Genomic DNA, 144,179 nt, shown 5'->3' with positions numbered 1-144,179 from the left:
TATTTCCTTGGACGTCCCCATCACAGCATATATTAGTGGTGGCACCACACTCGTATCTGACAACGATTGGACATGACACAAGTTAAACGATTGAAAAGTTACTCTTTTTTAGATCATCTTTTTCTTGGAGAGATGCTTGAGAAAGGGTTCATTGTCGTTTGAGCGATTACAGAGTCCGTATTCGGGATCGAGCTTGGCCAACGTTGCGTATCCGATACTCTGTGACACATGGAAGAAATTAACATGCCAAATTAGATGGAACTGCAGTCGGCTGTACATCAAGGATGGCTACGTGGTATGCTTGATTTAATGAGCTCAGAAAGACCATCACTGTGATGGAATTAGAACATGCAATGAGTACAGAAATGGATCATTCGGTGATTTACTTGTCAAGACCTATTTAATCACTAGCCAGGCTCGTGTTGCCAGTACCAGATAATAGCTTACCTGCGGGATGCATAAGCTGGCAAGAGTCAGACCGGCCATGAGGTCATTCTTGAATTGAGCTGCCTTGTACTCCTGGCACCACTTGAGAACTGGGAACGCCCCCTTGAGGACCGATCCCACACGTCCCAGGCTGTGCGTGTTCTTCACAGACTGAGACCGCTTTCCATGAGGCAGGGCAATGTCACGGAGGGAGTCCGCTATCTCACGCCACAGTCCTGGTGGCTCCGGGGCATCTAGCACCCACTGGGATGTCCCAGTTGCAGGGACTTGCCGCTCGAGGTCGGGAGGCCCAGTCCCGTCCGCTGAAGCGGCCATGGCAGTGTTTGTTTGAAGTGTTTGGGAGAACTTTGGAGGCTGAGCTGACTCACCCTCCGTGCAAGTTCCCATCAGTGTCGGGGCCAGAGAGTTTTGGTCACTCATTGCCATAAAAATGAATGGACATGGACAGATGTTCTAAAGCATTCAGTACACAACCCAAAAAAGGGACAAAGAAAATAAAAGAAAAGGATCGAAAATCGAAAAAAGAGAAGGCAGCTACATCTTCAATGGAAGGAAATTCCAAGTAAACAGAAGCATCAAAAGCTGGAAGAGCCCGAGCCATCCATAAGTTAATTATATTGAAAGGGAACAGAGGAAGACACAGAGAGATTCGGTAATGGATGGCTCTGTTTCCAGTACTCCATGAGCGAACATCCAACCTATATATATATATAAGGGAGAGAATGTGTTGGGAGTCTATTGATTATGTCCTTTGACGATATTCTCATGAAGCCTGTTGCTAATATTCCTATTTGGCTACTAATGATCAGGTCTAACTAGGGAAGGACCTCATTGGATACAAATGGATGCTCAGTCGATTCTGGACACTTTAAAATTTTATAGACCATTTCTCTCTCGGTATCGAATATCTTCTCGGTGGTGGGTAGTAACAGTGCCAGAAGGCCCAATGGGGAAAGGACGCCACTCGTAAAGTTGATCGATTCCTCTCAATCGGAAAGTAGAGGAGTACCGTTAATGGTGGAGAATTTGAGCTCCTAGTTTGCAGGTAAGGACCACTTCCCTTGCCACCATCTTGGTCACAATAGGTCTAGGGATATTGGGACTGTACAGTAACAGATATTCCAAAATTAAGGTGGATCACATGAAATGTCACTTCAAGTTCACTCGAAAGTCACTAAAAGCACCCTTAATGAAATGCCCATATAGGGCCGGGCCGAGCGATGGCGTCTGTATGGCCATCACCTCGCTCCTTGATGTATTGAGTAATGAGAATTTGATTTAAGTATGACGGTGTGATTGAGATACTCCATTGGGATTGGCCTGAGGGTCGCACGATGAAGAAATCTTGAGAGGCATATATAATCGAATCTCTATATATATTGTTATACTTATGTAAAAGAATTCTCATTATTGGATCACTTCCATGAGCTACTTATTGAGTGTTCAGGTGGGTCCAAAAAATTAATGGACTGAAAAAGACAGAAAAAGATATTTCCTGTTGAGAGGAAACATTTGGGCCTAGAGACAGCACTATAATTCGGGTTTGTTTGATTTGTGGATGTAATTTTAAAATTATAATTATAATTTAATTCTATTCACAACAAAACAAAATAACTCATACAAAGTCAAAGAGTGAGTCCCATTTATACCACTTTTTTCCACAACAAAACAAAATAATTCATACAAAGTCAAACAGTGGGCCCTATTTATATCACTCTTTTTCAAAATCAAAATTTAATTTTAAAATTCTATTATGAAATCAAACTCAGCAGAAAATTTGGAGTACAAGCCACAAGATAACTAGGTACATATTCTCGCCTGAATTTAAGAGGTTCAAATTTCATTAAATTTTGGGTAAATTACAAAAAAAAACTCAAATTTTGTAAAATGTCTCAATTTTGTCCTAAATTTTGTTTTGTAACAAAAAAAACCATAAGTTTTCTAAAATGTCTCAAAAATGACCTCCGTTATAACTTCCGTCAATTTTTGTTGCTGATGGTGGGTCCCTTTAACAGTCCACGTAGGTCACACGTAGGCTAGTGGGTCCCTTTAACAGTCCACGTAGGTCACACGTAGGCAAAAATTGACGGAAGTTATAACGGAGGTCATTTTTGAGACATTTTAGAAAATTTATGGTTTTTTTTGTTACAAAATAAAATTTAGGACAAAACTGAGACATTTTACAAAATTTGGGTTTTTTTTTGTAATTTACCCTTAAATTTTTCGTGTTCTTTTTTTTTTCTCTCTCTTTTTCTTCTCCTTAATCATGCCTCTGAACCTCCTTAATGTTGAATACTAGTAAAACTCCCGCACTTAAGGAAGATAATTTTTTTTACTATATAGAATATCAATCTCCTCAATAATGATGAAAAAAATTAGCCCATAAAACATATATATTTTTTTGTGAATCATAATGCATAACTCTGAATTAATATGTTACTAAACGACTAAGTCTAAAATAATAGTTAAAAAGTTTACAAAGAAAATTCATATTCATAATATCACATTATATTTCTGGGTGATAATATCACATTATTTTGAAAATGTTATTTGAGTTACTGTTTCAGATTTCCTAATTTAAATACATTTATTTGTAGTTACAGAAGAAATGATTGTTAAAGTAATTTTTTTAAGTGTTTTTGTTGACGTGGTTGGATCTCTCATAAATTACATAAATAAATTTATTGTAGAATGTGAAATTCTCCTGATTAACATTTAAAAGAGGACCATGCATTGATGCAAAAAGTAACTTATTTGAAAAGTTTGTAACAGAACTGATATAATAAATTTAAAGAAATAGATCTTGAATTAGAAACCTATACCCATACTATATTATAAATTATAAAATGTCATCATTTGTAATAAAAAAAATACCATAATCTAATTCCCGTTTTTAATATGTATAGAAATTTATTTTCTTTTCAAATGAATTAAAATAAATATATTACTTTAATTATATCTGATGCCATGTGGGTGGCTAGGAGAGTTCCATAAAGCTTTCATATTTAGCTTGAGTACTAGATACTAGATACTAGATAGAAAGAAGTATGCTCGTTGCTACAGTGAATTTCATTAAAGAATTAATATCAATTCACCTTTAAATTATATTAATTAAAAACTGCTCTATCTCTTTTTTTTTTTTTTGGTATCTTATCATTTGTAACACTATATATACTCGTTGATATTTCCCTCTAGTTCCGCTCATCAAATATGTGAAAAAATTACGTTATATGAGAATAAAATTATTTTATCAATCAACTATAACATTTTTAAAATATTGGACAGAAATTGGAATATAAAAAATAAAAAAGTGATGTCAACAAAACTTTAAAGAAATAGTACAACCATAGAGCATTTATATTAGCATGGATAATTCTTAGATAAAGCTAACTTGCATTGACATGGTATCATTTTTCATTTTCAAAAGCTATTTTCATCTTTTCTAATTCAGCAAAATTTTATAATCTTATATTTCGATTTTCTCTTTAATGGGTAATATATATATATATATATGAAAATAAGAGAATATTATTAATATGATTTTATTATGCACAATTTTGCCCCTAATATTTGATTTGGAAGAATAACCACCAAAATATATTTAGAAGTCAATATTAGGGGTTATGAGATAATATCAAAATTTTGGTATTCAAAATCTTGAGAAAGAAGAGATTGTAAAACAGAATCAAAATTTTGGAAGTAAGTTGCACAAGAACTTCGGAAAGATCAAAAGAATAAAGAATAGAAAAATGAAAGATTCCATCAGGCCCTTTGTGTAAGAACCGGGATTTTTCAAACATGCATATCTATATATATATATATATATATACATATATCTTACACATATATGTGGCTGGAGAATTTAAAAGAAAAAAAAAAGAGGAGGATGTGTAACTTGTTTACGGTGGACTTGCCCACACCCAATGACCTTTCCCATCCTCTGTCCACCGCCATTCAAAATTTTTTTTTCTTCGTTGTCCTGCTCTTGGCTGGAGAAGTCGATAAAGAAAATAGAGAAAACAGAGAGAGAGAACGAATTTTTTTTTTAATTTTTAAAATTCAAAAATGATTTTGAGTTATTCTAATTTTTTAAAAATTAACATATTGAAATTTCATTATTTTTGCTAATATTAATAATTAGACGGAATCTTCTCAATTTTTTGCATTTTTCTAGTTTTTATAATAAAGTTAGTACAAAAACAATTTTTTTAATCTTTAAAATGTATTTTTTGATAAGATTTAAATGAAACAAAATATTTTTCTTATTTATGTCAGTCAAATAATCCAATATAATATATTTTTATTAATTATAAATTAAGATTTATAATAGTTTAAAAATGCATATTATATATTACGAAAAAGAAGGAAAAATATATTTTGTTCAACGTACAGACTTTAGGACTAGGTAATAAAATGAAGCAGTGTTACCGGATCTGATCGCTCAGAATGCTCGAATTGCTAAATAAAATTTTCTCGTTTTTTAAGTTTTTCTATTTTTATAATAATTTGGAATAAAAAATTATTAATATATTTTAAAAGATATTTTTCTATCCGAATAAAAAATTATTTTTCTAATTTTCTAATAAAATACTTTTATGTACATAATTTTTATTAAATTTTTGAATTGTAAAATTGAATGAATACTTTTTAAAAGATTTGGATAATGTTTTTTTATAATGTTATAAATCACCTTTTACTCTGTACACTGCACGCGTTCCACGACTAGTTAATAATAACATGGCATTGTATCACACTCGGACAAAGATTAGTGATGCCCCGAGACAATTAATATACAAATAACAGCGTTAGAAGAACGTGGTGATGCACTATTTCAATTTTCAAGTGCTCAGAAGAATTAACTTTTAATCCGAACATTATAATACTAATCGGATTATTGTAATTGTTTGGCTGATATATCTTTTTGGAGGGCTAATCAAAATGATGCATCAATCAGAGTGCTTAAATAGAGCCACTAGACCAAGTAATGACCTATTGACATGAAATAATGGGCTTCGAAGAAACATCGTGATCCTATATGGTATTAGGCTGGCACCGAACGTGGCCCTCCTGCCCATAATTGTTTTGTTAATAATTATGGAGAGGGACGAACTGGTACCTTCTTACCATAGAAATTCCGGAAAATATTGGATCCTATTAGAAGACGTTCAAAATCGGGTCCTCCAGGACTTGTTTCCTGAGCCCATAACTGAATTCCTACAGCAAGGAAGTTCACATTGACTTGGAGGAATATAAGATTTTCGCCATAAGCTCTTTCGAGCTCAATCGACCTATCTATACATCGAATTGGTCGAGCAACTTTGAAAATCTTCTGGGATTATGTTGTCCTCAATGTCTTGTCAATATGCAAGGACCATGAATGTACTGTTACAACTGTTGTTGTCGGCCTGGGCCATGAGTTGCTTAGGGCTGGCCCAACTAATTGGAGTTTGTTGGCAAATCATCAACACATTTCGTGCACCCGAATTCTTTAGTGGATATATAAGTATATCGAGTGTTTGAGATGGACGTCCCAACGAGATTCCGGAGTATACATTACTTAATCATTCTACGAAACTTAACACGTTCCACTAATCGGCAGTGGTTGTTGCTCTTAATTTAGGTATAACTTATACATGACAGTAAGCGAGTGCGCATGCAGCGGTCTAAATCCCATGCTCACCTCCTAGTGCTATGGACCATAAGACAAATCTCTCGGCCACTAGCTACATCTATATGATATCTTAAAGGCCGGTCCCATCATCAACGTGCGTATACTCGAATCAAGATTTCGTGGTTTTAATATGACGAGAAAAATGTGCTGATGAGACCTCAACTTTACCAACACAATATGAATGAAGGAGGGAATAGGAAAATAAAAGTCGTCCTCAGAAAAGTGTAACAATGGAGAAATACAAAGCCTAACCATTCCTCTTAATTAACCCTCTAATATCTTCAAATCCACAATCAACAAGAAGAAACTGAGATCATTGGGAAAACACAATGACATGAAAATACGGGGAAATTAATTAAATTAGCTCACGAAGTGGTTTTCAAATATACTTTGGACTGTCGTATGAATTTCCGGTGGGAGTCAGCCGATGGCGTGCTCCTTCACGATCACGATGGTGGTCCGATGATAGACTATGTTGCTGTTGTTGTACTTGTTGTTGCTGTTGGTTCTTCCACTTCTCGATCTCCTTCAGCAGCAAACCTTTACTCTCTTCATCTCCTCCCTCTCCTCCATTGAAGCACCCCGATCTCTTGCTAAGATTAATCTTGCCAAATCCCAATTTCGCCTTGTGTCCAAGGTTGAAGCACATGGTGAGAAATCTCAGGATGGATGAAATAGCTAGATGAGATAGGGTTTTAATTTGTGTACATTGAGAAAAGATCAGAGGGAAGAGAGGGCAGAGATTAGGGAGGGGAGAGTGCTTTATTGGTAGGTTACTTTCCTTAAGGGTGTGTACCAAATCTTTGGCGGGGTCTCAATGTCATTGGGATGTGACGGTGGATCCAAGGAATGTTAATTGATCTTTTATCGATCAATCCATTTCACTAGCTTTCAAATCTTAATTAAGATTTTTTTTCCATTTATTCTTTCTCAATTTATAATTAGGAATGTGATCTTGATCCATTCGACTTATGGCAAATGGACGATCCCCTAGAACACGGCTTACTGACCCAAGATGTGTTTCTTACCGACGGGTCAATTAGGATATAATACTTTACGTGTGGTACTTCTTACTCTTAATGGGTATAAATCATTTGTTTTTCTTCTGGTTTCTTTCTCATTGTTCCTACCTATAGGTTGTAAATGCACTTCCAAAGGTCCAATCAAAATAGTTGGGGAAGTAGAAGATTGTTCAGAAGATATTTCAGTGTTTCTTTTAACTTCATTTGTAAAAATTTGCAAACGAAAAGTTTGCTTTCCTCATCCTCCCATTAAGGAAACGGTCGTTGTCTCTGTCTCTTTCTTTTTACCACCTATCCCCAAGATTATTGGCTAAGAGTTGAGAAATAAATGTGAAATTCTGCAGCTTAAAAAATCAAAAACATTTTAGGTTCAATTCTTATTAGTTAGTTCCCCATGACCCGGATCTTAATTCTATATCCTCTGCCGAGTGTATGAAATCTCTCTTCAATCCTAAAAGAAGAGGGTGGATCGAAATATTTTCGTGTGCCAATATGGGGCACTAGAAAATTTGCCCATGGATATATTATACTAGTGATGACCCCGAGGAATAATTACATGGGCCAATCTATAAACAATAGCTGAGGCCAATATCACACGCAGACGCACACAAACAGATCCAAGTAATTAAGTTTTCTAAGCAACTGATGTGGAAGGCTCTTTTCGGCCCTAACTCATGGGTCTCTTATTGGAAGTCCAAAGGCTATCAAACCCAACAAAAGTATTACATTATGCCTAAAAAAGGAAAAAGAAAAACTATAGGGTTCTAATCAAATTGTTTTGGGCACATTCATCATCTTGTTGATGGCCCATTTTTCGACAAAGGAAATTGCTGGCCCATTTTTTCTTCGAATAACAGAGAAAGGCAACCATTCTGTGAAAATTGGTTTCTTTTCACTTGATCAAGTACCAAGCAATCGCATGAATCTTTTGGCAAAAGGGGCAACAGTCACGGGATCGTCCAATCAATGATAGATGTTACCGGACACATATTTTAGTTGAACATGTGTTTCCTGCATCTGTCCAAAAATAATAATAATTAAACATGTGTTTTCTGAATTAGTTCATGTTAAACAATATGTTGTAATCTATATCACTAGATCGATGGAGGGGCTTGTCGAGACTCAAGTGAAAAGCTGAAGCACCTCAAGACCATCAGTTACACTTAGATCAATTGTGAATGTTTGCTACAGTGGAATTGGAATCGCTGTACAATATGTGACTGTTTTTATATATTGTCATTCCATTCCATTCCCTTTCCATTTTTTCGTACCAAAAAAAGCTACTATGCTTGGTATAGTTGCTCCTTCAGCTTCTCGAGCGCGAGAGGAAATCTAACCACATACAAAGTTTACACTTAATTGTTAAGGGAAAATAGAAATGAGTGGAAACTGCCAGACCATCATTTTGGATTGTTTCTTGAAAATGTATATATAAAGAACAACATGTGATTTCTTATCACGCCCTGGAATTATCTCGATTATAACTGTACCTATGATTTAGACATGAACTATTAAAATAGATAGCGAAGCAAAAGATTAATGTTGGAGATGAGCACTAAAAAGAGAAATATATGAAAAAGAAGCCAACATTTCCAATCAATCAACTAATAATAGTTAATTAATAATAGTTAAGCTTGCATTTGGTTTTCGAGTTGGATCACAATCCAATATAATTTCATTTTGTGTAATGATTACAAATGTTGACAAATATATGGATCGGTGAGAATATACACATATATGTACGTATATATAGATGTGAAAATATATGAAGAATTTATTATTAAAAAATTAATTATAAAAATAATTAGAAAAAATATATATGTGAAAAATTATTATTAAATGGAGAAAAAAGATAAAATAATAATAATTACAGTGTTGAATTTAAGGAATAATAAATTTGAGTTGTATAAAGTAAATTTTTTTTATTTAAAAACCAAACAAAACCTATTAATCCCACTTGGTGCACACATCTCGCCTTCACGAGAAGAGTCCTCTCGAGTTAAAGGGACCACAAGGAAGGGACAACGTAAGGAGGGAGAGGGATGCAAGCACCCACTCAGTTTCCAATTATTGGAGGAGAGGAAGAAGAAGAAAAGGGGCATTGGCATTTCCTTGATTGAAAAAGAGATTAGGAAGGCCGAAGCAAGTGGCAACATTCGATTAATCGAGTCTACCTGCATAGATGGATCACCCGTTCGAATCGATTGATCAATCATGATAATAAAGATCGAGTTCGTTGAATTCGAAATTCATGTTCTTCGTGCTTTTCACGTAGTCACCGAGTGATGATTAAGATGCTATATACATTCGCGCAGTGTAAATCCTCATGTCGCCGAGTTCGTGCCCCGATAGTGGGGCCTGAGTTGCTGAGTTCTCATCCGGGGAGGATGGCCACTCAAGAGGGAGTTTTGTGTCACCACGGATCCACTAATCAAATTCGTGGTCACTGCTGCTTCCATTGATTGGTCCCGCTTGTCCTTTGGATAAAAGAAATTATTAACGATAATTATACAAACCGTGATCCTGACATTTTCTTTTTCCTTTTTTTCGCTATCCCATCACCACACCATGCCGTTCTGTCTTTATGTGAACGTTTCCAGTCGATCATTTTGACGATGGCGAGGGCAAGCTTGGGAGGCTCCAACTTAATCAGAACTCCGGTCACAATTTGGCCGGAAACCCGTGATAATCGCGTTCAATCCATATCCTTTAGAAGATAAAGTTATTGATTCATTTTCAGTTAGATAACGAGACGTTCTCAACTTTCTCGCATGGGTATCACCGTGTTGATAGTGAATATCACTATACTGAATCCCTTCTCGTGTACCTTTTTATCAACCGGTAATATTTCCTGTGAACGAATAAAAAGTGAAGAATAAGAGGGAAGGAAGGCCAAAATATTTTTCTTGGGTACTCTTCCCTATCGATCGAGAACTTGGAAAGGAGCGTGAGAGAGAGAGAGGCATGGGAAATTACATTGGTAAAAAGGTTCATTGGTGCTCTCTATATATATATATATGTTCGTGTTAATCACCTTTTTTTTTGGGAGTATGTAGTAATTACTTCAGTTTGACCGAATTAAATTCTGCAGTCAAACTTTAACAATTAATAACTCTGGGAACCATTGAGTAAAAGCAGCCATTGCCCTCATTTACTCAAGCTGCCAAATATATATATATATATATATATATATATTACCATACTGCACAAATTCAAATGAATTCTAACTAATTTGTGTTCGAGCCGAATGGATCCATTAATAGGTGATTTGCTTGAAGCAATACAGTGGGAGATTTGATTAAACCAAAGAATCAGAAAATACTTCTACCTTTTCACAGAATAAATATAATTTTGGCTTATACAAAGAAAGGAAAAAACAAATGAAGAAAACGTATGTGCAAGAAAGGGCATAGAGAAGTTCCTTATTCCGAGACATCCTCGATTAGATTGTAACTTCGTAAAGTAGGAAAATTTGTTCTTTTGAGATTCGGTATCAACATCTATAATACTTCAAAAACATTAACGATGCGTTTAATTTGAGAGTTAAAGTAATTTTAATTTTGATTTTGATTTTGATCGTGGAAAATGACAAGTGAGATGTGATTATAAATTTGACATGGGAAACGTATGTTTTTATTGTGTAGTGTGTTGAGTTAAAGTTAAAGTTACTTGAAAAATATATATTTTTATTGTGTAGTATGTTAAGTTAAAGTTAAAGTTGTTGACTGAATCTTAGAACTGAAAGGTACCGTGAATCGATGTTCAACCACATGTTTCCACGGGAAATAACAGAAAATTATACACGAAATGAGCTTTCGTTGCTCAAAAGAGACTCCGGCATTTCATACACATGATAATTATTTGTTATTTGCTTATCCAGAATTACTTAAGCAATTGGAAGCATCAGGGTACTACATCAAACAGTCTAATCATAATGGATTTATTAAATCTAATATCTCTTGATTCCTATTCGATTACGAGCTTCTACGAAAATGTCTTTCTCGGAATTATGTGAAATTAGATTATGTCGTCAGAATGACATAGGAAAAACGAGCCAACAAGAGTTAGTTTAAGTGAAACAACATTCTATGTTTAAGTCTTGTGAAAAGGAAAAAGTTCTATAACGAGAGATTTATGTTGTGTTTGGTTTCATAGTAAAATTTTAAAATCAGATTTTAATTTTGAAAAAAAAGTGGTATAAATGAAGTTCACCCTTTGACTTTGTATGAATTATGTTATTTTGTTGTGAAAAAAAGTGATATAAATGGGGCCCACTCTTTGATTTTGTATGAATTATTTTGTTTTATAATGGGTAGAGTAAAGTTAGAATTGTGATTCTAAAATAACACTATGAAACCAAATAAGACTTTATTCTTAATGAACTGATTCGATTTGAATTGGTGTAATTGAGATATTTTGAATTTCTAAAAAGCAAAATATACAAAAGTTCAAATAAAAGAAAAGCCGAAAAAAGGCTCCAATCTCTCCAATCGAAATTGCCACTTGGGGGGCCTACCAAGCGAAATTCGAGAGACATTTCCTTCCTTCTTGACGCACCCCAGCGACTTCATATGGATCGACGGCGAGATATTCGTCGTGTAACACACACTCCAAAAGAGCGCGTGGAGAGATCATCAATACCAGAATGGCCCAAAGTGACGCAGTCGAATCCCCTCCTCAAAATACGCGAAGTCGCGCTCAGTCTACTGTCTACACAAACACAAATTGTGTCTTTCCAGTAGCTTCCCCACTGCGGGCCCCACCCCGTTCACCTTGAAGATCCCGCCACGTGTAAAGAGCAGCCACGCGTCACCATCCCCTGTCCCCCCACTCTCATGTGGACCTGAGACTGCCTGGCCCCACGGAGGGACCATAAAGTCCCAATCGAAGGACCATTGCTTGCCAAGACAAGAGCTCGGAAGTCGGACGAACCTTTGCCATTTTCGCTTTATTTACTTAAATTAAGGTTCAGCTCATGTTCCCGGAAAACGTTTGCATGTGCCGTACTAAATATAAACTCATGAGGCGGATGGAATTGGGGAATTTCCCGTTCAAGGAATTCAATAGAAAACGTTTGTGCATACCTCGCCTCTATCTATAGTACTTAATTTTTCTTTTAATGCATCAGCGCTAGACCCCATAATTCACCTAGAAATAAATTCAGGAAAAAGTTTCCCGGACTTCTTCTGATACATAAAAAAAAAAAAAACTCCCTCATACCCCTCAGATAACATTATGAGTGTCCCTTATTGGTGGATTGGGGTGATTAAACCTGCTATCAAATACGGAAGGTCCAATCGAACTGTAACCGCATATGAGGGGTATAATAATTGTATCAATTACATGATCTCACGTTGCTCCTTTCTTTTGTTATTGTCACAATAGCATGTGGATTTTTTGAGTTCATTCATTTGTCCTATGTTCCCCCCCCCCCCCCCCCCCCCCCTTTATTTCCGTTATTATGGGTAACATTACAAGATCTATTTTGCAAGATGATTGCGAGAAAGAAACATGTATATATCTTCTTAGTTATACTAGAGGCCAAAGGAAATACTAAAAAATAAAAAAACATTAATGAGAGTGCGACTCAGTGTCCTCATGTTTTTCGAGTCGAGGGATAGTATGATTTCATTTTACTCGTTTCACCTAAATAACAGTGTTTTAAGTAAATGATCCCTCTGTGCGATTTATCTCACTAAAATTATTAACTGTATTCGATTCTGTCGATCGCACCGGCAGGGTCCTAATAATCACGGAGCCGGTTAACTGTTTCTGGTTAAACTGAACCAGAGTTTGTCGTTTGACTGGCGCTTACTGCCAGGCTGATGGAGGATGCCATTGCTTTGCATGGCCATGGTTCGCTCCAAGGGCTGCAGAGGTCACGCACCACTCACCTCCTGCCACGTGTCCTCAGCACGCGCATCTCCCGCTCTATATAAACGATGCATGGGAGTCCAGTGAAGCCCCCGCACATACCGAGAGAGGGACAGAGAGAAGAGAAGAGAACGAGTTTTTTTTTTTTCTCTCTTCCAATCAAATCTTTTTTGGGCTAATTGTACAAAATTTTTGCTCATTTCATTAGCAATCAATCTCTCAGTCTCTCTAGCGTGTTTGAAAATGTTCATCGAGAGCTTCAAGGTCGAGAGCCCGAACGTTAAGTACACGGATGGCGAGATCCACTCCGTGTACAATTACGAGACCACTGAGGTCGCCCACGAGAACAAGAGTGGCACCTACCAGTGGGTCGTCAAGCCCAAGACCGTCAAGTACGAGTTCAAGACCGACACCCGCGTCCCCAAGCTCGGGTTCGTATCCGCAATTAATTCTTCTCGCGAAACCGACTGAATAATCCAATGGATTCGATTCTTTTAAGCTAATAGTTATAACTATGTGGGTGTTGATTGATTGATTGTGATGTAGGGTTATGCTTGTGGGATGGGGAGGCAACAATGGTTCCACCCTCACTGGTGGTGTTATTGCCAACCGAGAGTGGGTTTCTGATCTCTTTCTTTTCTTAATTAATAATTAATTATTCCACTGTGGGGTATATCAATAATTAAACTAATTTGATCAGTCTTAGGGTTTGGGATTGTTATGATTTTGTTGTCAGATATTCCTCATCAGTTTGTTTGTCTTATGTCATTGGGTTGTGTTCTATTGTCTTTCATGCAACCTGATGATGTACGAAATCACTTCCCAAGGCATTTTAATTCAATGGATACATTGTTACATGTACTAAGTTAGCCTGTCAGATGCCGATACACTCCTCAATATCATCGGATGTCGATTGGATTGTGTTATGTGATGGACTTTATGCTGAAGTATTTCCTGTTCATTCTTAATCTTCCATTATTACCTATCTTTCAGAAGGATAATTATTCCAACGGATACTAAAGTTTGTCGATCTCAAGCTATAATAGTTGTTTTTGTTCCCATTTTGCTCTTTTTTTTTTTTGGCCAAACTCCCCTTTTGCTCTTTTAATAGTCTGGTGTTGAAAATGATGTTTTTGTGAAAAATTGTCAGAGGAATCTCGTGGGCAACAAAAGACAAAGTCCAGCAAGCCAACTACTTTGGGTCACTTACCCAAGCTTCAAGCATCAGGGTTGGGTCCTACAATGGAGAGGAGATCCATGCTCCTTTCAAGAGCCTCCTCCCTATGGTATCAATTCAATCCCCTCATTCACTCTCTTACGTACGAAGCTCTTCAATAGCTCGATTTCTCGGTTCTTTTTCGAGCATGGCGACAATGGACGTGGATTTTTTAATGGCTGGACTATTGGTCCATTTGTATGAAATGCTTGCTTGGATGGCTGTGAATTGTCCAGACTCAGTTTGGACATCGTGAGACTAGATATGTTTGAATACAGCATCTAAATTGTACGACTCGCACCTGCATAGGCAGGACCCATCTTGGAATCTGCCATATAATTTAATAGAAGTGAACGACAAGTTAAATAATTCGTGCCCGGAACAGGATTCTGGGTTATCATATATTCTGTTCATGTTTATTACTTTCGACATTAAACAATCAACTTACTATGAAAGGCATTTAAAGAAACGGTCGATTAATACTAATCGAACACTTAAACTATTTGCTTGTATGATGAAATAGGTGAGCCCAGATGATGTAGTATTTGGGGGATGGGACATAAGTGACATGAACTTGGCGGATGCCATGGCAAGGGCCAAGGTATTTGACATCGATCTTCAGAAGCAGCTGAGGCCCTACATGGAGCACATGGTCCCTCTCCCGGGAATCTATGACCCCGACTTCATTGCTGCCAACCAAGGGTCCCGTGCCAACAACGTCATCAAGGGCACCAAGAAGGAACAAGTCCAGCAGATCATCAAAGATATCAAGTACTGTTCCCCTGCCTAAGTCCTTAATTTATGCATAGCCCTGTTCACAAAAGAGCTGGTAGACAAAGATATGCTCACAAAGACATTATGTGATCTGCTCCGTAACTTTTAGTATTTGTAATCAGTAAATTACCATCGCGCACAGAACTCATGCAACATATGGCAAACTGGGGTAACAGACATGGCCTAACATATTGAAAGAGTATTAGTCTGGAATTGATATAACAGTGATTTTGGACCTCCTTGAACTAGAGGGAAAACATCCTTGTAGTCGTGAATGATATCCCTTAGAGATTTATAGACTGTGAAAGGTGCTTTGATTCATTCCTGTCTCTTAGGATTATAGGGGCTCTGATTTTTGCAATGGAAGGCTTCAATTTTGACGAAATATCTCCATGTGGTGTTTTTATTGTGCAGGGAGTTCAAGGAGGCTAATAAGGTTGACAAGGTGGTGGTACTGTGGACAGCAAACACAGAGAGGTATAGCAATGTGGTGGTCGGCCTTAACGACACAATGGAGAACCTCTTGGCATCTCTCGACAAGAACGAGTTCGAGATCTCTCCGTCCACCTTGTTTGCCATTGCCTGTGTCCTTGAGAACGTACCCTTCATCAATGGAAGCCCTCAGAATACCTTCGTTCCCGGTAAATTACTATTTGTTCTTCGATTGTATATACTGAGGATGCCACCAAGGATTATTGGGAATGTTTTGCTTATGATCTTTTCCTTCCGGGATCGTTGCTGCAGGGCTCATTGACTTGGCTATTCATAGGAATAGCTTGATTGGAGGAGACGACTTCAAGAGTGGTCAAACCAAGATGAAGTCCATCCTTGTCGACTTTCTTGTCGGGGCTGGTATCAAAGTATGTAACGGTTTTGTGTCTAAACTTTGTTCTATTAGCCCCTCGCTTATTTTTTGGTTGTCCATGTTCAATAATGAGACGTGTATTCGTTTCACGGAAAATCAATAGGAAATTTGATGGTTTCTCATCATTGTGATTATAGCCGACGTCGATTGTCAGTTACAACCATCTTGGAAACAATGACGGCATGAACCTTTCAGCCCCACAGACCTTCCGGTCGAAGGAGATCTCCAAGAGCAACGTGGTTGATGATATGGTCTCAAGCAATGGTATTCTGTATGAGCCTGGTGAGCATCCTGACCACGTCGTGGTCATCAAGGTACATTCCTGATCTGCTTAATTAGTCTTTCTAGAACTTTTTTCTGCTACAGACTCATGTACTGTCAACTTGGTTTCTGGAATATGATCATTTTGTTTTCCGGTTGTTGCAGTACGTGCCCTATGTAGGGGACAGCAAGAGGGCTATGGACGAGTACAGTTCAGAGATATTCATGGGAGGGAAGAACACAATTGTGCTTCACAACACTTGCGAGGACTCGCTTCTCGCTGCTCCAATCATCTTGGATTTGGTTCTCTTGGCCGAGCTTAGCACTAGAATTCAACTCAAAGCCGAGGGAGAGGTGAAACATTTTTTCCCCCCTTAGCCATAGGAAGAAATTCCTAATTATATGTCAGTTGATCTCCATTTTAATGCAAATTATGTTGTTATTCTTCAGGGAAAATTCCACTCATTTCACCCGGTCGCTACAATTCTCAGTTACCTAACAAAGGCCCCTCTTGTAAGTAAAAATCCAATAATTATACAAACCAACTCATAGATAGTCAGTCAAAGTGAGAGCCTTTCAGATATAATGGATCATGTCTGTGTACAAGAGGTTAATCTGGATTCGATTGTGTTGCAGGTCCCACCAGGCACACCGGTGGTGAATGCACTCTCCAAGCAGCGTGCAATGCTCGAGAACATAATGAGGGCTTGTGTCGGGCTGGCCCCAGAGAACAACATGATCCTCGAATACAAGTGAGGCACCCCTACTGGAAAACATGTCTGTGTTGTGGATGTTGTTCCAATGGAAAATCTGTTTTTTCTTTTTTATTATATACTATGGCAATTGTACCAGCGCAACCATTGCAGCCAAATGAATCTGCCGGTGGCGGTTATGTACAAGAATTTTCCTCAGTGTATGTTTCACCCAGAATGGTGCTCTATAGGCATTGATAGAGCAGGATCTTTGGAGGGACAGCACCACTTTTGTAATTGAAATAGATTACCTAATAATGAATCTTATTAAAAATTTGGTTGAATTTGAAATTATCCTAGTTTGCAGTAACTTTCTCTTGTAATTTTCTACATCAATCAATAGAATCGAAGTCCGTTCACCTACTTTCATTAGCAGAGGCTGGTCAAGACAGGGTGTTTATTACCTTGCTCTCTAAACTATAATAGCACAAGATTGCTTCTCGATTAAAAATGTATGTCATTCAAGATCAAAAAGAGGTACGTAGATTAGATTGAATCCATACTTCTGCAGGGTGCCACCCTGACCCAGGCTTATGTATTTTTGAAATTATCCTAAAATTAAACTCGATTAAAAATTTATGAGATTTCATTTTATGAAGGTTGTGGGATGGCCCATGGGACATCAAATGCTACTCGAATGTGTGGTGTGCCCTTCATCCTCCTGTTGGGCCAACGTTTTGTGGTGAAAACCAACATCGCCGGAAGTTAATTGGACAGCACTGAACCAGCCCATGCTGGATCAGGTGACGGGAAATTCCCCTAGGCAAAATCTTGTGTCACACATGGCATCTATGTATCTTACTCATTCGGGATCTGATTGAGGATATGTAGGTGCTGGTAGAAAACACAATGTTGAGAACATGGTCTATGAAGTCACAACTTATATGCTACAAATTAAATCCATTAAAGCCAACTTGATAAGTTTGTGTATTCTGTCCCGTATTCCTCCCTAATCATGCAACCATTTCATGTGAACCCATGTCATTTTCACCGAATTCATGTCATTTTTACTGAATTCTTAATAGCGGAATGGTTACTTACCATCTTTATAGGAATGAGTAAGATCTGACAGTGGACTGTGGTTTGGCAACTTTTGGTATAATATCTATCACGCTGCATTAAGCTTTTTACGGGCTGGTTTCTTGAACAGGGAGTCTCTTGATAGCATGTCCTACTTGTGAATATCGTATTAGGAGGATAAGTCTGGAGACCGCATTTCCGTCTCCTGCAACGTGACCACAATAGAGTATATATGGGAAGTAATCCAAATCAAAGCACGAGTTGATTGTCGGTAAGAAAATGTGCTAGACATGATATCTACAAAATTTTGAATTACAACATTGAGTTTGACTTAATTAAATGCATCGACTCAAGTGCAAGTGTTATGTAAGCATGTATTTGCTCATCACTGGTAGTTCGTTATAAGATTGTAAATTCAAATCCTGCTTACAATACGGAGATCTTAGAGAGGGCACTGACATATACTTGTGCGCTTGCCCACGAAGTTACCACGAGTCGTGTGCTTGTCGGGTTATATAGTCATGATTTGGAGAATAAACTTCACGCTAATAACAAAGAGAAAAATACTTAATATGCTTTTTTTCGGTAATTAAAATACTTAATATACTTTTTAGAAAATATGGTTCAAGATTAGTTGCAAAATGAAGAAGTTACCCAGGGTCTGGGGGTGTATATTAGCAATGTCATTAGTCAGGTTTTAGTGATTAATAAATATTTGTAATAATACCAACCTTAAGTGCTAATGTCTTGGGAAATGGTGGAAGAAGCGGGGAAGCCGTAATGAGGAGAGTCGCCAGTAGCAAGAAGAGATGTAATGTAACGTAACAATTGCCGAAGCATGCAGCACAGAACTTTACGTTGAAGAGCCAAAGTGCATGCCGCGGAAGACGAGAAGACGACCCGAGTCCCAGGAAAATGCTCAATTTTCAACATGAAAGACCCCATAATCCATTCTTCTCTGCTAAACTCATCCCTTCCTTTGCTCTGTTTCCCTCTGCTCTGAGTTAATTTGGAGATAGCAAGAGGTTGATGTGTCATCTGATTGGATAATTGAAGAGAACAATGGGGGAATTCGGTGAAGGGTCGAAAGGAAAAAGGGCAGCCGCAGCCATGACGCTGACCGACATAGTCTTCTCTTGGTCCATTGACGACATCTTCAACGACAATCTCTACAAGCACCAGGTTCTCCCGTTGTTTCCTATTACTGCTGCCTTAAGCAGTCCTACCATAAGTTGGTTTTGGAGGGGTATTTTTGTCCTTTAAAAACTTTTTTCCCCCCAAAATATGCTTGGTACGATCGCTTATGGATGTTTTTCTTCTAGATGATACATATGAAGTGAAGAAATGAGTATATTGCTGAGGCAGAAATTTGAAGCTCGTTTGTTTCCATATGATGGAAATTTGATCTTTTCTTTTGCAGGTGGATGAGATCCCTGAGAGGTTCCCTTCAGTCGAGCACTATCTTCGGTCTTTTGTATATCCATTGCTGGAAGAAACTCGAGCAGAGTCATGCTCGAGCATGGAGATGATCCCCATTTTACCTTATGCCGAAGTTACAGAACTTTAGGAGCGCAAGCCCTACGGGAGGAATGCGTATAGAGTCGAGGTCGATTTCTGGTGAAACATATCGAGCAATAGAGGAAAGGAACATTGCAAAATTTCAAATAGAGACCTTTTAATTCTAAGGTCCCATTTGGTATGTAGGAATGAAATGGAATGGAAAGGAATGAATTCTATATAGAGAAATATAATAGTATTGAGTCAAAAAAATGTAATTTTCTTTAATGACCATCACAAAATGAGAAAATATAATTATAATGACTTATTTACCGAGATATCATGTTATATACATTTTTAGATATATAAATTAAAAGAATATATATGATGGTTCGCAATATATAGTATGAAATGAGGGAGTGACCATTCCCTTTCTTAATTGAGAGAATGTTCCTTCCATCAAAATGAAGGAAAAAAGATGATAATGAGGGAATGATATTTTTAACTTATATAAGAGACACTAATAAGAAAATGAGGTTTAATGAAGAAATGAGCATTCCATTCCAATCTATTCCATTCTCGCATATCAAATGGGACCTAACTAAATCGAGACCGGAATCAGTTCCCAACTTACAGAGGATGGGAAGGACATGGACATTTGCATGTGTTACGTAGACCCTTCTATGATGAGACTGAAGGCGATTATACGTCATTGTACTTCAAGTAGTCAAAGGGAGGAAGAAGATGGGCGATATAGACCCGAAACAAGGACGGTTATTTGCAGTCCTTCTGAACTTGACCACAAATGAAAGGATATGAACTGCTTTGCACATAAGTAGTAACTGGAATGTCATTACAGAAGTCTTGTGCACTGATTCTCTGGTAAGAAGCATTTCGTGCGGTATACTCTCTAATTTTCATGTTGTTGTGTATGTGTGTGTGTGTGTGTGTGTATAATTTGTTCTCGGAAGTGTTGGTACAGTAAATATAGAATTTTATTTAAGTTTGAAGGATTCTCCTTATTGCTTTTCTCCATTGGGTTTTTTAACATTAAAAAATTCCTTTTGGTTCGAGATAAAGTTCATAGCCAGACATTGATCATAAATTTATTGATTTGCAGGGTGAGAAGGAATTAATGCAATCTCTGCCTTGAGTAGAATCATAAAAAACTTCGCGATGTGGTTCTCATAGAGAACTTGGTGAACGATTTGAACAAGTCCCAAGCAGATTCTACATTACATGTCTTTGTAGGTTGGACCTGTTGTCAGCATAAGCCTGCGGTGGAACTCATTCGGGGCCCACTGCCCCCACAAATGTTGCAGTCGTGGAAGTTGCCACTCGGTTGCTACACATCATGAAAGGATCAGCGTCCTTAGGAGATGTTCTTCTCTTTGGGAAGAAGCAACGGCTCAAGGTAGAAGACTTGGCTGTTGCAGAGATATTCTTGGATTACCGTGCCAGCCACATTGCAGAATATATGTTGCCCCTTCAACAGGGTGGAAGCATTGCATATCCTCTGCAATAACCTTTCTTAGAGATCCTGTTTCTCAGTGCCGTCTCTCTCCGGAAAGTGTACGTACCCGAAAAGAAAAAAAAAAGAAAAGAAAAGAAAATCATTTCTCAAATTCATGAGGAAGAGATTTACGTCTACTCTGAAGCCCCTAGAGAGATGCCTCTCTACCTTATGCACTGATATATGTACGAGTTATGTTCAAAGTCATACTCCCCGTAATATCACGGAGCTTCTAGGCCAACTCAGATCATTCAGTGCTTTATTATGGGGAAAGAATTCGGGTATGTTGTCTCGACGATTGGAGGAGGTATTTTCACTGCCTATCTAAGGACAATTTTTCACCCCAAGCTCTAACAGGCCACGTGTTAACTTTATACTCTAAGAGATGCGAACGCCTGGTTGCCTTAGAATCAGTTCAACCAGGGAGCAATATGAGAATTCACCACAATTTAATTGTCTTAAACCCTGGCTCGTTATTGATCGTCTTTTTGATTACTCGAAAAATTTAATTCTTATTGAAAAACGAGATAAAACATTAAAAAAAATATTTATTGAAAAGTAAAAAATTTATCAATTCATGAATAAATATTAAATATTTTCTTAAAAAATAAAAAGTTTCTTGATAAATTAAATGATTTATGTAATCTATGTAGCATGTGGGCCTACATCTAATTATACCAATTAATATTAATACAAACATTACAAATAAATATTAAAATTATTCGGCCAAGAAAATGAAAATTATTCCTGAAAAATAAAAAAAATAGAAACCTCTAAATTAACTAATAAATCCTAAATTTTCAAAAACAATAACTTTCACCATTAATTAGATAATTTATTAAAATAATGTCTTTATTATTATATGCCTGCGTAAAGAGCGTGCCTGATATTTAGTTAAATGTACATGTAAATAAGAAGTTATAATTAATATAAACAAAAGCAAATGCGATTTATTTCAAACGTGATTATCTATGAAATCAAGTGATGTGACAATGAAACAAGATATTGATTACTTATTGTGAGAAATTTTTACATGTATTTTTTTCTGTAAAAAAGGAGCCATAATTAAAATTTTACATGTAATTTACTATTACATTAAGACAAATGTCATTTACAATGCAAGGGACCAATTATAGTGACAGTAGAAGTATATAGTTAAACTCAAATATGCTGATATAGATAAATAAATTTATAGAAGATGGTCAACTTTATTTAAAAAAAAGAAAAAAGAAAAATGGAATAGGTAAAAGGGCTAGTTGTAAGGCACTGTTTAATGCAATGGCCAAAAAAAAAACACTATCTATATCTATCTATATATGATTATGTAATTCAAAATCCTTTCATGAGAACCTCCCATTAGATCGATAAGGACATGCCACATTAGTCTTTATAGAGACCCCATATTAATTTTTACATTGATCTTCAGCTCTTAGTGAAAAGTCTCTTCACATTTTCTACATTAAATATATAGATTTTGTATGGATTAAGTCTCCATTCCGCATGCATGCATGCACTGATTCCTATGATGAGTTGGTTAATAATAAATTAGATAGGCATTTTCCTCCTTTGAGAAAAAAGAGTATCCACCTAAAAAAATTGGAGGGAGGGGGGAGTAACGTGAATTTGGTACATGGGGATTTATGTAGATAAAATTGATTTAAATTCCCAGAACTCACATGATTTCCATGTTTAGTTGAAACATGATAATCTAAATTCTCACTCTCACATTTCCACTTGATTGGTAATGTCAATTACCATGAAAGGGGTTGGGAAAGTGAATTCCCGCCTCAGTGGGAATGTACATTACTAGCAATTAAATTATCGGGAATCCACGAAACGCAAGCAATTGATGCTCAACCTTCCCTATCTTGATCTCATATATAAATTTACCAAGCTCTTCATATTGTACATGTCATTAAAGATCATATTTTTTTAGATTTAAATATATTCGTAATTTTTACCAAAAAATTATATTCGTATTTTGAAAAACACTTCACCTCATTTATCAAAGGCGTGAGATATAATTGTACTTCATCTTCTTTTTTCCATTTCCGGTCATTTCTGTCTTCCGTTTTTCTACTTTTTCTTCATAATCAAAGTGCCATTTTTCTATTGGTTAACTAAAAAAAAATCCACTTTTAATTTAAAAGCATTATTATGGTCGATCTCTTCTTGCAACCGTGAAGCTGTTCCTCTCCCAAGTACTATCTTATCAGAACAAATTAAATTAATTCATATGATTTCTTCCCTGGATGGCTTACCTCAACATCGGTCCACAGAGACAGAGAGAGAGAGAGAGAGAGAGAGAGAGCATTTCTTCTCTGAAGGGTTACCTCAATGTCGGTCCTTAGGACCTTAGGGGGGAAATGGAAGAAAAGGATTCATAAAGTATCAATAAATTTTCTGTTTTTTCGTTAAGTATAAAGTATCAATAATTTCTTAATTCTATAATTGAGAATTCAATTTTAAGTCACCCTTTAAAATTTTCCCTTTTTTTTTGGTCGAAAATCCAAATATTGCTCGATTGGTTGTTTTCTTTCGATAATATACCTTGCTGATATATACATTAGTTAAGCAAATTCTCTTAAATGGCATTATATAATTATGGATTTGTAGTACACCACTAGAATTAATTGTTCTCCGAACCATGACAAATTACTTTTTCATCATGCAATTTCAACACTAAAAATGACTTTATTAGTCCTAGATTAATCGTAATGTAACCCTTCAAGGCCTTGAAAGATGTAAGACTCCTCTGAAACTCAAGAACTGTAATTCTGTTGAAAGATAATAATAGGAAAAGGGACCGGTCGGCAAGGAAAATTGGAGAATGGATGGTAAAAAAGGCTCTTCAAGAGGTAAGGGTACTTTTGGAAGTAGGAAAAAGTTACAAGGGTACTTTTGGAAACTAATGTGGAAAAATATCATGAGGAGTTTCACACTTTTAGTTTTATGTATAAATATAGATATAGATAGATAAATCATATTCGACGAACTTCATATTATTTGTATCGATTGATATATAACTATAAGTCTTTTTAAAAAAAATTAAAAATCTTCTCAAATATTTTAAAAAATTTATTGAGATACGAGATACTTTTTTCAAATTTAGTACACTGAAAATTCTATAATTGGTGGACTTGAAAATTCATTATATATAATTTATCCAAAATAAATTCATTATACACATATCTTCCATTTTTTTTAGTTGTTTATACATGTTTCTTCTTCTTCTTTTTTCCAAGTGGATATTTCTTTTATACAACTTTACTCTTACATGATATCTTTAAGGCAAATTTACTATCTGAATATGTTGTATTTTTAAATGATAAGCGAAAGTATTTATTTTATTTATTCGTATTATATGTATTGATAATCTATATTTGTATAAAAGAATTGATAAAATATTACCACGCCCAGCAATATTTTACCAATAATGACGAGAGAATTGGAAGAAAGGAGGCATCAGTGATTGTGTTGACCAAGGTAAGCATGCATGACGATGAATTTTCTCCCCGTATGACCTTCTCCTTCTTATGATGAGACCGAAGGAGATTTCACGTCATTGTACTTTAATGTAGCCACAGGGAAGAAGATGGGCGATATAGACATGAAACATGGACTGCATTGCACATGAGTCGTAGCTGCAATGTCATTACAGAAGTTTTGTGCACTAATCTTGTGGTAAGCATTTCGTAAGGTGTACTATTTAAGTGTCAAGTTATTATATATATATTTATATATTACATGGTATATTTTTCCGGAGGTTTACAAGCTTTTTAGCTTCCCAGTGTTGGTATTCTACTCTCCCAATTGCTTTTCTCCATCGGGGTTGTTATCATAGAAAACTTTTTCGGTTCGAGATAATTTTCCAGTTTCTGGCTTTTCTCTTTATGAAGAAGAAAAAAAGATGAAAGCTGTAAGGAAACACTGGCTGTATTTATTCAGAAAATTTTCCGTAAAAGCACAACCGTCATTAACAGGTAGTGCTCTTTGATTTGGGACGCAGGAAGTGGGGAAAACGAAAAGAAGAGCCATTCATAGCCAGACATATTGACTGGCAATATATCAATTTGCAGGGTGGAATCATGGCATGTCCTCTGCAATAACCTTTCTTAGAGATCCAGTTTCTCAGTACCGTCTTAATTTGTCCGGAAAATGTATCCGAAAAGGAAAAAAAAATATCATTTCTCAAGTTCATGAGGAAGAGATTTACGTCTATTATGAAGCACCTAGAGAGATGCCTCTATACTTTATGCACCGATACAGGGGCAGAGCCAGAATTTTCATCCGGGGGGCAAAAATAGGATTTGACGTAGATATTGCAAAATTATTTCTTCCGGAAGGAGCAAAACCTCGAATGCACATAACTGTTGGGGTAAAATTTAAAAAAAAAATCAAACTTCAGGCCGGCAATGCACTGATATATGTACCGAGTTATGTTCAAAATCATACTGCACGTAATATCATGGGAGCAAATATTCGGTGAGTATTATTTAACAACTTGGCTATGTAAGATTCAATCAGAATGCCTAAAAGTAGAGAATTGGCCTCACAACGAATCCACAAGTTCCCACTGACAAGCATTTTCATTGGTTGTTATTCATCCACAGTAAAAGAGTAATATTTATTAAATATTTAGTCATAGTACAAAGCTTCTTGGCCACTTTAGATCGTTCAGTGCTTTATTATGGAGAAAGAATTCGGATGTGTTATCTCAAAGGTTGGAAGAGATATTTTCATGCCAATCTAAGGACAATATTTTATCCCAAGCTCTAACAAGCCACGTGTTACCTTTATACTCTAAGAGATGCGAATGCCTCATTGCCTTAGAATTAGTTCCTAGATAAATCAAACTAAATGTGGAGAAACCCCGAGTTCCCCACTTTTATATATAGTATGGATATGGATATATCATATTCAACAAACTTCATATTATTTGTATGGATTGATATATAATTATGAGTCTCTTTAAAAAATTAACAATCTCCTCGAATATTTAAAAAACTGATTGCGATACGAGTTACTTTTCCAAATTTAGTGCATTGAAAAATGATGGACTTGAAAATTCATTATATGTAAATTATCTCCAAAAAAATCATTATATACATATATCTTCTATTTGTTTTAGATTTTTATACATCTTCTTTTTCCCGGTTGGTAGTTCTTTTATGCATCTTTACTCTTACATGATATCTTTAAAGCAATTTTACTATGTGTATATATATATATATATATATATATATGTTGTATTTTTATAAGATAAGCGGAAGTATTTATCTAATTTTTTTAATTTATTCGTATTATAGTATTGATTATTTTATTAGTAGATATATTATTAATTATTTATATTTGATTATAAAAAGAACTGATAAAATATTACCGGCCAAGCAATATTTTACCAAATAATGACGAGAGAATTGGAAGATAGGAGGCGTCAGTGATTGTATTGACCAAGGTAAGCGTGCATGAGCATGGAAGTTTCTCCCCCCCTCACCTTCTTATAGAAGGTTTTTTGGCCACTACCTTCATATAGAAGTTATTTGGGACCCAAATGATGGAACAGTGCTTGCGGGGCCACCTGCATCTGATGTGAGAAAATATTAAAAAATAATATAAATTGCACTGGCGGTCTAAAAAATTTTACAAATATTTCAATATGATACAAAATTTTTTTTTGCTACTTGATGGTACAAAATGTTTCACAGTTGTTTCAATATAGTACAAACCGTCATCTCACCATTGATGCTGTCAAGCCGACGCTAATGGTGCAAAATCGATTTTTGTGGGACGTTACATGATGGTACAAAATATTTTGAAGTTGTAACTTAATAGTATAAAATGTTTTACGTAAGTTACATGATAGTGTAAAATTTACAGTCTTGTAAATGATGGCTTGACGACGTTAATGACGACATGACGGTTTGTACTATATTGAAACAACTTTAAAACATTTTATACCATCAAGTAGCAAAAAAAAACTTTTTGTACCATATTAAAACATTTGTAAAAATTTTTGGATCACTAGTGCAATTTATCATAAAAAAATATTTGATGAGACTAACACATACACTGTGATTTGCAAGTTTCTTTTCAGCGTCTATCAAATTATCCCGTGGAGCTCACAACACTTATTGCTTTTACATTTTTCTCGACATTCGATGGAACTAACACATACCACCATAATATTTTCTCATCCTATGCGGGGGGAGCGCGTGTCCGGGTGACATGGAATCTACGTAACGTAACAATTGCCAAAGCAAGCAGAGGAGGAAACTGAACAGACAAAGTAAAAGCAATGAACTTTAATGTGAACAGCCGATCAATGTGCATTGCCGCGGAAGACTGGAAGACGACCTGACGGCTCGTAGGAAAAAGCTCAATTTTCAACTGAAAGACCCCATAATCCATCTCCTCTGCTCCTCTCTTCCTTTGCTCTGTTTCTCTCTGCTCTGAGTTTTGGAGATAGCAAGGGACTGATGTTTGATCTGATCCGATAATTGAAGAGAACAATGGGGGACGTCGGTGAAGGGTCGAAAGGAAGAAGGGCAGCCGCAGACACGACGCTGACCGACATAGTCTTCTCTTGGTCCATTGACGACATCTTCAACGGCAATCTCTACAAGTACCAGGTTCTCCCGTTGTTTCCTATTACTAATCAGTCCTACTATACGCTGGTGTTGGAGGGCTATTTTCGTACTTTCAATTGCACAAAAAACCGTTTTTTCCCGCCCAAAAACATGCTTGATGATCCCTTTATAATTATATGTGGATGTTTTCTCTTCCAGATGATACATATGAAGTGAAGAGATGAGTGTGTGTATATATATATATATATATGTAGATATTGCTGAGGCAGACATTTGAATTTAGTTTGTTTCCACTATAAGGGAAATTTGAACTTTTCTTTTGCAGGTGGGTAAGATCCCTGAAAGATTTCCTTCAGTCAAGCACTATCTCCGGTCTTTTGTGTATCCTCTGCTGGAAGAAACACGAGCAGAGCTATGCTCAAGCATGGAGACAATCTCCACGTTACCTTATGCAGAAGTCAGAGAACTGGCGGAGTGCAAGTCTGACGGAAAGAATTTGTATAAAGTTAAGGTCGATTTCTGGAGAAATCTATCGAGCAATAGAAGAAAGGAACCTTGCATAATTTCAAAAAGAGCCCTTTTACTTCTAACTGAATCAAAACCAGAATCAGTTTCCGACCTGAAGAGGATGGGAAGGACGTATGCATTTGCATATGTTACTAAGACCTCCTATGACAAAAGGGAAGTTGAAGTAGCCACCGGGAAGAATGTGGGAGATATAGATCTGAAACATGGGCGATTATTTGCCATCGGCATTCAGAGCTTGACCACAATTGCAAGGCTATGGACTGCTTTGCACACGAGTGGTAACCTGAATGTCATCAAGGAAGTTTTGTGCACTAATTCTCCGGTAAGCATTTCATATGATATACTCTGAGGTTCAAGTTATTTCGTCCCCCACCCGCCCTCCTCAGTGTAGGTACAGTGCATATAGAATGTTATCTAAGTTTGAAGGATTATTCTATTCTACCTATAGCTTTTCTCCGTCGGGTTTGTTAACATATATATATGGAAAAAAAAATCTTTATGTTTGTGATAATTTTCTAGCTCCTGGTTTTTCTCTTGACAAAGAAGAAAAAAGATGACACCTATACAAGGAAACTATGGCTGTAGAAAATTGTCTGTACAGCACAACCGTAATCCCTAGTTTTCTTTGATTTGAGACAAAGGAAGGTGGTAAAAGGAGAAGGGAAGCTATTCATGGCCAACCAGAAAATCAATGATTTTGATCCTCTATTTATTGATTTGCAGGGTGAGGAGGAATGCAGTGTCTGTTCTGTGCAGAATGACGAATTTCGCGATGCCAATGTCACACGAAATTTAGTGAACGATCTGAACAGGTCCCAAGTGGATGCTATCATTACATGTCTTCGTAGGACTTCTTGTCAGCATAAGCCTGTGGTAAAACTCATTTGGGGACCGCCAGGGACCGGGAAAACGAAAACTGCTGCAATGTTGCTCTTAAACCTCCTAGAAATGAAGTGCAGGACTGTGGTTTGTGCCCCCACAAATGTCGCTGTCATTGAAGTTGCCTCTCGGTTGGTACACCTCATGAAAGGATCAGCTTCCTTGGGAGACGTTCTCCTCTTCGGGAACAACGAACGGCTCAAGGTATGGGACTCGGATGTTAGAGCGATATTCATAGACTATCGAGTTGATGCTATTGCAGAATGCCGTGCTCTGCTATCAGGGTGGAAGCATTACATATCTTCTGCAATAACCTTTTTTGAAGATCCTGTCCCTCAGTACCGCCTCTCTCTGGAAAACGTAACCAGAAAGAAAAAATCATTTCTTCAGTATATGAGGAAGACATTTTCATCTACCATGGAGCCCCTAGAGAGATGCCTCTCCACCTTGTCCACTCATATATGCGCGAATTACGTTCCAAATCATAGTGTCCGAAGTATCACAGAGCTTTTTGGCCACCTCAAATTGTTTCGTGCTGCATTATGGGGAAAGAATTTGAATTTTCTCCCGCAAAGACTGGAGGAGATATTTTCAAGCCAATCTGGGGACAGGTTTTCATCCCAAGCTCTAACATGCCCCATGTTGACTTTATACTCTAAGAGATGCGAATGCCTCGCAGCCTTAAAATCAGTTCGAGATTCTCTTGATGAGCTGAATCTTCCTTATTTTTCAAGTAAACGCATGATAAAGAAATTCTGCTTTCAATCAGCTACATTGATCTTCTGCACTGCCTTTAATACATCTAAGCTGCACGAGCGCAAAGCCAACGTAGAGCCACCAAAGCTGTTGGTGATCGATGAAGCTGCTCAGTTAAAAGAATGCGATTCGGTGATTCCACTGCAACTTCCTGGACTTAAACATGCTATTCTTATTGGAGATGAGCGCCAGTTACCGTCTGTCGTCAATAGTGATGTGCGTAAATGTTTAAATTCCAGTATTTGCAGCATTTTGTTCCTATTGAAAAGTATGTTTAAATTTCAGTTATCTTCGATTTTTTTTTTCTTTTGAAGAGAAACTCAACTGTTCATACTTCCACGCAGAAACACATCTTCATGAGTTCAATCTGACACCTGCTAACTTAAGGAAGAGAGGATTAGTTTTCCACAGTATAATATTTATCATCTGTCTGCTTTGACAGGTTTCAAATGGAGCCCGTTTTGGTCGAAGTTTATTCGAGAGATTGAGTTCTCTTGGAAAATTGAAGCATCCACTCAATGTGCAGTACAGAATGCACCCATCAATAAGTTGCTTTCCAAATCAGACATTTTATAGCAGCCAGATTCACGACGGTCCAAATGTAAATCACGAGAGTTACACAAAGCAGTATCTACCAGGGCAGATGTTTGGTTCATATTCTTTCATAAATGTTTCTGAGGGAAGGGAAGAGTGCGAAAATAATGGAACAAGCCTGAGAAACCTTGTAGAAGCTGCTGTAGCTTTGCAGATTTTGGGCAATCTCTATGAAGGTATTTCGAATTTGAGCGTAGGAAACTTGTGTAGTTAGTCATTTTGAGAGAATTTTCAAACAATTATTTTGGCTAGGTTTGCTAATATATATTCATAATGATTCAATGTTTTATAGTATTTCACATGCTTTCATGTGAAATTAATTATCCTGTCTCCATTCGATTGTGTGCAGCATGGAGCTTGTCATCAAAGCAAAAGCTCAACGTTGGAATAATATCACCATACGCAGGTCAGGTTGGAGAGATTAGTAAAAGGCTTGGAGAAAAATATGAAAACTCCGACGGCTTCACAGTGACGATAAATACAGTGGATGGCTTCCAAGGCAAAGAGAAGGACATCATCATTTTATCCACTGTAAGGTCGAACAGCCGGGGTTCTATCGGATTCTTGGCCAACATAAATCGAACGAATGTAGCTCTCACCCGAGCAAGGTGCTTTCTAGATAGCTCCAGAAAGCTGTTTCCCATTTTGTAGTTTTCCCTTTTCCTTGAAAAACAAAGAAAGATATGAGAAGAGTATATTTTCCTAAACGTTTTCCAGGGAAGATGCCTTGTTTGATGTGACATGAACATGTGTTTTGCTTGATTTTCCTATATCTTTTTATGATTTTTCAGGCATGCCATTTGGATTTTGGGGAACGAGAGAACAATGCGAGCGAGTTCGACAGTGTGGGAAGCTTTGGTTTATGATGCTATGGATCGTGGGCTTTTTTTTGATGCATATGACGACGAAGGTTTAGCAAAGGCGATGTTGGAAGCTGAGAGAGAGTAAGATGATCAATTATAATGTATTAGCATTAGAATTGCCCAAACTGTTTCTTGTCTAAAGGGGAAAGAAAAGATAAGTGCAATGCGGTTATTGAAAAATGGATCCTCCAAGGCTGCATTTGATGCATTTCTTGGGGATTAAATAATTATTTTCATCATTCCTATTGTCCTTTCACAGAGATCTCCAGGTTCCGATTTCTTGGCAGACGCCATTCGAGGTTCCCTTTCGCGGAGATTCTTTGAGTGCAAATAGCAAAGACACTTCCAATTGTGAACTTTACATGCAGCATTCGAAGGTGGAGAAGAGCTTGCTATCAATGAAATTCTGCTCACTGTCCTTACGAACTGAGCAAGACAGCAAAGAAGTGCAGCTTCCATTTGAACTTTCTAAGGAACAGCGCGAGATAATCCAGTTCCCTCTAAGCACCTTCATACAGGGAGGGTCAGGAACTGGGAAGACAACAGTTCTGATAATGAAGTTGCTTCAGAGGGAGCAGCTTCACCGAATGTCTACGAGTGATTACAGGGTCACTAGAAATGTCAATTGTGGGAAAAAGGATTCCAAAGAGATGCTTGAAAAGACGCCCACTCGTGTTTTACGCCAGCTATTTGTTACTGCCAGTTTGAAATTGTGTGTTGCTGTCAGACAACAGCTTTCACAGCTGAAAAGGTCAGTACCAGGATTTCATGGCCACTTTGCTTAGTAGAATAAAGGCAATTAATTTGTTTCCGTTAAGTTTATTATGCATATATATCATAAAAATGTTTGGGTATTTGTACGAGTTGAATCGAACAATGGCTTAAAGGAAGGTGCCTTCTCAGCAACTTGTGTAGTGTCGTCCAATGTTATGTATGGGGTGATTGATCTCTATGGTTCCCGCCAAAGGCCAAATAAGCGTTAAGCTATGTGAGGGTCTTTCAGAGAACATCTTCATGGGAATGATGCAACTCATAGTCACTTTTAATATATATCTGGCAGAGTTCTGTTTTTGGTTTTGGCTGATACAGTTTCTCTGCGAGTTTCTTGAATACAAAGAGTGGAAAGTGTGTGCATTCAGTTCATTCTCTCTATATGTAACCTCAAAGCTTGCTACTTTTGCAGCTTTACCGGCAGAGGAAATTTCCCGGGGGCAAGCTCTTCAATTGATGCCGACTTCAACGACATTCCCAACTCTTTCGTTGGAATTCCTCAGGAGTCATATCCCCTCGTCGTAACGTTTCACAAGTTTATCATGATGCTTGATGGAAGCATTGGTGTCTCATATTTCAAGAGATTCCCTCAGTTGAGAGACATACGCCGGGAGAAATTCGGAGCTGCAAGATCACTTGCTTTACAGGCTTTCATACGAGAGAAAGAGGTCAACTACGAGAAGTTTTGTGAAACTTATTGGCCTCATTTCAATAATAAGCTCACTGGAAAGCTTGATTCTTTGACAGTCTTTACAGAGATAATATATCGCATCAAAGCTGGTCTCCATATTAAAGAGTCTCCGAGTGGCAGGCTCAGTAGGACTGACTACGTCTCACTCTCAAAGGGTCGTGGCTCATATCTGACTCGGGACCAACTACATAAAGTGTATGATGTTTTTCTTGAGTATGAAATGAAGAAGTTAGAGCATGGAGAATTCGACCTCTCAGATGTCGTGAACGATCTTCAGTCTCGCTTCCGATGTGAAAAGATGAAGGGGGATGAGATGGACTTTGTTTATATTGATGAAGTGCAGGATATCACGATGGGGCAGATTGAACTGTTCAAGTACGTTTCTCAAAATGTTGAGGAGGGCTTTGTCTTCTCTGGTGACACTGCCCAGACGATCGGGAGTGGAATTGATTTTAGGTTTGAGGATGTGCGTAGACTGTTCAACAAGGAATTCTTGCAGGAATCTGAAGATGGAGGGAAGGTCTCCAAAATTTTTCAGTTGTCCCAGAACTTCCGGACCCACACCGGCATTCTCAAGCTCGCGCATAGTGTTTTTGACCTTCTATGCCATTTCTTTCCCTTACTTGTTGATGTGCTGAACCCAGAAACGAGTGCCATTCATGGTGAAGCCCCGATTTTCCTCAAGCTAGGGAAGGACCGAAAATCCATACTTTCTGTTTTTGGTAAGAAAGGAAATGCTGCAGGCCTGGGGACAGAGCAGGTCATTCTAGTTCGGGACAATTGTGCTCGAGAGGAAGTTTTCAAATATGTTGGAAAGCAAGCCCCCGTTTTGACTGTAATGGAGTGCAAAGGATTAGAGTTTCAGGTTTGGTTCTTATAGCATTTTAGTAGCAAAATTTTCCATTGCCGATGCACCTTCCTACAAGAACTCCTTCAAAAACCCCGCATGCTCTGGAAAATTTTACATCATTAAACCACAACCTACTAGTTTTCTGCTCTCTCCCGTGTTTCATTACAAAACTGTCTTATCTCTCGAATAGTAAATAATGAATTGACTCTCTGTTCGGTTATTCTTGTAGGATGTGGTGCTCTACAACTTCTTTGGTTCGTCACCGATGAAGAATAAATGGAGGGTCATCTACAACTACATGAAGAACCAGAACTTGTTGGATAATAGCTTTGTTGCTCGCTACCCGCAATTCGACCCAGTAGGACACAACATCTTATTCTCCGAACTGAAGCAACTGTATGTTGCTATCACCCGGACGAGGCAGAGGCTGTGGATCTGTGAGAAATCTGAGGATCTTTTGAAGCCAATGGTTGAGTACTGGAGGAATCTTAACCTCATTAAAGAGAGACAGGAAACTTGGACAGTTAAAATCAATTAAGCGATGGAAGCCGCGAGCAATTCCAAGTAGTGGAAGTAACAGTGCTTGAATGTGCTCTCTACTGATCAAACTCCCCTTCCGTTTTTCAACATTGTTCTCGTGATTATTCAATGGAAACTTGGGACTCAACTTGAGTTCTCTTCTCTTTGTTACGAAAAGAGCAGGCAAGGGCCGGTTTTTGCCCTGAACCAAAATCAAACTTGGGATTCAAGTATTGAATTGTAAAAAGAGAATGTTGCACCAACTTTTGCCATTTCATTCCTTTAGGGATGATTGCCTTTTGTAGTTCCCATCGAGTGGATATTCTTTTTCTTGTCGTTGCTAACCTATTATACGAGGCAAACTACAAAGTGGCGACCATGTGCTTCGAATGAGTGGGGTATACCGACAGGGAGAAATATGCCAAGGTTGCTGATCTCATGGCTTTACAAAAAGAGATGTACCTATACGTCCAGTTCCAAAGATGCCGGCGGCTTTCAAGAGCCGGCAAGCGAGATTGGCGCAGGTCAATGTTGAGTGTACGAATACGCTACAATAGGACAAGTGTTGACAAATTCTCCGTATATAAATCTCCTTCGCTTCAGATGAACTCATTAGTCCTGTGCTGCAATTCTGAGAAGACCAGAAAATTTGATCTCAATTGATGTGATAGAACAACTGTTGACAAATTCTTGATATATGCCATGTCCATTTGGATCGAAAAGTCGATCTTGACTGGACAAATACTCTGGAATAGAACAACAGCTGACAAATTCTTCATCTATGCTATCGTTTCACTTTACATGAACTTATTAGCGGACGGACGGGCCTAAAATTTTAAATAGTGGGGTGGGGCTAATATGGTTAATAACACATTATCCTCATAAGATCTATATATATTCAGCCAAAAGAAAAATATCTATATACATATATACTAGGTTTTTAGGCCCATTATAAACAAAAAAAAAATTATATTAACGACTTGAATTTATGAATATAAAATAAGAAATCAAATTTAATAATTATTATGAATTTAAAATATTCATTAATCTATTTTATGAATAAGTTTATCATATCAATATTTTCAGTGGGTGAGGATAAAGATAAATTTTATAAAAACTAGTTGATGACCCGCACATTATACTGGTGCAATTGCATGATTTTTTTGTCGCAATTAATCTAAATAATTTTACACGTTATGCATAAATAAAATGTAGTTAAAACCGAATGAATATGTTAATAATATCAATAAATTATGAAAAATCATTCACATTGACTAAGCAAAAACTATATCTTTACTTTAACATTAACCGGATGATACTTTTCTAGAAGTGTAATTATCTTGAAATTATTAATTGTGTTTCTTCTCACTAGAGATAAACAAAACAATCACCCTAGGCTCTCGCACACTGCGGGGACCAGGGATCCCCAAGGAAAATGGCCAGGTTATCTATCCCAACATGATCCCTGACTGGCTCTCCTGCACGACTCAAGTGTCCAAGGCGGATTCTTTCTCAAGCATAGCTGGCGACCAAGCACGCAATCCAAGCAGTTCAAGACAGCCAACACCAACCGAAGGACGGAAGAGAAATGTGGTACATCTTATTGAAGGCGTGAATCCGTGTATCCTTTTAGCTTGGGGCAACGTGCTCCCCATGCTTTCTCTTTTCTCTCGGCCCATAAATGACTCTAAATGGGTCATAGCCACCCTACAATCGGCTACCACAAAGCCAAAATCCTAGACACTCCTTTCTGGGAGTCAAGTCATAACACTTTGGAAATGAATAGACTGAGGTCTAACCAAATTTGCACAGAAATCCTCATGCGGGTTACAAACGCAACTGCCCTACGGTACCCTGACGAGAAGGGTCCTAAGCCGACGGGCGCATTGAATAATTGATAGAGTCGCTAGGGCATCCCTGAGGACGTCTTAATATACCCATGCATGGCCGACAAAAGCCCCTGGAGGCCTCGTATTGAGGCCTTCGAAAGCGGGATCCATTCATATTTGTCAAAGTAAAATTCTTCGCGGATCACCCAGGGGACCTAAAACTGAAGCATCGTGCGTCACAATGACGTTATCTTCATAGCATTGATACGCCTATACATCGTTAGTAACTCACTATGACTTGCTAATGATGGCAGGACCACAGATACCAAGCAGCAAGAACTATGGCATACTCTGATTCCCGGTCCCATAGGATACGTAGGCGTTCACTGTCAAAGCTCGAGTTCTTCATCACGAAATGAATCGTGATCTTAAGAGCCAGTTCAACCCACAATATCATCACCCTACGATAGCACTTGGAAGCAACCGGGGCATACTCAACGAGCCATACAATGGGTCATCCTCGCTGCGCGAGAGAGTCTCGCGTCATCCCTAGTGAAGGCCTATCCTAACGCCAGACGAACCAAAATCGTTTCTCTTCCGCGGCTAGCATAAATCCTTATCATCATTACTTTTATGCAGGGCCGAGTCCTGTCTTCACCTTTCTGCAGGGTCGAGTCCCATCCTTACTTTTAAGTAGGGCCGAGTCCCTTCTTTACTTTTCTGCAGGGCCTAGCCCCATTTTTACTCTTATGCAGGGCCGAGTTCCATCTTCATTAGTTTGCAGGGCTGAGTCCCATCTTTACTTTTCTGCAGGGCCGAGTCCCGTCTTTACTTTTATGCAGGGCCGAGTCCCATCTTTAATTTTCTGCAGGGTCGAGTCCTGTCTTTACTTTTATACAGGGCTGAGTCCCATCTTTAATTTTCTGTAGGGCCGAGTCCCATTTTTACTTTTCTGCAAGGCCGAGTCCCGCCTTTACTTTTATACAGGGCCGAGTCCCATCTTTACTTTTCTGCAGGGCCAAGTCCCATCTTCACCTTTCTACAGGGCCGAGTCTCATCTTTACTTTTATGCAAGGCCAAGTCCTTTCTTTACTTTTCTACAAGGCCTAGCCCCATATTTACTTTTCTGCAGGGCCGAGTCCCATCTTCATTATTCTGTAGGGCGGAGTCCCATCTTTACTTTTCTGCAAGGTCGAGTCCTATCTTCATTATTCTGCATGGCCGAGTCCCATCTTTACTTTGCTGCAGGGCCGAGTCCTATCTTTACTTTTACGCAGGGCCAAGTCCCTTCTTCAATATTCTGCAAGGCCGAGTCCTGTCTTTACTTTTATGCAAGGCACTTGCACAATTCTCTCCCATACATCCGAAACAAGAGAACAAGTGGTTACTAGGAGGGAATCAAGACAGTCGTCAGGACCCAATGGGGTGCTTCTTATAGTCTTTGGCTGCATCCTCTATCCGAGCACGCAACCAAAGAGGGGCAAGTTGTCAGCACTCCATTTTGATCCACCATAGTAAAAGGAGGGCAAAATCGTCATTTGTCACTATCGCGGCCAAAAAAATAATTTTCTACATAATATCGATCCCTAAATTTTTCTGAACGCAATGGCGGTCTCGAATCATTTTTTGATATCCAATTGAAAAGACGAGAATTTTAATTTTTACATGCGTCAAATTCAAATTCTTAAATCTGTTTTAAAAAAAAAATTCGCGCTTAGACCAGTCAGATCGACGTCAGACCGATCAAGTCGGCATCAGACCGGTCTAACGCTTGTCAGAATTTCTGACGCGAGTAAGAAATTTCTGACCCTTTCATTTTCGCCCCGTCTTCTTTTCTTCCTCTTCCTCTTCACCCCGCCGTTCTTTCCTTCTCTTCTCTTATCCCCCCTCTTCTTCTCCTCTTCTTTCACTGACATCCCTCTGCCATCTCCGACACACTGTGGTTGCCCACCCACCGCGACCGCCTGCCACCACTGACATGCTCGCCCGACACGCCACCGCTCGCTTCCCGGCACGCTCCCTTGCTACTTTCCAGCTCTCTCCGGCCCGATTTTCGCACAAAACCCCGCGGCTCTCGACTCTCGGGAGGAGCTGAAAATCAACGCTGAATCCCTCTCGCTCGCTCTCGGTTTTTCTCCCCAATGGACTCACGACACTCCCCGAGCAAAAACCCCTCTATTTCCTCTTCTTAATTCCCCCGATTTTCCGGCAATTGAACTCGGAAAATCCCTCACCAGAAAAACTCGAAAATCTCGCCAAAAACCCAAAATTCCCCTTGATCCCGACCGACCCGAGCCTCGTGATGCCCCTCCTGAGTACGGCGTAGCCCAGGCGGTGCTCGCCGCTGTCTCTCGCACCCTCGCCGCGGCGCCTAGAGGCGGGAACCGCTGTCCGCGGCCGTCGGACTCCTCTCCTCCAGCCATCCCTCTCTCACGGGCTCAGCCCGTCTTCTTTTGATTTTCGCAGTCCAGCCCAGTCGATTCTTCCCAGTCTGGTCCAACCGAGACGACCCTGACCCAGTCTAGACGATCGACCCGTTTCGCCTCGCCTCGGATACGGCCCGGAATGCCCGACCTAGTTCGCCCAACTCCCCTTCGCGGCCCAGCTCGCCCGCTGATTTGGCCAAGCCACTGCCCTTCCGCGGCCCAACTGCCTTCCGCGGCCCAGCTCCCTTCCGCGGCCCAGCTCCCTTTCGCGGCCCAACTCCCGCGCATTCAGCCCAGTCCGCCCGCGCCCGGCCCAGCTCGCTGGCCCAGCGCCCGTCCAACCGGTCTGTACTGTGCAGATCGCCTCCAGCCGGTCCGATCGCCCAATTTCCGGTTTAAACCGATACTAGGTATATTATTCTGACTTATTGGCATGCGTAGGGCTCAATTTATGAATAAATTCGATGATTGCGGCGATAATTTTTGATTGTCATGTTAAAAAAAAATTGAAAATTAGGAAATAGGAAAAATGGAACAAAAAAATAAATAAATAATTGTGTTTTAATTAAACCGACGAAAGCACGAATTGGAACATTTTTAATTACTCGACATTAAAATTGGTTGGTTGAAGCGAGAACGAATTCACACGAACCCATCTCATGTTCACTCGGCTTTAAGGGAATTAAATCGATTAAATACATCAAAATTAGTTTAATTAATTATTCGGACTTAAAATTGAAAAAATTAAATTCCGTCGTGACTGATTTTGCTTGTACATGTGCACATGTGAATAATTAGATACGATTTTGATCGAAATCTAGCACGAATCGGCTAATCACGTAAACACGATATTAAAAGACACAACTCTCTGTTCTCGGTTTATTTATTGCAAGTCGAGCCCGGATCCCTAGGATACGATATATAGAGGGTCCAACATCCTCTCTTGTCAATCACGGGGTCCAACGCCCCTACACACCTAGAGCGTACAACCCGAGTGCGAAATCGGGTCTTGTTTCGACTTACTGCTTCGCTCCTAGTAATGTCTATGTGGAAGATGACTCGGATCAAGTAAAGTAAGTCGCGGCCGGACATGACCCGAGAGCTCGACCGATCTTACGGCTATCAAGTGAGTCACGTGACTCTTTCGCCATCCGTTGGCTCGGTTGGACCCGACCCCCAGCTCTCTGAGCCCGCGTTGCTTTAATTTCAATTTCAGTCTTTTCAAACCACACGGTGAGCATGAGTGGAATAATGACCGAATGCGAACCGACCGGGATTCAGTTGTTGTAATTTGTATTTTATTCATTTGAGAGAACAATGTACGGGGTTTATGTTGTACATTTATTTATGTAAGAATCTCGGTCGGAGAGTGGACGGTCGGAGTGTTTTTTCGAATTTACGGTGTCAAAACGCGTAAGATAAGCGAAACTTAATTATGTGGTAATTAAATTAAAATGGCAAGCCAAGACAAGCTAGAGTACCGATAGGGCGTGCGAGATATAGGCTCGCATGTAACAGAATCCCCGAATTCGGAACCTCGGGTTTCGCAGACCATAGGGCTTAGCAATTAGGTGTACCCCGTACCCCTCGGCCCGAGTAACTTGCCGGCCCTCGACCTTTGGGTTGTAAAATAGCAAGTGGCGACTCCTTCTCACGTGCATCCGTCGCGCGTCCCCGGGAAGGTGGACACTCCCAAGCCACGTTGCATAGGCGCGCGCACACGTGCCCCGACAAGACGAAATTCGGGTGCGCACACTTATGTATTAAGAAATTTTTTTGTCATTAATTATGCAGTAGAATATATATTATTTGCATATAGCCCAATAAAATATATATAAGAGAACAAAATATGCAGTAGACTATTTATTAGTTACTATTCGGGAAATTTTTTATATTGTAGTGTCATGACCCGAAATTTCGACAGAGTTTTCCCTAGATTTCCTCGATATCCCTTATCCCATAACTATTTATATAAAACATGCTTTCCATAACTCCCAAAAACATATAATTAATCCAACAAGCTCTCACATATATATTTATGTAAATATAATTCCAGCTGAGCTACATTATTAAACCAACTAGACAAAAGTTTCAGGTCGTAATATTTTTAAATACATTCTATACAAAAAGAATACCTATCAAATAACTAAGGTCCCTATTTAGTTTTCCGAGCTGATCCTCGATATCAAAAATGGTTTTCCTCCGCGCAGCTAGAAGCTTATCTGGAAAAATATATGCCGGGTGCGAGCGACATCTCAGTGAGCACTAAATTCCAAAGTGAAATGAACTATTATTAACTAAAAATATATTTTTAAATAAACAAAGATAATACTAGCATATCCAAGTCCTTCATTTAATTCACTAGCACGACATATTATACAATAATAATTACTAAATTCATTCGTAAACTATTAATTATCTTTGTGACCATATAATAATATTAGCATTAACTATTAACTCAGCACCACCTAACACTCACACATTGACTAAGTCAAGTTTCAGCAACCATACGACTTTCACAGAATAATTTTAAACAATCTCAAAATCATCACATTTATAGCAATCTCAACAATTATCACATCTCCAACAATCATACTAGACAAACAATGTACAACACAACCAATCAATATAGCCATAAGGTTGCATTTCCTCACAACAGAGTTATGATGGTACCGTGACCTCGCATATCTCACTCATATCATCCTTAACTCGCAATATCTATATCTCATAAGCGGGGGCCGCCTATTAACCTCTGGCGGTAAGAGTTGACCACAATTTATATTCCGTCGGGTCTCGCGGTCGATCGAGCCCCTTTTTCTATTCTGCTGGGTCCAGCGGCCGATCAGACCCATATTTATATTCCACCGGGTCCAACGGCCGATTTGGCCCGTATTTATATTCCGCCGGGTCCAGCGGCTGATCAGGTCCCTATTTATATTCCGCCGGGTCTAGCGGCCGATCAAGCCCCTATTTATATTTCGCCGGGTCCAGCGGCTGATCTGACCCATATTTATATTCCGTCCGGTCCAACGACCGATCAGGCCCTTTTTATAATCAGCCAGGTCCAGCGGCCCTATGGCTATATTTAAACAACACAAGCATAATCAATTGCAACCATACCATCTCACTTCATATATCATCATACACAAGCACAATCCCAATCACAGTACAATGGCAGCATGTTATCATCATAATCAGCATTCACAATCACACTACATATCCCAAATTAAAATGAAACACAAAAAAAAATCTCTCAAATCAATTCACACAACATAGCAAGACCAATTCCTTAATTTGTAACTATCACAATATTCTTCTTAAATAATTTATATAACTATAATACATCATTTCACAAGGGAATAGAGTACTCACATAATATATATATATATATATAATATATCATTTCACAATGGAATGAATTACTTACCGAACTCGCTAAAATTATTTCACTAAGTCCAAGCCTTCCGGTGTATGATTTTGATCTCATCCATGGCCTATCATTTGAAACATAAAATTAAACTATGAACAACATAATAATATGACAATACATATCGATGCTGGTAAGTTTCCTTCTTGATAGAAAGAAGCCACACTGATACTTCCATAATCAATCCCATGTCTATTTTATCCTATATTACCCACCGACCCTATCAACGTGTAACTTAATCACTAAAACCTAATCATATAACACCATTATTTTATGTCACTACCTACCTTTAGATCTTTCTAGAATCACCACTTAATAGTTTTTAACCTCCATGCTTTGCTTAAGCAATTAAATGGAGAAAAATATGTGTTTTAGTTAATAAAAGAATTGATTTCAGTAGTAGAATTCCATGAAAAAAAAACAGCTTCTCAACTCGTCCAAGAAAACAGGCTTAAAAGTAAAAGAAGCTCATTCAATTTAAACTCGACATCTCATCTCATCCCTTCCAAGATATCCACATGCATTCATCAACCAATACATCTCCTCACCCACCAAAATGTTTATAATAATTTATACATGTCAATCACTCCATTTACTTTCACATATATAACCTAAATCATATCAACTTAGAATATGTTGCAAATCATATCAAACGGTTGACCAATTCAATAAGCCAAGTTCAAGCAAAGGGTGCAAGGAATTCTAAGTACTTCCCTTATTCTAAAATACTAATAAGCAAGAGCTTAGTCACACAATCCACCACATAAGATCACCATAATGCATGATAAATTCCCAAATCAACTTCATACATACCCTGCTCTTAATCATAACAAGTCAACTTAGCCAAAGAGCATACAGATTTCTATCAGTACGATCCATTTCCACTAAGACATATATGTATATATATGCATTAAAAACTCACTAATTCAATCGAGAGATTTACTCCCTGCCTCAAGACTGAATTATTAAGCTCATATGAGTGACCAAACTCATTCCAACAATAGAATAAGACTAACTCCCAATACATCCGTCTCAATTTGACATTAATTAGGAGAAAACTAACCAAATTACAGCAACTAAACTTCTCAAACCTGAACCAAATTGAGATGAATGCAAGGATAGCCATAACTATGCCAAACCTAGTCAATATGAATGTTTAAATCATAGACAATCAACTAAATCAATAATTCCAAACTTAGTCTTCTTCCTCTTATTCTCCAACGTGTCTTCTCAACTCAACTCACTTCTCCCTCCCCCCCCTCTCTCTCTCTCTTTGTTTTTGCTCTGTTTCTTCTTCGGTTCCAGAACACAACTACCCCAGCCCAAAACAAAATAAGAAAAAGGAAAAGAGAGAAGTCAATGGTAGTGGATTCTCAGGGAAATATGAGGGGAAGAATGTTTGGCCACGTGGGGCCCTTTAAAACCTCTTTTTCTTCTTTTCTTCTTTTTTTTTCTTCCAGCCACATAAACGTGATATATAAGTATATGTATGTATATGATTATGTATGCAGGTTTAAAAAAAATAAAAAAATATGACGGGTCTCACATGTAGCAATCGAATTGCCGTTCATATATATTGTAGCAAAATATAGAGTTGTAAACCAATATTAACGAGGGTTTATAATATTTATAGATTTTTCCTTTACATTATGGGAAAATATATTTTTATAATATTAATCACAATCAAATTGCCATTTATATAATATTATTTGTTTATAATATTGCAAAGCGACAAGCAACAAGTGCGCCAGCCAAGAGGCAGGCAAAGGGAGATGCAAAGGTAAAAATACTTTTCTTTGAACTTGTACTCGCCTAGTAGGAAAATTTTATATTTTCTTTTGCGGATTGAAGAAATCATTCTTTCATACTAAAATCATATTCACGTGTGATATACTTCAAGTTTTTTACTTTTCATTTACTTATCTTTTTTAATGTATAATTTTGCAGATTTTGAGGCACTACAATTGTTTATAACATGATAAAAGCATTGGGCAAAGACACATGGACAATTTGAGAGAGATTGACAAGATTGTGGTATGCCGTGAACACAAGGACTAATGAAGTCATTAGTCTTGACATGATTTTCCTTGATGAAGATGTATGTTTTGGTATTTTTGACTAATTATAATATTTTGAAATACAAAACTTGATTATTTATTTAATTATGATTGTTCCTAATGAAATCATGGTTCTTTAATGCATGCAAGTATAAGAAAGTCTTAGGTCGATTTGGTCAAATCTTTACTTTGTGAATGAGGTTTATACACCGTCAAGAATTTCAAGATAACTACATACAAGGAGATAATCTACTTGATATTAATTATTATTATCATTGTCCTTGTTTAGGACTATTTTTCATACTAATTCAAAAGGATAATTTTTTTAGGTATATACTATTATTAAAATCATTAGTTTTGTTTATCGTTGAGTTCTAATAACGTGTTCAAAAATCTTTTACATGAATCTTTTATCATTAATTATGCAGTAAAATATATAGATTATATGTATATAGCCCAAGAGAATATATACAAGGGAACAAAATATACAACAGTGTATATATATATATATATACACACACACATTACGCTATAGATTAAGTATAACCTAATAAAGTTAAACTTAAATATAAAATGGATAACATATATTATATAATAATTTGTTGTCCTTTACATTCAACTTAAATATATTATACAACGGATAAAATAGATAACATCTACATATATACCAACGTGTACATATATATACAATATCCTTATTTAATAAAAATCAATATCCGCAATAAAAAATGTATACTAGAACATATGCATACAATCTTCATTTTAGAAATATATATATCTGCAGTATATACAATATATTGAGACTTAGACTACTATTACCAATTATATATATATTGCATATATCATATATTGGAATTTAGACTATTATTTCTTGAGATAAAAAATTTTCATTATATAGAATTTTTTTATATTTTATATTCGATAGGAAATTTCTTTATTAATTTGTATGACCTTTGCACTATATATATTATACATGTTTATTTGATATACTAACATCAATATCTTACACCAATTTGGTCAATTCGCAAGACTTCACCAGTATTTCACTAGCTTCGTTAGGTTTCTCAAAATCCATGATCGTCAAATTTAAAGTAACTTGTTTAGGATGTTATCTTTTGTGCGCACCCGAATTTCGTCTCGTCGGGACACGCATGCGCGCGCCTAAATGCAACACGGCTTGGGAGTGTCCACCTTCCCGGGGACGCGCGACGGACCCACATGAGAAGGAGTCGCCACTTGCCATTTTACGACCCGAAGGTCGAGGGCCGGCAAGTTACCCGGGTCTAGGGGTACGGGGTACACCTAAAATGTTAAAGCAATGGTCTGTACGGAACCGAAAATTCCGAATTTAGGGGTTCTATTAAGTGTGGGCCTATATCCCACACGCCCTTTCGGTACTCTAGCTTGTCTAGGCTTGCCATTTTAATTTAATTACTGCTTAATTAAGTTCCGCTCATCTTATGCGTTTTGACACCGTAAATTCGAGGAAACGATTTGACCGTCCACTCTTCGATCGAAATTTTTACATGAATATATGCATAATAATAAACCTTATCTCAAATAAAAGACAAATTACAATGACTGAATCCCGACCGGTTCGCGTTCGGCCATTATTTCACTCATGCTCACCGTATGATTTTGGAAAAAATCGAAAATTAAATTAAATGCGCACTTGGTGTATGGGGGCATTAGACCCTGTGATTGACGGTTAGGGGCGCTAGACCCTGTGTGATTCGTGTCCTAAAGGATCGGGCTCGATCCGCATAACAAATAGTTGTAAAAATGTAACAAGCAAGCTCAAATAAACAAACAACGGGGTTTTGTTATCGCCAAATTTACGTGAATTAACTGATTATTAACCGAGGTATCTTGGCATACAAATCCTACCTTAAAACAAACAAAAGGAGTGATAGATAGGGCATGTAGCATCCGGCATTATTTTAACAGACCCGACAGACGTGATGTCCATAGTCAAGTCTCGAATGTGTGGGTTGTTTTTAGATTATTCTGTATCGCGACAATATGACTTTTACAGATTAAAAGTATTTTCACCTAAAATCCAAAAACCTAACCTTCTATTTGACTATTGCCCATGTTTAATTTAAGCCGAGTTTGAGATTAATCTTTTTTTTTATTTTATGTTTTAACCCGTTCTAAACACAAACCTATACTAGAGTGACGGCAGGACAAGAACCGATAGTCATCTCCCTTGAATCGAAAAAATATGTGTGTGTATGAAAAATCAAGATTACGTAGCACGTATCTCAATGCTTTTGAAATTGTGAATTTAAAAAGGGAGTGACTGACAGTTCTTGAACTGTCAACGCGATTACAGATTATTAATCGGTTCGTACATTTCATTTAAAAGAGTCAAGTGATTTAATTTAGCCGAATTTAACGTCTCAATTATCCCGTATGTAAAATTTTGGGTTAATTAGAAATTTACTGAATGCTTTAGTCTACGGATTTTGGGTCGTCGGAATGGCCATTAGTGGGCCGCCCAATAAACTCTAATTTCCGATTGGTCACATTGTATATATATAATTACAAAAATATAATATTTAAATGGGGCACATACATTGTCGGTGGGTGATCCAAGTAGGAAAGGGTCGGATATTTTTAGAAAATGTCCAGGGGACTGAATTGAACGATTTTAAAAGAGCAGGGACTGATTTGAAAATTATGAAAAAATTGGGGACTGATTTGAAAATTCTAAAATATGGGGACTGTGTAAAAAATTACTAAAAATGTCCTAGGACTTATTTGAAATGAATATGAAAATCTGGACTGATCTGAAAACAAAAAAAGTCCCCAGGATTGAACTGAAACAACTTGGAAAGTTCCTCGGGATGCTTGAAAAATTATGGGAATTCCAGGACTGATTGGAAAATAGTAAAATGACCGGGACTTGATTGAAACGAATTTTTAAAATTCGGGGCAGATCTGAAAAGGGTGAAAAAATGGTCCCGGGACTAAACTGAAACAATTTGAAATGTTCTTTGGGATTCTTGGAAAAATTTTGGAAAATCCAAGGACTGATTGGAAAATAGTAAAATGATCGGGACTTGATTGAAAAGAATTTTGAAATTCGGGGCAGATCTTAAAAAAATAAAATACGTCCTCTGGACTGAAATGTGACAAAACAAAAAGTTTGTAAAATCGAGTTCGGGACAAATTCGATTACCCACGCGACCCAAGAACACTCATTTCACATTATATCCATCAAGCAAGCAATAATATTCAGGAAAGGAACCCTAATCATGCCACTAAGTCGAGAATTTATCTAGTTCGGAAAGTTGAGGGGTTTCTCTGTAAAAATAAAAAAAATCGCCGAATGAATCGGGTCGGATCGGATCGCCCGCCTGAAGGAGAAACTGCCCGGAAGAGCGCTGGGTCGGATTGGAGATGTTGGGCCGGAATGGGCTGAACTTCTGGGTTGGACCTGCGAAACAAAGGAAATGGGCCGAGGCCCGTTAGCCAAAGGGCGGCCGGGATCGGGGGGAGCGGCGGCGACGAGGCTGCGGGCGGCGGTTCTCGCCCCTGGACGCCGCGACGACGGCACGAGAGGGCTCGGGAGATGGCTCTGGGCACCGCTTGGGCTGGGCGGTGTCCGATTTGGACTTCGCCGGGGTCGAAACGGCCGAAATCGAGGGGAAAAGTCGCGTTTTCTGGCGAGGGTTCCCGAAATCTCCGATCTCAAAATTCCCCAAAACGAGAGCAAATTTTCCATTTTTTTCTTACTGGGTTTTGTTCGTGGTGATCCTAATTGCTTTTCTGTCCAGTTAATTGCAATTTCTTCCCCTTTTCCGTTAAGATTTCGGCCGATTTTGAAGAAAATCGTGGAAACCGCGATTTTGGGGGTTCTAGGCCGGCGGGGATCGCGGGCAGCTGGCGAGCGCTGCCCGGCCCTGCCCGGCTTGCCCGAACCCTTTTGTTTTTTAAATTGGGGCCGGCGGGTCACAGGCAGCCGGTCAACGCTGCTCGGCCCTGCCTGAAATTTTTCTTTTTTTTCTTCTTTTTTATTTATTTATTTATTTATTTATTATTATTATTTTTTTAGAAAAGGTAATAAATGAAAAATGACGATTTTGCCCCCGGAGCCGATGGACCGAAATTGGGTGCTGACATCTTTTTTAATGGATATTAATTTGTTTAGTGCGTTTATTATTTGCTTAGAACTATTATATTTGCATGAAAATTTTTTATATCATTTATTTTTTAATATATACCTTAATAGATTTTGTGATGGTACAATGATTTATCATATACTAAAAGAATTGGGACAGGAAGAAGTAACGTGATTATCAATTTTGATATAATTTTCCTTGATAAAGAGGCATACTTTGTTTGTTTGACTAAGTATATTATTTTGTTAATAAAAAAATAAATTAATATTAATTCATTTTTTATAATGAAATTAGGATTCATTGATGCATGTATGTATAAAAAAGTCTCAAATTGACTTGTTTCGGGCCTTATTTTGAGAAAAAGCTTAAACACAATTAATAATTTCAAGATAATTACATTCCCATTGAAGTATTATCCAGTTAATGTTGAAGTAAATATATCGTTTTTGCTTAGTTGATGTGAATAATTTTTGGCAATTTATTGATATTATTAACATAATTCATTCGGTTTTAACTATATTTTATTTATGCATAATGTGTAAAATTATTTAGATTAATTGCGACAAAAAATCATGCAATTGCGTCACTGTCACGCGCGGTTCATCAACTAGTTTTTATAAAATTTATCTTCATCCTCACCCATTGAAAATATTGCTATGAAAAACTTATTCATAAAATAGATTAATGAATATTTTAAATTCATAATAATTATTGAATTTGATTTCTTATTTTATATTCATAAATTCAAGTCGTTATTATAATTTTTTTGTTTATAATGGGCCTAAAAACCTAGTATATTTGTGTATATATCTTTTTCTTTTGGCTGAATATATATAGATCTTATGAGGATAATGTGTTATTAACCATATTAGCCCCACCCCACTATTTAAAAATTTTAGGCCCGTCCGTCCGCTAATAAGTTCATGTAAAGTGAAACGATAGCATATATGAAGAATTTGTAAGCTGTTGTTCTATTGCAGCATATTTGTCCGTTCAAGATTCACTTTTCGAACCAAATGGACATGGCATATATCAAGAATTTGTCAACAGTTGTTCTATCACATCAATTGAGATCAAATTTTCTGGTCTTCTCAGAATTTCAGCACAGGACTAATGAGTTCATCTGAAACGAAAGAGATTTATACACGGAGAATTCGTCAACAGTTGTCCTATTGTAGCATATTCGTACACTCAACGTCGACCTGCGTCAATCTCACCTGCCAGCTTTGGAAAGCCGCCGGCATCTTTGGGACTAGACGTATAGGTACATCTCTTCCGGTACGGCTTTGAGATCAGCAACATGTCGGATTTAAAAAGTTGGTGTTGTTGAACAGATCAAGCAATTGAATTGTTCAATTTTGGCAGATTTTGTTATGATGAATAATTATTAATTCTAGATTATAGAATAATAATTACTTAGGCTAATTTAGATAAAGTCACTAACAGTGTTTTTAGAGTAAAAGAAAGTTGATAGAGAAAAAGTAATTTAATATGTATATATATTTGAATTATAATACAACTTGATGCGTATTGTCATAAATATAATCGATTCACACGTATGTACGTATGGAACAAGTAATAAAGAGTGAGTAGAATATTAATTCCATGAGGATTGATCTAGACTTTCACTAAGCACTAATATTAAAACAATTTTTTTTATTCAGACGATTGATTTTCGGGAGATTTTAATTAAAACTAAAATAAACCAGAAATTAATAAAAACGACAAATATAATGGTGATAAGTACCTATAGCATACAACTTTCACAAGGGCTATTATTAATCCGATCACTTCCTTCACTTATGACTGACTAATTGATTCTCTTGTTAACCTAGAATTTTCTATCTTTTTGCACGTCTTCCGATAGCTACAAGAATGTATCCCCATGTATCAGATCGATTACATTATTCCTAGGCAATCGACTAGTGAGGACTCATTAAGATCAAACCCTAATTGGCTACCTAAGGCGATTGATTATTCCTAATCCTCTCGCAAATAATCTCGTCTCCCAACGTGAATTAATCTTAGGCTATCCTATCCCGCACCTAAATCTAGAATATGTTTCCTAAGTTCATCCAAGTTTCTAGAACAATCTAATTCATGGCCAATCAATCAAATAGCATTAAGAACAAAATAAAATAAACACGATCAATCAATCAATAAGGAAAGAATCAAGATCAGGAAGTAAGAATAAACTTTAGCTTCCATTGAAACCCTGGGATAAATAGATTTAGCTAATGATAATGGAGTTCCACAATCAAGAATTCGAAGAAAACATAACAGAACACAAGCATAAAGAAGAGTTGAAAGAAAACACAGTCGGTCTTGGGCTCAGGTGGTCTCTGTCTTCTCCTTCGTCTCCCGTTGCTCTCCCATGTATCCTTTTCTTCATTGGTGTCGACTCACTCTTCACATTTAGCTAAAAGGCCTTTTAATATCCCAAAAGAATCCCAAAAAATTCTCTATAAAATTCCATATATCAATTGCTGAAAATAAAGTAAAAGAAATCTAAATAATATTATTCCTTTCTAACTCAATCTTCAAGTCTTTCCATGCCAAGAGGTCCTACAATAGATGTTTCCATTATAGGAGTAGATACGGTGAATTGGTACTAAAATTTAGGATCCGGGTATAAAGTTTACCATAAGATACAGAACAAATACATTGGCAAAAAAATCATTTGAAAAATATTGTGATTGAAATAAAATTATGATAAATTGTTAATAAATTAAAACAAAGAGTTATTAAGTTAAAAAAATCTTTATCCGTTCAGACGTCGAAGTATAATTATATTTTTTCGGTGAGTAAATATAGTTATATTGTTTTTTGGTAGACTAGGGGCCAAAGCCAAATAAAAAAATTAAACGATATAATGACGTGGGATAACAACCCTGAGAATGTCGCCAAACAATAAATGGCCAATGCTGTTAGGAGAAACATTAAGAATTGGCTGCCTAAGGAAAAACTCAAAGAGCGTCACGTGAGTCAATCTGCCCAAGAGTTCTTTTCACAATAAATGTGCTAACTGAACCTCCACCGACCATTCTTGAACTGACCAATCCTGGATCTTAGGGATCAGCTACGGAAGGGTAGGCGCGAAGTGTATACTTCATAATTTGTAATCAAATTAATAAATGCGAGCGAATATTTCTTTATAGGTATAATCTGGTTATTTGATAACTTGAAGAATTCCCACATCTTGAATTGGCCTGGAATTGCCTTACAGCCCAAACCACTGGATCATATTGGCCCATGAAGTTCAGATTGGAACGATTTTTTAATCGGAAGAACTTCCTTTATTTGTTGTCAGCACCCCATTTTGGCTCATCAATTCAAACAACGGTATCAACAGCGATTTAGGCCACGATTTGAGTAGGAATACAGAAAACGGCTCAACACAGCAACAAATCACTATTCATTCTCAAGTCAACAGGAACAAGTAGATGATATTGGCGAACAACAGAAGAACTTCCTGGGTCATCAAAAGCTAATAGAGCAAGCAGAAGCCAAGCAATCCCCAAATTGGCATTTTCCAGAACACCACGCTGACAATGTTATTTTCCGATAGTTCGCTCAACCATCAGAAAATATCCAATATTGGACTCCAAAAATCGATAACAGTGCCAAACAGATGAAAAGTATTTTCAAACACATTTTGCAGATCATCTGCTCCATACAAAACAATTTTCTGTACATAGACAACTTTTCAGTGAAAGTCCAAAAATGTCGGTTTATCAGAGAAAAGTTAATTCCCAATGTCAATTACAGCCATGTCCCAAAAAAATACAGAGTATGAGCAGTGCTTCAGATCGTCTCTTAGAAGTCACACAGACACTTCGAATGACTCCTGAGCGACAGAACAAGCATACCCTTCGCTGGTGATGCATAACCGGAGATTGGTCTGATGAGACATCGGCAAACAAAATAGACCATACATTGCCCCAAAAACTACAGTGGACAGACGCAATTGGGCAAATGAAACCGCATAACCCCTTTCAGTTTCCCGAGTGACATCCGAGGAGCAGAAAAGGCCATTTTCAGCGGAAATCCATATCCGGATGTCCTTTTTGTGGAAACTTGACGTCGGACAATTAGTCTACACAGTGATAGCCATCCCAAGGCTCAATGTGAAATCATCAGACTGAACTGCATAATTCATCTAGACCTCCAGAGCAGTGCTTTAAAGGTATCGGATGCGTTTTTTAAGTCCTTAGAGGTCCGTTTTCGACAAACAGAGATCACAGTGATATGAGAAATCCAGTTTCGACCTCCTAGGACGTTTCCGGCTCCACATTTACAATATCGGCTTAAGGGTCAACTACTCATTTCAACTGACAATGTATATCAAAATGACCAACGCGGAGCACAGATGCACGATATGCTATTAGAAATGGTTAACTTTGCTCTGATCGTCTGAAATGAGTAGAACCGGCTTCCGAGCCTCATACACACACGAAGTGTCTCCTCATGCAAATAAGGCAATATTTGGCTCATTTGAACAGTTTTAGCACACACATTGCCGATTTAACGTTCAATGGTGCCACGAGCTTCGAACATGCAACCAATCGAGATCTGAGCTTCCTCCCAACTCTCATCCCATGCCCGTAGGAGATTCGGTCAGCTTGGGTAGCCTTGAACAGCCCCTAGCCGTCCCTCCTCATTCTCTTGCACACTTGCACCAAAATATCTCCAAGTCTTCCAAGCATTAATGCATTTTGTCTCTTCTTCATGAAGATGAATGGAGGATATTCATCCTCATCCCCATTAAGAAACCACCCCTCTCTAATGACTCATCTTAATGATACTTTGCTTTGCTTAATTGCTCATTAGCTTTGCCTATATATTGCATAAAGATCATTAGCTTAATCATTCACCATGCAAGCACGCTCTCTCAAGCTTTCTCACTCCAAACAAATGCTCTCAACCCCCTCCTAGCCCAGCAAAATCGCAGCCAGAAAGAACAAGCAAGAACACCAAAAACTTAAGTCGGAATCATGGTATTCACCATCTCGGCTTAAATCCAAACTTCACCAAACTTCATATCCCACATGTTTTCGACTCCCTCTATCCATTTCCAAGCTTAGATTTTAAGTTTGAAGCCTCTAAGCCATAGATTCATCTCAGTACAGAACCGAACAGGATTTTGGCCCTTCTCGAGTCAAAAATGGCAACCCAGATTTCAAGCATTTCCAGACCGGTTTGAGTTGCCAAAACCTATCAAACACCTCCCCACACAACCCTAGGGTGTCAAAGAGCCGAGAAATCCAAGAAAAACCTATTGGTTTTAGCCCAGCAAGGCGAAACAACCCGACTGCCCAGTAGGGTCAGTTTTTCTAACTATCCTTGCGGTTTTCTTGCAGATCGGGTCGATCCGAGACTCTTTTCGCAAAACGACCACCGCAGTCACCTCCGGAGGTTAGTTAGGAGTCGGGAGCTGTTGACCTTGCCTCAAAATTCCATCGGGAGCCACCGTGGTGACGTCAAACCCGAAAACTGCCCAGTCGGGTCTGTTTCCAAGACGTACTATGTTTTTCGTGATCTTTGCAGGGCTGTACGGGTCAACCCGACAACTTTGGAACCAAACGACCACCACAGCCACCTGTGGTGACCTCCGAACTAAAAACTGCCAGTCAGGCTGAAGCACTGCCCAGCCGAGTCTGTCTGTGCCATTCGGGTCTGTTGAAGCAAAAATAGCCCAAACCCGACGCACCAACGGTCTAACCCGACTTCTAACAGTCCCATCCCGCATCCTGAGACTAGGTATAACCATTCCCGACTTAGAGGAGCTAGGACTTTTACATTTTTATTGTGTTTATGGAGTTATAAGGCATATTCAAGCATGTTTTAATTCCAAAATTTAATTTTTATGCAATTTCAATGTTATATCATGCATGTTTATCATCGTATAACGTGCTAGCATGTCGAGAAATGTTTAAATCGAAGTTGAGGAAACCATCTCGACCTAGAAAAGCCAAGATACCTCTTGGATTAACCTCTTGGAGATGTAACCGAGGGTATTCTTAACCTTTTCAGGTCAAGATCGGTTTCCTTGTCCCGATTTGAGTTGTTTACCGAATCTTTATATTTTCCCACATCCATGGAGCCGGTATTGTTTTATCGATTCCATAAATAACGTGTTTGTGCATGTTTGTATGTTAAAATGCGTTTTCCAAATCATGGCGATACAGACTTTTGTTAAATACGTGTCATTTATCATGTTTAATGTTTGAGCATGCGAAAATAGTCGAAATTGGGTTTAAGAGAACGCTTGAAACCTGAAATGGGTCAAGGAAACCCACGGCTATTCTCAAGAGGAAAGAGCCGAGGTTCCTCGACCTTATTTGAGTCAAGAACGGTCTCTTTACCTCGATGAAATCCATTTTCTCGGATTTTGTGTAAATTGCAATTCTAACATTGTGGCAAATCCCGCATGCTAACAACCTAAAAACGTTGTTTTTAAAGCAAAATGCATGGATTCATGTATCGGTGATTCTTTCGGGGCCATTTGGGTTCGAGGATATTTTGGTCATTTTCAACCAAATTATCCTCAACCTTCCTGGACCTGTCTTAGTCGCCGTATCATGAATCGTTTTCATTAAACTAAGCTTTTCGAGTACTCAGACTTCATTCAGTGGATCAATTAATGATCTGTCTGATTGTCTGTAACCCGCACATTTATTGCATTCGGCATTTAATTTCTATCTGTAAATTCCCAAATGGGTTAATCGGGACGCTCACATGATTAAACCCACATGGCATTGATAAGTTTGTAGGAATTGGTAATTAACTGATAACTCGCGTTGATAAGTTGTCAAATGACGTTAATGCCTTTTTCAAAACTTGCCTATTTCAAAACTCAAAATGCGCATTCCGATGTAGCACGGACGTCCAGAAAGGACTTCTGTGTCTCAACTTGAGTTTTTACTTGATTTCAAGTAACTCAAATCAGGATACAGAAGATCTTTCTAGATCACTTCCAGTTAGATCGACCTGTTCTTTGGCTTTTTCGGGGTTCTTGCATAACCTTGAACGATCCAGGGAATTGGTCGACATCGGTTATAGGCCGAGGTAGCCCGCACTGCGATGTTTCCCTTTTCTAAAAATAATTTTCAAATAAAGGGTAAAATCATCTTTTCACAATTCAGCGACACCCCTAGGGTTAGCTTGATAGAAACACTATGATATCAGGATAAGGACGGGCTACCTGTTCAGGTACAGATTCATCTGCAAAGCCTTTTCTTATCCACTGATGAGTTTCTATCATCCTATTGTAGACTCGGGTAACTAGAACAGTTATTTCTGTCACAAAACATGCAAAACATTAATTAATCTTTCACTCAACCTAACCAAACATTAGAAAATGGTTAGGGGAACTCTAGGTTCCAAATCTAGAGTCAAAACACGAGTTTGGCTCATTCAGTGTCACAATACAGAATAACTGTAAAAGCAATCCACACACACGAGATTTGACTCTATTTGTCAAGTTCTCAAAGCAAAGCCGAATGCAAAACATTTTTGCACAATTGCTTGTTTAGCATATGACATTTGCTTGTAAAAACACCCTTGGGTTAATAATTTGTTAATCCACGTACACTTGGCAATAACAAACATATTGTTTGCAATCTGCATGTTGTTTGTTATTTTTCTGCTCGTCTGTCCATGCGAGTCGAGCTCGATCCATAGGACGCATTGCACTTAGGGTTCAACGCCCTAACCATGGATCACAGGGTTCAATGCCCTATTCACTGAGAGCGCTTGAATTTCAGTTTTTCGGTGTTTTCTTGAACTCACGGCAAGTTGGAGTGGAATAGTAACGGAAAGCAAACTGATTGGGATTCGAGCATTTGTAATTTGTATTTATTGTGTTTGAGAGCATTGTAAGGATTTTACTTTGTACATTCATTCTGTAAGAATTCCAGTCAGTGAGCGAACGGTCCGAGAGTCTAATTAATTGAATCGTTCCAGTGCTTGCCCAGACAAGAGTAATCCTAAGATTTCGCGGTTCCGATTCACGAAGGAATTCAAACATCATAATTTGCCACTCAACCGACATTGTTTAGTTCACTGAATTTCCGGTGTCAAAACGTGTAAGCTAAGCGCAACTTAATTCATGCGATAAATGAAATAAATTTGCAAGCCTAGCAAACTAGAGTACCGAAAGGGCGTGCGGGATATAGGACCGCACGTAACGTGAACCCCCAAATGCGGACTTTCCGATTCCGAGTAGACTAATGCCTTAGTAAAACTAGGTGTTTCATACCCTTAGACCCGGGTAACTTATCGGCCCTCGACCTTCGGGTCGTAAAATGATAAGCGGCGACTCCTTCTTATGTGTGTCCGTCACGCACCCCCGGGAAGGTGGACACTCCCAAGCCGTACAATACAAAAGCGCGCATGCGGGCCCCGACGAGAGTCCACATTCTGGTCCGTACATTTGTACATTCTTTTTTTCAATTACCAGAGAGATATAGGCCTATAAGAGATTAGACCAAGATAAATAAAAGGGTGAGAAAATGTCATACTTTAAGAACTGGTCTTAAAATCTCTTGATCTGAGCTCAGGGCAAAATTCCACTTCTTCAAGGGTAATGTAGGTATGCCCAAAGTCAAATTGAGAACCACTTAAATTCAATCTCAAGCCGCCCCATCCCGTGGGGTCAATCTGCCTCCAATCCTTCTTTTTCACAATTTGACCCCACATTTTGTAATTTGTTTCAATCACATCGCCATTTTGTGTGCCAACTTCTCTATTTTGACATCTAATTTTAAAATTATTTATATTATGTGAAACACAAATATATATATATATATATATATTTGCCCATCATAGGTAATAATAATTCATGAGTGAGTGAAACAACAAAGTAGAGGCGAGAGCACCTCACAAGCGGAGATGAGGCAAAATGAGTCTTGATATTCCACTTGCTAGCATTCTTGTCGCCCAAGTACAACAAAGATTGAGAAGAAATTTGTATAACAATTAATTTACATAATGAATTGACGAAGTTCAAGAAGAGAGCATGTTCATGCCCTTGTATACGCATTCTGTCTGCTACTGTTGAGTTTCTCCGTCTTACCTTGGATGAGGCTGAGCTTCCTCCAATAATACAACATCGCTCCTGCAAACTACCCGTTGTTCTCACAAATCCAAAGCCTTTGCCTCGCCCGGGTGACAGCAACGTACAGTTGCTTCAACTCTGAGCACAAAATATTGTGCCTTGCTGGTTTGAACTGTGGGTAGCGACTAATGAAGCTGTTATCGAGCAATTTCCGGCCCTTCATGTACTTGTACACGATCCTCCATTGATTCTTCATTGGCGATGAACCAAACAAGTTGTACAACACCACATCCTACAACAGTAAATGAACAGAGAATCGATTCACAATTTACTTCTAGAGAGAGAGATAGTTCAGTAATGAAACACACATCAGAAAACAAGCCATTAAAGTAAGGAGTTTTTACCCCAAATGGCCGATGGTTTACTCGTTTTGTCAAATCTATCCAATGCTTTTTTTTTGTCAGATATATCTCATGGTTTACTTTTTGCATCAAATCTATCCCGGCGTTATATTTTCCGTCGACATCTAACTACCGTGCTGACGTGGCACGTGGAGCGATAGTGGGCCCCACTTGCCACGTGGACGCTACGTTAGCACGGCCGTTAGATGTCGACGAAAAAGATAACGGCGGGATAGATTTGAAGCAAAATATAAACCATGGGATATAGCTGACAAAAAAAACATAGGATAAATTTGACAAAACGCGTAAATCATGTGTCATTTTAAGTAAAAACCCCTTAAAGTAATACATGTAAGAGTTCTAGTAATGATAAAATATCCTATCGAAACATAAACTATCTAACAAATGACTTGTCAGACAATGTAGTATGACCAGAATGGGCACAATTCGACTAAGAACAGTAAGCAAATTTGACCTTTCAAGGATTGGTTTGCAGGTTACATCTTTAAATCTGATTTTATCTTTATGGTCTTTTAGCCCGTACCAACATATTATTGGACAATTTTTACATATGAACTAGAGACACTACGTAGCTGAAAATATGAAGCAAGCTTATGAAGCCAAACTTGAAACTCCAATCCTTTGCACTCTGTTAAAGTTCAAACGAGGGCTTGCTTTCTAACACTTCTAAGAACTTCCTCTCGTGCATGATCATCACGGATTATGATGACCTACTATGGCCCAAGGCCTGCAACATTCCCTCCCTCACCAAAAATAGAAACTACTGAGTTTTGGTTCATCTCTAGCTCAAGGAAAATCGGGCTTTCACCCCAAATGTGGCTCGTTTCTTACCTTAGAACATCGCAAAATAATGGGAAGAAATGGCACAGAAGGTCGGTGACGCTCTGCGCTAGCTTGAGGATGCCAGAATGCGTCCGGAAATTCAGGGACAACTGACAAATCTTGGAGATCTTGCCTCCACCTTCAATTTCCTGCATAAAATCATTGTAGAACAACTGTTGCACATCCTCAGACTTATAATCAATTCCCCTCTCGATTGTCTGTGCAGGGTCTCCTGAGAAGACAAAGCCCTCCTCAACATTGTGAGAAACGTACTTGAAAAGACCGATCTGCCTCATAGTGAGATCTTGAACTTCATCGATACAAACATAGTCCATATCATCGCCTCTTATCTTTTTGCATCTGAGATGGGAGTGTAGATCATTCACAACATCTGAAAGTTCAAACACTCCCCTCTCTTACTTCTTCCTTTCATACTCAAGAAAAACACCGTACACTTTATGCCGTTCCTTCTGGGTTAGATGTGATCCACAACCATGTGAGAGTGAGACATCGTTGGTCCTGTTGAGCCTGCCACTACAAGAGTTCCCCACTTGGAGACGGCCTTTGATGTGAGATATTATCTCTGTAAATACTCTTGAAGGGTCGAGATTTCTCATAAGCCTTTCATTGAAATGAGGCCAATAAACTGCCCAAAACTTCTCGTAGTTGACCTCTTTCTCTTGTATGAATGCTTGCAAGGCAAGCGATCTTGCAGCTCCAACTTTCTCCCGACATATGTCTCTTGATTGAGGGAATCTCTCGAAATATGAGACACCGATGCTTCCATCTAGCATCATCAGAAACTTAGTAAAAGTTATGACAAGGGGATAGGATTTGTGAGGAATATCAATGAAGGAGTCGGGAATGTCCTCAAACTGGTTTGCCTTGTTGGTGAAGACAACATCAGTTGAATAGCTCTCAGCCAAAAAGTTTCCTCCACAAGTAAAGATGTAAAGGTGACAAACTTTGAAGTTACAAATAGAGAAAATTCACTGCGGTATCCAATTTGATCAGATCCAAAGTTGATCGAGTGTATTAGGCCAATGATTAGGAAGACAAAGAGAAAACAAAGGAAAGATGAGCAACTAACTTAGCAAAGATTTGCTCTTGCTATTATTATTCAATTCAGTACTATGTATTGTTAAACAGGTTAATCATATGTATGAATAATCAGCTTAACTGACACCAATTAATCTCCTTTATCGCCGTTAGCAATTAAAATACTGGTACTGACCTTTTCAGTTGTGAAAGCTTTTGTTTGACAGCAAAACACAGCTTCGAGCTAACAGTAATGAAAAGTTGACGCAACACATATTTGCTCACCTCTTCAAGCATCTCCTCAGAATCCTCTCTCCTGAAATTGGTACCCCCAGTGATTCTGTCATCACTCGTAGCAATGCGGTGAAGTTGCTCCCTCTGAAGCAACTTCATCGTCAGAACAATTGTCTTCCTAGTTCTCAACCTTCCTAGCATGAAGGGGCTTTGTGGAAACTGAATTATCTTGTGTTGTTTGATAATGTTAATAAAGAAATGTAGCATATGAACATAATGGATAGAAGTTGAAGGAAAAACACACACTTTCATTAACTTATCTGCAATGTTATTTTTTCACCACAGAAAAACTGAAAACATAAAGGACAGTAAAAGTAACCGTCAATACAACTTGATAACTGTCAAATACACTTGTTTAACATCCCCACAAACCTGGAACTAAACAACTGCAATAAAACACATAAAACTAGTCTGTCTTCTGCATAATCCTTGACTGTCTTCTAGCAAAACAACTCGAAACTTGATGTCTGCCTATGCTGGACAACCTTTAGCTTTGATCTATCTCTAACATTCTCCTCCTTGGATCAGAAGCTGCTATAAACTCCAATTCTCTCCCTAAGCCACTCAAACTTGGTAACTGAGAATGCCTTAGTAAAGATATCAGCCAACTAATCCTCAGTCTTGCAATATACCAGCTTAACATGTCCAGCTTCCTGCGCTTTTCTCAAGTAGAAAAACTTCACTTTAACATGCTTAGTTTTACCATGAAAAACTGAGTTCTATGAGATAGCCAGAGTGTCTTGATTATCCACAGATATCTGAGTTAGTTCTTCTTGTTGAAATCCCAAATCCATCAGAAGTTTTCTCAGCCAAATAGCCTGATTACATGCTGCAGTAGCAACCATGAATTCAACTTCTGCAGTCGACTGAGCAACGACATCTTGCTTCTTTGAACTCCATGAAAAACATCCTGAGCCAAGAGTGAAACAATACCTAGATGTGCTTCTCATGTCATCTACATAACCAGCCCAATCACTGTCAGAAAAGCCACCGAGCTTGAACTGGTTTCCCTTAGTGAACTTTATTCCAAAAGTGGTAGTGCACTTAAGATACCTCACCACCCTTTTTGCTGCAACCAAATGCAATTCACTTGCACAATTCATGAACCTCGAGAGAGCACTTACTGCAAACATAATGGCTGGCCTTGTTGCAGTTAAGTACACAAGACAACCAATTAGACTTCTATAGGCTGTAGCATCAGTTGCTTCTGCACCATCACCTTTCTGCAATTTCTCTTTTAAGTTCATCGGAGTGCTTACACTTCTACACTCTTCCATCCCAAATCTCTTCAGTATCTGCTTCAAATACTTCCTTTGGCAAACAAACACTCCATGGTCTCTTTGATGAATCTCCATGCCCAAGAAAAATGCCATTTCTCCCAGGTCTGTCATTTCAAACTTTTTCATCAGATCAACCTTCAGTTTCTCAACTTGATGCTCATTATTTACAGTCACCAGTAAGTCATCTACATAAAGTGACAAAACTACAACATCCACTCCTTCCTTCTTTACATAATGAGTGAACTCACTCAGGCTTCTTTCAAAATCCAAGTTCTGCAAATAGCCATCAATCTTGTTGTACCAGGCCCTTAGTGCTTATTTCAAGCCATAAAAGGCCTTTAAAAGTCTATATACTTTGTCTCCAGTACCCTTAACAACAAATCCTTCTAGTTGCTCCACATATATCTCTTCCTCGAGCACTCCATTTAAAAATGCTGACTTCACATCTAGTTGGAAGATTTTCTAACTCTTCTGTGCTGCAATAGCAAGCAGCAATCTTATAGTATCCAATCTTGCCACTGTAGCAAAGGTCTCAGAATAGTCAACTCCACATACTTGTGCATAGCCCTTCACAACTAGTCTAGCCTTAAACTTGTTCACAAAACCATCAGGGTTCAATTTGATTCTGTAAACCCACTTTACTCCTATAACCTTCATGTCTCGAGGCCTATTTGTCAATTGCCAAGTCCCATTTTTCTCAATCATCATCATTTCTTCTCTCATGGCCTCAACCCACTTTTGATCTTCATAAGCTTCTTCAAAATTTGCAGGTTCAAAGACTGCAACGTTGCTCCTTTGATAGATCTCAGCGAGAGGCCTGGTTCCCCTTACTGGTTCATCATCTGTCATCTCATCAATCCAGTCATCTGCACTAATTGGAACTTCTGGTTGCTGTGGATAACTAACTGATGACTTCACTTGGTTCTTGCTGTTCCAACTCCACTTTTCTTCCTCCAAAAACACCACATCTCTACTCACAATCACTTTCTCAGTCTGAGGTTGAAAGACTCAATAACCTTCAGACTACTATAGCCAACAAATATACAGGCTCAGACTTCTCATCCAACTTGCCCTTTTTGTCTGTGGAACATGAGAATAACACAAGCATCCAAACACTCTAAGATTCTTCACCACTGGTTTAACACCATACCATGCCTCATAGGGTGTTTTACCTTCCACAGCCTTAGTTGGAAATCTATTGAGCAGAAATATAGCAGTATTTGCTGCCTGTGCCTAGAACTTTTTAGGTTGCTCTTTCTCGTGCATGAGACACCTAGCCATCTCCATGATGCTTCTATTTTTCCTTTCACTCACCCCATTTTGTTAAGGTGAATAAAGGACAGTAAACTGGTGCTCAATCCCAGCAATTTCACACACAGTCTTGAACTTACTGGATGTGAACTCAGTCCCATTATCTGATCTTAACTTCATTATCTTTCTGCCACAATGATTCTCAACATAGCTCTTAAACTTTTCAAACACTTCAGTTACCTCAGTTTTTGCTTTCAAAAAGAAAATCCAGCTCATCCTACTCATATCATCCACGAAAATTAGAAAATACATCCTGCCACTTAAGGAGGCTTCAGACATTGGTCCACATATATTTGTGTGAACCAGTGCTAGCTTCTCAGTTGCTCTCCAGTTGGATCCTTTAAATGGCAATATGTTTTGCTTGCCAAGAAGACAAGCCTTGCAGGTTGAATCTTTCTCCTTCAATATTGGTAGTCCTTCTGCCATTTCCTGCCTTTGCATAAGGATCATGTCTTTGTAATTGAAGTGGCCTAGCTTTTTGTGCCATAATTTTGCAGCAACCTCTTATGTTCTCATGGCCAAATGCTCCTTTTCAGGTGGATCAAGGGAGAAGCACTTACCCTTCATAGGAACTTTAAACAATTCCTAGCCCTTTGAGTCTGTGATCAAGCAGCACTCACCTTCAAAAACAACCTTATATCCCTTGCTTAGTAACTGACTCACACTCAGGAGATTTAGGTCGATTTCAGGAACATAAAGAACATCATAGATTACTCTTGCACCTGTTACTCCCGATGACAACATCTCTTTTCCCTTCCACTGAAATGTATTCACCATTGCCAATCCTCACCTGAGACTTCACAGTGGAATCTAGCTCCTGAAACAAGCTTTTGTTATTTGACATATGGTTTGTGCAACCACTATATATGAGCCAACCATCTCTTGCTCCAGTTGTGTTGAAACAAGAAGCAACAAAAAGTTGCTCAACCTCCTGACTGCCACTTGAGCTTCTCCTCCTTGCCTCTGACCACTTTCTCTAAAAATTTTCTCAATATGCCCCAGCTTCTACACTTTACATTTGGCTTTCTCGAACACTTAAAAGAAGGGTATCCCTTCTTCCCACAGTGTTGACAGGGAGAGTAACTAGCATATTGCTTTCCTTTTTCTTTTTGATCAACTCCACTGCAACTTCTTTCCCTCACTTGTGCTTTTGAATCTTCTGCATTTCCCTTCTGATTATGCCACTTCTTTCCTTTCTCTCTAGCATTAATCTTTAGCCTGGTCTGCATTACTCCCTCCAAAGTTCCTTTGCACCTCATATTTCTTCTCTGCTCCTGTGCTTGGAGAGCACTTAGCAACTCAGCCAACTTAATATCAAACAGATCCTTGGTGTTTTCCAGATAAGCTATGGTTGCTTCAAATTTTTCTAGCAAAGACACCAAAATTTTATGCACAAGTCTCTCATCCTTCATCTTTGACCCAAGAATCCTGATTTTATTTGTTATATTTATCAACTTTTCATAATATTCATTCACAGACTCACTCTCATCCATCCGCTGTCTCTCAAACTCTCTCATTAAATTCAACACTTTCATGCTTCTAACTTTCTCATCTCCTTCATATTCAGCTTTAAGAAAACCCCAAATTTCCTTTGCAGAAACAAGTCTCATGATTCTAGTGAAAATAGGAGAAATTGCGACATAAAGACATAACCTTGCCTTAGCTTTTCTGGTGGTTCTCTCCTTGTGATACCTGATTTGATTCATGGTTGGGTTGTCAGGAAGAGAGGTTACTTCATAATTCTGCTCTATTGCTTCCCACAAATCACTGCCTTCCATGTAGGCTGCCATCTTTACAGCCCATGCATGGTAGTTCTCTCCATCAAATACTAGTGGTGCTATGGCAGACATGCTACTCAAACCTGCCTCCATCTTATACTGACTGAAAAGAGATTTACTCAAAGCTCACACGACTTTCAAGTAACTAGGATCACTCACAGATCTCTCAAACACTCATTCACAGGTCCCTCAAGATTATTTATAGCTCTGATACTACTGATAATGTTAATAAAGAAACGTAGCAGATGAATAGAATGGATAGAAGTTGAAGGAAAAACGCACATTTTCATTAACTTGTCTGCAAAGTTATTTTTACACCATAGAAAAACTGAAAAACATAAAGGACAGTAAAAGTAACTGTCAATACATCTTGATAACTGTCAAATACGCTTTTAACATCCCTACAAACCAGGAACTAAACAACTGAAATAAAACACATAAAACTAGTTTGTCTTCTGCATAATCCTTGACTGTCTTCCAAAACAACTCGAAACTTGAAGTCTGCCTTCTGCTGGACAACCTTCAGCTTTGATCCATCTCCAACACTATTCCTTAGTCACTTCGAATGGGAGCGCCACTTTATTCCCATCTATGTCAGATAGCAAATGATTGATTGTGCCAGATGACAGTGAATAGAATTTTATCAACAGCAAGCTGTCCTTCACCTTTGAACGCTATGTGTACAGTTGAGAATCTTTAGCACCTTCACTATTTTCGCCCAAAGAATCTCCCCGACGGAAAAAATCAAATGGAGTCTCCCAAGAAATTGGAACCTGGAGATCTCTGTAAAAAGGCAATATGAAAGCAATTACTTGTCACACAAGGAGAGCATCAAATTCAACCTCAGAAGATCTGTTGTGCAGTAATAGCATTAAACTAGTCTTTTCTTTTTGGAATCATCTTCCGAAACCAAACTGAGCCTAAGCAATTTTTGAGAAAACTAGTGCTGTTATTAATGCTAAAATTTCACAAGTGATACTGGACATACCCTTCGAAACGCTTCTCCTTGCAACGACTGACATATTCATCACTGAATCTCATGTATATACCATCGAGATGTTCGATTGTTTTTGCAGTATCTTCCAAGGGCAATACATCCCATATCTTTAAGATTTGGGTGTATTCGCTTTCCTTCTCAATGTCCACTGTACATAAGATATAGAGGTTCTCAGCCTTAAATTGTTTTACGATCTGAGAGGAGCTCTTGCAGATTAAGTTGACAACTTTCCGCTTGGGTCTCCACCCACTAGAGAGCTTCATGAGAAGGTTCATCACTGATGACCTTGTGCGGCTCGACGCCAACTTCCGGAAAGACTGACGGAAATCCTCTCCTAAAATGACCTGAAATTACAATAATTCAACAACGGAACAAGTCAATACGATGATGCATGGATTCCCAGGTCGGAGACTAGAAGAGGACTTGGCAGCTTATAAGCCCTCTGGTCTCCACTTGTTTAACCGTGCAACTGAGGTCTTTTACGTCCGTTTTGTTTAACTGAGGTCCTGAGGTAGCAACAAATTTGCTTTATGGAAAAAAGTACATATATATATATATATATACACACACACACACACACAGGGGATAAGCTATTTCAGACCTTCCACTTCGCATCTCTGAAGAGTACATTGCATGAGGTGAGCAAATCATCGAGCTGATTGTACTTTGTCTTAGCTTTCAAGATCGTCTTTGCTAATCCTTCATCATCATCTGCATTGAAGAAACACCGACGATCGATAGCATAGTAAACCAATGCTTCCCACACTGTTGAACTCCCCCGCAGAGTTCTTTGGTTCCCCAGAATCCAAAGACAGTATCTGAAAAAACCATCAAATTATACATACAAGCAAATGTAAGAAATTCACGACAAGCTATATTTTTTCATAACTTTCAAACAAGACATTTTTCCGTGTGAAAACTCTTTCAGAAAATATATTCTTTTAAAAAATTTCTTTGATTTTCAAGGAGACAAAAAACTATTAAATGGAAAACGGCTTTCCAGAAACGGAAGCAACTCGAGCTGACGAGGGAGCAACCTTGCACGGGTTAGAGCAACATTCGTTCGATTTGGGTTAGCCAAGAACCCAATAGATCCCTGGTGGTTCGATCTTACAGTGGATAAGATAACTATGTCCTGCTCTCTGCCTTGGAACCCATCCACTGAGTTTACAGTGACCGTGAAGCCATCAGAATATTCATATTTCTTGCCAAGCCTTTCACTAATCGCTCCAACCTGAGCAGCATAAGGTGATATTATCCCGACACTGAGATTCTCCTTCAATGACAAGCTCCATGCTACAAATAAACAAACAGAGAGAGGACAGACTGTCAGCTTAGGCCGTAAGTGATTAAATTTAGGAAGCTTTCATACAAATGCAAGTCAAATTAATCAGTAACTAACAATGTTTGCACAGGCGATCAAAAATTGTTACAGATGATATTAGAATATTAACAAAATGTCATCATATTCCCAATTTTCAGTTCCCAAAAGTTTATGGGTACACATCAAAATTCAATGGTATCATGATTTTCCCTAAATGATTACTTGCAGAAGTTTCCTACTATCAGCTTAGAAGTACCTTCATAAAGATTTCTCAAAATCTGAGCAGCGACATCGGCCTCTACAGGGTTTCTCAGACTTGATCCATTAACTTCGCGCTCTTCCCTTCCCTCAGAAACATTTATGAATGAAAATGAGCCGAACATCAGCCCCGGTAGATATTGCTTTGAGTAACTTTCATGCGTTACTTTTGGGCCATCGCGAATTTGGCCGTCATAGAATGTCTGATTTGGAAAGCAACTTATTGATGGGTGCATTCTGTACTGCACATTGAGTGGATGCTTCAGCTTTCCTAGGGAACTCAATCTCTCAAATAAACTTCGACCGAAACGGGCCTCTTTTGAAACCTATGAAAGCAGATTGACAATAAATATTTCTGATAAAAAACTAACCCAATTTTCCATGAAAATATTAAACTTGGCTTTAAACCTTTACGTACATCACTCTTTACAACAGCAGGTAATTGACACTCATCCCCAATAAGTATAGCATGTCTAAGTCCGAGAAGTTGGAGTGGAATCACCGACTCACATTCTTTCAGCTGAGCAGCTTCATCGATCACCAACAACTGTGGCGGCTTCATATCCAGAGAGTGCAGCTTGAAAGTTGTGGAGACCGTGCAAAAAATCAAAGAAGCCGATTGAAAGCAGAACTCCTTTATCTTGTACTCACTCTTAAAGGAAGGGATCTCCCACCTGTTAAGAGAATCCTGAACCGATTTTAAGGCAGCGAGGCACTCAGATCTCTTCAAGTATAGCATAGACAAGGGGCCTGTTAGAGCTCCGGCCAAACACTTGTCCTTCGATTGGCATGAAAATGCCTCCCCCAATCTTTGAGAGAAGAAAACCAAATTCTCTCCAGATAATAAATCACTGAATGATTCGAGATGGCCAAGAAGCTCTGTGATCTTATGAACGATATGCTTCGGTACATAACTTGCATGTATCTGAGTACACAAGGTATAGAAGCATCTCTTGAGAGGCTTCACAATATCCAAGAATCTCTCCCTCAAAAACTCGAGTAGCGATTTTCTCTCACAGAGTTTCTCTCCCGATGGAATATTGTACTGAAGAAGAGGATCACTGAGAAAGGTTATTGCAGAAGATATGCAATACTTCCACCCTGTTGTCGGGGCAGTGCATTCTGTGATTCTCTTAACACGATTATGCAAGCATATGTCTTCAACTTCCAAGCCTTCCACCTTGAGCCGCTCCTTGTTTCCGAAGAGAAGAACATCTCCTAAGGAAGCTGACCCTCTCATGAGGTGTACCACCCGGGAGGCAATTTCAGTTACAGCAACATTGGTGGGGGCACAGACAACAGTCCTGCACTTCATTCTTAGGAGGTTCAAGAGCATAATAGCAGTCGCTTTCGTTTTCCCGGTGCCTGGTGGGCCCCATATGAGTTCCAGCACTGGCTTACGCTGACAGCGGATCTTACGAAGACATGTAAGGATTGCTTCCGCTTGGCTCTCGTTCAGATCGTTCAATAACTTCCCCTTGAGATTCTCTCTGCAAAAGTCATCACTCTGGACAGTGCAGAGACTGCATTCCTCCTCACCCTGCCAATCAACAAATATAAGATCGGAAGCTGGAAAGTTATCCCAGAGCGAAAGTATCTTTTTCATTAAGAAGCAGAGCGGAAAAAAAGAAATAGGGAAAACAAAATAATCTGTTACCATATTAATTGCAAAAGCAAAAACCTTCCAAATGCATAATCAACTTGAAATTCAGACTCTCACACACGATATACTTACCGAAGAATGAGTGCACAAAACTTCCTTTAGGACATTCCAGTTACGACTCAAGTGCAAAGCCGTCCATATCCTTATGTTAGTAGTCAAGTTCACACACAATGAAATCGCAAATAACTGCCTCTCTTTCAAGTTTATATCTCCCATTTTCTTCCCTGTGACTACTTTAAAATCTACCAATGCGAAATCTCCTTCACTCTTGTCATCGGAGATTTTAGTAACAGATGCAAATGGCCATATCCTGCCCATCCTCTGCAGATCGGAAACTGTTTTCGGTACTGAATCAGTTAAAATCAATACGTCTCCAGGCAACATCTTGTATGGTTCCTTCCCCCGCTTGCTCGATCTGTTTCTCCAGGAATCGACCTTAACTTCAAAAAAGTTCTTCCCATAGGGCTTGCACTCCTCGAATCGCATGACTCTGGCATAAGGTAGGGTAGAGATCCCCTCCATTCCAGAGTATATTTCAGCTCGCGTTTCTTCCAGCAAAGGGTACACGAATGACCCGAGATAGTTCTCCACCGAAGGAAATCTCTCTGGTATCTCACACACCTAACAAAAGGGAAGTCCTGGTTGGTGATCAAGCATATTTTTGCGGAAAAAAGGTTTTGTAAGGCGGAAATGATGGAAATAACCCTTCAACAGCTACGCCATGGAAGGACTAATTAGGAAAGTGATAAGTAAACAAAATTAATCAACGGAAGCAAGCAAAAACCTGGTTCTTGTAGAGGTTTCCGTTGGAGATGTCTTCGATGGACCACGAGAAGACTATGTCGTTCAGCTCAACGACTCCTTCAACTTTCTTGGAAAGGACAGAGTTCGGCTCACTGTTTATGGCCACGGCTGCTGGCCTTCTCCTTCTCGACCCTTCAGCGCCTTCAACGACTCCTTCAACTTTCTTGGAAAGGACAGAGTTCGGCTCACTGTTTATGGCCACGGCTGCTGGCCTCCTCCGTCTCGACCCTTCAGCGCCTTCAACGACTCCTTCAACTTTCTTGGAAAGGACAGAGTTCGGCTCACTGTTTATGGCCACGGCTGCTGGCCTTCTCCTTCTCGACCCCTCAGCGCCTTCAACGACTCCTTCAACTTTCTTGGAAAGGACAGAGTTCGGCTCACTGTTTATGGCCACGGCTGCTGGCCTTCTCCTTCTCGACCCTTCAGCGCCTTCAACGACTCCTTCAACTTTCTTGGAAAGGACAGAGTTCGGCTCACTGTTTATGGCCACGGCTGCTGGCCTCCTCCGTCTCGACCCTTCAGCGCCTTCAACGACTCCTTCAACTTTCTTGGAAAGGACAGAGTTCGGCTCACTGTTTATGGCCACGGCTGCTGGCCTTCTCCTTCTCGACCCCTCAGCGCCTTCAACGACTCCTTCAACTTTCTTGGAAAGGACAGAGTTCGGCTCACTGTTTATGGCCACGGCTGCTGGCCTTCTCCTTCTCGACCCTTCAGCGCCTTCAACGACTCCTTCAACTTTCTTGGAAAGGACAGAGTTCGGCTCACTGTTTATGGCCACGGCTGCCGGCCTTCTCCGTCTCGACCCTTCAGCGCCTTCAACGACTCCTTCAACTTTCTTGGAAAAGACAAACCCCATTTTCTTTCGTTAACTGCAATCGATCAAGATCAACCATACAACCTCCGGAAAACAGAGCGAAACAGAGCGAATGAAGAGAAGAGAAGAGAAGAGAAGAGAAGAGATGGCTTATGAGTTTTTCTTTCGAGAAATGAGCTTCACATCTCAGCAATTTTACGAAGAGAAGTCGGGTCGTCTTCTCGTTAGTCATAACGCGCCCTGCTGCCCCGTCTCCTCGTTATATGTTCCCCACTTCACTTTCCCAAATTATAACTTTAATTTCTTTAATTATTAACAACTAATAATTTATGATCAGAGTTTCTAAAATAATATTGTTTTCTCTTTTTTATTAAATGAAGAATTTATTTGCCACATCTCCGGCATCATGAATACCCTTCTAGTTTATAAGCTATGTATGCATGTCTAATGATGATGACTTGATTTCACAATGTTGAGGACAAACAATTATGACTTGTACTTTCTAATGTGTTGAATTGGCATTGTTTCTAAAAATAAACAAATAAATAGTCATCTAACTATTCAAAAAGTGATTACGCCATATAATAATTAAATTAAAAAATTTCACAATGGTACTATGTACTCTACATATTTTAAAATATAAAAATTCTATAAATACTTGTAACCCTCTAGTCTCTGCTTTAAAAAGATATATTTTATATAGTTTTATTGTCTATTTAATAGTCAAAAACCAAAATAAATATTAACTTCTGTTCAAAAGCAGGCTAGTAGAATTGCTCCAAGGTTAAGAGGAAGCGCTTGCTCTGAAACATCTGATTATTAATTTATTTGTTTGGATATAAAGATATAAATGGTCAATATTATTATTGTACAGTTAAGAAATTCCTGGTTATTATTATTGCTTAAACATGCAAATAAACAAATTTTTTAATAAAAAAATTAAAGTTGGTCTACCCAATCTATTCCTTATTTTTCCCCAGTCACTCGTGTCAATAGTAAGTAGATATTTTTCTCATTCTCTCATCATTACTTTTCTAAAAGATCCTATTTATGTTTTTTAATAATGAGTTCATGGATTCATACTTTTTGTTTTGGTAGAAATTGTGTGTAAAAAAGCAAGACGAGTGAAGATAAAATTTAAGGAGCTAGTTAATAGTTAATAGGGTAAATTACACTGGTGATCTAAAAAATTTTACAAATGTATCAGGTTGGTCCATAAAGTTTTTTTTGCTACTTGATGGTACAAAATGTTTCAAAACCGTAACATTGTAGTGCATTCCGTCAATTCATGATTGACGCCGTAACAAAATACTGATGTGACGAGAATATTATAATAAAAAATATTTTTAAATTTTAATTAAAACTCCAAACATTTTAAAATTTGAAAACGATTTAAATTTTTGGACTTTTTCAATTTTACCCCAACCCTCTCTCTCCCTCCACTGTTCATCGTCTTCTTCCTCCCCCTCCACTATTCATCACTGTTCATCATCTTGCCGAGTCGAAGGCCGAGGAATCGCCACTGGCCTCCTCTCCACGGACTATGAGTGCTTCATTGCTGCCGAAGGAGTTGTTGGAGACGACGTTGAAACAGCTGGCAAAGCAGCTATTCTTGAAATCAGGGGCGACGCAGATCGTTTTACCATGGAAGACTAAAAGGAATTCGAAGAGAGAGTAGATATGTAACGAGAGTTGACCTCTCAGCCCTTGGGACGGCGAGGAACGACGGCATTGTCAGAGTCGAAGGGCAACAAAAAGCGACCATGAAATGGTAATGCGGGAACCTCCCTACTGAACTACCTTAAGGCTCAGAGCTGTCGACACGGCCGTCACCATGACACGAGCTCGGAGTCACAGCTCATGCTTCGAAGCCTTCTATCGCTGCTACAAAATATTGGCCCTATAAGCCCAATAAATTCAGTACAAAGGACTAAAATCAAATGAAACCGGAGCTAATGAGAGGTTCCGGTGATCGAGCCGTCTTTGCCCAAGGTCTCGTGCATGGGACGCGTGAGGTCCAAGAAGGATTGCAACCATAGGCTAAGGACTTGCCTTCGACTCGGCGAGATGATAAACAGTGGAGGGGGAGGAAGAAGACGATGAACAATGGAGGGAGAGAGAAGGTTGGGGCAAAATTAAAAAAATCCAAAAAATTTAGGTCGTTTTGAAATTTTAAAAAATTTGGAGTTTTAATTAAAATTTAAAAATATTTTTTTATTATAATATTCTTACCACATCAGTATTTTGCTACTGCGTCAATCATGAATTGACGGAATGCACTACAATATTACAGTTTTGAAGCATTTTGTACTATCAAGTATCAAAAAAAACTTTTTGGACCAACCTGATACATTTGTAAAACTTTTTGTACCACCGATGTAATTAACCCTAGTTAATATATATCTATATATATATATATATATATAGTTAAATCCAAGTGCATTTAGTAATGGTGTAATAGTAAATATATACAATTAGTCACGTTAACAAAATGTTTATCAAATAAATAAATATAAATATAAAATAAAAAGTTATGTCCTAAAAATATATATGCATATATATATATATATAGATTAGGATTATTTGAGTATATATATAACTTATTCAAAAACAATCATTATACACATATATATCTTTTATTTTTTTTATTTTTTATACATCTTTCTTTTTTTCCAGTGGATAGTTATTTTATACATCTTTACTTTTATATGATATCTTTAAGGCAAATTTACTATATATATTTTGTATTTTATAAGATAAGCAAAAGAATTTATTTTATATATTTGTATTGTGTGTATTGATTATTTACATTAGAATTGATAAAATATTACCCCACCGAGCAATATTTTTCCAATAATGATGAGAGAATTGGAAGAAAGGAGGCATCAGTGCTTGTGTTGACCAAGGTAAGCATGCATGACGATGAAGTGTCTCCCCGGCCCACCTTCTCATAAGTTTCTTCTGGTCACTACCTTCTTATAGAAGTTAAGTTACATCCTTTGGGACCCAAATGATGGAAAAAGGAACTTGTAAAAAGAGATGACTAATGTAATCTATATATACATACATATACATATATATGTATAAAAAAAAGCACGACCAAATTCATGCGCCGTTACACCATTAAAAATAAAAAATGGAGCTCTCTCGCTTTACCACGTTATCATTTATATATTAAAAAAATCTTTTGTCATTAATTATTTTTGCAATCTTGAAGCTGTTCCTCTCCCAAATACTATCTTATCTGAACAAATGAATTTACTATTTTGTATTTTAAGGCAAATTTACTATATATATTTTGTATTTTATAAGATAAGCAAAAGAATTTATTTTATATATTTGTATTGTGTGTATTGATTATTTACATTAGAATTGTTAAAATATTACCCCACCGAGCAATATTTTTCCAATAATGATGAGAGAATTGGAAGAAAGGAGGCATCAGTGCTTGTGTTGACCAAGGTAAGCATGCATGACGATGAAGTGTCTCCCCGGCCCACCTTCTCATAAGTTTCTTCTGGTCACTACCTTCTAATAGAAGTTAAGTTACATCCTTTGGGACCCAAATGATGGAAAAAGGAACTTGTAAAAAGAGACGACTAATGTAATCTATATATACATACATATACATATATATGTATAAAAAAAAGCACGACCAAATTCATGCGCCGTTACATCATTAAAAATAAGAAACGGAGCTCTCTCGCTTTACCACGTTATCATTTATATATTAAGAAAATTTTTTGTCATTAATTATTTTTGCAATCTTGAAGCTGTTCCTCTCCCAAATACTATCTTATCTGAACATATGAAATTAGTTCATATGATTTCTTCCCTGGATGGCTTACCTCAACATTGGTCCACAGAGAGAGAGAGAGAGAGAGAGAGAGAGAGAGAGAGCATTTCTTCTCTGGAGGGTTACCTCAATGTCGGTCTATAGGACATTTGGGGGAAAATGGAAGAAAAGGATTCATAAAGTATCAAAATTTCTTCATTTTTTTGGGTATGTATAAAGTATCAATAATTTCTTAATTCTATAATTGAGATTTAAATTTTTCGTCACCCTTTAAAATACTCCTTATTTTTTGGTCGAAAATCCAAAAATTGCTCGATTGGTTGTTTTCTTTCGATAATATACCTTGCTAATATATGCATTAGTTAAGCAAATTCTCTTAAATGGCATTATATAATTATGGATCTGTAGTACGCCACTAGAATTAATTATTCTCCGAACCATGACGAATTACTTTTTCATCATGCAATTTCAACACTAAAAGATGACTTTATTAGTCCTAGTTTAATTGTAATGTAACCCTTCAAAGCCTTGAAAGATGTAAGACTCCTCTGAAACTCAAGAACTGTAATTCGGTTGAAAGATAATAATTGGAAAAGGGACGGTTCGGCAAGGAAAATTGGAGAATGGATGGTAAAAAAGACTCTTCTTGAGGTAAGGGTACTTTTGGAAACAGGAAAAAGTTACAAGGGTACTTTTGGAAATTAAATGTGGAAAAACATCATGAGGAGTTTCACACTTTTATATATAAATAGAGATATAGATAGACATATCATATTCAACGAACTTCATATTATTCGTATGGATTGATATATATTTATGAACCTTTTTAAAAAATTGAAAGTCTTCTCGAATATTTAAAAAAAACTCATCGAGATAGGAGATACTTTTTTCAAATATAGTACACTGAAAATTCATTATACACATATCTTCTATTTGTTTTAGTTGTTTATACATCTTTCTTTTTTCTTTTTTTTTCCCAGTGAATAGTTCTTTTATACAACTTTACTCTTACATGATATCTTTAAGGCAAATTTACTATATGAATATGTTGTATTTTTATAAGATAAGCAAAAGTATTTTTTTATTTATTTGTATTATATGTATTGATCATTTATATTTAATTATAAAAGAATTAATAAAATATTACCGCATCCATCAATATTTTACCATTAATGACGAGAGAATTGGAAGAAAGGAGGCATCAGTGACTGTGTTGACTAAGGTAAGCATGCACAACGATGAAGTTTCTCCCTGTACGACCTTCACCTTTTTATTTAAGTTTCTTCTCGCCGCTACCTTCTTATAGAAGTTAAGATATATCCTTTGGGACCCAAATGATGGAAAAAGGAACCTGTCCCAAGAGATGACTAATTTAATATATATATATATATATATAGTACGAACCGAATGCATGCGCTACTACATCATCAAAAATAAGAAATGAAGCTCTCTCATTTTCGTCATCACTTATGTATTAAAAAAATTTCTTGTCATTAGTTATGCAATAGAATATATATTATTTGCATATAGTCCAAAAAATATATACAAGAGAATAAAATATGCAGTAGACTATGTACATTAGCTATTATTTGGAATTTTTTTTATATTGTAGCAATCAAATTGTCATTCATATACATTGTAACAAAATATAGAGTTGGAAACCAATATTAACAGGAGTTTATAATATTTATAGATTTGTTCTTTACATTATGGGAAAATTTATTTTTATAATAATAACCATAATCAAATTACAGTTTATATAATATTATTTGTTTATAGTATTGCAAAGGGAAAAGCAACAAGTGTGCTGGCCAAGAGGCGGGCAAAGGGAGAAGCAAAGGTAAAAATCCTTTTGTTTGAACTTGTACTCGCTTAATTGAAAATTTTGTATTTTCTTTTGCTTGTTGAAGAAATCATTCTTTCATACTAAAATAATATTCATGCGTGACATACTTGATTTTTTTTTACTTTTCATTTACTTATCTTTTTAATGTATAATTTTACAGTTTTTGAGAGACTACAATGGTTTATCACATGATAAAAGCATTGGGCAAATACACATGGATAATTGGAGAGAGATTGACAAATTGTGAGAAGCCGTGAGCACAAGGACTAATGAAGTTATTAGTCTTGACATTATTGTCCTTGATAAAGAGGTGTGTTTGGGTATTTTTGACTAATTATAATATTTTGAAATATAAAACTTGATTATGATTGGTCCTACTGAAATCATGGTTCTTTTACCGCATGCAAGTATAAGAAAGTCTTAGATCGATTTATTCATATCTTTACTTCGTGAAGAAGGTTTATACACCGTCAAAAATTTCAAGAAAAGTACATACAAGGAGATAATCTACTTGATATTAATTATCATCATCATCATCATCTTTGTTTAGGATTATTTTTCGTGCTAACTCAAAGGGACAAATATTTTAGATATATACTAAATTATTACTAAATTTACTAGTTTTGTTTATAGTTGAGTTCTAATAACGTATTCAAAAATCTTATACATGAATCTTTTATCATTAATTATGTAGTACAATATATAGATTATATGTTTATAACCCAAGAGAATATATACAAGAGAAGAAAATATACAATAAATTATATACATACATTACGCAATAGATTAACTACAAGCTAATAAAGTTAAACTTAAATATAAAATGGATAACATATACTATATAATAATTTATTGTCGTTTACATTCAACTTAAATATATTATACAATAGATAAGTTAGATCACATCTGCATATATATATCAATGTGTGCATATATACAATATCCCTATTTAATAAAAATCAATATTCCAAATAAAATATATGTACACTAGAACATATACATACAATTTTCACTATAGAAATATATATATTTGCCGTTTATATCATATATTGAGGCTTAGACTACTATTACCAATTATATATATGTCGTATATATCACATAGTGGAATTTAGATTATTATTTTATAAGATAAAAAGTTTCATTATATTGAATTTTGAGTAGACTACCACTGTCGCCCTCCACTTATTTATTAGCAACCATTTTTACCCATGACATATTTTTGCCACCAATTAGCCCCAAATGTTAGCATTACGTCTAATATTTATACCCTTCTGTGACAGAAAAGTGACGGAAAACATAAGCCGTCCATGAATTTTCCGTCACGAAAGTTAACAAAAAGGTATAAATGTTAGACAGAATGCCAACGTTTGGGGCTAATTGGTGACAAAAATATGTCAGGGGCAAAAACGATTGCTAATGAATAAGTGTAGGGCGATAGTGGTAGTCCACTCTTAAATTTTTTATTTTTATATTCGATAGGAAATTTCTTTATTAATATGTATGTTCTTTGCACTATATATATATAAATATATTGTATATGTTTATTTGATATACTAACATCAATATCTTATACCAATTTGGTCGATTCACAAAACTTCACTAGTATTTCAATAGCTTCTTCAAGTTTTCTCGAAATCCATGATCGTTAAATTTATCTATTTTTTTCATAAAAGTAATTTGTTTAGGATGTTATCTTTTTTAATGGATGTTAATTTGTTTAGTGCATTTATTATTTGCTTAGAACCATTATATTTGCATGAAATTTTTTTCTATATTAGTTATTTTTAATATATACCTTAATAGATTATGAGATGTTACAATAGTTTATTTTATACTAAAAGAATTGGGACCGAAAGAAGTAACAAAATTATCAATTTTGATATGATTTCCTTGATAAAGAGACATACTTTGGGTGTTAGACTAAGTATATTCATTGATGCATGTCAGTATCAAAAAGTCTCAGATTGATTTGTTTCGGGCCTTATTTTGAGAGCAAGCTTAAACACAATTAATAATTTCAAGATAATTACACTCCCATCGAAATATCATCTAGTTAATGTTGAAGTAAATATATTGTTTTTGCTTAGTTGATGTGAATGATTTTTGGTAATTTATCGATATTATTAACATAATTCACTCGGTTTTAACTACATTTTATTTATGCATAACATGTAAAATTATTTAGATTAGTTGTGACAAAAAATCATGCAATTGTGCCGGTGTAATGCACGGGTCATCAACTAGTTTTTATAAAATTTATCTTTATCCTCACCCACTAAAAGTATTGATATGATAAACTTATTTTAAAATAGATTAATGAATATTTTAAATTCATAATAATTATTGAATTTGATTCTTATTTTATATTCATAAATTCAAGTCGTTATTATAAATTTTTTTGTTTATATTGGGCCTGAAAACCTAGTATATATGTATATAGATCTTTTTCTTTTGGCTGAATATATATAGATCTTATGAGGATTATGTGTTATCAACTATATTAGCCCCACCCCACTATTTAAAATTTTGGGCCCGTCCGTCCGCTAATAAGTTAATGGAAAGTGAAGCGATAGCATATATGAAGAATTTGTCAGCTGTTGTTCTATTGCAGCGTACTTGTCCATTTAAGATCAGACTTTTCGATCCAAATGGACATGGCATATACCAAGAATTTATCAGCAGTTGTTCTATCACATCAAAGCCGGTTTTTCTTCCCTAACGACAAATTCGAGATAAAAATCTGTTACAGTCTCGCCTGTTGCTATGATGCTATGCAGGGGAAGCTAATTCTTCTCATCTCAAATGGTGAAAAATCGAAAAAGAACAACTTTATTTCATTCCCCCACTCTTTCCCGGCCGCTAAAGTTCATATTCACAACGCAATATCAACTTTGCCCGACTCTTTTGCGTTTTCATGCTTATTCCATTTAGACTTATTTTTTGAGATAAAAAGTTTCATTACATTGAATTTTTTATTTTTATATTCGATAGGAAATTCCTTTATTAATCTGTATGACCTTTGCATTATATATATATATATATATGGTACATGTTTATTTGATATACTAAGATCAAGATCTTACACCAATTTGGTCGATTCGCAAGACTTCACCAGTATTTTTTTAGCTTGATTGGGTTTTCTAGAAATCCATGATCTCCAAATTTATTTATTTTTTTCATAAAAGTAATTTGTTTAGGATGTTATCTTTTTTAATGGATGTTAATTTGTTTAGTATGTTTATTATTTGCTTAGAACTATTATATATTGCATGAAAATTTTTCGATATCAATTATTTTTAATATATACCTTAATAGATTTTGAGATGGTACAATAGTTTATCATATACTAAAAGAATTGGGATCGAAAGAAGTAACAAAACTAGAGTAAATTGCCAAAAATACCCCTGAGAGATGAAAGTTATCTCAACTGCACATCGATCCATTTTTTACATCAAACCGAACCTAATAGTTGAAAGTTATATCAGTGCAGCACCTATGTCCAGGTTCTGTGAAATATCAAATGGAATGGTCTGATGGCTTTTTATTTTTTTTTCCCGTCTGACGTGCCTTTTTGACGTGGCTTCCCTCCCTTCCTCCTTCCCCCCTTTTCTCTTTCCCCCCCTCTCTTTGACATGCCCTCAATCTGCAGAGTGAGGGTTTCAGTTAGGTGATGAGCCATTTTCATTTGTGGGTCTTGTCTTTGTTCTTAGCTGCAATTAAAGTAATGTTGGGCATTGGTCAAGGAGCTAGTGGCCGATTCCGACAAAAGGGAGCTGTTTGCTGATCGAGCCGAGAGCTTGTTGCACTCCCTGAAGCAGCGGTCTCCTGTAGACAACCCTGGACTTCTGCAAAATCCAATTCAACAAGGTCTGTCCTAAGGTTTTACCCCAAAAATTCAAGGAATCTCCGCAAGACATCTTACCATAACGTCCTCTATTCCGGTTTTTTCATTCGCTTTATTTGGAGACTAACTAATTGAGTTTATGATCTAGCGCTCTAGGATGTTGGAAAATCCATTCTGGAGAGCTACTCGAGAGTATTGGAAAGCAGGGCATACAATATCGTGGCTAGTATTGATGATCTACTCTGCATAGATGACCTTACCAAACAACCAGACAAATTGCCTCCGAACAACAAGGACCTTGGTCAGATTGCTCACAAGAAAAGCAGTCCTGCAATCCCGCAATCCATGCCAGCCTCAAGCACTCCGTATAAGGCTGCTTTCACCACTCCGAGTTTTTTTCCTGCACACATGGTTAGTCCCTTGAAGGGAGATCAGCGGTTGCCCTATATTTCCAGTTCCAAGATCCCTGTTAAAAGGGCCCTGAACGATTACTTTGGCGCAGATGGAAAGCAGAAGGAGTCTGGGACTTTAGCTGAGAAGTTGGGGTACTCGTCCTGACACGAGCCTAAAGCGTTGGCAGTCCAAAATGGGAGAGAACTACTGAATTTGCAGGAGGCTTAAAGAGATCGAGTTGGGGAGGACTGGCACGGCAATTTCTGATGAGGAGCAGTCCCTGTAAGGCGTTTGGATTGAGAGTTGAGTTTAATTGAGTTTTGGTTTTAATTGGTTTGTAATGATTGTATTATTGAATTATGAGAAAAAGTGTGAAAAAATAATAAATAATTGAGAGAAAAATAATGATTAAGTAATGATTGTGTTGTTGAATTGTGAAAAAGTAATGAATAGTTGAGAAAATTTAATATTAAAAATTGAATTGAATGGTTAAAAATATTTTAAAAATAAAAAAGTAATGATTATGATGTTGGATCGATATTTGCTGCTCGGAGCAGGCCTAGGCTTGTTTGTACTGAATGTTCTTACCAAAAATTTGTAGCAAAGCTGAAATTTGTCGAGGCAGGCCTAGGGAGGGTGGGGAAGGCATGTCAAAAAGGCATGTCAAGCGGGAAACAATATAAAAAGTCACGTCCGACGATTATGTCTGATGTAAAAAATGGATCGATGTGCAGTTGAGATAATTTTCATCTCTCGAGTGTATTTTTGGCAATTTACTCGACGAAATTATTAATTTTGATATGATTTTTCTTGATAAAGAGGCATACTTTGCGTGTTTAAGTAAGTATATTATTGAGTAAAGTAACAATTTCTCCCTTGGAGATTGGTATTCCATCAAATCTGATAAGTAATTTTTTTACATCGCATTTAATCTTGACCGATTAAACGTACATCATATTGGCTCTTCCGTCAACCTACCGTTAAAAATTAAACGGAAAACATAAAAAAATCATTTTTGATTCATTTTATGATTTTTTAAATCATTAATAATGTATTATATTATTTATGATTTTTAATTCCTTAATAATATATTATATTATTTAATCATATAAATTTTAAAAACTGAAATAAAAAAAATGTTTTCTTCTGCAAATGACTGAGAAAGGAAGAGGGAGGGTGTGTGGAGGAAGGTCGACGGTGGGGCAATGCCGGTGGCCCCCCCAATCAACCTCGCCCGTGACGTCCCCGTCAAGGTCGCGCCTTCTGGGTTTTGGTTGGGGGGGCGCAGTGGTGCGGTGGCCGACGAGGGTGCCCCATCGCCGATCTGCTCCTTGGTCGATGGAGGGAGTAGATATGCAGTGGGGCACCCCCACCGATGACCGCCCCAGGCTTTAGATGCCTCCTGCGCGGTCGCCTAGGGGGCGATGGCCGGCAGGGGTTTCCACCACCCACACCCCCCCACCCCCCCCCCCCCCCCCCCCCCCCCCCCCCCCCCCCCCCCCCCCCCCCCCCCCTCTCGAAACGTCCTGGAAAATTAAAAAGAAAAAAAAAGGAGGTTCGAAGGAAGGAGGAAATCGATGGAGCTTGAGGGGATTTCGCGGCATTAAAGCTCATCTGTGGCTCTTGGGGCTCGAGAGACCCTTGCATGTGCGAATGAAGAAAGGGGAAACTGGTGGCAGAATATGGAAAGATGCAAAGGTTCGCTGGGTTGGTGGTGGGGGTTCCTATCTGGCCCCTTCCTCTTGGATTTTGATTTAAGAGAGGAGGAGGGGAAAATCAGAGGTGGGGGCACCCCGCCGGCCATCGCTCCCTCTGGCGACCTCATGGAAGGCTTCTGGTCTCTGGGTTGCGGTGGCTGGCGAGGTCTCACCCCACCGGTCTGCCTCCCTGGGAACATGGTGAAAATAAAATTAAATAAAAGTAGAGGAACAATGGAAGTAGGAAGGTGACAACTCCTTGGCGAGATGGAGTTCAATAACGAGAGGTCATACACTCTTCCCTCATATTATGACCATTCGTGTATCGCCGATGAATTCGAGAACGATCTTAGGTTCTAGGACATTGTTTCTGATCCGTTTCTCTCGTGTTACTGAAACTTGAGGAATTTTGACTATTTTTGTAAATCAGTGGATTTTTGTTCCTCGTTGGTTTAAATCTCTGAATTTTTTTCATGTTCTTGGTTCCATAAAGCATAAACGGCCGGCAGATCAGACAAACGATGAACTTGAGAATAACCTCAAGTTTTGGACAGTATTTCTGATTCCTTTCTCTGTCGCTCCCTTCGTTTATGATCTTCTTGTTGTGATTATTATATTGGAAACTTGAGAAATTTTGGGACATTATTTCTATAAATCATTGGATTGTTGTTTTCGATCGATTTGAATTTATGAGTTTGTTTTTCGTCATCTTCTTGGTTCTGTGAAGGGAAAGGCAAGGCAGAGTAGATCGGACAGTGGACTCTGGAAAATCGAGAGAGAAATTTCTTTTTTTTTACATTTTGTAAAGACAAACTCTATAATAAAAGGAAATGAATGATATTATATTATAAAGAAATGCATAAAGAGAAAGAAAGAATAAAAGAAATTAAGAAATAAGCCAAATCAGCATTTCCCATCTAATTTGTAATGGAGGCTGACGAAAGGCTTTATTGGATGTACACTTTGGTGGCCAAGGGCAAAAGTGATATAAAAAATGGGTCGAAGTAGCATTCGAGACATACTCGATCTTTCCGGGATCAATTTATTAATTTACTCTACATTATTTTGTTAATAAAAAATAAATTATTACTAATTTATTGTTTATAATGAAATTAGGATTCATTGATGCATGTAAGTATAAAAAAATCTCAAATTAATTTGTTTCGGACTTTATTTTGAGAAAAAGTTTAAACACAATTAATAATTTGAAGATAATTACACTCCCATCGAAATATCATTAAGTTAATGCTGAAGTAAAGATATTATTTTTGCTTAATTGATGTGAATGATTTTTGGTAATTTATTAATATTATTAACATAATTCATTCGGTTTTAATTATATTTTATTTATGCATAACGTTTAAAATTATTTAGATTAGTTGCGACAAAAAATCATGTAGATTATCAACTAGTTTTTATAAAATTTATCTTTATCCTCACCCACTGAAAATATTGATATGATAAACTTATTGATAAAATAGATTAATGAATAATTTAAATTCATAATAATTATTGAATTTGATTTCTTATTTTATATTCATAAATTCAAGTCTTTATTATTAATTGTTTTGCTTATAATGGGCCTGAAAACCTAGTATATATGTATATAGATCCTTTTCTTTTGGCTGAATATATATAGATCTCATGAGGATTATGTGTTATTAACTGGGGGTGATCGGTTCCGAGTACTATGTATTTTTCACAATATCCGGACACTACCTTATAAGGGAAAAGTTCTAAGATTTTGGAACCGGACCCTACCCTGTTGAATCTTGGAACCGAAACCTACTCGGAACTTGTATTATACCACATGTTCTGGGTACCCTGTTAGAACCTGTAAATTTTTTTCTCTCGCTAAATAAAATCGAAAATGTCACATACATAATCAGTAATTATGCCAAATAGAATATCAACAAAATTTAGATTAATCCACAATAATAAAATAATAATATGTGTTATCAATCCATCGACAAAATTAAATATCCATGATACGATCCAACACAACAAAATACCTCTGTTCTGATTCATTAAAGGAGACAGTAACTTTACTCTTTTCTCTTTATTTTTTTTACCAAATAACCGGTTCCGGGTACCCTGTAGGTAGGAATCGGAATCGGAATCAATTTTCACAGGTTCATGATTTTAATACCAGGAATTTACCATATTTTCAATACGAGCTACCCGGATCCTACCCTAATGGGCAGTTTCTGATCAGTTTCAGGTATACCCGGTACCCATGCACACTCCTATTATCGACTATATTAGCCCCACCCCACTATTTAAAATTTTAGGCCCATCCGTCCGCTAATAAGTTAGGGCGTGTTTGGTTCGCCGAATTAGATCAGACAAGGATTAGGTATTCCGTACGGAATACATAATCCGGCGTTTGGTTCGCTGGATTTCGAAATAAAAATTCCGACCGGACTTGTATATGCGGATTAGGACAGGATTAGCTAAGCCCCCCAGCATAGTCCGGATTAGCTGAGCCGGGTGCGGATTAGGACGCAAAAAGACCAAAATACCCTCGCCTTCGTCAAGTAATTACAACGCATGCCATCCTATAAAATACCTTGCTTCCCCGACATTTCCTTTCAGTCGGAAATTAGAAACTCTAGCAGAGCTAAACTCGTCCATTTCGCATCCCCTCCGACGCGATTTGGGCTTCGATTCGGCCGTCTGGTAGAGGATATTCGAGGAAGGGTTGATCTCCGCCGCTCCATTGCCGGTCGGAAAGTGGAAGGAGAAGTGGAAACTGGGCGGACGTCCCTGCTCAGGTAAGTCTGCTTCGTTTCGCTCTGGTCGAAAGGATTCTTCGATTTTTTGCTAGCCCAATACAGCTGCTTGTTCATGAAGTCGCGCAATCAATTTTTGATTTGATATACTGGTACCTTCATTCTGATAGTTAGTAGTGGACACCACAAATTTTCCGGAAATACCATAGTAGAGATACATAGGGAGAAGCTAGTCTGCACGAATATTTAGATTGTGATTAGTTTGATCAAGTCCCGAAATCGATCTTGATTTGAGAAGCTATTGATTGAATCACGGCTTCACTCCATGTTGCCCGAGCTCAATAACCCTCCTAGAAGATCAGTAATCTTCACCCTTTAATCGTCTCCACCAGAAACTTCTCACCAAACCATTCTCAAGTTCGGCAATTTCTGTGGGGCAGTTCTCATAAAGCCCGGGTTGGTCTTTCTCATGATAAGTATCGACTACTGCAGTTTTCAAACAGTCATCTGATGATTATAATGTACATCTTCGTGAGCTAGCTACTTGCACGGCTTGAAAGAGATTGACAACAATAGGAACGATAATGCCAAGAAAAAGAAAAAAAATGCTGCTATGTTTTCATTTTTAAGTAAACAATATTAGCTCAATAATTGCTGAGTATAACAAAGAAATTGATTAATGAGTGAGACAGACACTTTGCAGTTTGTTCCTCAGTTACTTCGTTCGATAGATAGATTCCTAATTGTTAATATTTTATGGTCCCCCAGCTTCATAACTGCTGCTATGTTTTAATTTTTAAGTAAACAATATTAGCACAATAATTGCTGAGTATAACAAATAAATTGATTAATTACCGAGATAGACACTCAGTTTAGGCCTCAGGTTGTTGCCATGTTCCTCAGTTACTTTGTTCGATAGATAGATTCCTAATTGTTAATATGTTATGGTCCCCCAGCTTCATAACTGCTGCTATGTTTTTATTTTTAAGTAAACAATATTAGCACAATAATTGCTGAGTATAACAAATAAATTGATTAATTACCGAGACAGACACTTGCAGTTTAGGCCTCAGGTTGCTGCCATGTTCCTCAGTTACTTTGTTCAATAGATAGATTCCTAATTGTTAATATGTTATGGTCCCCCCAGCTTCATAATGCAGATTGGCCATTCTAACGATAGTAATGAAGCTGTATTAGAACAGGGAGAAACCATTAAGATATAGTTTGGTGCTAACTGACTTGAGTCACAAACTTCTGCCACTTCCTTGACTTGTCCTTAAGATACTGAGCAGAATTAATACCACTAGGATCTTCAACAAACTTGCAGAGTTCATCATCCTATTTACTGTTTTGGATTTTCATTTTTGGATATAATTTCAGGTTTTGCATATACTTATTATGATATAATATAAGGAAGGGATTTTGGATTTTCATTTTTGCAGGAGAAACCTCAGCTAGCGAAGCCATTTGCCTCCCTATCAACACTTCATCCTCAACTTCATCCTAGGTATTTTGTCAACAATGTCAGCTAGTTCCTTCCATTTAGATTTATGTTCCTTCTGCATATTTTTAGAATTATCGAATCCTGCCGCGGATATGGGTTATGCTGTAGTGTTAGATGCTTTAGTAGATTTGAAAATAAATGGGTTGTCATTGGGATGAATTTATTGGATGCAAAAACACACTTTGTCATTTCTTGGTCCGCATAGGGAGTAAAGGTTGAGAGACATTTCTTCTCTGATCCTATGGTTGCTTGTAAAAGATCGCTATGAACGTCTTGGTCTCTGCTTCTATGTTTAGTTGGTTGCAATTGTAGATCACAAACATGTGCTCATGACAAGGATGAAGTTTGTTTATTTTGCGTCCTCCATTTTCAACCTCAATTGACAATTACTGCTTCGATTGATTAGCTTTTCAATGAGCAATAACAGGAGAGGACCGTAAGTAGGGGACATTGTATATCCTCATCCATTCCAGTTTGCTAGTAGGTTCCAGCAGCCGCTCCTGTTATTTGTACCCTGACTAGCCCAGTAAATTGGGTCAAACTACTAAAAGATACAAATTTATCCGCTTATCGATCAATTTGTTTTTCTCTCACTATCTTAACATAAATATTTCGGCCACATGGTTGTGTTTTAGAAGATCAGGAATGCTCTCATTTAGTTTATCGAGTGATACTGGAAACATCTTTGGCTTCATTGTATGTCCCAACAATTTTTTGAGAGTCTACTTAGACTACACAGAAACTAAGTTATGAAATTCAACTTCAGTTAAGATAACACCAACTAAAGATAATTATATTCTACTTTTCTTTGGTACCGAGCCAGAATATTGCTTGGAAATGGTGCAGGATTTCCTTACGAATCAAGCACCGCCTTCTACGTCTATGTAGACGACGAGCTCGTCGGGAGTGGCGAGTATCGGTCCAGTTGGAATGAAATGCTAAAAACTGAATGATTTGCCCCATTGACCTTACTCATACTCTAGAATTTGACTAGTAATTCATTTTAAATGTATGGTACTTTGTACTGAATACACGTTTGTGTAATCAATCTAATGGATTTCCTGGGTGGCGAAGTGATTAGGTACCTTTTCAATATTGCTCACTCAGTATACGATGGAGTTGTGTGTCTGTTGATGAAAAGAATCTCCTCACTTGACTGACTGATATTGAAAAATATTGTAGATAAATGAAAAATCTGTGCTAAGAACTGAATGATTTGCCTAATTGACCTGCTCCTGCTCATGAATTTGATGATCGAATCACACTTACATTCCCAATCTTTTGTGTACTGTCCTTGTCAATTTTATTTTTCATTTAACAGTTCAAATATGTGTTTTGCCGTGTTCTCTCTTCACGCATGCTTTTGAATGCTTATACTTCTGCATGCATGAGAGAGATTTGTGCAATACGATGTTTCGGATAAATTGTCAAAGAGTCTTCTTTACTGGTTATTGCCTAGGATTTTGGCTAATCGGCAATCAGCTCAGAGGTCGAGGGTGAGAAAGTTGCAGTATATATCGGAGCTCGAACAAAGCGTGACGACATTTCAGGTGATAACTTTTTCATCCGATCCATTTTATGATTTTCCACAGGCTTCTATCATCCTAGATGATTGCCCAGCACAATATAATTAATTTTTGTATGTAGAAGCAGCTTATCTGAATAAACTATGTCTTTTTTTGGGAAAATTATAAACTGTGTATCTTAATTGACCTCGATCCATTTCTTGCTGTTGAATCAGAAATGTAAAAAAAGAAACAGAGGTCGGGAGGACATTGATTGCAGTCAAATTATTTCTTTATCATGGTTTGGATAGAAAAGTTTATATGTGTTTGCTGATTGAACTGGGATATGTATTTGTTGATTCAACTCGTACTGTGTTGCTGATTGTTCTTGCTGATAGAAGTTGTGATATGATTTTGCTGATTCAATAATGGATATGTGAGTTGTTTGCCAGTTATGCTGTAGTGTTATCTTACATAGTTGATTTGAAAAATATGGGTTTTGATTGAGGCTCTTCTTGTACGACTACACTTTGCAGTTATGGATCAGTTGAGTTTGCAGAGGTTGAGAAAGAAGAGGAAAGTCGTTGCTCTAACTTTCTGTATTCAAATGTGTACTATAGTAAGGGCTTTGATGGGAATAATGTCAGAATTAGCTGCTCTATATGGTCCTAAACCAAGCAGTAGGTCGTACGAGTTAAAATATTATAGGAAGAGGGATCATATTAGGAGGCTTGTGTATGCGGATGACGTTACTTGTACTGAACAACTAAGAATGGATAGGAATGCATTTTTCAAATTGTGTCATATGCTTCAAGAAATTGGGGGTCTGAAGAATACAAGAAATATGCATGTTGATGAACAAGTTGCAATGTTTTTATATGTATTGGCTCATCATGTTAAGAATCGAGTCATTAAACACCAGTTTAGTAGATCGGGTGAAACTGTAAGCCACTTTACGTTTACAAGCTCATTTGTATAAGAAGCCCCAACCAATAGCTGAGGATTCAGAGGATCAACGGTGGAAGTGGTTTAAGGTACCTAAATAAAAGTCAAATTTTGTAAATTTAGGGAGCTAATATGGTGCTAACATTACATTTTGGTTCAATGTAGAATTGTCTAGGTGCTCTAGACGGGACGTATATCAAAATCAGAGTGATCGAGGTTGATAAGCCTAGATACAAAACTCGTAAAGGTGACATAGCAACCAATGTGTTAGGAGTTTGTACTCCAGATATGCAATTCGCATATGTCCTTCTTGGATGGGAGGGTTCTGCAGCTGATGGTAGGGTATTACGGGATGCTATTTCTAGGGAACATGGACTTAGGGTGCCAACTGGTGAGTATAATAATTTTTTGACATTGTTAATATTAAAAATGAAAAGCTTAATAACATACAAAGTAATCTAGGTTTTTTTTTGCCCTCTTTTTGAATATAGGTTGTTATTATCTCGTTGATGCTGGTTATACAAACTGTGAGGGCTTTTTGGCACCCTTTAGAGGTCAAAGGTATCACCTTAATGAGTGGCGTCAAGGACATCGACCGAGAAATGATGATGAGCTTTTCAATTTGAGACATGCCTCTGCTCGTAATGTTATTGAAAGGTGTTTCGGCTTGCTTAAGATTCGATGGGCGATTCTTAGAAGTCCGTCATTTTATCCTGTTAGGGTTCACAATAGAATTATAATTGCTTGTTGCCTATTGCATAATTTCATTAGGAGAGAGATGACTTTTGATCCTATGGAAGATCAACTGAATGAAACGGATGTTGACAACCCTAATGAGGATAGTGATCATATTTCTGATATTCAAACATTAAATGTTTGGAGTAATTGGAGGAAAGAGTTGGCAACTCAGATGTTTAATGAGTGGAACTCATCCACTACTTAGATAGATGTTGTGATTGGGAATTGTAATGTTAACTTTGAGTTGTTTTTTCATCAACTACTTAGATGGATTTGCTTGGTATTGTAAGTTGTATTGTCATTGCTTTCTAAAGACAATGTAATGAATCTATTTCAATGCACTTTCGGTTTGATTTTCTGAAAGTCTTATGTGCCATATTATATGTATATATGTATACTTTTTGCATATATTTGGTTAAATACAGGTTCTTATTGCCATTTCATGTATGTGTTATTGGTATAGAAAATGGAAGGTAGTTCTGCATCTGTTACTTCCCAGGTGAGCAAGAGTAGCAAAAGGAAATGGACATTAGCTGAGGATGCAGTCCTCGTCTCTTGCATGATTGACCTACGGAATATGGGCATCCACAATGCTGACACAGGGTTTAAGTCTGGCTACTTGCCAGAACTTGAGAAAATGCTATTGGAAAAGCTCCCGAATTGTGGTATCAAGGCGAGACCTCACATTGAATCTCGACTGAAGACACTAAAGAGGGAATGGGCTATCGTGTATGATATGATGCTTAATACAAGTGGCTTTGGATGGGACTCAACACGGAAGATGGTTACAGCGGAAGACGATGTCTGGGAGACTTATGTAGCGGTAATAAAGACATAATCTATTTATTTCGATACTCTATCGTTATGTTTATATATAATATCATTAACACTCTATTCTTTCTGTTTTTATACTCACAAAGAAGCTGCTCCATTTAGAATGAGAAGTTTTCCCTTTTTCGAAGAATTATCTATGATATATGCGAAGGATCAAGCTACTGGAAAAGATGCTCAAACTGTTGAAGATATTCTGCAAGAGCTCGAGATTGAAGATTTAACTGGAGTAGCCGAAGAAGCGGATGTGAATCATTCAAACCCGAATGAATCTGCCAATGGCAATGTCAATACCCTGATCCCTTTGCAAATATATATAAAAATAAGCTCAAATTCTACCAGCAAGTGTACTGGGTCAGATCAAGTAATATAGTGATGAATAGAGTGTCGATCCCACAAGGATTAATTAAGTACTAAACCTATATTAGATTCTATTATTATCTAAGCAATCAAATTAAGAGAATTAACTAATTAACTACTAATCAACCTAAATCGTCACAAAGAGCAGAAAGAGAATTGTACGAAAATATATCAATTGAAAGTGGGAAAAACAGAATCCACCCTAGTTTCACTAATCAGATTGCCATCGTGTTATATAGACTGATAGCTATGTGATTATTCAAGTGAGTTTATCAAGCCTTTAAAATTAAAGTCTTAAACCTCTAATTAATCAATCAGCTCCCGCATCTCTAATTAATAGTGGACTCTAAATTATAATCATACACCTTCCAGTGCTATGATTGTCTAATGCTCTAAATTAATTATCCCTAATGCCTTAGCGAATAACTAACTAGAAACATTGCATTAATCCCTGGATAATCTCTAATTAAACTAATTAACGCAGCTATCGCATTTAACTAATTAGTCTAATCAAGAATTCCTAACAAACACTATATCAACTCCCGTATCAATAGTGTTTCTAACAATTATAACCAATTAAGAATTAAAATTGAAATTATAGGAATTGCAATCATGAATCATCAACACATCTATTAATCCTATAACATGGCGACAATCATCATATTAGCTACCTAGGGTTTCATCATATTCCCACAAAAGAAGCTTAGAATATCATGGAATTGAAAACACAATTATAATTCCAAGGAGTCATTGCAATAGAATTCATATTCAGCAGTAAACTCAAGATATTGAATCCTAAAACAAAAACCCAACAATTCCTTTAAGGAATTATCTCTTCCACAATTCTTCGCTTCAAATCAATTGATCCAGGTGACGGCTCCAGACAAGACCCTCTCCAAAAACTCTCTAGGTTAAAAGAATGGTGAAAGATGGCTCCCCCCCTAGGGTTTCCTAATCTTGTTATGAGGAGTATTTATATCCACAACAAAAAAAAGATTTCCGAAAGATATATGCTGGCTCCAAATTGCGCAAAACTCCTCAATATTGCTCGTAATTCCATCTAAGTCCTCAAAGACCTACAATATCAAATTACACATAATTAAGCACCGGCTTCTTATAATTTCTATAAAATTAATAATAATTTAACATGAATTGCACAATAAAATATGAGTATAATATGCCCTTATCAACTTCCCCACACTTGAACTTTTGCTTGTCCTCAAGCAAAATAAATAAGACCAAGGAAAGAAATCTATCAGAGAGAGTACAAATTTTCATATTCACTGATTTAAGCATTTGATATCTCATAATTTATTACTCGTTATTTTGTGGTGCCCACTGCTCAAACCAAACTGGAAACATGTGATCAGAGTACTACAGTTGAAATTAACCAGCTAATCTAGAGAAAGCAAATTTTAATCCAAGCGTTTAGCCTAAGATTTCTATTTCAAAAGTAAATACTCAGTCCTATAAGGAAAAATACACATTTAAACTTCATAGCTGTTAGCAGGCATATAATCCCTCTAATTTTCCCTCTAAGCAAGTCAACAAGGTAGTGAAAGCATATGGTATCTGCTTCGTCCCTAGGTTTTCTTCCTTTTTATTACAAGTCTTAATTTATTTTTTTGTTTTTGCATTCAATTTTTCCTTTCTGTTTAAGAAGCAAATTTTTTTTTTTTTTCAAGTCCAATTTTTGTTTGAACTTGTGCCTTTCCGCTCTTCTCGTTATAGTGAGTTCATTGAGTCGGCACATCCCGGGCTCATCACCCAACTGACCGGGTTTTAAAGGGACCCCTACGAACTCTTCCTCACTCTAACATTCAAGTTAGGATACTCATAACTCAATTCTTGAGTCATTGGAGTAAAGGCTATGCTTGCTTTTTTTTTTTGAATGCTCACTAACACTTTTCAGACTTCTTTTATAGGAATCACTAAGTACAAAGCTTCTTCTACCTCTTTCACTAAATGTTAAAGTGCTATTAGAATAATTAAAAAGAGGATATACTAACTAACTTTGCTTAGAAGTAGACCTGTTTATTTTTCACTTAAGGACTTGACCGACTCTTAAACTTCAAACTCTAGGGCTAAAAACTAGGTAAATTTGATTTCTAAAGATTTGACTAATTAATTTTAACTAAGTACAAAAATCACAACAGTGGTGAGTAGGGCGCCTAAGTGAGTCAATTTTTTTCAAACAATTCCTGAACAAATGCTATCAACAGTATTCTTCGTACAATCTCTAGATTTCAATAATTAAAAAAAATAAAAAAAAAAAAAAAGAATTTGGCCTAACAATTGCCAGATAACTTAAGGACAATTATAATTCAAGGTGACAGGGAAGTATAACTATTTATCAACAAAGACAGGCATCAGATGTCATGAGTAACAAATTAAATCACAGAATTCAGACATCAACACTATACTCAATTTTATACTCCATCTGTTTAGTATCTCCCTTCCCCACACTTAGATTAAACAGTGTCCTCACTGTTCCTAATGTAGCTCTAGTAAAACGAAAATAAAAATAAAGAACATAAGAGAAAAAGAGATACTAGTACTTCCCCGGTTTCGAAAAATTAAGTTGAAGCAATTGGAGTTCCAACTGGTATAGCAATAGAGAGAGTCAGCAGTTGTTATCCACCCTGGCTTCAAAAACAAAAAGAAAACAACAAAAAGAACAAAAATAGCAGATAATCCATCTTAACTAAAACAATCAAATAGCAAATATCCCAAGTCTACCCAATGAGTGGGTGCTTGATAAAGTACAAACCAACAGCAAATCAAAATAAAACAAATGAAGCAAAAGAATTGAGAGCCAACAGGGACTTTAGCTCTCAGACATGGGCTGCCTCCCATGAAGCACTTAGTTTATAGTCGCTAGTTCGACTTTTCCAATTCTTCAACCGAATTTGCTAGATCCACCGTAGTGGCATCACCATCAATATTTTCCCCTTCAAAGTAATGCTTGAGAAGATGACCGTTTACTTTAAAAGTGCGGTCATCTTCTGACTTCAGCTCAACTGCACCATAGGGAAAAACATTAGAAATAACAAATGGTCCAGACCATCGAGATTTTAACTTACCTGGGAACAACTTCAAGCGAGAGTTGTATAATAGGACTTTCTGACCAGGCAAAAACTCTCGCTTTAGGATGTTCCTATCATGCCATCGCTTAGCTCGCTCCTTGTATATCCTAGCATTTTCATATGCTTCCTCTCTCATCTCAGCCATCTGATTCAATTGGAGCAATCTCTTTTCACCTGCAGCTTGTAAATCAAAGTTAAGGTATTTTATGGCCCAATATGCTTTGTGCTCAAGCTCTACTGGTAGGTGACATGATTTACCATAAACAATCTTGTATGGGGACATTCCTATGGGGGTTTTGAAAGCTGTCCTGTAAGCCCACAATGCATCATCAAGTTTTAAAGACCAATCTTTCCTAGATGCATTGACTGTTTTCTCTAAGATACGCTTTATTTCCCTATTGGACACCTCAACCTGTCCACAAGTCTGTGGATGATAAGGGGTGGCAATTTTATGAGTAACTCCATATTTTGATAATAATTTTTCAAATTGCCGATTGCAAAAATGTGATCCCCCATCACTTATAATGGCTCTAGGTACCCCAAATCTTGAAAAGATGTTCTTTTTCAAAAATCTGATTACAACTCTGGCATCATTACTTTGTAGAGCAACTGCTTCTACCCATTTTGAAACATAATCAACAGCCACAAGAATATATTTATTTGAAAAAGAAGAGGGAAAAGGACCCATAAAGTCTATTCCCCACACATCAAAAAGCTCAATTACAAGAATGCTATTTTGTGGTACTTCATGTCTCCTAGAAATATTGCCAGTTCTTTGGCATGGAGCACAAGACATAATGTAATTCCTGCAATCATGAAATACTCTAGGCCAATAAAATCCACAAGATAAGATCTTAGTTGCAGTTCTTTCCACACCAAAGTGGCCTCCTGCTTCCTTAGAATGACAGTGTTGTATTATGCTAAGTTGTTCAGTTTCAGGCACACAGCGTCTAATTACTTGGTCAGCACAATATTTAAACAGATATGGTTCATCCCAAAAATAGTATTTCACATCATGCAAAAATTTCTTTTTCTGTTGAGATGACAAACCATATGGTGTGATGTTGCTAACCATGTAATTGACTATATCAGCATACCAAGGTAATCCTTGGATTTCTGCTACATGCAATTGTTCATCAGGGAACTTTTCATTAATGGGTGAATCTAAACAATCAGATTCCAAACGGGATAAGTGATCAGCTACTACATTTTCAGTTCCCTTTGTGTCTCTAATTTCCAGGTCAAATTCTTGTAGCAGTAGAATCCAACGAATTAGCCTAGGTTTAGCATCAGCTTTGGCAAACAAATATTTCAGGGCAGCATGGTCTGTGTATACTATGATCTTAGAACCTATCAGATAAGGCCGAAACTTGTCACATGCAAATATGACTGCTAAAAGCTCCTTTTCAGTTGTGGCATAGTTCTTTTGGGCCTCATTTAAAGTTCTACTAGCATAGTATATTGCATGAAATACCTTACCTCTCCTTTGCCCAAGTACTGCTCCTACAGCATAGTCGCTGGCATCACACATCAGCTCAAACGGAAGCTCCCAATTAGGTGCAACGATCACTGGTGCAGAAGTGAGTTTCTCCTTCAATAAATTGAATGCCTGCAAACAATTGTCATTAAAAACAAAAGCAGAATCTTTTTCAAGTAAATTACAAAGAGGTCTAGAGATTTTAGAAAAGTCCTTGATAAATCTCCTGTAGAAGCCAGCATGTCCTAAGAAGCTCCTTACTCCTTTTGTTGAAGTGGGTGGTGGCAACTTCTCTATTATCTCCACTTTTGCTCGATCAACTTCAATCCCTTTCTTTGACACCTTGTGACCTAAGACTATACCCTCTCTTACCATAAAATGACATTTCTCCCAGTTCAGAAGCAGATTAGTCTCCTTACATCTTTTAAGCACACAGCCTAAATTTGTCAGACAAGATTCAAATGACTTCCCAAAAACAGAGAAATCATCCATAAATATTTCAATAAAATTCTCTAACATGTCAGAAAATATAGACATCATGCACCTCTGGAAAGTGGCAGGTGCATTACAGAGACCGAAAGGCATTCTCCTAAAGGCAAAAGTGCCATAAGGACAAGTAAATGTGGTTTTCTCCTGGTCCTCGGGTGCTATATGAATCTGATTGTAACCAGAATAACCATCTAGAAAACAATAATAATCATGCCCTGCAAGTTTTTCTAGCATCTGATCAATGAAGGGGAGGGGGAAATGGTCTTTACGGGTAGCATCATTTAGTTTCCTGTAATCTATACAAACTCTCCACCCAGTCACAGTACGAGTCGGGATTAATTTATTGACCTCATTTTTAACCACAGTCATACCACCCTTTTTGGGCACTACTTGAACAGGACTAACCCATTTACTATCTGAGATAGGATAGATAATACCTGCATCCAACAGTTTAAGCACTTCTTTCTTCACTACCTCTTTGAGAGTTGGGTTAAGTCGCCTCTGTGGTTGCACTATGGGTTTGCACTCAGCTTCCAACATTATCCTGTGAGTGCAAATCAAAGGGCTGATCCCTTTGATATCTGCAATAGTCCATCCTATTGCCTCCTTGTGCTCTCTCAGCACGCTTAGGAGCTGTTGCTCCTGATCACCTGTCAAGGAAGAAGAGATAATTATTGGCAAAGTATCATCTATTCCAAGATAGGCATATTTTAAATGGCTAGGCAATGGTTTAAGTTCTAGCACCGGGGACTGTGTCAAAGATGATACTGGTTTTGTCGCACTAGTGCCCAGCTCCTCATAGTAGCGAGCCTTGATTTCTGATACCTTCTCCACAGATTCTTCCTCATGCTCATCATCATCACTCCAATCGTCCAGATCCCTAAGGACTGATTCCATTGTATCCACACCTGCTTTCTCCTCCACAGACTCAGAGATAAGCTCATCAATAATATCAATGGTGTAACATGATTTGCCATCATCAAATTTCTTTATGGCGTCATAAACATTAAAAGTTATTTGTTCATTCATAACTCTTAAAGTGAGCTTACCTTGTTCCACATCTATTAATGCTTTACCTGTCGCAAGGAACGGTCTGCCAAGGATCATGGGCACCTCTCTGTCCTCCTCCATCTCCAAGACTATGAAGTCGACTGGAAATATGAATTTGTCTACCTTCACCAGGACATTCTCAACAATACCCTTTGGATATTTGATACTCCTGTCAGCAAGTTGCAAGGTAATATGAGTTTTCTTGCATTCTCCAAGTCCAAGTTTCCTGAAAATAGACAGAGGCATTAAATTTATACTTGCACCTGAATCAATAAGAACGTTCTCAAAATGAAAATTCCCTATAGTACAAGGAACAGTGAAACTCCCCTGATCTCTTTGTTTGCGTGGTAAGTTAGGCAAGTCCTTTTGGAGAATCATAGAACACTCTCCTGTAAGCATCACAGGCTCACTCCCATCAAACTTCCTCTTTTTAGTGAGCAGATCCTTCATGAATCTAGCATATGAAGGCATCTGCTGGAGTGCTTCTGCAAATGGAATGTTGATTTGCAGCTTTTTAAAAACATCTAGGAATTTAGCAAATTGGGCGTCTAACTGTTGTTGCTTCAATCTTCCTGGAAAAGGGACAGGAGGAACATACGGTTTCACCCCTAGTGACTTCTGCCTTGGTTCCTCCACCTTTTGCTTACCTTTGTCTTTCTCCGGACTCTCCTCCTGAGTTTGAGCTTTTCTATTGACTATTTCCAATTCCTTGCCACTCCTCAGCATTATAGCATTGACACCCTTGGGGTTCTCTTCAGTGTTGCTGGGTAAAGACCCTGATGGTCTATTACTCAATTGCTGAGAAATCTGACTAATCTGACCCTCTAGGTTTCGAATAGTGGCTTGTTGATTCTGTAGCATGGTGTCAGTCTTTTGCATATAGCTCAACATGAGCTCTTCCATTCTCGACTGACTTTGCTGAGGTGGAGCATTCTGAGCAGGGCCTTGCTTTTGGAATCCAGGTGGCGGTTTAAGTGCATTATTCTCATTCCTCCATGAGAAATTAGGATGATTACGCCACCCGGGATTGTAAGTGTTCGAATAAGGCCCTTGATTACTCCGTTGGAAGTTGTTGACAAAGTTCACTTGCTCTCCATTGGGTGAAGCCGAGGGATTTCCAGACATGCATTCAAGAGTCGAATGTGGTCCTGAACACAACTCACAAAAAGCAACCTGATTAGTATTAAAAGAATGTGCTGAGGTGAGTTTACTTACCTGGGTAGTGAGAGCTGAAATCTGGGTTGTCAAATTAGCAATAGTGTCCATGTCATTGACTGATGCCACTCTTGATTTACTTCTTTCATTCTGCCAATTATGTGCACTGGAGGCCATCTCTTCTATCAAAGCACTTGCTTCATCATAATTCTTACCCATCAGTGCGCCTCCTGCTGCAGCATCTACTAGAGACCTCAATGTATCATCCAGGCTAAGATAGAAGACCTCAATTAGGAGATTATCTGGCAATCCGTGATGTGGGCACTTTCTGATTGCCTCCTTGAATCTCTCCCATGCCTCATAAAGTGATTCACCATTGAACTTGGTGAAGTTAGTGATTTCGTTCCTCAATCTTGCAGTCCTAGCTGGTGGGAAAAATCTCCTGAGAAACTTAGATGAAAGGTCGGCCCAGGTGGTGATGGACTCTTGTGGCAGTGAATTGAACCAGGCTCTCGCTTTATCCCTAAGCGAGAAAGGAAAAAGCTGTAATCTAATAACATCATCAGTGACATTATTCATCTTTACCGTGTTACAGTATTGGAGGAATCCTGCAATATGCTCATCAGGACTCTCGTTGGGATATCCTCCAAACTGATTTGATTGAACCATCTGGATGAGTGCTGGCTTCAGTTCAAAGTTATTAGCTGGAATAGTGGGCCTTCTGATCGCAGAACCCATAATAGTAGGTACTGCATAGTCTCGAAGTGCTCTGGCAGCACCCTGTATTTGGCGGTTGATGTCATCATCTGCCATCTCAACTACCTGCAATTCTTCCCTTCTTCTGTTCTCTCTTCTCAACCGATGCAAGGTGCGCTCTATCTCAGGATCTAATGGTAGAAGTTCAGCACTTCTACTCCTGCGCATAGAATACCTGCAAAGAGAACAAGAAATAAACACACAGTAAAGTGCGCCTAAATTAACAATAGAACTAAAGGTGGTCTAATATTAAGTTAATCCCCGGCAACGGCGCCAAAAACTTGATCCCTTTGCAAATATATATAAAAATAAGCTCAAATTCTACCAGCAAGTGTACTGGGTCAGATCAAGTAATATAGTGATGAATAGAGTGTCGATCCCACAAGGATTAATTAAGTACTAAACCTATATTAGATTCTATTATTATCTAAGCAATCAAATTAAGAGAATTAACTAATTAACTACTAATCAACCTAAATCGTCACAAAGAGCAGAAAGAGAATTGTACGAAAATATATCAATTGAAAGTGGGAAAAACAGAATCCACCCTAGTTTCACTAATCAGATTGCCATCATGTTATATAGACTGATAGCTATGTGATTATTCAAGTGAGTTTATCAAGCCTTTAAAATTAAAGTCTTAAACCTCTAATTAATCAATCAGCTCCCGCATCTCTAATTAATAGTGGACTCTAAATTATAATCATACACCTTCCAGTGCTATGATTGTCTAATGCCCTAAATTAATTATCCCTAATGCCTTAGCGAATAACTAACTAGAAACATTGCATTAATCCCTGGATAATCTCTAATTAAACTAATTAACGCAGCTATCGCATTTAACTAATTAGTTTAATCAAGAATTCCTAACAAACACTATATCAACTCCCGTATCAATAGTGTTTCTAACAATTATAACCAATTAAGAATTAAAATTGAAATTATAGGAATTGCAATCATGAATCATCAACACATCTATTAATCCTATAACATGGCGACAATCATCATATTAGCTACCTAGGGTTTCATCATATTCCCACAAAAGAAGCTTAGAATATCATGGAATTGAAAACACAATTATAATTCCAAGGAGTCATTGCAATAGAATTCATATTCAGCAGTAAACTCAAGATATTGAATCCTAAAACAAAAACCCAACAATTCCTTTAAGGAATTATCTCTTCCACAATTCTTCGCTTCAAATCAATTGATCCAGGTGACGGCTCCAGACAAGACCCTCTCCAAAAACTCTCTAGGTTAAAAGAATGGTGAAAGATGGCTCCCCCCCTAGGGTTTCCTAATCTTGTTATGAGGAGTATTTATATCCACAACAAAAAAAAGATTTCCGAAAGATATATGCTGGCTCCAAATTGCGCAAAACTCCTCAATATTGCTCGTAATTCCATCTAAGTCCTCAAAGACCTACAATATCAAATTACACATAATTAAGCACCGACTTCTTATAATTTCTATAAAATTAATAATAATTTAACATGAATTGCACAATAAAATATGAGTATAATATGCCCTTATCATACCCCTACATCGGGAGATGTTTCGCGTGCTCATCAATCACCTACAGATGCAACGGCAAGTGCTTCTTCGGGAAAAAAAAAGGAAAAAAGGTGAATCTGACTTCTCCACAATTTCTCAGGGCTTGAATACAATAGCAATCGAAATGAAAGAAGCTTGCATGATGATCTCAAAGAGTGTTCACTCAGACGTTTATCAAGAGAAGTTCCTTGAACTTCCGAGAGCTCTTCATAATGTTGATGGTCTGACTTCAGCACAAGTTCGCATGGCTATTCAAAAGTTCGGTAACCATCCGAATTATATTATACTTTTCTTTGGTACCGAGCCAGAGTATCGCTTGGAAATGGTGCAGGATTTCCTTACGAATCAAGCACCGCCTTCTACGTCTATGTAGACGACGAGCTCGTCGGGAGTGGCGAGTATCGGCCCAAGAAGGAGACTGCGATCAAGTTTCCCTGAAATTGTTGATTTCGGTGGTCTTTTTTTTGGCTCATTGAATTGTTAAATCTTTGTTGCAGACATTTTATCGGGGACGGACTTTTGTGGGTGATTTGCTCCTTATGTTGAATCTCGTACTTAAATATCAGTATACAAGGCTTAGATTGTTGTGCTTTTGGTACGAATGTGATTTCTAACTTTTAATCAATGTGTAGCTTATGAATTAATTTTGATATGATTTTTCGAGTTTTGTTTTTTTTAGCAGCTCTAATTTGTGGTGGGAATAAATGTCTTTTTATTTTTTTAGAAGTATGCAGTCGGAATGTTTTCGGTGCAAAAGTATAAAATGTGAAGGGGCAATAAGGATTTATGGAGGACAAACAGAAATTTTTACAGGCGCACAGAGCTGAGCATAGCTTGGTGTGGCAGCTGTATCAGTTGGTTCTCGATATTGGTTTCTTTCCCTGCACGAGGTTTGTGAATTTTGTCTACTGATTCATCTTCTAGGGGAAGACAGGATCCTGAGTCTGGAGAAGAGATACTTTAGGAATTCCAGAGACTGGGTCGATAACAGATGGGTCGAGATTAAGCCGAAACTGGACATAGTCTCTTTCCTATATTCAAATGGATCTCACAGGCCAAAACTTCCCCTGTGCTGTAATAGCATGGACGAACGGGAAGAGCTGCCCCCATTGAAGGATGTCAGTGGTCCCTCAACTCCCAATGCCAGAGTCATCACAGAAGATAAACAAGAATCCCCAGGGGAAACTCACACCGTTGCACAGATGAGCGAAGAAGCAGTTTTGTCTCCGTGATGGGGATGATACATAACAATAACATGATGTATAAAAAGAGAAGGAAGAAAACAGGAGGAGGTGATGGTAAAGTGTAATGATGATGTTGGTGGTCAGGGAAGATGAATTTGATCTTATGATAGAACGGTTAAATATAGTTAATGTGGTTCGAGTCTTTGGCCGGGAAAGTTGATTGTCAAAGATCGGGTTCGACAAGTACTTGTAGATAATAGATATGTCATAGGAGTGGGAGCAACCCCTTTCTTTCTTTTGTTAAGGGGAATTAGCTGCTAACCACAACAGTAACAGAGCATATAGCTGAAGAGGCAGATAATAATAGATGAGCTGAGGGGCATTTTGACTTTTTGTTGGGTACTTTCGTCTCAGCCACTGGGCATTTACTCATATATTAGCAAAACCTGTAAATCTCAGTAGTATTAATCATGCAATGGAATTCACAGTTCCATGCTCCCCCACCCCCCGATCAATCTTGCTAGGGTCCATCTGAAACAAGTGGTAGGCGTCCATCTTCTTGGTGACCTTACCTTTGAAGATCTCCACTGACATCACTTGCTGCATGCTGAGATAAACTTGTGGCGGTACAATTTCGGTGCAAAGCCTCTTCTCCTGCTTATTCAGAAGAACGGATCAGAACCAACCAATCGATATGTACAGAACTCGACCCACAAAGGAAAAAGGAGATATCAAAACCAGGGAAAAGTAAGTTTGACAATTCTGAGAAGAAAAAGTACATAGGACAGGTTTCTTGGGTTTCAATCGGTCTAATTACTAAGAAAAACAACAGGGTAATTAGTGTCGTGTATCTTTTGCAGTCGGACAGGTCAGTTCAACTCTTAGAATTTTTATTGGAACCATGGGTCCAATAGCAAAATTTGTTTGTGGAAATTTGTGTCAAAGTCAGAGTGGGAAAGAATATGCACAGGGGACTGCAGAACTTACATTTTCAGACAGCAAATCCGCACCGCTATAGCCCATTGTTTCCACAATGTTAGCAGAGCTTGAGGAACCCTGTCCCGCAGCTCTTGGGTCCGAAGATCCCATGAAGGCTCCATGGCTGCTGGGGCCCAGTTGAGAGCCATCTTTGGCCCTATGAGCACTCTCTTCAGCCTCCCTTCTCCTGTGCTCAAAGTACGCATCGGCCTCTGCTGGTGTGCGGCAACCTGCTGTACGGGCATCCTGCACAATTATTTCAAAGAATTTCCTTACACTCTCAAAAGAGTTGGTAACCACAGTGCAAAAAAAAATTACTATGCAATTTTCATTAAAGTTGTCTAGAATATCATACGTTTCACACCTTTGTCGTTCAAAAACCACCCATAATTTACAATGTCCTGCACACTCACTCATTTACACTCAGCACGCAGTTTCTGAGCTGGAAACAGATTTTGCAAAGCAACTCTCAAAAAGTGCTTCCAGAATGTGGCCGAGTTTCTGTGAACACTTAAATGGTACAAGTGCAAACTTGACGGAATAGCAGTCAAGCATATATATTTTATAGTGCAAAGAACAGATGCTCGATACTAATAGTATCAGGCTGTAGTTGCATTGAAAAAAATTGAATCCAAAGTTATATTTTTCAATAAGTTTCAGAGAAAAATTCTTGATTTTCAAAATATCAGTCTTGATTGGCAGGCTGAAGAACACATTGCCAGAACCAGATATAGTTGTGACAAAACAATTTGGCGGTTCTAAAGCCTCTATCTAGTTTGAGCACAAACTGATATTAAAACTTTTATGTAAATCACTCTCATCACTTCAAGCTGATGACACAATGAAGTGTAACACTTTGTAATTTCAAAAGCTTATGCTCTAATTTTTGAGCTATCAGCAATGCATCATTTTTTTTTTGCAGCTTCATTAATAAAGACTCTAAGCATATAGTTCAAAAAGGCTAAAGCAGGATAACGTGAAGCCAAAATTTTCTGAAAGGCCAAAGAAGAGAAAAGAATTATCTTCGTTCTTGCCTTTGCCTCTAGTAAAGAATTTGTATCCCCCAACAATGAGAACACCCCAGCCAGCCAAAGAGGCAATTACAAACTGCACAATGAAAAGAGTCAATTAGCACATCTGTTTACAAGAACTCAAAATGATACTTTGGAATGTATAGCATATGCACAGACAAGTTCTGTATGGTCTGAACTAGCCTCAAGAAAAATTTAGTACTGTTTTCAAAAGGCATTGTTTCAAAACTTCGCTTTCTAGAGAACACGCAAGTTGGGTATGATAACATACTATGCCAAGTAAATTCATACCAAGGCATCAAAAAATTCACTTAACGATGTCAAGAGTCATTAACCATGCATCCCTCACACATCAAATCCCAGCATAAAATGCAGTTGGAAGATCTCAAACAGAATGAGATAATTCATGACCGTCGAGTAAGTGACGATGTTTGGGGGGCACCCTTGGCCGTGCATTTCGTCGAACAATTCATAGACTTTAACGAAGTCGTGCAGGCAGCAATAACATCGGATTATGATGGAGTAGCTGATCACGCAGGCCTGGGTACCATGCCCCTTCATCTTTTGGATTGTCCATAGAGCCTCATCTACCCGATCGAGCTTGCACCATCCATGGATGAATATGTTAAATGTGTAAGCATCTGGGGGGATATGAGGCTTAAGCCAAGAATATCTCGCGAGCCTGCTCGACCTTGCCCTCTTTGCAGAGCGTATCAAGCAACAAGTTCATCGTCTCGATGTTCTTCTCCAACCCGAGATTCTCCAGCTCATCGAATATCCAGACGGCATCCCTCCAAAGTCCTGCACCAGCAAACCTTCTCATGACCTTGCTCACTGTGTTGAGACTCACAAAACCGCGTTTTAGCATCTCATCTAACATTCCCCTCATTCTCTCCATCTGCTTGCTCTTTCCCAGTATGTCGACAATCGCATCGTACGCTTCCGGGACGTGACAGAAGCTCGAACGCGATTCAGCCCATCGGAACACACCCAATGCCGATTTCCAGTCATCCCGAAACCGGTGGAGCAGCTTCTCTACGAGGCCATGGGAAAGCTCCACACTTTCACAAGCCCCATCATCGATTAGATTCCTACAAACCTCGTCCTCGCTGCTGCCGACCCGAGAATGGGGAAGAGCCCCCGAGGTGAAATGAACGCTAGGGTTTCTCGACAGTGCGCGAGAAAAATTGTATTTATATGAAGGATATTATTGTCTTTTTATCCTATTCCTATTATTTCTATTCCTTATTCAATCCAACCAGACATCAGAATTATAATTCTATTCCCTGTCTATTCCCTTCAACCAAACACAAAAATTTCATCAGAATTTTCATTCTGTTCCCTGTCTATTCTAATTCCAGTCTATTCTATTCCCTATCTATTCTAATCCTGCGAACCAAACGTGCCCTTAATGTAAAGTGAAGCAATAGCATATATGAAAAATTTGTCAGCTGTTGTTCTATTGCAGTGTATTTGTCCGTTCAAGATCGACTTTTCGATCCAAATGGACATGGCATATACCAAGAATTTTTTGTTCTATCACATCAATCGAGATCAAATTTTCTGGTCTTCTCAGAATTTCAGCACAGGACTAATGAGTTCATATGAAGCGAAAGAGATTTGTATACAGAGAATTCGTCAACAGTTGTCCTATTGTAGCATATTCATACACTCAACGTCGACCAGCACCAATCTCACCTGCCGGCTCTTGAAAGCCATCGGCATCTTTGGGACTGGACGTATAGGTAACATCTCTTCTGGTACGGCTTTGAGATCAGCAACATGTCGGATTTAAAAAGTTGGTGTTGATGAACAGAACAAGCAATTCAATTGTTCAATTTTGGCAGATTTTGTTATGATGAATAATTATTAATTCCAGATTATAGAATAATAATTACTTAGGCAAATTTCGATGAAGTCACTAACAGTGTTTTCAGAGTAAAAGAAAGTTGACAGAGAAAAAGTAATTTAATATATATATATATATATTTGAATTATAATACAACTTGATGTGTATTGCCATAAATGTAATCGATTCACACATATGTACGCATGGAACAAGTAATAAAGAGTGAGTAGAATATTATTTCCATGACGATTGATCTAGATCTTCACTAAGCACTAAGATTAAAACAAATTTTTTTATTCAGACGATCGGTTTTTGGGAAGAATTAATAAAAACGACAAATATAATGGTGATAAGTACCTAGAGCATACAACTTTCACTACGGCTATTATTAATCCGATCACTTTCTTCACTTACGACTGACTATTTGATTGTCTTGTTAACCTAGAATTTTCTATCTTATTGCATGTCTTCCGATAGCTACAAGAACGTATCCCCATGTATCGAATCGACTACACTATTCCTAGGCAATCAACTAGTGAGGACCCATTAAGATCAAATCATAATTGGCTACCTAAGGCGATTGATTATTCTTAATCCTCTTGCAAATAATCCCGTTTCCCAACGTGAATTAATCTTAGGCTATTCTATCCCACGCCTAAACCTAGAATCTGTTTTCTAAGTTCATCCAAGTTGCAAGAACAATCTAATTGATGGCCAATCAATCAAATAGCATTAAGAACGGAATAAAATAAACACGATCAATCAATTAATAAGCCAAGAATCAAGATCACGAAGTAAGAATAAACTTTAGCTTCCATTGAAACCCTAGGCAAAATAGATTCAACTCATGATAATGGAGCTCAACTACCAACAATTAGAAGAAAACATAACAGAACACAAGCATAAAGAAGAGTTGAAAGAAAACATGGCCGGTCTTGGGCTCAGGTCGTCTCTGTCTTTTTCTTCGTCTCCTGTTGCTCGCCCATGTATCTTTTTCTTCATTGGTGTCGACTCACTCTTCATATGTAGCCAAAAGGCCTTCAAATATCCCGAAAGAATCCCAAAAAATTCTCTATAAAATCCCATATATCAATTGCTGAAAATTAAGTAAAAGAAATCTAAATAATATTATTCCTTTCTAACTCAATCTTCAAGTCTTTCCATGGCAAGAGGTCCCACAATAGATGTTTCCATTATAGGAGTTGATACCGTGAATTGGTACTAAAATTTAGGATCCGGGTAAAAAGTTTACCATAAGATACAGAACAAATACATTGGCAAAAAATCATTTGAAAAATATTGTGATTGAAATAAAATTATGATAAATTGTTATAAATTAAAACAAGAGTTGTTAAGTTAAAAAAAATATTTATCCGTTCAGACATCGAAGTATAATTATATTTTTTTCGGTGAGTAAATATAATTATATATATATTTTTTGGTAGACTAGGGGCCAGAGCCAAATAAAAAAATCAAACGATACAATGACGTGAGATAACAACCCCGGGAATGTCGCCAAACAATAAATCGCCAATGCCGTTAGGAGAAACATTAAGAATATGGATGCCCAAGGAAAAACTCAAAAGAGTGTCGCGTGAGTCAATTTGCACGAGAGTTCTCTTCACGATAAATGTGCTAACTGAACCTCCACGGACCATTCTCGAACCGACCAATCCTGGATCTTAGGGATCAGCTGCAGAAGGGTAGGCGCAAAGTGTATACTTCATAATTTGTAATCAAATTAATAAATGCGAGCGAATATTTCTTCGTAGGTATAATCTGGTTATTTGATAACTTGAAGAATTCCCACATCTTGAATTGGCTTGGACCTACCCTGCAGCCCAAACCACTGGATCATATTGGTCCATGAAGTTCAGATTGGAACGATTTTTTAATCGGAAAAACTTCCTTTATTTGTACTTTTTTTTTCAATTACCAGAGAGATATAGGCCTATAAGGGATTAGAACAATATAAATAAAAGGGTGAGCAAATGTCATACTTTAAGAACCGGTCTTAAAATCTCTTGATCTGAGCTCAGGGCAATCTCTTGAACCGGTCTTAAATTAAATCTCAAGCCGCCCCATCCCGTGGGGTCAATCTGTCTCCAATCCTTCTTTTTCACAATTTGACCTCATATTTTGTAATTTGTCTCAATCACATCACCATTTTGTTAGCCAACTTCTCTATTTTGATATATAATTTTAAAATTATATATATTATGTGAAACAATTTTTTTTTTGTGCCCATTATAGGTAATAATAATTCATGAGTGAGTGAAACAATAAAGTAGAGGGGAAAGCACCTCACAAGCGGAGATGAGGCAAAATGAGTCTTCTTATACTACTTGCAAGCATTCTTGTTGCCCAAGTACAACAAGGAATAAGAAGAAATTTGCATAATAACTAATTTACATGATGAATTGATGAAGTTCGAGAACGGAGCATGTTCATGCCCTTGTATACCAAGGGTGTTAGAATCGCAATTCTACCTAGAATCGGTCGAGGGTCGTAGAATCGTGAATCGTAAGATTTTACCTATAATTAAAAAAAATAGCATATATATATATACACACGCACCAAATCCCATATCAGAAATAGTTGAAGTAAATATCAAATGATAAATCTTGCTGCCTCCTACTTCGTTCATCAAAATCAAATGGTGCTTAGTCTTTACAAGAGAGTGCTCCCACTATAACAACCTTCAATGAAAATTGACATAGTACCATGGTCACGGATCTTGTAGGCAAAGCAGCTTTTCCTCTCTAACTTCTTCTTGGTCTGTCCCTTTTTGAAATCATCTTTCTCTGGACCTAAAAAAGTCGAAAGAAATTCCAACCTAAATCATCTCAAACCTGACCGCAATCAGGGATCGGCCGGAACCCAATTCGAAGCAATTCCAGAAACTTTCCAGGTCCTCTATCACTTACGGTCAAGAGACAAGTTTCAAACATTTCATAAAATAAGAGAACCAATGAGCAATACTGTCGCACAATGAGAGAGATGAGGAGGGAGAGAGAGGGGACATACGACTTTGGATTGAAACCACTCTGCGATTCGAATAGCAATTCAGCCACGATTCTACCTTCCCGATCCATGAAATAGAATCGGAATCGCTAACTAGCCCTTGAATCGTAGAATCTTATGATTCTATGATTCGAATCATGATTCTAACAACCATGTTGTATACACATTATGTCTGCTGTCGAGTTTCTCCGTCTCACATTGGAACCATGTTGTATACACATTATGTCTGCTGCTGTCGAGTTTCTCCGTGTCACATTGGATGAGGCTGAGCTTCCTCCAATAATCCAACATCGCTCCCGCAAACTGCCCGTTGTGCCTTGCTGGTTTGAACTGTGGGTAGCGACCAATGAAACTGTTATCGAGCAATTTCCGGCCCTTCATGTACTCGTGCGCGACCCTCCATTTATTCTTCATTGGCGATGAACCAAAAAAGTTGTACAGCACCACATCCTACAGAAGTAAATGAACAGAGAATCAATTCACAATTTACTTCTAGAGAGAGAGAGAGAGAGAGAGAGAGAGTTCAGTAATGAAACACTCATCAGAAAACAAGCCATTAAAGTAATACCTGTTATCGAAAGAGTTCTAGTAATGATAAAATTCCCTATCGAAACATAAACTATCTAACAAATGACTTGTCGGAGAATGTAGTATGACCAGAATGGGCACAGTTCTGCTCAGAACAGTGCAGAACAGTAAGCAAATTCGACCTTTCAAGGACTGGTTTGCAGGCTACATCTTTAAAGATGAACTAGAAACACTACGTAGCTGAAAATATAAAACAAGCTTATGAAGCCAAACCTGAAACTCCAATCCTTTGCACTCTGATAAAGTTAAAACGGGGGCTTGCTTTCCAATAAGCCCGAGAACTTCCTCGTGTGCACAATCATCACGAACTATGATCACCTGCTCTGGCCCAAGGCCTGCAACATTCCCTCCCTCACCAAAAATAGAAACTACTGAGTTTTGGTTCATCTCTAGCTCAAGGAAAATCGGGCTTTCACCGCAAATGTGGCTCGTTTCTTGCCTCAGAACATCGATGGATGATGGGAAGAAATGGCACAGAAGGTTAGTGATGCTCTGTGCTAGCTTGAGGATGCCAGAATGCGTCCGGAAATTCTGGGACAATTGACAGATCTTAGAGATCTTCCCTCCAACTTCAGCTTCCTGCATAAAATCATTGTAGAACAACCGCCGCACATCCTCAAACTTAAAATCGATTCCCCTCCCGATTGTCTGTGCAGTGTCTCCCGAGAAGACAAAGCCCTCCTCAACATTGTCAGAGACGTACTTGAAAAGATCGATCTGCTTCATAGTGAGATCTTGAACTTCATCGATATAAACATAATCCATATCATCGCCTCTTATCTTTTTGCATCTGAGACGGGAGTGTAGATCATTCACAATATCTGAAAGGTCAAACTCTCCCCTCTCCGACTTCTTCTTTTCATACTCAAGAAAAACATCGTACACTTTATGCCGTTCCTTCTGGGTTAGATGTGATCCACGACCATCCGAGAGTGAGACATAGTCTGTCCTGCTGAGCCTGCCACTACAAGAGTTCCCCACTTGGAGTCTGCCTTTGATGTGAGATATTATCTCTGTAAATACTCTTGAAGGGTCGAGTTTTCTCGTAAGCCTTTCATTGAAATGAGGCCAATAAACTGCACAAAACTTCTCGTAGTTGACCTCTTTCTCTTGTACAAATGCTTGCAAGGCAAGTGATCTTGCAGCTCCAACTTTCTCCTGACATATGTCTCTTGATAGAGGGAATTTCTCGAAATATGAGACACCGATGCTTCCATCGAGCATTATCAGAAACTTAGTAAAAGTTATGACAAGGGGATACGATTTGTGAGGAATATCAATGAAAGAGTCGGGAATGTCCTCGAACTGGTCTGCCTTGTTGGTGAAGTCAACATCAGTTGAAGAGCTCTCAGCCAAAATGTTTCGTCCACAGGTAAAGCTGTAAAGGTGGCAAACTTTGAAGTTCCAAAGAGAGAAAAATCACTGCAGTATCCAATTTTATTAGATCCAAAGCTGATCAAGTGTGTTGGGCAAATGATTAGGAAGACAAAGCTGCTGTTTGATATTATTCAATTCAGTACTATCTATTGTTAAACAGGTTAATCATGTATGCATAATCAGCTTAACTGACACCAATTAATTTCCTTCATTGTCGTTAGCAATTAAAATACTGGTACCGACCTTTTCAGTTGTGAAAGCTGCTGTTTGACAGCAAAACACAGCTTCGAGCTGACAGTAACGAAAAGTTGACGCAACACATATTTGCTTGCCTCTTCAAGCATCTCCTCAGAATCCTCTCTCCTGGAATTGGAACCCCCAGTGATTCTGTAATCACTCGTAGCAATTTGGTGAAGTTGCTCCCTCTGAAGCAACTTCATCGTCAGAACAGTTGTCTTCCCAGTTCCCGACCTTCCCAGTATGAAGGTGCTTTGTGGAAACTGAATTATCTCGCGCTGTTCCTTTGTCACTTCGAATGGGAGCTCCACTTCATTCCCATCTTTGTCAGATAGCAAGTGATTGATTGTGCCAGATGACAGTGAATAGAATTTCATCAACAGCAAGCCGTCCTTCACCTTTGCACGCTCTGCGTACAGTTGAGAATCTGGAGAGCCTTTGCTATTTTTGCCCAAAGAATTTCCCCGACGGAGAAAATCAAATGGAGTTTCCCAAGAAATTGGAACCTGGAGATCTCTGTAAAAAGGCAATATGAAAGCAATTACTTGTCACACAAGAAGAGCATCAAATTCAACCTCAGAAGATCTGTTCTGCATTAATAGCATTAAGCTTGTCTCTTCATTTTGGAATCATCTTCCAAAACCAAACTGGACAGTTATTAATGCTAACATATCACAAGTGATACTGGACATACCCTTCAAAACGCTTCTCCTTGCAACGACTGACATATTCATCAGTGAATCTCATGTATACACCATTGAGACGTTCGATTGTTTTTGCAGTATCTTCCAGGGGCAATACATCCCAAATCTTCAAGATTTGGATGTATTTGCTTTCCTTCTCGATGTCCACTGTACATAAGATATAGAGGTTCTCAGGCTTAAATTGTTTTATGATCTGAGAGGAGCTCTTGCAGATTAAGTCGACATTTCTCCGCTTGGGTCTCCACCCACTGGAGAGATTCATGAGAAGGTTCACCACTAATGACCTTGTGCGGCGTGACGTCAACTTCCAAAAAGGCTGACGGAAGCTCTCGCTAAAGATGACCTGAAATTACAAGAATTCAACAATGGAACAAGTAAATACGATGATGCATGGATTCCCAAGTCGGAGACTAAAAGAGGACTTGGCAGCTTATAAGCCCTCTGGTCTCCACTTGTTTAACCGAGCCACTGAGGTCTTGTATGTCCGTTTTGTTTAACTGAGGTCATGAGGTAGCAACAAATTTGCTTTATGAAAAAAAAAATTACATATGTATATATACAGGGGATAAACTATTTCAGACCTTCCACTTAGCATCTCTGAAGAGTACGTTGTTTGAGGTAAGCAAATCATCGAGCTGATCGTACTTTCTCTTAGCTTCCAAGATCGTCTTTGCTAATCCTTCATCATCGTCTGCATTGAAGAAACACCGACAATTGATAGCATGGCAAAGCAATGCTTGCCACACTGTTGAACTCCCTCGCAGAGTTCTTTGGTTCCCCAGAATCCAAAGACAGTATCTGGAAAACCATCAAATTATACATATAAGCTAATGCAAGAAATTCACGACAAGCTATATTTTTTCATAACTTTCAAACAAGACATTTTTCCATGTGAAAACTTTTTCAGAAAATATATTCTTTCCATAAATTTCTTTGCTTTTCAAGGAGACAAAAAACTATTAAATGGAAAACGGTTTTCTAGAAATGGAAGCCACTCGAGATGACGAGGGAGCAACCTTGCACGGGTTAGAGCAACATTCGTTCGATTTCGGTTAGCCAAGAACCCAATAGATCCCCGGTGGTTCGATCTTACAGTGGATAAGATAACTATGTCCTGCTCTCCGCCTTGGAACCCATCCACTGTGTTTACAGCGACCGTGAAGCCATCAGAATATTCATATTTCTTGCCAAGCCTTTCACTAATCGTGCCAACCGGAGCAGCATAAGGTGATATTATCCCGACACTGAGATTCTCCTTCGATGACAAGCTCCATGCTACACATAAACAAACAGAGAGAGGACAAACTGTCAGCTTAGGCCGTAAATGATTAAATTTTGGAAGCCTTCATACAAATACATGTCAAAATAATCAGTAACTGACAATGTTCGCACCGGCAATCAAAAATTGTAACAGCTGATATTAGAATATAAACAGAATGTCATCATATTCCCGACTTTCGGTTCCCATTTGTTTATGGGTACTCGATCAAAATTCCAGTCCACTTATCCAACGGTGTAATGATTTTCCCTAAATGATTACTCACAGAAGTTTCCTACTGCTTAGAAGTACCTTTGTAAAGATCGCTCAAAATCTGAGCAGCGACATCGGCCTCTACAAGGTTTCTCAGACTTGATCCATCAACTTCTCGCTCTTCCCTTCCCTCAGAAACATTTATGAATGAAAATGAGCCGAACATCAGCCCTGGTAGATATTGCCTTGAGTAACTTTCATGCTTTACATTTGGGCCATCGCGAATTTGGCCGCCATAGAATGTCCGATTTGGAAAGCAACTTATTGATGGGTGCATTCTGTACTGCACATTGAGTGGATGCTTCAGCTTTCCTAGGGAACTCAATCTCTCAAATAAACTTCGACCGAAACAAGCCTCTTTTGAAACCTGTGAAAGCAGATTGACAATAAATATTTCTGATAAAAAGCTAACCCAATTTTCAATGAAAATATAAAACTTGGCTTTAAACCTTTACGTACATCACTCATTACAACAGCAGGTAATTGACGGTCATCCCCAACAAGTATAGCATGTCTAAGTCCAAGAAGTTGGAGTGGAATCACTGACTCGCATTCTTTCATCTGAGCAGCTTCATTAATCACCAACAACTGTGGCGGCTTCATATCCAGAGAGTGCAGCTTGAAAGTTAGTCTTAAAGGAAGGGATCTCCAGCCCGTTAAGAGAATCCCGAACTGATTTTAACTCAGCGAGGCACTCAGATCTCTTCATGTATAGTGCAGACAAGGGGCCTGTTAGAACTGAGTACACAAGGTAGAGAGGCATCTCTCGAGGGGCTTCACAATATACAAAAATCTCTCCCTCAAAAACTCGAATAACGATTTTCTCTTATCCAGTTCATCTCTGAGATAGATATTGTACTGAGGAAGAGGATCACTGAGAAAGGTTATTGCAGAAGATAAGCAATACTTCCACCTAGTTGTCGGGGCAGTGCATTCTGCGATTCTCTCAACACGATTATGCAAGCATATGTCTTCAACTTCCAAGTCTTCTACCTTGAGCCGCTCCTTGTTTCCGAAGAGAAGAACATCTCCTAAGGAAGCTGACCCTCTCATGAGGTGTACCAACCGAGAGGCAATTTCAATTACAGCAACATTGGTGGGGGCACAGACAACAGTCCTGCGCTTCATTCTTAGGAGGCTCAAGAGCATAATAGCAGTCACTTTCGTTTTCCCGGTCCCTGGTGGGCCCCATATGAGTTCCAGCACTGGCTTATGCCGACAGCGGATCTTACGAAGACATGTAAGGATTGCTTCCGCTTGGCTCTCGTTCAGATGGTTCAATAAGTTCCCTGTGAGATTCTCTCTGCAAAAATCATCACTCGGGACAGTGCAGAGACTGCATTCCTCCTCACCCTGCCAATCAACAAATTTACAATCAGGATCATGGCATTTCTGTTTTAAGAACAAATATAAGATAGGAAGCTGGAAAGCTATCTTATACGTCATTAAGAAATAGGGAAAGCTAAAACCTTCCAAACGCATAATATACGTCAACTTGAAATTCAGACTATAACACACGATATACTTACCGAAGAATCAGTGCACAAAACTTCCTTTAGGACATTCCAGTTACGACTCAAGTGCAAAGCCGTCCATATCCTTATGTGAGTAGTCAAGTTCACACCCAATGAAATGGCAAATAACTGCCTCTCTTCCAATTTTATATCTCCCATTTTCTTCCATGTGACTACTTTAAAATATACCGATGCGAAATCTCCTTCACTCTCGTCATCGGAGATTTTAGTAACAGATGCAAATGCCCATGTCCTTCCCATCCTCTGCAGATCGGAAACTGTTTCCGGTACTGAATCAGTTAAAATTAATACGTCTCTTGGCAACATCTTGTATGGTTCCTTCCCCCCCTTGCTCGATCTGTTTATCCAGAAATCGACCTTAACTTCATAAAAATTCTTCCCATGGGGCCTGCACTCCTCGAATCGCATCACTCTGGCATAAGGTAGAGTAGAGATCGCCTCCATCCCGGAGCATATTTCAGCTCGCGTTTCTTCCAGCAAAGGGTACACAAATGACCCGAGATAGTTCTCCACCGAAGGAAATCTCTCTGGTATCTCATCCACCTAACAAAAGGGAAGTCCTGGTTGGTGATCAAGCATATTTTGGCGGAAAAAAAAAAAGGTTTGTAGAGCGGCAATGACGGAAATAACCCTTCAACATGCGAGATTATTCGGTGATCCTACATCGCCACGTGGCGTGAGAAAGCACCAATTAAATTGCAATAAAGTGCTAATCACTTAATTAATTGTGGTAAGTTCTATTAATTGAAGCAAGCTTATTGGTTCTTCCTCGCCACGTCATTATGAGGTAGGATCATTTAAAATTTTGTCCTTCAACAGCAACGCCATGGAAGGACTAATTAGGAAAGTGATAAGGAAACAAAATTCATCAAGGGAAGCAAGCAAGAACCTGGTTCTTGTAGAGGTTTTCGTTGAGGATGTCTTCGATGGACCACGAGAAGACTATGTCGTTCAGCTCATTGTTTATGGCCATGGCTGGTGGCCTTCTCCATCTCGATCCTTCAGCGCCTTCAACGACTTCTTCAACTTTCTTGGCGAAAAAGACGAGCCCCATTTTCTTTCTGTAACTGCAATCGATCAAGATCAACCATACAACTTCCGGAAAACAGAGCGAAACAGAGCAAATGAAGAGAAGAGTATGGGTTTTTCTTTTGATAAATGAGCTTCACATCTCAGCAGTTTTACAAAGAGACGTCGGGTCTAAATAATTAAAATAATAAATAGAAATAGAAAATAAAGAAAAGTAATACAAAGTATAGGATACTTTCCGGAAGCGATCGTTGGTCTGTCTTCCGTTGGCACATTCCTCAGCTAAGTGCACTGATTCAACTTCGTCAGTCACCACTCACCCTGCGGCCCCGTCTCGTCGTCACATGTTCCCTACTTCACTTTCCCAAATTATAACTTTAATTTCTTTAATTACTAACAACTAATAATTTCTATGATCAGATTTTCTAAAATAATATTTTTTTCTCTTTTTTATTTAATTAGGAATTTATTTGTCACATCTCTGGCATCACAAATACCCCACAAGTTTATAAGTCTCGCCAAGAGCTATGTATGCATGTCTAATGATGAGGACTTTTTTTTTTTTTTTTGCTGAATGAAAGGTTAGGTCGAGTTATTAGTCTGCTGTGGCTGCCCCAACTAAGGGAACCTGGCCGTCACGAAATGTTCATTTCGCCATAGCTAGCTGAGACTTAGCCAAACTTGGTCACCGCAGGCCCACCATCACACTAGTAAATTAAGTCCAAGTCCCACTGGATCAACCGCTAGCCCATAATACATCCACATAGTGGCGAGCTTTACGTCCTCAGTACGATTTGAACTCGTGATGTTCAAATGGAACACTTGGAACTTAATCACTAGACCACCGTACTGGTGATATGTCTAATGATGAGGACTTGATTTCACAATTTCGTGGACAAACAATTATGACTTGTACTTTCTAATATGTTGAATTGGCATTGTTTTTAAAAATAAATAAATAAATAGTCATATAATGATTCAAAAAGTGATTGCACCACACGATAATTAAATTATAAAATTTCAATGGTACTGCGTATTCTACAATTTTTAAAATATAAATACTTGTAACCCTCTAGTCTCTGCTTTAAAAATATATATTTTTATATAGCTTTATTGTCAATTTAATAGTCAAAAACCAAAATAAATATTAACTTCCATTCAAAAGCAGGCTAATAGAATTGCTTCAAGGTTAAGAGGAAGCGCTTACTCTGAAACATCTGATTATTAATTTATTTTTTTGGATATAAAGATATAAAGGGTCAATATTATTATACAGTTAAGAAATTCCTGGTTATTATTATTGCTTAAACATTCAAATAAACAAATATTTTAATAAAAAATTAATGTTGGTCTGCCCAATCTATTCCTTAGTTTTCCCCAATCACCCGTGTCAATTAGATATTTTTCTCATGCTCTCATCCTTACTTTTCTAAAAGATCCTATATATGTTTTTGAATAATGACTTCATGGTTTCATACTTTATTTTTGGTAGAAATTGTGTGTAAAAAGGCAAGACGAGTGAAGATAAAATTTAAGGAACTAGTTAATAGTTAATATATCTATATATATATATATATATAGATGAATCCAAGTGCCTTTAATAATGGCGTGATAGTAAATATATACAATTAGTTCACATTAACAAAATATTTATCAAATAAATAAAAATAAAAAATAAAAGATATGTCCAATATATATATATATATATAGATATTAGGATTATTTGAGTATATATATGACTTATAAAAAAATCATTATATATCGTCTATTTTTTAATTTTTTTATACATCTTTCTTTTTTCTGGTGGATAGTTCTTTTATACATCTTTACATTTACATGATATTTTAAGGCAAATTTACTATATATATGTTGTATTTTCATGCGATAAGCGAAAGAATTTATTTAATTTATTTTATATATTTGTATTGTGTGTATTGATTATTTACATTAGAATTGGTAAAATATTATATTACCGCGCCAACCAATATTTTACCAATAATGACGAAAGAATCGAAAGAAAGGAGGCATGAGTGATTGTGTTGACCAAGGTAAGCATTCATGACGATTAAAGTTTCTTCCCGTGCGATCTTACCTTCTTATATAAGTTTCTTATCTTCTTATAGAAGTTAAGTTATATACTTTGAGACCCAAATGATGGAAAAAGTGACTTGTCACAAGAAGAAGGAAAAGCTGAAGGGATTCGATTCTTCGGATCACCAAGGCACGTGCTCCAGCCATCTATTAAAATAGAACCGGATAGTGGTAGTGAACCGGGGGAGGGTCATCGGTCATGTGAAGGGTAATAAAAAGCAACTATACCTGCTTTTCAGAACCAGAATGAGATACCTTACTACTGACTGACATTCAACCTTATCGGAGAGGAGTTGAAACCCAATAATATATCCGTTTCATTGCTAGTCCCCCGAACCCCTCTTTTCGTGGGACGGCTAATGTAATCTATATACATATATATATATATATATGTGTGCGCGCGTGCGCGTGTGAAAGCAAAACACGAGTTGAATTCATGCGCTGTTACATCATCAAAAATAAGAAACGAAACTCTTTCGTTTTGCCACATCATCACTTATGTATTAATAAAAATTTTTGCCATTAATTATCTAGTAGAATTATATTATTTGCATATAGCCCAACAAAATATATATAAGAGAACACAATATGCAGTAGATTATATACATTAGTTACTATTTGGGAAATTTTTTATATTGTAGCAATCGAATTGCCATTCATATATATTGTAGCAGAATATAGAGTTGTAAACTAATATTAACGAGGGTTTATAATATTTATATATTTGTCCTTTACATTATGGGAAAATATATTTTCATAATATTAACCAGAATCAAATTGTCATTTATATAATATTATTTGTTTATATTATTGCAATGGGAGAAGGAACCAGTGTGCAGCCATGAGGCAGGCAAAGGGAGAAGCAAAGGTAAAAATACTTTTCTTTGAACTGGTACTCGCCTAATAAGAAAATTTTATATTTGCTTTTGCGGATTGAAGAAATCATTCTTTCATACTAAAATCATATTCACATGTGATATACTTGAAGTTTTTTACTGTTCATTTACTTATATTTTTTTAATGTATAATTTTGCAGATTTTGAGGCACTACAATGGTTTATCACATGATAAAAGTATTGGGCAAAGACACATGGACAATTGGAGAACACAATATGCAGTAGATTATATACATTAGTTACTATTTGGGAAATTTTTTATATTGTAGCAATCGAATTGCCATTCATATATATTGTAGCAGAATATAGAGTTGTAAACTAATATTAACGAGGGTTTATAATATTTATATATTTGTCCTTTACATTATGGGAAAATATATTTTCATAATATTAACCAGAATCAAATTGTCATTTATATAATATTATTTGTTTATATTATTGCAATGGGAGAAGGAACCAGTGTGCAGCCATGAGGCAGGCAAAGGGAGAAGCAAAGGTAAAAATACTTTTCTTTGAACTGGTACTCGCCTAATAAGAAAATTTTATATTTGCTTTTGCGGATTGAAGAAATCATTCTTTCATACTAAAATCATATTCACATGTGATATACTTGAAGTTTTTTACTGTTCATTTACTTATATTTTTTTAATGTATAATTTTGCAGATTTTGAGGCACTACAATGGTTTATCACATGATAAAAGTATTGGGCAAAGACACATGGACAATTGGAGAGAGATTGACAAGATTGTGGGATGCCGTGAACATAAGGACAAATGAAGTCATTAGTCTTGATATGATTTTCCTTGATGAAGAGGTATGTTTTGGTATTTTTGACTAATTATAATATTTTGAAATACAAAACTTGATTATTTATTTAATTATGATTATTTATTTAATTATGAAGAATTTCAAGATAACTACATATAAGGAGATAATGTACTTGATATTAATTATTATCATCATCATCATAATCATCATCATCCTTGTTTAGGACTATTTTTCATACTAATTCAAAAGGAAATTTTTTTTAGGTATATACTAAAATATTATTAAAATTATTAGTTTTGTTTATAGTTGAGTTCTAATAACGTATTCAAAAATCTAACACATGAATCTTTTATCATTAATTGTGCAGTACAATATATAGGTTATCTATATATAGCCCAAGAGAATATATACAAGGGAACAAAATATACAATAGTATATATATATATATGCATTACGCTATAGATTAACTATAACCTAATAAAGTTAAATTTAAATATAAAATGGATAACATATATTATATAATAATTTGTTGTCCTTTACACACAACTTAAATATATTGTGCAATGGATAAAATAGATAACATTTGCATATATATCAACGTGTACATATATACAATATCCTTATTTAATAAAAATCAATATCCGCTATAAAAATATATATACTAGAACATATGCATACAATCTTCACTTTAGAAAATATATATTCGTAGTATATACAATATATTGAGACTTAGACTACTATTACCGATTATATATGTCGTATATATTATAGAGTGGAATTTAGACTATTATTTCTTGAGATAAATAATTTCATTATATTGAATTTTTTGTATTTTATATTCGATAGGAAATTTCTTTATTAACCTGTATGACCTTTGCACTATATATATATATATTGTACATGTTTATTTGATATACTAATATCAATATCTTACACCAATTTGGTCGATTTGCAAGACTTCACTAGTATTTCACTAGCTTCGTTAGGTTTTCTCAAAATCCATGATCGTCAAATTTAAATTAATTTTTTTAGGATGTTACCTTTTTTAATGGATGTTAATTTGTTCAGCACATTTAGTATTTGCTTAGAACTATTACATTTGCATGAAAATTTTTCTATATCATTTATTTTTAATATATACCTTAATAGATTTTGAGATGGTGCAATGATTTATCATATACTAAAAGAATTGGGACTGGAAGAGGTAAAGAAATTATCAATTTTGATATGATTTTCCTTGATAAAGAGGCATACTTTGTTAGTTTGACTAAGTATATTATTTTGTTAATAAAAATAAATTAATATTAATTCATTTTTATAATGAATTTATGATTCATTGATGCATGTACGTATACGAAAATCTTAGATTGATTTATTTTAGGCCTTATTTTGAGAAGAAGCTTAAACACAATTAATAATTTCAAGATAATTACACTACCATTGAAGTATCATCCAGTTAATGTTGAAGTAAAGATATCGTTTTTACTTAGTCGATGTGAACGAATAAGTAGATGTTTTTCTCATGCTCTCATCCTTAATTTTCTAAAAGATCCTATATATGTTTTTTAATAGTGATTTCATGGTTTCATACTTTTTTTTGGAAGAAATTGTGTGTAAAAAAGCAAGACGAGTGAAGATAAAATTTGAGGAGCTAGTTCATAGTTAATATATCTATCTATATATATAGTTAAATCCAAGTACATTTTATAATGGCGTAATAGCAAATATATATAATTAGTTCACATTAACAAAATATTTATCAAATAAATAAATATAATTAAAAAATAAAAGTTATGTCCTAAAAATATATTATACACATATATATATAGAGAGAGAGAGATTAGGATTATTGGAGTATATATATAACTTATGCAAATAAAAAAAAATCATTATACACATATATCTTCTATTTGTTTTAATTTCTTATACATCTTTACTCTTACATGATATATTTAAGGCAAATTCACTATATATATCTTGTGTTTTAAGGGATAAGCCAAAGAATTTATATAATTTATTTTATATATTTGTATTGTGTGTATTGATTATTTACATTAGAATTGATAAAATATTACCGCGCCGAGCAATATTTTACCAATAATGATGAGAGAATTGGAAGAAAGGAGGCATCAGTGATTGTTTTGACCAAGGTAAGCATGCAGGACGATAAAGTTTTCTCCCCGTACGACCTTCACCTTCTTATATAAGTTTCTTCTTGCCACTACCTTCTTGTAGAAGTTAAGTTATATCCTTTGGGATCCAAAAGATGGAAAAAGGAACTTGGAAAAAGAGATGACTAATGTAATATATATATAAACAAAATACGAGTTGAATTCATGTGATGCTACATCATTAAAAATAAGAAATTGAGCTCTCTCGCTTTGTCACGTCATTACTTATGTATTAAGAAATTTTTTTGTCATTAATTATTTTTGCAACCGTGAAGCTGTTCCTCTCCCAAATACTATCTTATCTGGACAAATGAAATTAATTCATATGACTTCTTCCTGGATGGCTTACCTCAACATTGGTCCAGAGAGAGAGAGAGAGAGAGAGAGAGCATTTCTTCTCTGGAGGGTTACCTCAATGTCAGTCCACCTTAGGGGGAAAATGGAAGACAAGGATTCATAAAGTATCAACAATTTCTTCTTCTTCTTTTTTGGGTATGTATAAAGCATCAATAATTTCTTAATTCTATAATTGAGATTTTAATTTTTCGTTACCCTTTAAATTTTTCCTTTTTTTTGGTCGAAAACCCAAATATTGCTCGATTGGTTGTTTTCTTTCGATAATATACCTTGCTAATATATACATTAGTTAAGCAAATTCTCTTAAATGGCATTATATAATTATGGATCTGTAGTACACCACTAGAATTAATTATTCTCCGAAACATGACAAATTATTTTTTCATCATGCGATTCCAACACTAAAAGATGACTTTATTAGTCCTAGTTTAATTGTAATGTAACCCTTCAAAGCCTTGAAAGAAGTAAGACTCCTCTGAAACTCAAGAACTGTATCTCGGTTGAAAGATAATAATAATAGGAAAAGGGACGGGTCGGCAAGGAAAATTAGAGAATGGATGGTAAAAAAGGCTCTTCATGAGGTAAGGGTACTTTTGGAAGTAGGAAAAGGTTAAAGGGTACTTTTGAAATTTAAATGTGGAAAAACATCATGAGGAGTTTCCCACTTTAATATATAAATATAGATATAGATAGATTTATCGTATTCAACGAACTTAGTATGGATTGATAAATAATTATGGGCCTTTTTAAAAAATTAAAAAGCCTTCTCGAATATTTGAAAAAACTCATTGAAATACGAGATACTGTTTTTCAAATATAGTACACTGAAAATTCTATAAATGGTGAATTGAAAATTCATTATATATAATTTATGTAAAAAAAAATCATTACGCACATATCTTCTCTTTGTTCTAGTTGTTTACACTTTTTTTTTCAGCGGATAGTTCTTTTATACAACCCAGATGATGGAAAAAGGAACTTGTAACAAGAGATGGCTAATGTAATACAGACATATAAAAGCAAAGCACGAACAGAATTTATGCGCCGCTACATAATCAAAAATAAGAAACGGAGCTCTCTCGCTTTGCCGTGTCAGCGCTTATGTATTAAGAAATTTCTTGTCATTAATTATGCAGTATAATATATATTATTTGCATATAGCCCAATAAAATATATACAAGAGAACTAAATATGCTGTAGACTATATACATTAGCTACTATTCGGGAAATATTTTATATTGAAGCAATCGAATTGTCGTTCATATATATCGTAGCAAAATGTAGAGTTGGAAACTAATATAAACGAGGGTTTATAATATTTATGGATTTTCCCTTTGCATTATGGGCAAATATATTTTTGTAATATTAACCACAATCAAATTAGAGTTTATATAATATTATTTGTTTATAATATTGCAAAAGGAGAACCAACAAGTGCGCCGACCAAGCGGCACGCAAACGGAGAAGCAAAGGTAAAAATCCTTTCCTTGAACTTGTACTTGCCTAATAAAAAATTTATATTTTCTTTTGTGCATTGAAGAAATCATTCTTTTATATTAAAATCATATTCGCGTGTGATATACTTGAATTTTTTTACTTTTCATTGACTTATCTTTTTTAATGTATAATTTTACAGATTTTGAGACATTACAATAGTTTATCACATGATAAAAGCATTGGGCAAAGACACATGGACAATTGGAGAGAGATTAACAAATTGTGAGATGCTGTGAACACAAGGACTAATGAAGTTATTAGTCTTGACATGATTGTCCTTGATGAAGAGGTGTGTTTTGGTATTTTTGACTAATTATAATATTTTGAAATATAAAACTTGATTATTTATTTAATTATTATTGTTCCAAATGAAATCATGGTTCTTTAACACATGCATGAATAAGAAAGTCTTAGATCGATTTGTTCAGATCTTTTCTTTGTGAAGGAGGTTTATACACCGTCAATAATTTCAAGAAACTACATACAAGGAGATAATCTACTTGGTATAAATCATCATCATCATCATCATCATCATCATCATTATTGTTATTATTATTGTTATTATTATTATTATTATTGATTATTTTTCATACTAATTCAAAAGGACAATTTTTTAGATATATACTAAATTATTATTAAAATTATTAGTTTTGTATATAGTTGAGTTCTAATAATGTGTTCAAAAATCTTACACATGAATCTTTTATCATTAACTATGCAGTAGAATATATAGATTATATGTATATAGCCCAAGAGAATATATATAAGGGAACAAAATATACAATAGACTATATATATACACATTAGGCAATAGATTAAGAACAACCTAATAAAGTTAAACTTAAATATAAAATGGATAACAGATAGTATATAATAATTTGTTGCCGTTTATGTTCAACTTAAATATATTATACAATAGATAAAATAAATCACATCTGATATTAACGTGTGCATATATACAATATCTTTATTTACTAAAAATCAATATCCCCAATAAAATATATGTATACTAGAACATATACATACAATCTTTTATTTTAGAAATGTATATATTTGCAGTATATATCATATATTGAGACTTGGACTACTATTATTGATTATATATATGTTGTATATTCATATAGTGGAATTTAGACTATTATTTTATGAGATAAAAAATTTCATTATATTGAATTTTTATTTTATTTTTTATATTCGATAGAAAATTTATTTATTAATCTATATGACCTTTGTACTATATATATATATATATTGTACATATTTATTTGATATGCTAACATCAATATCTTACTCCAATGTGGTCGATTCACGAGACTTCATCAGTATTTCATTAGTTTCATTATGTTTTTTCGAAATCCATGATTGTCAAATTTATCTCTTTTTTTTCAATAAAGGTAATTTGTTTATGATGTTATCTTTTTTAATGGATGTTAATTTGTTTAGTGCATTTATTATTAGCTTAGAACTATTATATTTGAATGAAAATTTTTCTATATCATTTACTTTTAATATATACCTTAATAGATTTTGAGATGGTACAATGGTTCATCATATACTAAAAAAATTGAGACTGGAAGAAGTAGCATGGACGTCTAGAAAGGACTTGTATGTCTCAACTTGAGTTTTTACCTGGTTTCAAGTAGCTCAGGTCAGGATACAGAAGATCTTTCTAGATCACTTCAGATCGATCGTTTCTTTGGCTTTTTCGGGGTTCTTGCATAACCCTGGATGATCTAGGGTATTGGTTGACACTAGCTACAGGCCGAGGTGGCCAGCATTGCGATGTTTCCCTTTTCTGAAAATAATTTTCAAATAAAGGGTAAAATCGTCTTTTCACAAATCAGCGACACCTCTAGGGTAGCTTGACGGAAACACTATAGTATCAGGATAAGAACATGCTACCTGTTCAGGTGCAGGTTCATCTGCAAAGCCTTTTCCTATCCACTGATGAGTTTCTGTCATCCTATCGTAGACTCGGATAACTAGAACAGTTATCTCTGTCACAAAACATGCAAAATGTTGATTAATCATTCACTCTGCCTAACCAAACATTAGATAATGGTTAGGGGGACTCTAAGTTCCAAATCTAGAGTCAAAACACGAGTTTGGCTAATTCAGTGTCACAATACAGAACAACTGTAAAAGCAATCAATACATATGAGATTTGACTTTATTTATCAAGTTCTCAAAGCAAAGCCGAATGCAAAAATGCTTTACACACGTTTGCTTGTTTAGCATATGGCATTTGCTTGCAAAATATCCGTGGTTTAATAACTTGTTAATCCATGTAAACTCGTTAATAACAAACACATTGTCTGCAATATGCATGTTGTTTGTTACTTTTATGTTATTGCTTGTCCATGCGAGTCGAGCTCGACCTATAGGACGCATTGCACTTAGGATTTAACACCCTAACCATCAGTCACGGGGTCCAACGCCCTATTCACTGAGAGCGTATTTGAATTTCAGTTTTTCGATGTTTCCCTGAACTCACGGTGAGTCGGAGCGGAATAATAATTGAACGCAAACGAATTGGGATTCAATCATTTGTAATTTTTATTTATTGTTTTTCTGAGAGCATTGTAAGTATTTTATTTTGTACATTCATTCTGTAAGAATCCCAGTTGATGAGTGAACGGTCCGAGAGTCGAACCAATCGAATCGGTCCAATGTTTGCCCAGACAAAAGTAAACCCAATATCTCGCGGCTCTGGTTCGCGCAGGAATTCAAAAATCATATTTTGATGAACTGTAACGCAAGATTGTGAACCGATTCCCCAACATACGGGCCTACTTCTTTCTCGGCTTCCCAACCAACATCGTTTAGTTCACCGAATTTCCGGTGTCAAAACGTGTAAGCCGAGCGTAGCTTAATTCATGTGGTAAATGATTAAAACATGCAAGCCTAGCAAACTAGAGTACCGAAAGGGCATACGGGATATAGGCCCGCACGTAACGTGAACTCCCGAACACGGACTTTCCGATTCCGTACCGACCAATGCCTTAGCAAAACTAGGTGTTCCATACCCCTAGACCTGGGTAACTTATCGGCCATCGACCTTCGGGTCGTAAAATGATAAGTGATGACTCCTTCTCACGCGTGTCCATCACGCATCCCCGGGAAGGTGGATACTCTCAAGCCGCGCAATCCAAAAGCACGCATGCGGGCCCCGACGAGAGTCCACATTCGGGTCCGTACAATAATAGAGTTCAACAACCAAGAATTCGAAGAAAAATAATAGAACACAAGCATAAAGAAGAATTGAAAGAAAACATGGCCGGTCTCGGGCTCAAGTCGTCTTTGTCTTCTCCTTCGTCTCTCGTTGCTCTCCCATGTATCCATTTCTTCATTGGTGTCGGCTCACTGTTCACATTTAGCCAAAAGGCCGTTAAATATCTCAAAAGAATCCCAAACAATTCTCTATGAAATCCCATATATCAATTGCTGAAAATAAAGTGAAAGAAATCTAAATAATATTATTCCTTTCTAACTCAATCTCCAAGTTTTTCCATGACAAGAGGTCTCACAATTGATGTTTCCATTATAGGAGTTGATACAGTGAATTGGAACTAAAATTTAGGATCCGGGTATAAAGTTTACCCTAAGATGCAGAACAAATACATTGGCAAAAAATCATTTGAAAAATATTGTGATTGAAATAAAATTATGATAAATTGTTATAAATTAAAACAAGGAGTTATTAAGTAAAAAAAAAATTCTTTATCCGTTCAGACATCGAAGTATAATTATATTTTTTTCGGCGAGTTAATATACTTATATTTGTATTGGAAGACTAGGGGCCAGAGCCAAATAAAAAAATTAAACGATACAATGATGTGGGAAAACAACCCGGGAATGTCACCAAACAATAACTGGTCAATGCCGTTAGGAGAAACACTAAGAATATGGATGCCTAAGGAAAAACTCAAAGAACGTCGCGTCAGTCAATCTGCACAATAGTTCTCTTCACGATAAACGTGCTAGCTGAACCTCCACGGACCATTCTCAAACTGACCAATCCTGGATGTTAGGAATCAGCTGCGGAAGGGTACGCACAAAGTGTATACTACATAATTTGTAATCAAATTAATAAATGCGAGCGAATATTTCTTCGTAGGTATAATCTGGTTATTTGATAACTTAAAGAATTCCCACATCTTGAATTGGCCTGGAACTGCCCTGCAGCCCAAACCCCTGGATCATATTGGCCCATGAAGTTCAGATTGGAACGATTTTTTAATCGGAAAAACTTCCTTTATTTGTACTTTTTTTTTTCAATTACCATAGAGAAAATGTCATCCTTTAAGAACCTGTCTTAAAATCTCCAAGTTCCACTTCTTCAAGTGTAATGTAGGTATGCCCAAAGTCAAATTGAGAACCACTTAAATTCAATCTCAAGCTGCCCCATCCCGTGGGGTCAATCTGTCTCCAATCCTTCTTTTTCACAATTTGACCCCACATTTTGTAATTTGTCTCAATCACATCACCATCTTGTGTGCAAACTTCTCTACTTTGACATTAAATTTTAAAATTATATATATTATGTGAAACAAAAAAAAAACATTTTTTTTGCCCATTATAGGTAATAATAATTCATGAGTGAGTGCAACAAAGTAGAGGGGAGAGCACCTCACAAGCGGAGATGAGGCAAAATGAGTCTTGGTAACTTGCTAGCATTCTTGTTGCCCAAGTACAACAAAGATTAAGAAGATATTTGCATAATAACTAATTTACATAATGAATTGACGAATTTCGAGAAGAGAGCATGTTCATGCCCTTGTATACGCATTCTGTCTGCAGCTGTTGAGTTTCTCCGTTTTATATTGGATGAGGCTGAGCTTCCTCCAATAATCCAACATCGCTCCTGCAAACTGCCCATTGTTCTCACAAATCCAAAGCCTTTGCCTTGCCCGGGTGATAGCAACGTACAGTTGCTTCAACTCTGAGCACAAGATGTTGTGCCTGGCAGGTTTGAACTGTGGGTAGTGACCAATGAAGCTGTTATCGAGCAATTTCCGGCCCTTCATGTACTCGTACACGACCCTCCATTGATTCTTCATTGGCGATGAACCAAAAAAGTTGTACAGCACCACATCCTACAGAAGTAAATGAAAAGAGAATCAATTCACAATTTACTTCTATAGAGAGAGAGAGAGAGAGAGAGAGAGAGAGAGAGAGAGAGAGATAGTTCAGTAATGAAACGCAAATCAGAAAACAAGCCATTAAAGTAATACCTGTTTTCGAAAGAGTTCTAGTAATGATAAAATTCCCTATCGAAACATAAACTATCTAACAAATGACTTGTCGGAGAATGTAGTATGACCAGAATGGGTACAGTTTGGCTCAGAACAGTGCCGAACAGTAAGCAATTCGATCTTTCAAGGACTGGTTTGCAGGTTACATCTTTCAATCTGATTTTATCTTTATGGACAATCTTTAAAGATGAACTAGAAACACTACGTAGCTGAAAATATAAAACAAGCTTATGAAGCCAAACCTGAAACTCCAGTCCTTTGCACTCCGTTAAAGCTAAAACGAGGGCTTGCTTTCCAAAACGTCCGAGAACTTCCTCTCGTGCACAATCATCACGAACTATGATCACCTGCTCTGGCCCAAGGCCTGCAACATTCCCTCCCTCACCAAAAATAGAAGCTACTGAGTTTTGGTTCATCTCTAGCTCAAGGAAAATTGGGCTTTCACCGCAAATGTGGCTCGTTTCTTGCCTCAGAACATCGACAAATAATGGGAAGAAATGGCACAGAAGGTCAGTGACGCTCTGCGCTAGCTTGAGGATGCCAGAATGCGTCCGGAAATTCTGGGACAACTGATAGATCTTGGAGATCTTTCCTCCACCTTCAGTTTCCTGCATAAAATCATTGTAGAACAACCGCCGCACATCCTCAAACTTAAAATCGATTCCCCTCCCGATTGTCTGTGCAGTGTCTCCCGAGAAGACAAAGCCCTCCTCAACATTGTGAGAAACGTACTTGAAAAGACCGATCTGCCTCATAGTGAGATCTTGAACTTCATCGATATAAACATAGTCCATATCATCGCCTCTTATCTTTTTGCATCTGAGACGAGAGTGTAGATCATTCACAACATCTGAAAGGTCAAACTCTCCCCTCTCTAACTTCTTCTTTTCATACTCAAGAAAAACATCATACACTTTATGCCGTTCCTTCTGGGTTAGATGTGATCCACGACCATCCGAGAGTGAGACATAGTCGGTCCTGCTGAGCCTGCCACTACAAGAGTTCCCCACTTGGAGACTGCCTTTGATGTGAGATATTATCTCTGTAAATACTCTTGAAGGGTCGAGATTTCTCGTAAGCCTTTCATTGAAATGACGCCAATAAACTGCACAAAACTTCTCATAGTTGACCTCTTTCTCTTGTATGAATGCTTGCAAGGCAAGCGATCTTGCAGCTCCAACTTTCTCCCGACATATGTCTCTTGATCGCGGGAATTTCTCGAAATATGAGAAACCGATGCTTCCATCTAGCATCATCAGAAACTTACTAAAAGTTATGACAAGGGGAAAGGATTTGTGAGGAATATCAATGAAAGAGTCGGCAATGTCCTCAAACTGGTCTGCCTTGTTGGTGAAGTCAACATCAGTTGAAGAGCCCTCAGCAAAAAAGTTTCCTTCGCAGGTAAAGCTGTAAAGGTGGCAAACTTTGAAGTTACAAATAGAGAAAATTCACTGCATGTCCAATTTTATCAGATCCAAAGCTGATCAAGTGTATTGGGCCAATGATTAGGAAGACAAAGGAAAAACAAAAGGAAAGATGAGCGACTAACTTAGCAAAGATTTGCTCTGATTAATATAATTCAATTCAGTACTATGTATTGTTAAACAGGTTAATCATTATGTATGCATAATCAGCTTAACTGACACCAATTAATTTCCTTTATCGCAGTTAGCAATTAAAATACTGGTACTGACCTTTTCAGTTGTGAAAGCTGCTGTTTGACAGCAAAACACAGCTTCGAGCTAACAGTAACGAAAAGTTGACGCAACACATATTTGCTCTCCTCTTCAAGCATCTCCTCAGAATCCTCTCTGCCGGAATTGGCACCCCCAGTGATTCTGTAATCACTCGTAGCAATTCGGTGAAGTTGCTCCCTCTGAAGCAACTTCATCGTCAAAACAGTTGTCTTCCCAGTTCCCGACCTTCCCAGTATGAAGGTGCTTTGTGGAAACTGAATTATCTCGCGTTGTTCCTTAGTCAAATCAAATGGGAGCTCCACTTCATTCCCATCTCGGTCAGATAGCAAGTGATTGATTATGCCAGATGACCGTGAATAGAATTTCATCAACAGCAAGCTGTCCTTCACCTTTGAACGCTCTGTGTACAGTTGAGAATCTGGTGTGCCTTTGCTATTTTCGCCCAAAGAATCTCCCCGACGGAGAAAATCAAATGGAGTTTCCCAAGAAATTGGAACCTGGAGATCTCTGTAAAAAGGCAATATGAAAGCAATTACTTTTCACACAAGAACAGCATCAAATTCAACTTCAGAAGATCTGTTGTGCAGTAATAGCATTAAACTTGTCTCTTCTATGGAATCATCTTCTGAAACCAAACTGAGCCTAAGCAATTTTTGAGAAAACTAGTGCAGTTATTAATGCTACAATATCACAAGTGATACTGGACATACCCATCGAAACGCTTCTCCTTGCAACGACTGACATATTGATAACTGAATCTCATGTATATACCATCGAGATGTTCGATTGTTTTTGCAATATCTTCAAAGGGCAATACATCCCAAATCTTCAAGATTTGGGTGTATTCGCTTTCCTTCTCAATGTCCACTGTACATAAGATAGAGAGGTTCTCAGCCTTAAATTGTTTTATGATCTGAGAGGAGCTCTTGCAGATTAAGTCGACATCTTTCCGCTTGGGTCTCCACCCACTGGAGAGCTTCATGAGAAGGTTCATCACTGATGACCTTGTGCGGCGTGATGTCAACTTCCGGAAAGACTGACGGAAATTCTCGTCAAAGATGACCTGAAATTACAGGAATTCAACAACGGAACAAGTCGATACGATGATGCATGGATTCCCAAGTCGGAGACTAGAAGAGGACTTGGCAGCTTATAAGCCCTCTGGTCTCCACTTGTTTAACCGAGCCACAGAGGGTCTTGAATGTCCGTTTTGTTTAACCAAGGTCATGAGGTCGCAACAAATTTGCTTTATGCAAAAATAAAAGTACATATATATATATATATGTATACAGGGGATAAGCTATTTCAGACCTTCCACTTAGCATCTCTGAAGAGTACATTGCTTGAGGTGAGCAAATCATCGAGCTGATTGTACTTTGTCTTAGCTTCCAAGATCGTCTTTGCTAATCCTTCATCATCGTCTGCATTGAAGAAACACTGACGATCGATAGCATAGTAAACTAATGCTTCCCACACTGTTGAACTCCCCCGCAGAGTTCTTTGGTTCCCCAGAATCCAAAGACAGTATCTGAAAAAACCATCAAATTATACATATAAGCAAATGTAAGAAATTCACGACAAGCTACATTTTTCCACGTGAAAAATCTTTCAGAAAATATATTCTTTTAAAAAATTTCTTTGCTTTTCAAGGAGACAAAAAACTATTAAATGGTAAACGGCTTCTAGAAACAGAAGCTACTTGAGATGACGAGGGAGCAACCTTGCACGGGTTAGGGCAACATTCGTTCGATTTGGTTTTGCCAAGAACCCAATAGATCCCCAGTGGTTCGATCTTACAGTGGATAAGATAACTATGTCCTGCTCTCTGCCTTGGAAACCATCCACTGTGTTTACAGCGACCGTGAAGCCATCAGAATATTCATATTTCTTGCCAAGCCTTTCACTAATTTCTCCAACCTGAGCACCATAAGGTGATATTATCCCAACACTGAGATTCTCCTTCGATGACAAGCTCCATGCTACACATAAACAAACAGAGAGAGGACAAATTGTCAGCTTAAGCCGTAAGTGATTAAATTTCGGAAGCTTTCATACAAATGCATGTCAAGATAATCAATAACTAACAATGTTCGCACAGGTGATAAAAAATTGTAACAACAGATAATGGAATATTAACAAAATGTCATCATATTCCCGACTTTCAGTTCCCAATAGTTTATGGGTACACATCAAAATTCCAGTCCACTCATACAATGGTATAATGATTTTCCTAAATGATTACCCGCAGAAGTTTCCTACTATTAGCTTAGAAGTACCTTTGTAAAGATTGCTTAAAATCTGAGCAGCAACATCGGCCTCTACAGGGTTTGTCAGACTTGATCCATCAACTCCGCGTTCTTCCCTTCCCTCAGAAACATTTATGAATGAAAATGAGCCGAACATCAGCCCTGGTAGATATTGCTTTGAGTAACTTTCATGCTTTACATTTGGGCCATCGCGAATTTGGCCGCCATAGAATGTCTGATTTGGAAAGCAACTTATTGATGGGTGCATTCTGTACTGCACATTGAGTGGATGCTTCAGCTTTCCGAGGGAACTCAATCTCTCAAATAAACTTCGACCGAAACGGGCCTCTTTTGAAACCTGTGAAAGCAGATTGACAACAAATATTTCTGATAAAAAAATTGACAATAAATATTTCTGATTAAAAACTAACCCAATTTTCCATGAAAATATAAAACTTGGCTTTAAACCTTTACGTACATCACTCTTTACAACAGCAGGTAATTGACGCTCATCTCCAATAAGTATAGCATGTCTAAGGCCGAGAAGTTGGAGTGGAATCACCGATTCGCATTCTTTCAGCTGAGCAGCTTCATCAATCACCAACAACTGTGGCGGCTTCATATCCAGAGAGTGCAGCGTGAAAGTTTTGGAGACTGTGCAAAAGATCAATGAAGCCGATTGAAAGCAGAACTCCTTTATCTCGTCCACACTCTTAAAGGAAGGGATTTGCAGCCTGTTAAGAGAATCCCGAACCGATTTTAAGGCATCGAGGCACTCAGATCTCTTCAAGTATAGCGTAGACAAGGGGTCTGTTAGTGCTTCGGACAAACACTTGTCCTTCGATCGGCATGAAAATGACTCCTCCCATCTTTGAGAGAAGAAAACCAAATTCTTTCCGGATAATAAATCACTGAATGATTCGAGATGGCCAAGAAGCTCTGTGATCTCATGAGCGATATGCTTCGGAACATAACTTGCACATATCTGAGTACGCAAGGTAGAGAGGCATCTCTCGAGGGGCTTCACAATATACAAGAATCTCTCCCTCAAAAACTCGAGTAACAATTTTCTCTTACCCAGGTCATCTCTCGAATAGATATTGTACTGAGAAAGAGGATCACTGAGAAAGGTTATTGCAGAAGATATGCAATACTTCCACCCAGTTGTCGGGGCAGTGCATTCTGTGATTCTATCAACACGATTATGCAAGCATATGTCTTCAACTTCCAAGCCTTCTACCTTGAGCCGCTCCTTGTTTCCGAAGAGAAGAAGATCTCCTAAGGAAGCTGACCCTCTCATGAGGTGTACCACCCGAGAGGCAATTTCGATTACAGAAACATTGGTGGGGGCACAGACAACAGTCCTGCACTTCAGTCTTAGGAGGCTCAAGAGCATAATAGCAGTCGCTTTTGTTTTCCCAGTACCTGGGGGGCCCCATATGAGTTCCAGCACTGGCTTATGCTGACAGCGGATCTTACGAAGGCATGTAAGGATTGCTTCCGCTTGGCTCTCGTTCAGATCGTTCAATAACTTCCCTGTGAGATTCTCTTTGCAAAAGTCATCACTCTGGACTGTGCAGAGACTGCATTCCTCCTCACCCTGCCAATCAACAAATATAAGATAGGAAGCTGGAAAGTTATCCCAGAGCGAAAGGATTTTTTTCAGTAAGAAGCAGCGGGGAAAAAAGCAATAGGGAAAACACAATAATCCTTTACCAAATTAATTACAAAAGCTAAAACCTTCCAAATGCATAATCAACTTGAAATTCAGACTATAAGACACGGTATACTTACCGAAAAATCAGTGCACAAAACTTCCTTTTGGACATTCCAGTTACGACTCAAGTGCAAAGCCGTCCATATCCTTATGTTAGTAGTCAAGTTCACACCCACTAAAATGGCAAATAACTTCCTCTGTTTCAAGTTTATATCTCCCAATTTCTTCCCCGTGACTACTTTAAAATATACCGATGCGAAATCTCCTTCACTCTTGTCATCGGAGATTTTAGAAACTGACGCAAATGCACATATCCTTCCCATCCTCTGCAGATCGGAGACTGTTTCTGGTACTGAATCAGTTAAAATTAATACGTCTCTTGTCAACATCTTGTATGGTTCCTTCCCCCCCTTGCACGATCTGTTTCTCCAGAAATCGACCGTAACTTCATAAAAGTTCTTCCCATAGGGTTTGCACTCCTCGAATCGCATAACTCTGGCATAAGGTAGGGTAGAGATCGCCTCCATTCCGGAGCATATTTCAGCTCGCGTTTCTTCCAGCAAAGGGTACACGAATGACCCGAGATAGTTCTCCACCGAAGGAAATCTCTCTGGTATCTCACCCACCTAACAAAAGGGAAGTCCTGGTTGGTGATCAAGCATATTTTGGCGGGAAAAAATGGTTTGTGGAGCTGAAATGACGGAAATAACCCTTCAACAGCTACGCCATGGAAGGACTAATTAGGAAAGTGATAAGGAAACAAAATTCATCAACGGAAGCAAGCAAGAACCTGGTTCTTGTAGAGGTTTTCGTTGGAGATGTCTTCGATGGACCACGAGAAGACTATGTCGTTCAACTCATTGTTTATGGCCACGGCTGCTCGCCTTCTCCGTCTCGACCCTTCAGCGCCTTCAACGACTTTTTCGACTTTCTTGGCGGAAGGGACAAACCCCATTTTCTTTCTGTAACTGCAATCGATCAAACCATACAACCTCCGAAAACAGAGCGAATCAGAGCAAATGAAGAGAAGAGAAGAGAAAAGATGGCTTATGGGTTTTTCTTTTGGGAAAGCACTTTTACGAAGAGACGTCGGGTCTCGTCTTCCGTTGGCACATTCATCAGCTAAGTGCACTGATTCACTTCGTCAGTCATCACTCACCCTGCCGCCCCGTCTCCTCGTTACATGTTCCCTGCTTCACTTTCCCAAAGTATAACTTTAATTTCTTTAATTATTAACAACTAATAATTTTTATGATCAGATTTTCTAAAATAATATTGTTTTCTCTTTTTTATTTAATTAGGAATTTATTTGTAACATCTCGGACATCATGAATACCCCACAAGTTTATAAGTCTCGCCAAGAGCTATGTATGCATGTCTAATGATGAGGACTTGAATTCACAATGTTGTGGACAAACAATTATGACTTGTACGTTCTAATCTGTTAATGTCGGTCTACCCAATCTATTCCTGAGTTTTCCCTAATCACTCGTATCAGTAGATATATTTCTCATGCTCTCATCCTTACTTTTCGAAAAGATCCTATATATGCTTTTTAATAATGACTTCATCGTTTCATACTTTTTTTTGGGTAGAAATTGTGAGTAAAAAAGCAAGACGAGTGAAGATAAAATTTAAGGAGCTAGTTAATAGTTAATATATCTATATCTATATCTATATATATATAGTTAAATCCAAGTGCATCTAATAATGGCCTTAATAGTAAATATATACAATTAGTTCACATTAATAAAATATTTATCAAATAAATAAATAAAATTATAAAATAAAAATTTATGTCCTAAAAATATATATACATACATATATAGATTAGGATTATCTGAGTATATATATAAGTTATTCAAAAAAAATTCATTATACGTATATATATCTTCTAATTGTTTTAATTTTTTATGGGATAATTGCGTCATATAGCCTAACGTTTGAAGGAATCCTTAGTTTTATCCCAAACTTGATTTTTTACCTAAGATATTCCAACGTTGACGTGTTAGTTTCACATCTATCCCGACGCTAATTTCCCGTCCAAAATTGACGGAATTGCACACGTGGCACGTTAATTTTGTAACAAGTGTCGGGATAGATGTGAAATTAACGCGTCACGTGTGCAATTCCGTCAATTTCGAACGGAAAATTAGCGTCGGGATAGATGTGAAACAAACACGTTAATGTTGAAATATCTAAGGTAAAAAATTAAGTTTGGATTAGAACTAAGAATTCCTTCATACGTTAGGCTATATAACGCAATTAACTCATGTTTTATACATCTTTCTTTTTTCCAGTGAATAGTTCTTTTATGCATCTTTACTCTTACATGATATCTTTAAGGCAAATTTACTATATATATATATTTTGTATTTTATAGGATAAGCGAAAGGATTTATTTTATATATTTGTATTGTGTGTATTGATTATTTACATTAGAATTGATAAAATATTACCGCGCCGATCAATATTTTGCTAATAATGACGGGAGAATCGGAAGAAAGGAGGCATCAGTGATTGTGTTGACCAAGGTAAGCATGCATGACGATGAAGTTTCTCCCCGTACGACCTTCACCTTCTCATATAAGTTTCGTCTGGCCACTACCTTCCTATAGAAGTTAAGTTATATCCTTTGGGACCCAAATGACGGAAAAAGGAACTTGTAAAAAGAGATGACTAATGTAATATATATATATATATAAACAAAGCACGAACCGAATTCATGCACTGCTACATTATCAAAAATAAGAAGCGAAACTCTCTCATTTTGCCACGTCATTACTTATGTATTAAGAAAATTTGTTGTCATTAATTATTTTTGCAATGGTGAAGCTGTTCCTCTCCCAAATACTATCTTATATGAACAAATGAAATTAATTCATATGATTTCTTCCCTGGATGGCTTACCTCAACGTCGCTACACACACACACACACAGAGAGAGAGAGAGAGAGAGCATTTTTTTCTCTCGAGGGTTACCTCATTAGGGGGGAAATGGAAGAAAAGGATTCATAAAGTATCAAAAATAAGAAGCGAAACTCTTTCATTTTGCCACGTCATTACTTATGTATTAAGAAAATTTTTTGTCATTAATTATTTTTGCAATGGTGAAGCTGTTCCTCTCCCAAATACTATCTTATCTGAACAAATAAAATTAATTCATATGATTTCTTCCCTGGATGGCTTACCTCAACGTCGCTACAGAGAGAGAGAGAGAGAGAGAGAGAGAGAGAGAGAGAGAGAGAGAGAGAGAGAGAGAGAGAGAGCATTTTTTCTCTAGAGGGTTACCTCATTAGGGGGGAAATGGAAGAAAAGGATTCATAAAGTATCGATAATTTCTCCTTTTTTTTCGGTAAGTATAAAGCATCAATAACTTCTTAATTCTATAATTGAGATTTCAATTTTTAGTCACCCTTTAAATTTTTCATTTTTTTTTGGGTCGAAAATCCAAATGTTGCTCGATTGGTTGTTTTCTTTCGATAATATACCTTGCTAATGTATGCATTAGTTAAGCAAATTCTCTTAAACGGCATTATATAATTATGGATCTGTAGTACACCACTAGAATTAATTATTCTTCGAACCATGACAAATTACTTTTTCACCATGCAATTTCAACACTAAAAGATGAGACGTTCGCTTGTGCAGGCTCCTTCTGAAGTTGTGGTTGGCCGAAGAATTCCTCGTCTCTCAACAATCTCTCAGTGATCGGTCCTAATGTTGGTGAGGTCGATCATAGTGGCTGTGCTCGAAGGAAAAAGTGTCTTGGGAGACGTGCGGCATGCATCCTGTGGCGAGTCGGTGAGGTCCTCGTAGATTGGCGGGCTCTATCGAGGTGCGAGCAAGAGGCCGAGTGAGGCGTCTCTTACCAAGACGAAATATGAATGACACCCTAATTTGTAAAACATATGATGCATGTGTACGAAGAAAGTAAATGCCCACGGCTTAGTACAAATTACAAGGTACATCGCTCTTGAAACAGAAAAGACTCAAGTGGCACGTAGGCCGACTCGATGGACTGTTCGTCGAAGCCGAGTTAGAGGATGGCATGGAGCTCCTGCAGAATGCATGGTTTTAGTGCTACAGGAACCGTGCTACGTAAGGATAGGGGCTCCCGACCCCGACTCAAGGGTGTCAATTCCTTGAAATCGGGCGGGATCTTTGGGGGCCTAATCGACGGTCCAACCGTGCGACGTACCCTTACTCGGAACCCCTATCTAACCTGTGTTTCCTAACATCGGTCGTGGGACACGACCCGTAGGTACCTGAAGCTAGTATGATATGCAATGTGCGGGAAATAAAAGTGCGTAAAGTAGATAGGCGGAAAATTGCGAAAAGCGATAAATAAACAAGCAAACAAAGCAAGCGGGAATGAGCCCGAACCCTGTAAGTGTCCCCAGTGGAGTCGCCAAGCTGTGCGCGCCCGAATTTCGTCTCGTTGGGGCACGCGTGCGCGAGCCTATGCAACGCGGCTTGGGAGTGTCCACCTTCCCGGGGATGCGCAACGGACGCACGTGAGAAGGAGTCGCCACTTGCCATTTTACGACCCAAAGGTCGAGAGTCGGCAAGTTACCCGGGTCTAGGGGTACGAGGGACACCTAATTGCTAAGCCCTATGGTCTGCGAAACCCGAGGTTCCGAATTCGGGGGTTCCGTTACATGCGAGCCTATATCTCGCATGCCCTATCGGTACTCTAACTTGTATAGGCTTGCCATTTTAATTTAATTACCGCTTAATTAAGTTCTACTCATCTTACGCGTTTTGACACCGTAAATTCGAAGAAACACTCCGACCGTCCACTCTCCGACTGGGATTCTTACATGAATAAATGTACAACATAAACCCGTACATTGTTCTCTCAAATGAATAAAATACAAATTACAACAACTGAATCCCGGTCGGTTCACGTTCGGTCATTATTCTACTCGTGCTCACTGTATGGTTTGAAAAGACTGAAATTAAAATTAAAGCAACGCGAGCTTAGAGAGCCAAGAGTCGGGTCCAACCGAACCAACGGATGGCAAAAGAGTCACTTGACTCTCTTGATAGCCGTAAGATCGGTTGAGCTCTCGGGTCATGTCCGGCCGCGACTTACTTTACCCAATCCGAGTCGTCTTCCACATAGACATTACTAGGAGCGAAGCAGTAAGTCGAAACAAGACTCGATTCCGCACTCGAGTTGCGTGCGCTAGGTGTGTGGGGGCATTGGACCTCGTGATTGACAAGAGAGGGTGTTGGACCCTGTGTATATCGTATCCTAAGGATCCAGGCTCGACTTGCAATAAATAAACCGAAAACAAAGAGTTGTGTCTTTTAATGCCGTGTTTACGTGATCAGCCAATTCGTGCGGGATTTCGATCAAAAGTGTATCTAATTATTCACATGTGCACATGAACAAGCAAAATCAGTCACGACATAATTTAATTTTGTCAATTTTAAGTCTGAATAATTAATTAAACTAATTTTGATGTATTTAATCGATTTAATTCCCTTAAAGCTGAGTGAACATGAGATTGGTTCGTGTGAATTCGTTCTCGCTTCAAACAACCAGTTTTAATGTCGACTAATTAAAAATGTTCCAATTCGTGCTTTCGTCGGTTTAATTAAAACACAATTATTTATTTATTTTTTTGTTCCATTTTTTCTATTTCCCAATTTTCAATTTTTTTAACACGACAATCACATATTATCACCGCAATCATCAAATTTATTCATAAATTGAGCCCTACGCATGCCACTAAGTCGGAATAATATACCTAGTATTGGTTTAAACCGGAAATTGGGCGGTCGGACAAGCTGGAGGCCGTCTGCACAGTGTAGACCGGCTGCACGGGCGGTGGGCCGGGCGTGGGCGGACTGGGCTGAACGCGTTGGAGTTGGGCCGCAGAAGGCAGTTGGGCCGCAGAGGGGCAACGGCTGGGCCGAATCAGCGGGTGAGCTGGGCCGTAGAGGGGATTTGGGCGAACTGGGTCGGGCGTTTCGGGCCAAATCCGAGGCGAGGCGGAACGGGTCGATCGTCTAGATTGGGTCGGGTCGTCTCGGTTGGACCAGACTGGGCCGAATCGACTGGGCTGGACCTGCGAAAATCGAAAGAAGACGGGTCGAGCCCGTGAGAGAGGGATGACTGGAGAAGACGAAGCTGGGCGGAGGAAAAGAGTCCAGCAGCCGCGGACAGCGGTTTCCGCCTCTGGGCGCCGCGGCGAGAGCGCGGAAGACGGCGGCGAGCACCGCCTGGGCTGCGCCGTACTCGGGAGGGGCATCATGAGGCTCGGGTCGGTCAGGATCGAGGGGAATTTTGGGTTTTTGGCGAGGTTTTCGAGTTTTTCCGGCGAGGGATTTTCCGAGTTCAATCGCCGGAAATCGGGGGAATTGAGAGGAGGAAATAGAGGGGTTTTTGCTCGGGGAGTGTCGCGAGTCCGTTGGGGAGAAAAATCGAGAGCGAGCGAGAGGGATTCGACGTTGATTTTCAGCTCCTCCCGAGAGTCGAGAGCCGCGGGGTTATTGTACTAAAATCGAGCCGGAAAGAGTGGGAAAGCGGCAAGGGAGCGTGCCGGGGAAGTGAGCAATGGCGTGTCAGGCGAGCGTGTCAGTGGTGGCAGGCGGTCGCGGTGGGTGGGTAACCGCGGTGTGTCGGAGATGGCAGAGGGATGTCAGTGAAAGAAGAGGAGAAAAAGAGGGGGTAAAAGAGAAGAGAAGGAAAGAACGGCGGGGCAAAGAGGAAGAGGAAGAAAAGAAGAGGGGGCAAAGTGGAAAGAAAGAAAGAGCAAGGGCGAAAATGAAAGGGTCAGAAAGTTCTGACCCGCGTCAGAAATTATGACAGGCGTCAGACCGGTTTGATGCCGACTTGATTGGTCTGACGCCGATCTGACCGGTCTGAGTGCGAATTTTTTTTTAAACAAATTTAAGAATTTGAATTTGACGCACGTAGAAATTAAAATTATCATCTTTTCAATTGGATATGAAAAATGATTCAAGACCGCCATTGCGTTCAGAAAAATTCAGGGATCGATATTATATAGAAAATTATTTTTTTGGCCACGATAGTGACAAATGATGATTTTGCCCTCCTTTTGTTATGATGGATCAAAATGGAATGCTGACAATAAGTGATGATGTGACAAAACGAGAGAACTCCCTTTCTTATTTTTGATGATGTAGCGGCGCATGAATTCGGCTGATGCTTTGTTTTCATGCGCAAATATATGTGTGTATATAGATAACATTAGTCGTCTCACGAAAAGAGGGGTTCGGGAGACTAGCAATGAAACAGATATATTATTGGATTTCAACTCCTCTCCAATAAGGTTGGATGTCAGTCAGTAGTAAGGAATCTCATTCTGGTTCTGAAAAGCAGGTAAAGTTGCTTTTTATTACCCTTTGCATGACCAATGACCCTCCCCCGGTTCACTACCACTATCCTTGGTGATGGCTGGAGCACGTGCCTTGGTGATCCGGAGAATCGAATCCCTTGAGCTTTTCCTTCTTCTTGTGACAAGTCACTTTTTCCATCATTTGGGTCTCAAAGTATATAACTTAACTTCTATAAGAAGATAGTGGCCAGAAGAAACTTATATAAGAAGGTAAGGTCGTACAGGGAGAAACTTAATCGTCATGCATGCTTACCTTGGTCAATACAGTCACTCATGCCTCCTTTCTTCCAATTCTCTCGTCATTATTTGTAAAAATATTGCTCGGCGTAGTAATATTTTATCAATTCTAATGTAAATAATCAATACACACAAATACAAATATATAAAATAAATTAAAATTTTTATTTCACTTATCGTATAAAAATACAACATATATATAGTAAATTTGCCTTTAAGATATCATGTAAGAGTAAGGATGTATAAAAGAATTATCCACTGAAAAAAAAGAAAAATGTATAAAAAAATTAACAAATAGACGATATATAATGATTTTTTATAAGTTATATATATATACTCAAATAATCCTAACATATATATATATATATGATATATATTTTTAGGACATATCTTTTTATTTTTTATTTTTATTTATTTATTTGATAAATATTTTGTTAATGTGAACTAATTGTATATATTTACTATCACGCCATTATTAAAGGCACTTGGATTCATCTATATATATAGATATATTAAGTATTAACTAGATCCTTAAATTTTATCTTCACTCGTCTTGCTTTCTGACACACAATTTCTACCGAAAAAAATGTATGAAACCATGAAGTCATTATTAAAAAACATATATAGGATCTTTTAGAAAAGTAAGGATGAGAGCATGAGAAAAATATCTACTTACAATTGACACGAGTGATTGGGAAAAACTAAGGAATAGATTGAATACAGACCAATCGCTTCCGGAAAGAACCCTATACTTTGTATTACTTTTTCTTTATTTTCTATTTCTATTTATTATTTTAATTATTTAGACCCAACGTCTCTTTGTAAAACTGCTGAGATGTGAAGCTCATTTCTCAAAAGAAAAACCCATACTCTTCTCTTCTCTTTTCTTCATTTGCTCTGTTTCGCTCTGTTTTCCATTGGCCGTATGGTTGATCCTGATCGATTGCAGCTACAGAAAGAAAATGGGGTCTATCTTTTCCGCCAAGAAAGTTGAAGAAGTCATTGAAGGCGCTGAAGGATCGAGATGGAGAAGGCCACCAGCCGTGGCCATAAACAATGATCTGAACGACATAGTCTTCTCGTGGTCCATGGAAGACATCCTCAACGAAGACCTCTATAAGAACCAGGTTCTTGCTTGCTTCCGTTGATGAATTTTGTTTCCTGATCACTTTCCTAATTAGTCCTTCCATGGCGTAGCTGTTGAAGGGTTATTTCCGTCATTTCCGCTCTATAAACCTTTTTTTCCGCCAAAATATGCTTGATCTCCAACCAGGACTTCCCTTTTGTTAGGTGGATGAGATACCAGAGAGATTTCCTTCGGTGGAGAACTATCTCGGGTCATTCGTGTACCCCTTGCTGGAAGAAACGTGAGCTGAAATATGCTCCGGCATGGAGGCGATCTCTACCCTACCTTATGCCAGAGTTACGGGATTCGAGGAGTGCAAGCCCTATGGGAAGAACTTTTATGAAGTTAATGTCGATTTCTGGATAAACAGATCGAGCAAGCGGGGGAAGGAACCATACAAGATGTTGCCAAGAGACGTATTAATTTTAACTGATTCAGTACCGGAAATAGTTTCCGATCTGCAGAGGATGGGAAGGATATGTGCATTTGCATCTGTCACTAAAATCTCCGATGACGAGAGTGAAGGAGATGTATATTTTAAAGTAGTAACGGGAAAGACAATGGGAGATATAAACTGGAAACAGAGGGAGTTATTTGCCATTTCATTGGGCGTGAACTTGACTACTAACATAAGGATATGGACGGCTTTGCACTGGAGTCGTAACTGGAATGTCCTAAAGGAAGTTTTATGCACTGATTCTTCGGTAAGTATATCGTGTGTGATAGTCTGAATTTCAAGTTGATTATGCATTTGGAAGGTTTTAGCTTTTGTAATTAATTTGGTAAAAGATTATTTTGCTTTCCCTATTGCCTTTTTTTTTTTCCGCTCTGCTTCTTTATGAAAAAAATCCTTTCGCTCCGGGATAAATTTCCAGCTTCCTATCTTATATTTGTTCTTAAGGAAATGAAAATTGAAAAAAAAGGAAACCGGTAATTTATATCTAAACAGAAATGCCGTGATCCTGATTGTAAATTTGTTGATTGGCAGGGTGAGGAGGAATGCAGTCTCTGCACTGTCCAGAGTGACGAATTCTGCAAAGAGAATCTCACAGGGAAGTTATTGAACGATCTGAACGAGAGCCAAGCAGAAGCAATCCTTACATGTCTTCATAAGATCCGCTGTCAGCATAAGCCAGTGCTGGAACTCATTTGGGGCCCACCAGGGACTGGGAAAACGAAAGCGACTGCTATTATGCTCTTGAACCTCCTAAGAATGAAATGCAGGACTGTTATCTGTGCCCCCACCAATGTTGCTGTAATTGAAATTGCCTCTCGGGTGGTACACCTCATGAGAGGGTCAGCTTCCTTAGGAGATGTTCTTCTTTTCGGAAACAAGGAGCGGCTCAAGGTAGAAGACTTGGAAGTTGAAGACATATGCTTGCATAATCGTGTTGAGAGAATCACAGAATGCACTGCCTCGACAACAGTGTGGAAGTATTGCATATCTTCTGCAATAACCTTTCTCAGTGATCCTCTTCCTCAGTACAATATCTATCGGAGAGATGAACTGGGTAAGCGAAAATCGTTACTCGAGTTTCTGAGGGAGAGATTCTTGTATATTGTGAAGCCCCTCGATGGATGCCTCTCTACCTTGTGGACTCAGCTATGTGTAAGTTATGTTCCGAAGCATATCGCTTATGAGATCAAAAAGCTTCTCGGCCATCTCGAATCATTCAGTGATTTATTATCTGGAAAGAATTTGCTTTTCTTCTCCGAAAGATTGGGGGAGGCATTTTCATGCCGATCGAAGGACAAGTGTTTGTCCGAACCTCTACCACGCCCCTTGTCTGAGCTATACAAGAAGAGATTTAAGTGCCTCACTGCATTAAAATCAGTTCGGCATTCTCTTAGCGGGCTGGGGATCCCTTCCTTTAAAGTAGAGGACTTGGAAGTTGCAGACATATGCTTGCATAATCTTGTTGAGAGAATCACAGAATGCACTGCCCCGACAACAGGGTGGAAGTATTGCATATCTTCTGCAATAACGTTTCTCAGTGATGCTCTTCCTCAGTACAATAGCCACCTGATAGATGAACTGGGTAAGAGAAAATCGTTACTCGAGTGTTTGAGGGAGAGATTCTTATATATTGTGAAGCCCCTCGAGAGATGCCTCTCTACCTTGTGTACTCAGTTCTGTGTAAGTTATGATCCGAAGCATATCATTGATGAGATCACAGAGCTTCTTGGCCATCTCGAATCATTCAGTGATCTATTATCCAGAACGAATTTCTCTCAAAGATT

The 144,179-nt window shown here is 37.7% G+C and overlaps 12 protein-coding genes, 2 long non-coding RNA genes, 1 other non-coding gene and 1 pseudogene across 17 annotated transcripts in view; 8 read left to right on the top strand and 8 right to left on the bottom strand.

The window, feature by feature from the left end:
• LOC116201360 (sulfate transporter 2.1) overlaps positions 1-1,268 on the bottom strand; it is a 4,736-nt gene extending 3,468 nt beyond the window's left edge. Inside the window, exons 1-3 of the mRNA XM_031532580.1 lie at positions 448-1,268; positions 171-219; positions 1-56 (exon numbers count right to left, since the gene is read on the bottom strand). The exon at positions 1-56 is cut by the window's left edge and continues 152 nt beyond it. Coding sequence (XP_031388440.1) covers positions 1-56; positions 171-219; positions 448-873 — 531 coding nt within the window. The 5' untranslated portion in view covers positions 874-1,268. The remainder of the gene's footprint in view (positions 57-170; positions 220-447) is intronic.
• An 11,830-nt stretch (positions 1,269-13,098) lies between these two features.
• Positions 13,099-17,245, top strand: LOC116200706 (inositol-3-phosphate synthase-like). Its single transcript, XM_031531560.1, has 10 exons — positions 13,099-13,445; positions 13,561-13,629; positions 14,165-14,300; positions 14,754-15,001; positions 15,419-15,645; positions 15,749-15,864; positions 16,007-16,183; positions 16,296-16,484; positions 16,581-16,643; positions 16,767-17,245. Exons 1-10 carry the CDS (start codon positions 13,258-13,260, stop codon positions 16,884-16,886), a joined length of 1,533 nt encoding a protein of 510 aa, XP_031387420.1. The 5' UTR covers positions 13,099-13,257; the 3' UTR covers positions 16,887-17,245.
• Positions 17,246-27,095: 9,850 nt separating this feature from the next.
• LOC116201312 lies at positions 27,096-34,238 on the top strand. The gene is made up of 9 exons (XM_031532501.1): positions 27,096-27,544; positions 27,828-28,352; positions 28,754-29,881; positions 30,108-30,435; positions 30,609-30,867; positions 31,051-31,203; positions 31,382-31,873; positions 32,306-33,449; positions 33,664-34,238. The coding sequence occupies exons 1-9, from the start codon at positions 27,425-27,427 to the stop codon at positions 33,970-33,972; spliced, it is 4,458 nt and encodes a 1,485-aa protein (XP_031388361.1). The 5' UTR covers positions 27,096-27,424; the 3' UTR covers positions 33,973-34,238.
• Positions 34,239-62,967: 28,729 nt separating this feature from the next.
• On the bottom strand, positions 62,968-63,915 carry LOC116200368. Its single transcript, XM_031531218.1, has one exon. It carries the CDS (start codon positions 63,913-63,915, stop codon positions 62,968-62,970), a length of 948 nt encoding a protein of 315 aa, XP_031387078.1.
• Positions 63,916-64,087: 172 nt separating this feature from the next.
• On the bottom strand, positions 64,088-69,935 carry LOC116200831. 2 transcript variants are annotated; one of them, XM_031531756.1, is made up of 9 exons: positions 69,022-69,935; positions 68,849-68,925; positions 68,137-68,685; positions 66,820-67,941; positions 66,400-66,727; positions 65,857-66,115; positions 65,421-65,637; positions 64,811-65,163; positions 64,088-64,605 (listed from the first exon to the last, which is right to left on the bottom strand). In XM_031531756.1, the coding sequence occupies exons 1-9, from the start codon at positions 69,722-69,724 to the stop codon at positions 64,497-64,499; spliced, it is 3,717 nt and encodes a 1,238-aa protein (XP_031387616.1). In that variant the 5' UTR covers positions 69,725-69,935; the 3' UTR covers positions 64,088-64,496. The 2 variants fall into 2 exon arrangements, with proteins under 2 accessions (XP_031387616.1, XP_031387615.1); XM_031531755.1 differs by having other exon boundaries at positions 64,088-64,411; positions 64,488-64,605; positions 68,849-69,934.
• Positions 69,936-79,050: 9,115 nt separating this feature from the next.
• On the top strand, positions 79,051-79,810 carry LOC116199195. Its single transcript, XR_004155489.1, has 3 exons — positions 79,051-79,191; positions 79,317-79,579; positions 79,671-79,810. It is a non-coding gene; the product is annotated as an uncharacterized LOC116199195 (long non-coding RNA).
• An 8,141-nt stretch (positions 79,811-87,951) lies between these two features.
• Positions 87,952-89,045, top strand: LOC116199735 (protein ALP1-like). Its single transcript, XM_031530206.1, has 3 exons — positions 87,952-88,033; positions 88,110-88,335; positions 88,436-89,045. The coding sequence occupies exons 2-3, from the start codon at positions 88,233-88,235 to the stop codon at positions 88,885-88,887; spliced, it is 555 nt and encodes a 184-aa protein (XP_031386066.1). The 5' UTR covers positions 87,952-88,033; positions 88,110-88,232; the 3' UTR covers positions 88,888-89,045.
• A 103-nt stretch (positions 89,046-89,148) lies between these two features.
• On the top strand, positions 89,149-89,520 carry LOC116200367 (uncharacterized protein At2g29880-like). Its single transcript, XM_031531217.1, has one exon. It carries the CDS (start codon positions 89,149-89,151, stop codon positions 89,518-89,520), a length of 372 nt encoding a protein of 123 aa, XP_031387077.1.
• A 3,193-nt stretch (positions 89,521-92,713) lies between these two features.
• Positions 92,714-95,869, bottom strand: LOC116199736. Its single transcript, XM_031530207.1, has 2 exons — positions 93,890-95,869; positions 92,714-93,385 (listed from the first exon to the last, which is right to left on the bottom strand). The coding sequence occupies exons 1-2, from the start codon at positions 95,820-95,822 to the stop codon at positions 92,751-92,753; spliced, it is 2,568 nt and encodes an 855-aa protein (XP_031386067.1). The 5' UTR covers positions 95,823-95,869; the 3' UTR covers positions 92,714-92,750.
• On the bottom strand, positions 95,854-98,054 carry LOC116200366. The gene is made up of 4 exons (XM_031531215.1): positions 97,191-98,054; positions 96,361-97,148; positions 95,975-96,201; positions 95,854-95,864 (listed from the first exon to the last, which is right to left on the bottom strand). Exons 1-4 carry the CDS (start codon positions 98,052-98,054, stop codon positions 95,854-95,856), a joined length of 1,890 nt encoding a protein of 629 aa, XP_031387075.1.
• On the top strand, positions 97,438-97,544 carry LOC116202111. The gene has a single exon (XR_004155993.1). It is a non-coding gene; the product is annotated as a small nucleolar RNA R71 (small nucleolar RNA).
• A 1,306-nt stretch (positions 98,055-99,360) lies between the features above and the next one.
• Positions 99,361-101,121, top strand: LOC116199737. The gene is made up of 2 exons (XR_004155594.1): positions 99,361-100,035; positions 100,365-101,121. It is a non-coding gene; the product is annotated as an uncharacterized LOC116199737 (long non-coding RNA).
• Positions 101,122-102,635: 1,514 nt separating this feature from the next.
• Positions 102,636-103,831, bottom strand: LOC116200365 (annotated as a pseudogene).
• A 3,197-nt stretch (positions 103,832-107,028) lies between these two features.
• On the bottom strand, positions 107,029-114,945 carry LOC116200364. Its single transcript, XM_031531214.1, has 11 exons — positions 114,368-114,945; positions 113,473-114,021; positions 112,679-113,296; positions 112,403-112,615; positions 111,983-112,310; positions 111,429-111,687; positions 110,994-111,210; positions 110,403-110,755; positions 109,715-110,224; positions 108,308-109,472; positions 107,029-107,956 (listed from the first exon to the last, which is right to left on the bottom strand). Exons 1-11 carry the CDS (start codon positions 114,530-114,532, stop codon positions 107,642-107,644), a joined length of 4,692 nt encoding a protein of 1,563 aa, XP_031387074.1. The 5' UTR covers positions 114,533-114,945; the 3' UTR covers positions 107,029-107,641.
• An 11,986-nt stretch (positions 114,946-126,931) lies between these two features.
• LOC116199733 lies at positions 126,932-134,448 on the bottom strand. Its single transcript, XM_031530202.1, has 10 exons — positions 133,994-134,448; positions 133,281-133,829; positions 131,965-133,086; positions 131,517-131,844; positions 130,961-131,219; positions 130,552-130,768; positions 129,951-130,303; positions 129,238-129,747; positions 127,786-128,950; positions 126,932-127,384 (listed from the first exon to the last, which is right to left on the bottom strand). The coding sequence occupies exons 1-10, from the start codon at positions 134,156-134,158 to the stop codon at positions 127,058-127,060; spliced, it is 4,995 nt and encodes a 1,664-aa protein (XP_031386062.1). The 5' UTR covers positions 134,159-134,448; the 3' UTR covers positions 126,932-127,057.
• Positions 134,449-141,407: 6,959 nt separating this feature from the next.
• LOC116199734 overlaps positions 141,408-144,179 on the top strand; it is a 6,029-nt gene continuing 3,257 nt past the window's right edge. For both annotated transcript variants that reach the window (XM_031530204.1, XM_031530203.1), the window contains exons 1-3: positions 141,408-141,939; positions 142,103-142,642; positions 142,927-144,179. The exon at positions 142,927-144,179 is cut by the window's right edge and continues 388 nt beyond it. In XM_031530204.1, the coding sequence (XP_031386064.1) occupies positions 142,202-142,642; positions 142,927-144,179 (1,694 nt within the window). In that variant the 5' untranslated portion in view covers positions 141,408-141,939; positions 142,103-142,201. The remainder of the gene's footprint in view (positions 141,940-142,102; positions 142,643-142,926) is intronic.

This window comes from Punica granatum, chromosome 3, assembly GCF_007655135.1.
Source record: "Punica granatum isolate Tunisia-2019 chromosome 3, ASM765513v2, whole genome shotgun sequence".
Classification (NCBI taxonomy): Eukaryota; Viridiplantae; Streptophyta; class Magnoliopsida; order Myrtales; family Lythraceae; genus Punica; species Punica granatum.
The sequence above is the reverse complement of the archived record's forward strand: the minus strand, read 5'-3'. Positions and strand labels throughout refer to the sequence as shown.

Excerpts from the sequence above, each read along its gene's own strand:
- LOC116200706 (XM_031531560.1), top strand. The coding sequence starts at position 13,258 with ATGTTCATCGAGAGCTTCAAGGTCGAGAGCCCGAACGTTAAGTACACG. Across the intron at positions 14,301-14,753 it reads TCAAGAGCCTCCTCCCTATG|GTGAGCCCAGATGATGTAGT; the intron begins GTATCAATTCAA and ends ATGATGAAATAG. Across the intron at positions 16,184-16,295 it reads ACCACGTCGTGGTCATCAAG|TACGTGCCCTATGTAGGGGA; the intron begins GTACATTCCTGA and ends CGGTTGTTGCAG.
- LOC116201312 (XM_031532501.1), top strand. The coding sequence starts at position 27,425 with ATGGGGGACGTCGGTGAAGGGTCGAAAGGAAGAAGGGCAGCCGCAGAC. Across the intron at positions 27,545-27,827 it reads GCAATCTCTACAAGTACCAG|GTGGGTAAGATCCCTGAAAG; the intron begins GTTCTCCCGTTG and ends TTTCTTTTGCAG. Across the intron at positions 31,204-31,381 it reads ATGTTGGAAGCTGAGAGAGA|AGATCTCCAGGTTCCGATTT; the intron begins GTAAGATGATCA and ends GTCCTTTCACAG.
- LOC116200368 (XM_031531218.1), bottom strand. The coding sequence starts at position 63,915 with ATGGAGGCAGGTTTGAGTAGCATGTCTGCCATAGCACCACTAGTATTT.
- LOC116200831 (XM_031531755.1), bottom strand. The coding sequence starts at position 69,724 with ATGGGGTTTGTCTTTTCCAAGAAAGTTGAAGGAGTCGTTGAAGGCGCT. Across the intron at positions 66,116-66,399 it reads TTTGAGAAATCTTTATGAAG|CATGGAGCTTGTCATTGAAG; the intron begins GTACTTCTAAGC and ends GTTTATTTGTAG. Across the intron at positions 65,638-65,856 it reads GTTGCTCTAACCCGTGCAAG|ATACTGTCTTTGGATTCTGG; the intron begins GTTGCTCCCTCG and ends TGGTTTTTTCAG.
- LOC116199735 (XM_031530206.1), top strand. The coding sequence starts at position 88,233 with ATGCAATTCGCATATGTCCTTCTTGGATGGGAGGGTTCTGCAGCTGAT. Across the intron at positions 88,336-88,435 it reads TGGACTTAGGGTGCCAACTG|GTTGTTATTATCTCGTTGAT; the intron begins GTGAGTATAATA and ends TTTTGAATATAG.
- LOC116200367 (XM_031531217.1), top strand. The coding sequence starts at position 89,149 with ATGGAAGGTAGTTCTGCATCTGTTACTTCCCAGGTGAGCAAGAGTAGC.
- LOC116199736 (XM_031530207.1), bottom strand. The coding sequence starts at position 95,822 with ATGGAATCAGTCCTTAGGGATCTGGACGATTGGAGTGATGATGATGAG. Across the intron at positions 93,386-93,889 it reads ACGCTGTGTGCCTGAAACTG|AGACTTGTGGACAGGTTGAG; the intron begins AACAACTTAGCA and ends CTTATCATCCAC.
- LOC116200366 (XM_031531215.1), bottom strand. The coding sequence starts at position 98,054 with ATGCGCAGGAGTAGAAGTGCTGAACTTCTACCATTAGATCCTGAGATA. Across the intron at positions 97,149-97,190 it reads TTTCAGCTCTCACTACCCAG|GTTGCTTTTTGTGAGTTGTG; the intron begins GTAAGTAAACTC and ends AATACTAATCAG. Across the intron at positions 96,202-96,360 it reads CCTGTGATGCTTACAGGAGA|GAAACTTGGACTTGGAGAAT; the intron begins GTGTTCTATGAT and ends GTCTATTTTCAG.
- LOC116200364 (XM_031531214.1), bottom strand. The coding sequence starts at position 114,532 with ATGGGGCTCGTCTTTTTCGCCAAGAAAGTTGAAGAAGTCGTTGAAGGC. Across the intron at positions 110,225-110,402 it reads AAGGAGAAGCGTTTTGAAGG|AGATCTCCAGGTTCCAATTT; the intron begins GTATGTCCAGTA and ends GCCTTTTTACAG. Across the intron at positions 109,473-109,714 it reads CAGCTTTCACAACTGAAAAG|CTTTACCTGTGGACGAAACA; the intron begins GTCGGTACCAGT and ends CCACCTTTACAG.
- LOC116199733 (XM_031530202.1), bottom strand. The coding sequence starts at position 134,158 with ATGGGGTTTGTCCCTTCCGCCAAGAAAGTCGAAAAAGTCGTTGAAGGC. Across the intron at positions 131,220-131,516 it reads TTTAAGCAATCTTTACAAAG|CATGGAGCTTGTCATCGAAG; the intron begins GTACTTCTAAGC and ends GTTTATGTGTAG. Across the intron at positions 128,951-129,237 it reads CAGCTTTCACAACTGAAAAG|CTTTACCTGCGAAGGAAACT; the intron begins GTCAGTACCAGT and ends CCACCTTTACAG.